The sequence below is a fragment of the Ascaphus truei genome, chromosome 2, assembly GCF_040206685.1.
Source record: "Ascaphus truei isolate aAscTru1 chromosome 2, aAscTru1.hap1, whole genome shotgun sequence".
In the NCBI taxonomy this organism is placed as follows: Eukaryota; Metazoa; Chordata; class Amphibia; order Anura; family Ascaphidae; genus Ascaphus; species Ascaphus truei.
In genome coordinates, this window is record NC_134484.1 from 153,063,852 (window position 1) to 153,208,030 (window position 144,179).

At 42.6% G+C, this 144,179-nt stretch overlaps 1 protein-coding gene across 3 annotated transcripts; it reads right to left on the bottom strand.

Moving 5' to 3' along the window:
* Positions 1-31,618: 31,618 nt before the first annotated feature.
* DSEL (dermatan sulfate epimerase like) lies at positions 31,619-89,176 on the bottom strand. 3 transcript variants are annotated; one of them, XM_075585434.1, is made up of 2 exons: positions 88,591-89,176; positions 31,619-38,050 (listed from the first exon to the last, which is right to left on the bottom strand). In XM_075585434.1, exon 2 carries the CDS (start codon positions 37,196-37,198, stop codon positions 33,575-33,577), a length of 3,624 nt encoding a protein of 1,207 aa, XP_075441549.1. In that variant the 5' UTR covers positions 37,199-38,050; positions 88,591-89,176; the 3' UTR covers positions 31,619-33,574. The 3 variants fall into 3 exon arrangements, with proteins under 3 accessions (XP_075441549.1, XP_075441551.1, XP_075441550.1); XM_075585436.1 differs by lacking the exon at positions 88,591-89,176 and adding an exon at positions 63,888-63,993; XM_075585435.1 differs by lacking the exon at positions 88,591-89,176 and adding an exon at positions 63,509-63,825.
* Between the last annotated feature and the right edge of the window lie 55,003 nt (positions 89,177-144,179).

Sequence of the window (144,179 nt, forward strand, 5' to 3'; positions counted from 1 at the left end):
GGTTTCAGTCCTACCTATCAGGTAGATCCCAACATGTGTCCATCTCTGGCTCTAACTCTAGCCCCCTGGATATCACCTGTGGCATCCCGCAAGGCTCTGTTCTGGGGCCCCTAAGGCTCTGTTCTGGGGCCCCTACTCTTCTCGGTGTTCATCAATGATCTTCCCACAGCTTGTCAGGAAGCCTCAATACACATGTATGCAGATGACACGATCCTATATGCACACAGCCATAGCCTCTCTGACCTTCAACACATACTTCAGTCTGACTTTTTGAGACTCGAAAACTGGATTTCCCAAAACAAACTGTTTTTAAACACTGACAAGACTGTAACAATGGTGTTTGGTACCAAGACTAAATTTTTAAAGCTTCCAGTGACTGAGCTCCAGATTAGAACCAACACTAACACCACCCTAACTCCTGTTACTAGTTTTAAATACCTGGGCATATGGTTTGACTCCACTTAACATTCGGGATGCACATTGATACCCTGACAACCAAGACCCATGCCAAACTACGGGTACTTTACAGGAACAAATCCTCCCTAAGTCTCCTGGTCAGAAAACATATCGCACAGCAGATGCTAATGCCAATTATTGACTATGGAGACATAGTATATGGATCGGCACCTCAAACCCACTTTAGCAAACTTAACACCCTCTACAACTCAATTTGTCGTTTTGTTCTCCAATGTAACTATAACACACATCACTGCGAAATGCTCAAAGAACTAGATTGGTTATCACTCGAGTCTAGGCGCAAAGTTCACCTTTCCTGTCTTGCCTTCAAATTCTTTATGGGCAAGCTACCCAACTACCTGAACAAGCTCCTCACCCCTACCACATGCAGTACTTATCACCTGAGATCAGACTCCAAAAGACTGTTCATGGTCCCAAGGCTCAACAAAGTATCCCGCCGCTCCTCCTTCACTTACCGTGCACCCAAAAACTGGAACAACCTACCAGAGACTCTTACATCCACCACCAGTCTAAGTTCTTTCAAATCTAAGGCTGTCAAACATTTTAATCTGGTCTGTAATTGTTTCATACGCCCATAATATAAATTATCTTTAACTGTGCATGCAATGTCTTGTATATAATGTATACCCTGTTCATTATGTAACTGTATTTGTAAACATGTATTATTTGTCTAAATTCTGTACCCAGGACATACTTGAAAACGAGAGGTAACTCTCAATGTATTACATCCTGGTAAAATATTTTATAAATAAATAAATACATTATTGTAACTTCTTCAGTACCAACGTCAATTTACAATAGACCACTGTGGTATTTTTTTAAACACCTGCAGGTCGACACATTACTGAAGCGCATGCGCATTACAATTCATGAATATCTGCCACCTGGCTGATACGCGAAGAATTGCAACCAATTAAATCCGAACCATTATCAATAAACATATCAATAAATACATCAACCGCAGGTGACGCGGGCATGAATGCAACATGAATGCGGCATGAACGCGGTGAAGTGCGTGGCATTCGGAAAAAATCCCCGAAAAAATTTGGAGATGTTGGAGAATAAAATGGGCCGCGACTGTAATGATTTACACCTCTCCCCTAATGGTTAACTGTAAATGAAGAAGGGAAACTATACAGCCGGCAGGCTGCCAGAGCCAGACAGTCACAGTTTCCCTGTTTTTTTTTTATTGGGGGGAGAGGTCGGTGAAGGAGTTGGGGGTTAGTGTGGGGGAAGGGGGTTGGTGAGTGAGTTGTAGGGTAGTGGGAGGGTATTATGAGGGTTTGAAGGTTGGTGAGCGTTTTGGGCAGCAGTAGCGGGTGCTGAAGTTGGGAGGGAGTTGGTGAATGTACTGTAGGCTAGTGGGGGGGGGGGTAGTGTTTTGAGTAAGGGGTTGGTGAGTGTGTGAGTATTTTTTGTTGTTGCATATTTTGTTATTAAAAAGAATAACTTTCTTTTTCGACACAGTTGGTTGATGTATTTATTATCATGTACTGTATGGTATATGAATGTTCTGGCAGTGGATTGTTGTGTAGTTAGAAATTAAAAGGGAAGATTTATAAGTAATGTTTATAACCTGTACATAAAGTTTAATAAAGTCTTACACACAGGCCATTCTGTGAACATTTAAAAGGTATTACTATATACTGTATGAGGATGTGGAGGGGAGGGGGGTGGTTTAGTTTACACATCACAATCAGTTTTAATTCAATAATGTTGAAACCTATAATAATCCTATGCACTGGTACAACTACTGTTGAATTATATTTATACTATACTGTAAGGAGTTGGAGGGGTTGAGTAAGAGGGTTTTCTAAGGTATACAGTACTGGTTAGAAAGGAAGTAAAAATGCAAAACTTGTAAATGTGTACTGACACGCATGCGTATACATTTGTTCAACTAGCCATGACACATGGGTGGCAGGCAGGAGAGTAATTGGATGGACAGGTATCAGGGAAGGCAGGGAGTATTTAGACAGACAAGAATTGGAACTAGGATTTACAAAGAGTTCAGGAAGTCCTAGGTACTGCAGCAGGATAGCAACACAACCTTACTACAGCTAGCAATACTGTTGTTAAGCCCAGATGGCCTGGGATTGTCTGTTAAGGATTGCAGACTTGACGCAAGATCATTTCTTACAGATTGCAGACTTGAAGCGAGACTATCTTTTATGGATTGCAGACTTGGAGCATAACCATTCTTTAACATCAGACAAAAGATATAAGCAACAGGTTCCATGAACGGGGACACAGGAAGAGGTATGTTAAGAAAGCTTACAAACAAGCTAAAACTACCCAGAGAGAACAACTTTTAACCTGTGAACAGACACAACAGATAGAAGATGACAACCACATTATCAGATACATTGGTACATACAATAACCAATGGATTGGGATAAAAATTATATTCCAGAAACACTGGCATATATTGATGGAGGACCACAACCTCAAATAGGTTTTTAAATCACTACCAACGAGGACCTGTAGAAGGGTAACAAATCTAAAGGATAGGCTCGTACACAGCCACAATTGGGAACATCAGACTAGAACATAGCTACATGACAGAAAACCTATGGGTTCTTTCCTTTGCAGCAGATGTCGAGCATGCACGTTTATGACGGCAACTAAGAATGTCATAGACCCAAAACATCTAAGGTCCACTACATCAAAGATTTTATTAATTGCCTGACTATAGGAATAATATATCTCATTGTTTGCAAATCCAGTAAATGATATGTGGGCAAGACATACAGACCTCTTAAGGTGTGAGTACGCAAACAGATCAGATCCATTAGAAATCATGTAGACACCTGAGTAGCCAGACATGTCATAAAAGCAAACAATGGAGATACCAAATCACTCCAATTCTGTGGCATAAAACATGCACCATGGGGACATTGGAAAGGTGGCTGGGATAAGGGACCAATGCAGAGAGAATGCAGATGGATATTTACACAGTAGACACCCCATCCAGGTGGACTAAATGAGGATTTATTTTTTTCACCTTTTTTGTAGAATTAATTTGATCCTTATCTATTCACTGGGGTCAAAGCCATTATATTTTGGGGTTCCGGTATTCAGGTAGAGTTATAAACACTACTAGATCCGTTTTGACTACTAGAGTTGGATCTACTTACATTTGTGTCACTCCTACACCGATACCCGGATACTCCATGCATATTTATTTGGTGCTACTTTACACAGTGCACTTACTAAGATACAACTATATGTATAACACTATGACTACCACCAATATTCACTAGCACATACAATTACAAGATTTTTAGGTTTTGTGTAATTATTCATAAAATGTATACACCACTGCTCACTTGAGCACCTACATGTTCACTGGGGTTAAGGCTATTTACTCAGGGCACTGGTATACAGTAAGAATTATCAACTCTATTAGACCGATTTTGACTATTAGAGGCAGTATACCTTATATATGTCACTCCTAGACCAACTCCTTGACATCCTATACAAATAGAATCACTACCAACTATTAACTGAATAGACAGCTATAGATGGACTCTGCATTTACTATGACTGTCCCAATTACATTAAGCCCTCTGCAGAGACATCCCACTCTGGATGCACTCTGGGAAATACATGTTTCTATATCTACCTTTGAGATGTGATAGATGCCATTGTCTGAGCCCGGAACAGAAATCATCATTATCATAAACAGAATACATTTGCCTCTGCAGACCTAGTCTGTGGTACATACAGATGCAGCAACGAGTATCCGAACACTTGCCTTTGAAAATCGGGGGCAATCTCCCAGTAATGCTGCAACATTTCTGTGACATTTGTGCAAACAGACTAATGGCCCATCGGATTAACACAGCGGGGGTCCCTGGCAGTCTCATTCAGTTTGAATGGGACTGCCAGGGACCCCCGCTGTTTTAATCCGATGGGCCATTATTCTGTCTGCTGAAATGTCACAGAAATGTTGCAGCATTACTGGGTATTGCCCTAGATTTCCCCAGGCAAGTGTTCGGATACTCGTGGCTGCATCAGTAGTCAGTATTCTGGATGTATACTGGTCTAAACTCTTCTATACTTACACTTGAGATGTGGTAAGTGCCAATGTTCAAGCTTGGAGATCTGTTACAAGAAAAAAGAAGTCTTGGTTTGGAGTGGAAAGGGAGCGCTCCAGTCAGGGACACATCATGTAAATAAATAACATAAAAACAATAATTGTGCAGTGTGTTATTTCAAATGTTGATCGGATGTAGTTCTTGGCTCTTGGGGCAATTCTACTTACAGCAATACGGAGTATTTAAAGCCTGTATCTGACTTAGTCAGAAGATGTTTAGATCAGGGTTTCCCAAACTTTTTTTTCCGTGACCCGGTTATTTTTGAACTTCTCCTTCGTGACCCACTAAAAATTTTATCGCCTATACTGGCCTATAGGGCCTGCACAGACACACACACAGCCACTGATACACACACACACACACAGCCACTGATACACATGCAGCCACTGACACACGCAGCCACTGACACACACACACTGATACACACACAGCCACTGATAAACACACACACACAGCCACTGATAAACACACACACGCAGCCACACAGAGACACTGCTACACACACACACACTGCTACACACACAGAGACACTGCTACACACACACACACACAGACACTGCTACACACACACAGACACTGATACACACACACATAGACACTGATACACACACACACTGATACACACACACTGATACACACAGACACTGATACACAGACACTGATACACAGACACTGATACACAGACACTGATGCACAGATACTGATACACACACACACACACTGATACTGATACACACACACACAAACACACACACACTGATATATACACACACACACAGCCACTGATACACACACACTCTGATACACACACACAGACACTGATACAGATACACACGCACACAGCCCCTGATACACACACACACACACACACACACTCGCTCTCCCCTATACGTACACAGACACAAACAGTGAATTACAGGCAATGACGGATGTGAGTGACTGGAGGGGGGGGGGCAGGGACTGGGTGGGTGGGAGGAGGGGGGAACTGGGTGGGTGGGAGGAGGGGGGAACTGGGTGGGTGGGAGGAGGGGGGAACTGGGTGGGTGGGAGGGGGGGAACTGGGTGGGTGGGAGGGGGGGAACTGGGTGGGGGGGGACTGGGTGGGTGGGAGGTGTGGGACTGGGTGGGTGGGAGGGGGGGACTGGGTGGTGGGAGGGGGGGACTGGGTGGGTGGGAGGGGGGGACTGGGTGGGAGGGGAGAGGGGGGACTGGGACTGGGTGGGAGGGGGGGACTGGGACTGGGTGGGTGGGAGGGGGGAATGGGTGGGTGGGAGGGGGGACTGGGACTGGGTGGGAGGGGGGACTGGGTGGGTGGGAGGGGGGACTGGGACTGGGGACTGGGTGGGGGAGACTAGCACAGGGTGGGTGGGAGGGGGAACTGGGACTGGGTGGGTGGGTGGGAGGGGGAACTGGGACTGGGTGGGTGGGTGGGAGGGGGGACTGGGACTGGGTGGGTGGGAGGGGGGATTGGGACTGGGTGGGTGGGAGGGGGGACTGGGTGGGTGGGAGGGGGGACTGGGACTGGGTGGGTGGGAGGGGGGACTGGGTGGGAAGGGGGACTGGGACACTTGGGTGGGAGGCAGTGACTGGGTGGGTGTGTGGGAGACGGTGGGTGGGTGACAGTGACTGGGTGGGTGACAGTGACAGTTACTGGGTGGGTGACAGTGACTTTGACAGTGACTGGGTGGGTGGGTGACAGCGACTGGGTGGGTGACAGTGACTTGACAGTGACTGGGTGGGTGGGTGACAGTGGGTGGGTGGGTGACAGTGGGTGGGTGGGTGGGTGACAGTGACTGGGTGGGTGACAGTGACTGGGTGGGTGACAGTGACTGGGTGGGTGGGTGACAGTGACTGGGTGACAGTGACTGGGTGGGTGACAGTGACTGGGTGGGTGACAGTGACTGGGTGGGTGACAGTGACTGGGTGGGTGACAGTGACTGGGTGGGTGGGTGACAGTGACTGGGTGACAGTGACTGCGTGGGTGACAGTGACTGGGTGGGTGACAGTGACTGGGTGGGTGGGTGACAGTGACTGGGTGGGTGACAGTGACTTGACAGTGACTGGGTGGGTGGGTGACAGTGGGTGGGTGGGTGACAGTGACTGGGTGGGTGACAGTGACTGGGTGGGTGACAGTGACTGGGTGGGTGGGTGACAGTGACTGGGTGGGTGACAGTGACTTGACAGTGACTGGGTGGGTGGGTGACAGTGACTGTGTGGGTGGGTGACAGTGACTGGGTGGGTGGGTGACAGTGGGTGGGTGGGTGACAGTTGACAGTGACTGGGTGGGTGACAGTGACTGGGTGGGTGACAGTGACTGGGTGGGTGGGTGACAGTGACTGGGTGACAGTGACTGGGTGGGTGACAGTGACTGGGTGGGTGACAGTGGGTGGGTGGGTGACAGTGACTGGGTGGGTGACAGTGACTGGGTGGGTGGGTGACAGTGACTGGGTGACCGTGACTGGGTGGGTGACAGTGACTGGGTGGATGACAGTGACTGGGTGGGTGACAGTGACTGGGTGGGTGACAGTGACTGGGTGGGGTGACTTACCTTGAGGCCGGACGCTTTCCCCTGCTGCCCCCGATATCCCCTGCTGCCCGGGACGGGAGGTGGGCTTGGGGGCACGGGAGGTGGGCTCGGAAGGGGGTGGCACGGGAGGTGGGCTCGGGAGGGGGTGCCCCGGGAGGTGGGCTCGGGAGGGGGTGCCACGGGAGGTGGGCTCGGGAGGGGGTGCCACGGGAGGTGAGCTCTGGAAGCGGGCCGCGGGAGGAAGCGGGCCGCAGAGGAGATAGTACTTCCGCCTCCGTCCCACGTTGGGAGCGGGGGGGAGGAAGGGAGCTGTCACTGCTTGCCCTGCGCATGCGCGCGGGACCGCAGGGGGAATCGCTGCTATTTTTTTTAACTCGAGCGGCGGGAGGGGGGGCTGGGAGGAGACACCGCGCGGCCAGCCTCGCTGCGACCCGGCAATTTTGGTGCCATGGCCCGGTGCCGGGTCGCGACCCACCATTTGGGGAACGCTGGTTTAGATTGTTGGTATTGATGCTATCAATTGTTCCCCAGACTTTTCTCCCGCAGTTTGGACTTATCCAGAGTTGTAGAGAACTTTGTACATATGCATTGTATACATAAAGGTATCTTTCGGTGTAAAGTATAGGTCTTAGTAGCGTTGTATTTCTCTCCCGATCCTCCTATGTGTCCAGCCGCGCCGTTGGCAGTGGCGTCTGACGTCACTTCCCTTTCGCGATCGATCGCATCAGCTGGGAATGGATTGTGACGTGCCGGAGGGAGGTCTGTAGGGGAGTTCCAGCGTCTGGCGTCTTCTCGTGAAGGCAGCTGCAGCAAGGCTGCCAACGGCGCGGCTGGACACATAGGAGGATCGGGAGAGAAATACAACGCTACTAAGACCTATACTTTACACCGAAAGATACCTTTATGTATACAATGCATATGTACAAAGTTCTCTACAACTCTGGATAAGTCCAAACTGCGGGAGAAAAGTCTGGGGAACAATTGATAGCATCAATACCAACAATCTAAACATCTTCTGACTAAGTCAGATACAGGCTTTAAATACTCCGTATTGCTGTAAGTAGAATTGCCCCAAGAGCCAAGAACTACATCCGATCAACATTTGAAATAACACACTGCACAATTATTGTTTTTATGTTTTTTATTTACATGATGTGTCCCTGACTGGAGCGCTCCCTTTCCACTCCAAACCAAGACTTCTATCGTGGGAAATCTTAGTACATTTCCAGGAGAGGTTGAGAAGTATCCGGTTGGGTAATCACTTCATGGTTATTATATTTTGTTTTACATTGTTTCATCACTGTTAATATTTAAGGAAACGGTGGCGCCAGCGCAAATCATTTAAATATTACAAGAAAAAAGAAACCATTATTACCATCACAATATATATTTACCTTAGCGGATCAAGTCTGAGGTATTGCTTTTGCAATATGCACACTCTATATGGGACTATATTCCTGACAAGGCACTAAAGTGTTAATAAGACTGTCCCGCAGACTTATAATATGCTGCTTATTTATTTATTTATTTCAGTGACGCCGGTGACGCCGGTGGGGGGGAGCTGCCTTGTCGGGAGTTGAGCGATTGAAGCAACAGTTGTATGGCGATTGGATTACTAGTTTACTGAGCTTTAACCTCTATATATCTCCCATGTATATACCTAAGGTCCTTTAAGTATGCTGTGAGGCATCTTGCTATTGCAACAGAGATTTAACTCGTTGCTTCCTGAGGCTCATAATATTTGTGGATATTAGAGGAATACTTTAAGCCAATGTAGGGTATAATTTACCATATCAATTACTAGGCTTAATATACGCTGTAACTGTGAATTGTGGACTGCATCACTAGACTATTAGTGTTTAAGGGATTTGGGCATTTCAGATTTGACTGTATACACAGTCAAGGATACCACTATACAGCTGCAGCGGTCGTTATTCAAACAAATCACAACGCCAATTTCGTGTGCTCTGCTGTACTCCATGCAGCATGAACGCGGCCAATCGCCCCAGGCACCCGCGCTTATCACGATTGCTTTGTTGAATTTCATGGATTCTGTTTCTTTGTGTGCAATGAAATGGATCAATTGTAATGTGTACAGTACTGTGCAACTGTGGCAATTTAATTTGTTTAAAAACCAGAACACTAAAATGCCATTTTCTGCACTCGCCGCACTCGCGTCTTAAGGCGGTAAGGTTGGAAGACATCCCACATCATGGCATCGGTATTCCGATGTACACAACGCGTGAAGTGTTTGAATAATGGCCGCTGCAGTTGTATGTGTTCAAATACAACTGAGGCATATGTGGTTGAAAACTGTATGACATTTGGCAGGGCTCAGTACATTCAGGGTTTCATTCATCACCTGCACAAAGGGTATTTCATGTGCACATTGGAGTGTTATTTCTAGTGTCAGAAACAGCTGCTCTTGAAACAATGTTGCTATTAAAGTAACCACTCCACCACAAGTGCCTATCCCTGTCAGAACTGCTTGAATTATTTCAGACTGCTACTATGTTGTGCTATTAACAACCCTTACAGTATAAGTACATAGAGATGTGGTTTCTTTTGTATTAATTAATTTTGAGTGAGCAATGATCTGAGACATACATATCCCATTAGACCACTCTTCCTGTTGATGATTGTGAATTACAGTCCCTGCTACAATTAACCCTTAATAGGGTGCTCTCTTCCCCATTGTAGTGTTCAGTGTGGGCTAATTCGCTCTCATCATTAGCTCCCTCCCCATTATCTTAATATTACAGTGTATATACCCTGCACCTTTTATATATGTTTCATGTTATCAATAAAGTTTAATTTTAACTGCAATATTCTATTCAGTTGAATGACATTTGAAGGGACATTGTTAACCTTGGATTACATTTTTCCAGCCTAATCTATGTTCTCAATGAATGCAATATAAGGGATCCTTTTGGTTGATATTCTTACCAACCACTTCTATACACATGTATACTATTTTCCCTTATGCACCATGTGAACTACAGTATATCTATTATTCGCCTGAATTGGTGAGCGGTAGGTACAGTAGACCTTTGTATATAGTAATTTAGACTCTGCAAGGGAATAAGTGAGAGGTAAACTTGTCTTTGAAGTAGGAACCTAAGAATCAACAATGGGTGCACCAGGTCCTGCAAGGAAATCAGTGAAATGTGAGCTTGGTTTTAAAGTGGCAGCCTTCAAATCAGCAAGAGTTATCTCAGGCACTGCATGGATAATTAGTGAGTGATGAGCTTTCCTTCAAAGCTGGAGGCTTAGAATCAGTCAGGGCAACTACTGTATATGGAGATAGTCCAGGGCGATGCAGCATAGTTCATAGGGCCACCTTTTTGACAAAAAGTATGGACTTAGTATTGCCCAACAGCTTGTTCCGCTCGTAAGGTACAGATGTAGAAAGACTTACTGTCCCCGTGGTCACCAAGAAAAATGCAGACGAACGCAGCCGAATGCATTCTGATCGCGGCCCTCATGTTCCAGAAGGACAGTAGGATTTACTACCCTGAAGGGATGTTTCTGTGGTGGTCCACGATTTTGAATGGGACCCTGCAGTGTTAACCTTTTGCTTGATGGGCCATGAGCCGGGGAGAGAATACGGCTACTCAAATTTCATATTGGCAGTGCACTCTTCATTTTTATTATAATTCTTTGTACACAGGTTTGAAGCAGGGGTTTTCCGGAACCTCATTAATTCAGGAACGGGAACCCCTTGCTTCCTGAGATACAGACCTCAGTAGGGTGTGCCAGTATCTTCTGCAAGTTTAAATTTCCAGCATCACAGCCCTGTATTTCAGGAAGCAGGGAGTCCCCAGGCCTTTAAATAATGGGGTTCAGTTCCGGGGTTCAGTTCCCCTGATTCAATCCTATGTCAAAAAAATAATAATAAAAAGCACGACAATTGATGTGAGAGCTGCTTGGAGAGAAACAGAGAGAGGCTGTTTCTCTCTGTTCAACTCTGTCAGACTGGTGGCTGGCTGATAAAATGAATGCTACAGAAGTCCCATCCAGAAGCATGCACCCCCACTGCATTAATCCTTCTGAAAAATGTATTGTCCTCCCGACCATGAGAGTTTGAGCCATGATGTGGTCCCAATGCAGTCATGCTCAAGCCACATTAGTAGTTAAAAATCGCGGCACCGAGGAGAGTGAGTCTTATACATCTGTAGTAATTTCTCCCTTAAGTCACTGCAACATATTGCAGATTTCTTGCATCTCCGACATGGCTCTCCAGATCGATAGAAAACTTTTTTCTTTGCATTCTCAGGGTTTCAAGTGGAAATTAAAAAGGAGAGTCTGCAGTGTAGATTTACCTCGGGTTGTCAAAGATTGCTAGAGCGAGGGGTCCGGAATTGTGATGCTGTAGTCAGTGGAGAGTTCAGGAAAGAGCTGACAGAAGGGGTAGTCAGGCGATCCAAGATCAGGGTGGGCGACAGGCAGGAGAGCAGTCGTACAGACCGAGGTCATGGTAGGCAGTAGTCAGATAGACTGGAATCAGGCAAAAAAATGTATGTTCGATGGAACTGCTGCCCCTTAGAAAAAAATAGAACTCACCAATGAAAAAAGAGGCAACAGTGCCACAACCATACATTTTTTGCTTACTACAACACGATTGGAGTGATGCACACGGGGGCACGTATTCCTCCACAACATTGGATCACAGAATGTTGAACCAGCAGGAACGGAGACCGTGATCGATAGTGAGCAGCGACAGCTCCACACCAAGCATACCGGAGGCACCAGGTAAGAATTTCAGCCACATTCATACTGTGGAGACTAAATATTTGCCTCTTACAGGTTTAACTGGGCTGTTTATCACTTTACCCCTTATATTGTATTGTATGTCTTTATTTATATAGCGCCATTAATGTACATAGCACTTCACAGTAGTAATACATGTGGTAATCAAATAATTAACAGATAATATAAATAACAGGTCATGGGAATAAGTGCTACAGACATAAAAGTAACATTAAGGAAGAGGAGTCCCTGCCCCGAGAAGCTTACAGTCTAATTGTTAGGTAGGGAGATATATATGTGTCCTCCTCTCTCCTGCGTTGAAATCCAATATATATCAGAAGTGGAAGTGTATTCATTCCGTTCATCCTGGCCATTACCCTGCTATAAACTTTATTTAGATATTGTATTTCATTACATGATTTCCTTGAGCTCATATTCAGTTCACCAGATATTTAGACTGAAATCGGGACCAGGATTATAAAGAGCTCAGGAAGTTCTAGGTACTGCAGCAGAGCATAGATAACCACAGTGGCAATTAATGAATGTATTGGCTAGTGTTTCTTTCTTTTGGATTGTAATATTTGTTTTATTTCATTTGGATTCTTTTTTAGGGTGCCTATTGATTGCCAATGTATCTGTGCATGTATCTGTGCATCCGTAACTGTGCAACTGTATCTGTGCATCCGTTAAGGGCATAGATAACAACAGTGGCAATGAATGGATGTATTGGCTAGTGTTTTTTTTTTATATATTATTTTAATGTTTATTTTACTTAATTGTGATCTTTTCTAGACTTCACAAAAGGCAAAAACACTATTAGCCATTATTGGCTACTAGTGCTTTGGCCATTTGTATGTGTGGTGATGGGGGTAGAGGGACTGGTTCATGGGGGTAGTGTGAGGGTTTAACTCCTTAATTATCATTGCAGTTACTAACTGCCAAGGTAATTAAGTGGTTACTGGCCAGTAGCTAGTGTACTTATTTAAATGTTGGTGCCACTGAAGAGGATGAGGACGGCCTTCATCCTGGCAGGGGTAAGTACAATATTTATTTACTGTGGGGTTGATGGCTATTGATTGTTTTTTAATAGGTAAAGCGCTATTAGCCAGTTATGGAAATTATTGCCTATTACTGTGTGTGTGTGGGGAGGGGGGGGTGTTGGGGGTAGAGGGACAGGGTAGTAGGGTTCCCATTGATTGCCAATGTGGCTATCTGTGCCCCCGTTGTGGCTTGATAACTACAGTGTCAATCAATAGAATAAATGGCTAGTGTTTGTTTTGATTGTATTGTAATTTGATTGTATTGTACAGATGCAGCGGCCGTTATTGAAACACTTCACGCGGTGTATACCTCAGAATACCCATGTGATGGCGTGCGATTTCTACCAACCGTACCGCCTTAAGATGCGAGTGCAGGCGAGTGCAGAAAATGGCATTTTAGTGTTCTGGCTTTTAAGCATCTGAAATTGACACAGTAGCACCGTAGCACAGTATTGTACACATTATAATTCATTCATTTCATTGCATTTAATTGCACACAATCCATGAAATTCAAACAAAGCAACCGTGATAAACACGTGTGCCTGGGGCGGTTGGCGGCGTTAATGACGTGTGGAGTACAGCAGGGCACACGAAAACGGCGCCGTGATTTGTTCGCATAACGTCTGCTGCATCTGTAATTTGATTGTGCTGTATTTGCTTGTATTGAGGGATTGGATGAAGGGAGTAGTTGCCCCAGTGTGGGTAGTTAGGGAGGAGTTAAACCCTTAATTATTCTACTTATGGTAGTAACCAGAGACAGAACATAAAACACAGACAGAGCTCAGTGCACATCCAGTGAAACTCATACACGGTACAGTGCCTAAATATATATGTATAGATCTCTATGAAATAAAATGGTCTTTTAGTTTAACATTTTGGCCAAATTGTTGTAAGCCCCTGAGCCACTACACGGCAGACCACATCTCAAGGGTCCCTAACACTAATAATAAAAATACCATTTTATTTAATAGATATCTATACATATATATTTAGGCACTGTACCGTGTATGAGTTTCACTGGATGTGCACTGAGCTCTGTCTGTGTTTTATGTTCTGTCTCTGGTTTTAAATATGTATTGCCATGCTCAGTAGCACTCCTCTGTGACACTTATATGCTTATATATATGTTGTGGTTATTTTGGGGGTTCAATATGAGCTTATAGGTGTCCTGTATATGGTAGTAACCAGTAAGATAATTAAGGGGCTACTAGTGTTTAAATGGTTGAGTATGAGCCCTTTCTTTCTCCAAAGATGGTTAGGACAAAGAGGAGGAGGAGGGTGATGTTAATCCTGGCAGGGGTAAGTAAAATATTTATCAATGTAATTTGTATTTTATTTTACTATATATTTGAATGGGAATATGCACTTGAAGCCATATTTGGCTACTAGGGTATTGGCCCATTCCTGTGTGTGTGTGTGGGGGGGGGGGGCGGGGGGCAGTTAGTTGGGGGTAAAGGGGGTCAGTGAAGGGGACAGTTACCATGGGGTGGGTGCTTAGGCCTGCCCTGTGGGTAACAGGAGGGATTAACTCCTTAATTAACCATAGCGATAGTAATCCGTGCTGTGATGCCAAGTATACAGGGATCCCCAGAGTGGCATTTTTATTTACTATTTGTGAGATTGTCTTGCTGTGCTGGAATCTCTGGAGAACATTCTGGTTTTCAAAGGGAAGTACTGCATTTTTTGTCTTTTACTTTATAATACGAAGGAATGTGCCAGAAGAAAGTGTCAGTACCATGAAACATAGATGTTGCCCCCTTGTTTGATTGACTTTATTTTTTGATACATACAGTAGATCTTGGATTTTGATGATAGATTTTCCTCTTTTTGACATTTTCTATATATTGGCCTGTTTTTCTCCCCTTTTGGGAGGTGTGCCTTCCCTGCATCATTTTTTAAATATATTTATGTGATCTTAGCACTTTCTTACTGGGTTACAGACACACCATTGATTAGTTTTTCTGATATATCACACATTGTATGATGTTCTTCTACCTCTGTGTATATCTATTTTTCTATCAAATAGTAATCACACTGTACCATATTCTGGTTTGAATAAAAGTGATGTCAGTGTGCTTTATAAATTTCTACCTTCAGATAATGCTTGACTATTTTTGTATTTGCATTTTCTCTCCTTGTTTATTATTATTTTAATTTATGGTAGATTAACATGTTTTTATTACAAGTGTACATCTTTAATTGGGTATTCATATAGTTTTGTTTAACCTTTGTATTGTAGGTGGTGTTTACTAATGTTGTTTTCCTTTTATTTGCTCATTTAATCACCCATCCACTTGCTCCCTCTCAGCAATCCACAGTGGCAAAGTCACTGCTATTACATATGATGCCATCATGTCACTGTCACGGGAGACCAAGCTTATTAACACTTTACCATATGGATCCTTTGATTGAATAAAGCATGAAATAAAATAAATTGTAATTTATTCACACAAGGAACACATACACCTTAATTTACAAAATAACATGAATAAACACTTACTGGGATGCGCAAAACGAAATAAAAATGTCCACGGAACGAAATCCACAGAAATCAAGTCTCTAGGCAGGAATTCCCACACGTGGAGTTGCTGCACAAAAAGAGCCGTGTAACAGTCCTTGGCTAGGGGCGCTAGTGGCAACCCCTGTTTCTCCACCAAAAGTAATATTTTTGTTGCCCCTATGCAGGATTATTTAGCAAATCCTTACGAATACTGGAAGCTGGATACAAATCATTAGTTGCGAGGAAATAGTCTCTGTACCACCTGCTGTAGCTTAGATGAATCAGATGGAACTTCTTACAAGATGGAACTCTTAGATGGAACTGACTCCTGACTGGCTGCGCCAGACTTTTTAAAACACCCAAAGCCTATCTGTATCATGTGCAGCCAATCTTTCGCCTGTGAACCAATCATCCCACCTATAGCAGAGTTCTGCCAGGTTCTTCGTAGCCAGAATACAAAGATAGGGGGGCCCCCGCAACAGCTAGAAAATAGAAGTGAGGTGTTCACTGGGTGCAGTGTAGGCAAGAGTATACTCAGAGAAAAGATGAACTCAGTATATGAGCACTCAATCACAAGAATGTATAGTGAATTAATTAAAATACTTTATTGTCATCAATTAATAAAATACAGGGGTATAAAATAAATATACAGCACTGGGAGTGATTGTGATCAAGGTAATATTGCTGTAAAAGTTCAGTTGAACCACAAATGTGGTGCATTCATAAGTGGATGTTTGAATGTATTGCTGAAACGTGACAGCCTATAATAGTGTATAGTATGGGATACTCTTAATAAAGCTGTGTAGTAGTGATACCGGTAAAGATACCTCCTCAAATGCTACCTTCAAGCCCAATGCAGTGATAACTGAATTGGAGATGGAATCTACAGAAAATTAGTGAGGTTCACAGATGCCTGATATTGATCGTAGTCATCCCCCAAATGTAGATACACCTGTCAATCAGTCTGTATTGGCAGAAGATGTTGGGGTATCTAGCTCTGATATCTATATACTCTTTGATACCCCAACATCTTCTACCAATACACACTAATTGACAGGTGTACTGTCGCGGCCCCTTTTAACCTCCAATATCCCCCAAAAAATTTGGGGATGTTTTCCGTCTCTCACCCGTCTCTCACGGACTTTTCCGCTCGGCCCGAAATCTCCAGATAGTGCTAATAGCGCTAGACAATGAAAGCGCTTAGCGCTAGACAATTAAAGTGCCCGCAGGCGCCCCAAACTGCAGAAAACGGCCCGCATCTGCCCGCGATTTGCCCGCATCTGCCCGCGATCTGCCCACGGCCGCAGGAGGCTAAAGGCGGCCGCCACTGTATCTACATTTGGGGTATGTCTACGATCACTATCTATCAGGCATCTGTGAACCTCACTAATTTTCTGTAGATTCCATCTCCAATTCAGTTATCACTGCATTGGGCTTGAAGGTAGCATTTGAGGCGGTATATTTTCCGGTATCACTACTACACAGCTTTATTAAGAGTATCCCATACTATACACTATTATAGGCTGGCACGTTTCAGCAATACATTCAAACATCCAGTTATGAATGCACCACATTTGTGTTTCAACTTAGCTTATACAGCAATGTTACCTTGATCACAGTCACTCCCAGTGCTGTATATTTATTTTATACCCCTATATTTTATTCATTGATGACTATAAAGTATTTTAATTAATTCACTATTCATTCTTGTGATTGAGTGCTCATATACTGGGTTCATCTTTTCACTGAGTATACTCTTCGTAGCCAGGCACTGAGCTTCAAGGTACGATGAGAGCATGTGCAAACTTTGCTCTTCAGCTGCTTAGCATACCTAGCCAAGCCTACTTCCCTGGAGACCTAATGTCTACCTGTCCCCTGACATGCCGGATTCATCTCCACATGATACCTTAGAAATCCTAAATGACTTCCTCTGACATTACTTCAAAAACCTAACTTACAGTTTTATTCTAACCTGACTTAACCATTTTCCTTACACACCAATAAACTCTCAGCTTTATCCTGAGCTGGAGTAACCCCCGGAACCCCTATACTGGATTCAGGGTACTGGGCATTACATGGGCAGTGTCCCTTTATCCTAGGGACCCTGTGTAGAGTGTGGGGATAGACATTAACCCATTATGCCCCGTGTAGGTTGTGGGTATTCATTAACCCTTAATATGGTGATATGACCCTCTTATTCCTAGCCGGGTGCATATAGACAGTTTATACACATTCACAGGACTGCAGCCAGCAGTTGGCTGCAGAGCTGAAACTCTATGCTTTAACTTAAAATGTAACCCCTCCAACTCTCTCCACCTTATACCTGGTGAGAGTTACGGAATTAACTCAATTAAATACGATTCGGGCATATCCGTGACCTGGAATGTAACCCAGTTCCCTGCCCGGTCGTACTGTTCTGGTTTGTGCTGAAGCAGGGGGATTTGGCGGTGAGTCGCAAACTGCATTCTAGGGGGGATTTTATCCGTTTTCTGTGTTCCTCATGTCTTCAGGAATCTGGGGGGATTCCAGAGTGCATGTTTCGGGTTATGCGCAACATGGACCCCATTGTAGCCAAACACACCCTGACAACATTTTCCCATAAAATCATCCCTGACACTCACGCCTGGCGCATCCCACTGGTTGGCACTCCTGGAACAGTAAAACCACATACATCTTTATTTTATGGGTTGAAGAGCTGACACTCACAATTCCCCAATATGGCTCAGGGGCACAAAACTGGGCACAATACCTTTATTTATGGACTGGGTACCCCTTCACCGTCATAGTCACATCTGCTAGAATGCATGGTGAAATGCACGAGGCATGTGTGCGTCCATGAGGCTATGAACTGTAAGTGAAGGGGTGCAGTTTGTTTTGTACCACTCGCTTGAGAAAGGATCATGTGACCCAAAATGCCTTTTTTTGCCTCAACCATGCTATTTTGGAATCTTGAGTAACCATTCCTGGGTGTGAGAATCCCTCTTGTTTTGTGTTTATATTTGTACAGTATCTCTGGCTAATTTAGGGTTTAGCTACATGGGTTTAAGCACAACATTATTCTTCATACATGCTTTTGCTTGTGTACGTTACTTATTGTGTTTCTGCACTATGAAGGATCCCATGATCAAGTTGCTTGACCTCTCATAAAAATAAACGGATTCAGCTACTCATAGTGTTGCCAAACTGGTTTCTATAAAATGAACAGAAGCCTTAAAAACTATTACGAGCACTGTACCGAAGAAGCCACAGTATAAGTCATAGCACCATTTCTTTAGTATGCTCTGAATGAAGAATAGAATATACATTAATGAGTTTAACAGTATATTATTATACCTAATGCTAAATTTCATAAGTATAAAATTAAAAGTATAGAAACAAGACATTGCCCCCTTGAAATTTCATTAATCAGTTTCTTATGCACTATCAATTACATTACTCTAATAATTTTGCACTACATATAAACTGCAACTATTAATTTTAATTAAAATTATCATTGTAGAGGCGCATGCGCAAAGCCAGGGTGAATGGAAGCATAGATCTCTAGCTCCCTTCACACCGGCATGAATTCTGATTAAAAGCGGCACTAAAAATCATTACAAAACCCTCCCTTGAGCAGATATACCCGTCGGAACACCTAGGGAGGCCAACCAGAGCGAAGTCCAAACAAAATGACCCCTCGGTCAAGGCATACTTCAACAAAAGCACCCCGGCGGCAACAGGAGGTTCCGTCTCACCTACACCTACCATGCAGTCGGACTCGGACAGCGAGAGCCCGGCCCCGCAAGCGGACGACCAGGAACTGGTCAGTAGAAAAGATCTCCGCGAATTCTGCAGGGAAATGAAGCATTTATTCCGCAGGGAACTGTGGGACCTAAGAAGGGACCTGGACGGGGTGGGCGAGCGGACCGGGGCCCTAGAAACAAAAATGGATGCCAACACGAGGGCCCTGCAACAAACAAATAAAACAGTCTCCCAACTGGAGGATAAGGTCCGGGAGATTGCTGATAAGCAAGAGGATACCGAGAACCGGGACCGCAGGAACAATATACGCATAAGAGGGGTCCCAGAAACCATCAATGACCCCGAGGACTTTGTGCAAAGGTGGATGGAGCATCTGCTCCCTGATAAATCTGAGCAAGAACTACACCTAGATCGATGCCATAGAGCGCTTCACTCAAAGCCACAAGCAGGAGACCCCCACCAGACATCATAGTGCGTTTCCATTATTATCGCATAAAAGATTCCATCTGCCAGATTGCTAGAGAGGCGAGATCCATGGAGTTTGAGGGGTTCAAACTCCAGATTTATCAAGATCTCTCGCCTGCCACCCTCGCCAGATGCAGAAATATGGGTCCAATCACAAAGATCTTACAAGAAAAGTGGGTTAAATACCGCTGGCTGTTCCCGTTCGCCCTCCTCGTAATAAAAAATAGGGTCGCAAACTCTATGAAGAGGGCAGAAGATGGCGACGCTTTCCTGAAAAAGTTGGGTCTGCTACAAAAAGCTCCTAGCCCCGGACCCTCCCAACCTCCTCACCTTAATCCGGAGCCTGATCCAGTGCTGGAGACGTCCTGAAGCAGAGTGGGGACCTCCGCAGCTGCTGACCAGTGAAAAGCCGAGGTTTTCTGCAGCAGCCAAGTTCAATTAGGCAGTTAAAGGAGACATTCCCCATTTCCCCTCCTCAGAACGCATGGCCGCCAGTAGGAGTTTTTTTGCATCGCCCGCCCCCCCCTCCCCCCCCCCGTTGGTCACCTTCAGGTACTGCAGCCCACAATAGAAGGCAGCCATCTTCGGAGTCGTGTGGCGGGAACTGGGCTGTGGGCGCGAATGCAGTGGAGGCGGCGCTGTGGCTGGGAGGATGGCTGCGCGTCATGACGGTGACGTATCTCGGGTGCCATCTGCCTGACCCCGTGACCCCTGCGACAGAGGAACTTCCGGTTTTGCACACACTGAGACAGTGCTTATCCGGATCGGCAGGCGGCGGCCTACATTGATCCGGGGTCACGAAGGCTACAACCTCAGCCACAGGCTCCACAGGGGGAGGGAAGAGGGATGGATTATCCGGAGGGCTCCACAGTTATAGTAACCGGGCCCCTGGGTTTTAGATCGGGAGAGGTGGCTAGCTCAATTTGTTACTCTGCTCCCCGGGGATTCCACACTAACCAGGCGGGTCACCTATAGCAGACGAGCGGAGACCAGACGGGGTGCCCCTACCTTTAGCCACTGGACACACTAATATCGGGGCATATAGGGATATCTGGTGGGACGGGGTAGAGGGGAATTACTTACCTTGGCTATCCCACGTCCGAAAGGTCAAACTGTCTTTTTAAGGTTGTATAGTTACTATTAGAGATGCCTATCATTGTTACACTAAGTTGATTGATGCCTAGCTTAGGAGATAGTTAAATGTTGTTATATCTCACGGGTTTTCTGCCTCCTCAGCAAGCAGCGGGACTGGGAGCTCGGAGATACTCACGATGGGGTCCGGCTCTCGCACACCTCTACCCGGCAGTGGCACAGACCCTGACTCGACCCTGCCCTCACTGGCGGGCCCGGACGAGGAATGGGATGGAGAATGTAGCAAGAAAGGGGGAGGTGCGGCGACAGATACGGAAGAATCCATCCGGTCAGTGGGAGGTCTCCGGACGTCCAGCCACAGCTGCTCAGCTAAAGTTAAGTTAATTTAAAGTTACCCAAGTTTATTATGGTGCACTACACCCACACTGTGCCACTATTCATCTCACGTCAAATTGCCGGTGTGAACTAACCCTGGTAGTTCGTCGGCGCCTCAAGAGGTGTCTCATGGAGTTAGTTCATGGGAACCGCTCAACCCTACAGAGGACAGAACTAAGAATGCCTGGTAGCCCGCCCCATCGGTGCCAGGAAGCTGTCCAGTCCATAGGGCAGAAGAGCCAATTCTGACTTAGCCCAGACACGGCTCTTTACATTTTTCTTTTTGTGCATTTTTACGCTCCCTCCCCACTCCCCCTCCCCATGTCATTTTCCCTCCCTGGGGCACAGATCCCCTCCAGTAGGGGGACACAGAGGCCCTCTCCGTACGGGATTAACAGCATTCGCTCAGGTATCACTCATCTACTATGGGTCGAAGAAGAACAGCCTCTGGGGAGGAAAGTGGAGCACTGCGCAGGGCAAAAGTACAGGAACCAGCACACCATAGGTTAAAAACTACTTTATTAAGCAACTAGGGGCGACACCCACAGTGGAGCACCCACCCACTCTGACGCGTTTCGGGCTAGGCCCTTTGTCAAAGAGTATACTTTTTATACTCTTTGACAAAGGGCCTAGCCCGAAACACGTCAGAGTGGGTGGTTGGTCCACTGTGGGTGTCTCCCCTAGTTGCTTAATAAAGTAGTTTTTAACCTATGGTGTGCTGGTTCCTGTACTTTTGCCCTGCGCAGTGCTCCACTTTCCTCCCCAGAGGCTGTTCTTCTCCTGATCTTCTATCAAGTTGGATGCACGCTTGCACGGATTGCTTTCACTTCATACAAACAGTGAGTGTACTGTGGTATTGCCTGGCTGGTTACTGACTGTGTTACCTATATGTTCTGTGTCTCTATCTGAGTGTGGTTGGTTAAAAGGGGACACTCTACCACTGGTATATGTGTCTCCCTAGTACCCTATAAATCCCACCCTGTGGTTTAAGCCTGTTAGATTTGGCGGTCACATGTTTATGATCAGGTTATGATGACACTTCATGTCAGTACTCCTATTCAATATATTGGAGCAGCTTTAGAAGGACTTATACACCCAGGATCAAGCTTGCTATTATCCGTTATATAAGGGATTTATTGGATGTTATATGTCATAAGCCTGTGATTCGTTTCTGCTGCACCGTGGATGGACTTTATGTCCTTTTTTCATACTATGGGTCGAAACACACAAACACAGTATCATAACAGGACACCGCTCAAACATACCGAAATGTAAATGGCTATAAATATTATATCTAATAACATTAACGGTTTCAACAGTCCCACAAAAAGGAAAGCTGCATTCACAGATTGTAAAGGAAAGCAGGCGGACATTGTCCTCCTTCAGGAAACTCACTTTAGCACCAGTAGCTCACCTAAATATTTAGATAAACAATTCTCACAATTCTATCTAGCATCTGCGGCGGAGAAAAAGTGAGGGGTAGGCATTCTCTTCCATAATAGCGTTCCCTTCACATTAGAGACACTCAGGAGAGATAGCGCAGGCAGATTTCTGATTGTCGTAGGAACGATTCAAGAACAACCGATAACACTGGCCTCACTTTAGGCTCCTTGTGAGCAAAGCCACGACTTTTTCAGGGTTTTCTTTCAAAAACTACACCAGGTAGCCAAAGGCAACATTATCCTAGCGGGAGACTTTAATCTTACGCTGAACCCGAAGTTAGATAGGACTGGCATACCTAAGAGTGGTCGGAGGAAAGTTCTAGAAGCTTTAAAGACAGGGCTGAAGAAAAATCAGCTAACTGATATATGGAGGGAGTTACACCCCACAGAGAAAAACTACACCTTCTATTCCCATCCCCATGACGCATACAGTATAGCAGAATCGACTATTTCTTCATCTCTAGTAGACTGGTCCCCTTGGTCTCTTACGCAGGGATCCATGATATTTCATAGTCTGACCATGCACCAATAGAGCTAAGGTGCATTCAAATTCATTCTGATAGACCTGGCGCAAACTGGAAACTTAATGAGTCACTCTTAAAAATCCCGGATATATGTGGCTCGGTAGGTGAGGAAATCAACCAATTCTTTAGCATAAATTGTGGTTCGGAAAGTTCACATTTCACCCTCTGGGAGGCCCATAAGGCAACCATAAGGGGTATGCTAATTGGCATAGCAACTCGCAGAAAAAGAGAGCGAAACAATAAAATTGTAGTACTCCAAACCAAATTACATGCCCTCGCGACAAGACACAAAAAACGAACTGACCCCCAGATTTTAACTGAGATAAAGAACACCAAAATTGAACTTAATCTGCTGATGGCCTCTCAGGCAGACAAATCCTTGAGTTGGTCAAAAAGGAAATACTATGAAAAGGCAAACAGGCCAGATACCATGCTAGCACGCAAATTAAAATCCAAACAATCAAATTATAACATACAGGCGATCCGCTTAAAAACTGGAGCCTCTACATCCAACCCGAAAAACATAGTGGAGGAATTTAAATCTATATAATGGGGAGAAAGTGGCACATAATTCCAAAACCTCAAGAGCCGTAGAAGATTTTCTGGCAAGCTCCAATCTGACGGTGCTGAATGAGCTGGACAGAGAGGTATTGGAAGCAGAGGTCACATTAGAGGAGCTATCCCAGGTCATCACTGACCTCAAGCCTTCAAAGGCCCCTGGCCCAGATGGCTTCTCAGGGCTGTATTATAAGAAGTTCATTAAGAACCTGGCTACATGGCTGCTCCCTATGTTTAACGCTGTTTTAGCAGGAGCCCCATTCCCGGAGTGGATGCTTCAGGCGTCTATCTCACTGATTTATAAATCTGGAAAAGATCCGCAAGATTGCAAAAGTTATCGCCCAATCTCCCTCATCAATACTGATGTTAAAATCTATGCCAAATTATTAGCCAATAGATTGAGTCATATCCTGCCCAGACTTATACATCCAGATCAAGTTGGCTTTATTAAAGATAGACAAGCTGCGGATAACACCCGACGAATTATTGATCTGATAGAGATAGCCAATAACAAGAAAATACACGCTATGATGTTAATTCTGGACGCAGAAAAAGCTTTTGACAGGATTGACTGGCCTTACCTACAACAGACGCTTGGGGCATTTGGCTTCGGGGATCGGGTGAGTGGCGCAATAATGGCGTTGTACTCTGGCCCCGCTGCTCTGGTCATCCACCAGGGCTTCCCATCAAATATATTCCAAATTAAAAGTGGCACACGTCAGGGGTGCCTATTATCTCCCCTTTTATTCGCCCTGTGTATGGAACCTCTAGCGGCGCAGATCCGTAACAACCCGGATATCTCAGGGATTACTTTAGATTCGAAATCCCACAAGCTTTCCCTGTACACTGACGATATCTTGCTTTTGATCTCCAAACCCCTTACCTCTCTGCCGAACCTATTTCACCTGTTTATTTAAATAAGATATCTGGATTTAAAATAAATCAAACCAAATCTGAGGCCTGAACTTCAATTTCAATTGGCAACCAAAAAATATTAAGTACCTGGGAGTCCATATCACTAAGGATTAAAAGGGCATCTACGAAGCAAATTATCCCAAACTGATTCAAACCTTAAAAGAGGATCTGAGAAAGTGAATGCCATATAGGATCTCCTGGATAGATAGGATACATAGTGTAAAGATGAATCTCCTCCCCCGTATCCTATACCTCTTTCAGACTCTACCAGTGCCACTAAGACTGAAGGAAATACTCTCACTTCAGTCTGATATCTCCAACTTCATATGGAGAGGGAAAAAACGAGAGTAAACAAGACAATTATGAAAAGGACCACCCGATCGGGAGGCTTAGCAGTATCTTGCCTGTTATCTTATTATAAAGCGGCGCAATTGTATCAACTCACACAATGGCAGACCAACCCAGCATTGAAAAGATGGGTGGATCTGGAAAAAACGGTCTGCTCCCCATTGGAGTTAGACAATCTGCTTTGGTTACCTAAAACAGCTGGTAAATTGGCTGACCGGCCGCTTTCCTCGATGGCTAACTCGTTGTCGATTTGGGAGGCCGCCAAATATAAATATACCTTGACGTCCAAACACTCACTGATGTCCCTGTTGTGGGGCAACCCCGACTTTGTGCCAGGTCTAGTAGAAAACGCCTCAGGGATCAGGAAACAATATAAATATATTCGGCTCAGAGATCTGGAGGGGATACCAAATAAAATTAAATAATTTGAACAAATCAGATCCGGGAAAAATATCCCACATTCTGAGGATTTTCGACCTCACAATTCCCCCGGACCCTTGGCTGTTCCTTCTGATTAGGCCATGGCCGGGTCTCTCTAAAACGGGAAATAAATTAGTTGCACATTTCGCAACAGCAACGAGGTGTGAGATCACAGCTATGTGGAAACCACCCGATATCCCAAACATCCCCAAGATTCGAAATCGAATGTGGTACATATGCCAGATGGAAAAATTAACGAGTTTAGTTAATGACACTGGCGCCAAATATCTAAAAGTCTGGACGCCTTGGTTGGCACAGATAGATATCCCAGGGGTAGAGGTAGCCACAATCTGGCAATGATAGTGATAAATGCATTCTCACTCAAAGGACGAGAGCACTGCCGTGGGCTGCCAGGCCACGTATGTAGAAGCAATATAATATAAAAGGCCCAAAAGCCAACCTGATAGGGGCTGAAGGATGATGCATGTCGTGAACTGAACACCAACCTCACTACAAGAGCAGGAGGAGCCCGCGACCCCGGGGTCAACACCACCCCCCTCTCCGCCACCCTATCCCTCCCTCATCCCTTCCCCCCCTTCCCCTCCCTTATCCTTATTTTACCCAAAAGCTCAAATACCCTACTGTACCTCATAATGTAAAGCTGGACATTCGTTAATGTTTTTATTGTACAGGTACACAGGAGAGAATTTCGGTATCGCATTGAACTGCTATGTGTGAGATATTTATTTTATATGTATTGCGATAATATATGTACTGAAAACTCTTTACAATAAACTTGAAGTTGTAAAAAAAAAAATTATCATTGTAGAGTACTTCAATTATTCAGTTTTCGTGTGATTTGATATTACAAATTAAACAGTTAAAGCCCTGAGAATTGTACTGTTATTTAGAATAGCAGAAGAATGAAAACATATTTATTTCTCTGACAATATACATAACATTTATCATTTTCATATGACAACTTATTGGTTTTTAAGTGTAAAAAATCGTGGGCATGTACAGTAGTTTTCTTCATTTTCATTTTTTCATGTACCAAGTTCCGTGTGGTGCATCGGTAAAACAGTCTTTGGCAAAAAAAATGTGCTTATTTAGCTGTCAGTTAAAGCTGCAGTTCAGGCAATATCCTGCATGTGTGTTTTTTTTTAATAAATCAGTTCTGTAGTAAGAAAAAATACATTTAGCATTTTCTGTTTTAAAAAAAACAACTTTGAAAGACCAATTTTCTTGTATTCTATTTTAACAAGCATGCTTGTTCCTATAGCAACGATTTACATTCCCCATATTTAAAGATGTCGCCAAACTTTGCAGATCAATAGACCGAGAACGAATTGACCGGCAGCTATGCAGTTCTTTAGGTAATTAGAGATTGCCCACATGAAACTATTGAAGTAAAAAAATTAATTAAAAAAAAAAAAAAAAGACTGAACTGCAGCTTTACATTTTGCAGTCTATAGATATTTTTCAGTAATAAACAATAAACTTTAAGGCGCGGATACCTAATGTACCTAATACAATATGATCAGGCTGCTAGTACAGATATAGCAAGCTTTACGGTTCACGGCACCAGGGCCACCCGCTATTATGAGACCACAGTGGCCCCGGCACCAGAGGATTAACGCTGTGAGGCGTCCAATCCAGAAGCATGGCCCCCCCTGCAGCACAACTGCGGCAGTCTCTGGACCCATGGATTTTTGGTGTTTCGGCTGCGGAGAAAGTACGTTTTGCTACATCTGTACCTCTTGAAGTCTATTTATAAAAGTATATAGGCACCACAAAGTCAAACACATCAAGTCAAGATGGTTCTATTGAATAATGTACTAATAAATTATATTTTTCTCTAAAACAAATTCTGATGCTTGATTTGATATTATAATATTTTTAATTGCATAGTGGTGACATAGAATTTTTGCAGGTTTGGATCCCTGTTCCATACAGCTTACAACCTAGTTTTTGATGCCTGAAGCACAGGGAGATACAGTGACTTATAAACACAAAAATAGGAGCGCATGAACAAGAGAACCAGAGAACCGAGATTAATGCACAATTCTTTATAGTAAAAAACACACAGAAAATGCCACAATAAATTGTATTGCAATGAATGTCTATGACACTATATTCAAGGCGATCTAATAGATCAGAAAACGCTTGTGACACCCACAGAGGGCAGGGTACTAACACCCAATAACTAAGAGAAAACACCCTAGTTGGTAAAGGGTAGAGAACACTCAGTTGCCTACACGTAGGTGGTGATGTCATACGCAGCGACGCTGTGTCCGTGACGACGGATTTCCGTGCTGCTGCCCCAGGACACCACAAGGACGTTACTAACTATTTTAAGGAAAAGGTGGAATCCATACGTCAGAACATCCCCTCTGTTTCTTCCTCCCATCCTACACTTCTTCCTAACTCTCCTCCTGCCTTCCTTGACTCTTTTTCCACTGTCTCAGGGGAGGATGTGTCGCTGTTGATCGCCTCTTCTCCCTCTACCCCTTGCCCTCTTGACCCCATTCCCTCCCATCTCGTAAAACCTCTTGCTCCTACTATAATCACTACGCTCACACACATTTTTAACTCCTCCCTCTGCTCTGGAACCTTTCAATCCTCCTTCAAACATGCAACAGTCATACCATTACTCAAAAACAGCACGCTTGACCCTACCTGTCTTTCTAACTATCGACCTGTCTCCCTCCTGCCTTTTGCCTCTAAACTCCTTGAACGTCTTGTATTCTCTCGCTTGCTCCATTTTCTCAACATCTATTCTCTCCTAGACCCTCTACAATCTGGCTTCTGCACTGCTCACTCCACGGAAACAGCCCTCGCTAAAATAACTGACGACCACCATGCTGCCAAAGACAGAGGTCATTACACTCTGCTCATATTACTCGACCTCTCTGCAGCATTTGACACCGTGGACCACCCTCTTCTCCTTCACATTCTCCATACTCTTGGTATTCGGAACAAAGCTCTATCCTGGATCTCATCCTACCTCTCCCATCGTACTTTCAGTGTCTCTTCTGCTAACACCTCCTCCTCCTCTATTGATCTCTCTGTGGGGTACCCCAGGGCTCTGTCCTGGGACCTCTTCTCTTTTCTCTGTACACACTCACTCTAGGTGACCCAATAACATCTTTTGGGTTTAATTATCACCTCTATTCTGACGACACACAAATATACTTTTCAACACCCGACCTTACACCTGCTGTACAAACCAAAGTTTCTGAATGTTTCTCTGCTATATCATCCTGGATGGCTCTCCGCCGCCTTAAACTCAACATGGCTAAAACAGAGCTCCTCATTCTTCCTCCCAAACCAGGCCCTACTACCTCCTTCCAAATTACTGTTGGAACTACAATCATTAATCCAGTAGCCCAAGCACGCTGCCTAGGGGTCACACTCGACTCCTCTCTCACATTCTAAACATTTCTAAAACTTGCTGCTTTGTCCTCTGCAATATAACAAAGATACGCCCTTTCCTCTGTTGCTCGACTGCTAAAACTCTGACTCAGGCCCTCATTCTCTCCCGTCTTGATCACTGTAACATCCTGCTGTCCAGCCTTCCTGCCTCTCACCTGTCTCCTCTACAATCTATCCTAAATGCTGCTGCCAGAATCACTCTACTCTTTCCTAGATCTGTCTCAGCATCTCCCCTCATGAAGTCCCTCTCCTGGCTTCCGATCAAATCCCGCATCTCACACTCCATTCTTCTCCTCACTTTTAAAGCTTCACACTCTTCTGCCCCTCCTTACATCTCAGCCCTAATTTCTCGTTATGCACCATCCAGACTCTTGCGTTCTTCTCAAGGATGTCTTCTTTCTACCCCCTTTGTATCTAAAGCCCTCTCCCACCTTAAACCTTTTTCACTGACTGCCCCACACCTCTGGAATGCCCTTCCCCTCAGTACCCGACTAGCACCCTCTCTATCCACCTTAAGACACACTTGCTTAAAGAAGCATATGAATAGCACTGTGGATATTCTGAACACATGATACATAAAGCTTGGCCCCCTGCAGATGCACTTACCAGAACTCCCTCCTACTGTCTCTGAACGTTCTCCTACCTACCAATTAGACTGTAAGCTCCTCGGGGCAGGGACTCCTCTTTCTTAATGTTACTTTTATGTCTAAAGCACTTATTCCCATGATCTGTTATTTATATTATCTGTTATTTATTTGATTACCACATGTATTACTACTGTGAAGCGCTATGTACATTAATGGCGCTATATAAATAAAGATGAATGAACAAAGGGCACTGCGGATTTGAACAAAATAAACTCATTTATTGAGCCAACACGACGTTTCGACCTAAGTGGTCTTTTTCAAGTGACAATGGCATTGTCACTTGAAAAAGACCACTTAGGTCGAAACGTCGTGTTGGCTCAATAAATGAGTTTATTTTGTTCAAATCCGCAGTGCCCTTTGTTTCTTCATTCATCTGTCTTGGACTGATTGCAGGCTTTCGTGCAAACACTGGAGCACCGGTAATTGTATGTTTTTTTCTATTTTTGAGGTGTGCAGCATCACTCTATTTGTTCTGGGCTATATAAATAAAGACATACAATACAAGGAGAATTTTCTGAGACACATGGTCTGTTTTTTACCAACTAGGCAACTGAGTGTTCTCTACCCTTTACCAACTAGGATGTTTTCTCTTCATTATTGGGTGTTAGTACCCTGCCCTCTGTGGGTGTCACAGGCGTTTTCTGATCTATTAGATCGCCTTCAATATAGTGTCAAAGACATTCTTTGCAATAGAATTTATTGTGGCATTTTCTGTGTGTTTTTTACTATAAAGAATTGTGCATTCATCTCGGTTCTCTGGTTCTCTTTTTCATGCGCTCCTATTTTTGTGTTTATATGTGCTGAGTATGCTCTGCTGATCACGGGAGACTAGGAGCTGCTGGGGAGACTGGAATAGCCGAGGGAGAGCTCCTGGAGGGACAGTGCGCTCAAATATCCCCCTTTTAGATACAGTGACTTGCCCAAGGTCACAAGAAGCTGATACTGGGATTTGAACCAAGCTTCCATGATTGCAACTCAGTGTCATTGTTTTCAGTCAGTGCCTTTACAGATGTAGAGCAATATCCCAGTAATCCTTGATAGAGTGCTATACGCACGAAATATGTAGATTTTGACACTTCCGTTTTGTATGGACGAATAAAGATGTATTGTTAACCTACTTTTTTGACCCACTCTCTTTGGCGGTGCGCCACATCTTTTGGGATATTGCTCTGGACTTTCTACTAGTGACAGCACACCCCAGGACAAGCACAGGAGGGGGACACTCCAGAGATGTGTGCAGAAATCTTCATTCAACATTGCATTATCCTCCATGGAGGTCCAGGGATCATCCCAATAAGGTGTGTAGTAGTGGGATATTTCTCCTTACTCTGCCCCTTCAGGGATTATTGGTCCCCTTGAGGACTGTATACCACTGCAATATTGTGTATTATCATTATAACCCCCCCGGGACCAGTGCTATGGATTTATGTGGATGATCATTATCAAGCATATCATGCTGATCCGTCACTAGAGCGCTTATACCACAGCAACTTCTTAGACCTTTACAGATATAGCTGGCTTCATTGTTCCCTGGGGATACGTAGGATATGTTGTGATATTCTATACCATATCTGCCATTGAATTCTATGAAAACTCTGTAATATTCTGAATTATAACAGGATATGTTTGGTTATCACTAAGCCCTCACCTTGATAAAGACTGAGTATGCAGTTGAAACGTTGGAACTGGATTTGCTAATAAATTAACTTTTTGTAAGACCGAGTGTCTGATTGCTTCCTTCCTGCTCCATGACTTCTTTGGGGCAGCACACGATCTCCCCCATCTCCATGTGCACCGGCAAATTGGCTTTATTACCGCCTTCAATTGTGTGCCTATAACTCTTTGTACGTTCTCTGGTTATCACTAAGAACCTTGAGGCTGGCTACATTGTTTGTTTTGTAGATGGTAGACAGTATAAGTTTCTTTGACAATCCAAAATATTAACAATAACCTATTTTCCCGATAATAAGGCGACTCTAAATATAAGGTGACCCGCTAATTTCCAGTAGTAGCTGAAAAGAAAAAAGTTTACACACACATACACACACACTCTGTGTCTAGCTCTCTGTCTCCCTCTCTTTGTGTTTGTGTCTCTGTGACTGTCTCTCTCGGTTTGAGCTTCCTGCCACAAGCAACATGGCTGCTTCAGGTCCCCAAGGTGGTGCTTTTTCCATTTTACCCTCCTACCGCAAACATCCGTCTGCTGATTGGCAAGGAAACTGGGTGGGCCCCATTATAAGGCGAGTATGTATTTTTAACTAAACTTTATTGAAAAAAAAACGTTGTCTTATAATTGGGCAAAACTGGTATACAGTACATTACTCCTATCAGTCATATTACAAGATCACGTGTTTAAAATCTAGGAAGAAAGTTGTTTTAAAAGTGACTGTGAGAGTTATTTAATGAAGTGCAATAATGCCAATTGAGCAATATGACAATTAGGCCCATATTCACTAAAAGTTGGTACTAAGAATTAGCATTTCTTAACTCTCATTCATTTGACTTCATTTACTTATTCATTTGAATGGCAGTTAGGGCATGCTAATCCATTTAGTGAATATGGAACTTAAACTCGCATTTATCAATGGCAATTTTCTTGTGGTACTGCCAGAATGGCACTATGAAACCTAAAACCCCCAATAAAAAAAACAGGCTTTTTCCACAGCAAAAATGTAAAAATTGCATTATATGCATAATGTACAGTAAGAAAAAAATAATATGCTATACACTGTAGCACCTACATATTTAAAAAATACTTTATCATCACATAACGTACATATGATATCAGAACATATACTGTAGCAGGGGAGGGAGATTTAATAATCTGCCACCATTTGAAATATATATATATATATATATATGATTTATGTAAAAAACATATAAGAACATTTACAACTTAAAATTGGACAATGGGTTGCATATGGAATGTTCAATTTGAATTGCTTAGCTAAAAAAAGAAATTAAAAAAAATGCAGATTTGACCATTTGTATTATGAATATAAATGTGAAATCATAAATAAAATATGAGTGCTAAATTAAACATATTGTTGTATCATCATATTTATATCACATGGATGTAACAAGTGGTAATAAGACCCACAACATGTATACCTTTAATTAGTAAATATGCAATTTGTACAAATAGTATTGTACAGTATGTTATCATATACTTTCTCTAGTTTCTTTAAACAACTGAAGGAGACAATAGGAGTAGCAAAATATATACACGCACATGAACTCTGCTCTGAACATAGACATGATAAGCAGCTAAAACAAATATTGAGACAAAATTTGGATTTAAGAAATATGATTTATGATAGTAAGCTATTGCTACATTTGAACTGTAATCTGGAGAGGAAGTGCCTTGCTATCACACTGCAGAACTCACTATCTTTCTGCTGAAATAACTACTTTACCTACTGAACCTTACACTAATCTGTTCACCTTGAAGGATGCTTCAGTGACAGTTCAGGAGATTTAGTTTAAAGATGGTCCATCAAAATGTTATATGGGAAAGGAGAATTACATTATTTATGTTAACATGCAATCTTAAAGTTAACTTTAATATGAACTATTCTTATTTTTATATTTGTATTACTATAGTAAAAAGCGTGGCCACATTTCTAGTAAAAACTTACATACAACGTCATTCAGTAACAAGCTATTTCCAGTTTAGTGATCACTAACATCAACAATTGTAATTGCCTCACACCTCTATACCGTAAGTGTGCTTTAGTGACAGCTTATTACATTTGACTGCATTAAAAAGTTTATATAGCACAAATATTTTTTACTCTTATGAAAAGCAGAATTGTCAATGAAGTTACATTTAGCATAGAAGTACATGTAATTACAATGAATAAAATGATAACATAAAGAAAATGTAATAGCTGAATAATAAGTTTAAATGGCTTGAATCAGTTAAGAAGAACTTCATTATTACATAATGTGTGTATATATCTATATCTATATATATATCTATATATATATCTATATATATAGATATATATATATATAATGCTAGATTTTCACAACTACGGCAACAATATTTTTACAATATTAAATTAGTGATCTTTTTAAAAAAAATACTATTTTTAAAATAAACTCTTGACAAACTGTACAGACAATATGCAGTACAAGAATAAACAATCTATTTTTCTGATTGTGATTCATAAACGTACAGAGCTTGTCAGTGCAAATGACTGCTGACCCGCAGCATTTAACCTATAAACGTTGTATATCCAAGTTGATCCATCTGCATCAGACAGATCTCCTCAATTAATCTAATTTCTTTCATAGGCATACTAAGTTTCCAGTTATTTAAGTTAGATGGTGAAATTTCACCTTCATGAGGAAGATAAAACAAATTTGTGGAACTTGCAAATAATATTTGGTTTAAACTTGCTGGAGAAAGAGGAATACCAAAAAATGTAGAGATCATTTCTGCTGTTTTCTGAGGCAAGCTCACAATGTCTTCAAACTTGACCAAAAGATAATTTTGTGGCTGCAAATTTCTGTTTATCCGGATTGCTGCTGCTGTATTTGATAACCACAAATGAGAAAGTTTGGAAAGAGAATTTGATTTAGAATCTGAAAGTTCCTCTTTTAATGTCTCATATTCAAAGGCATAGCCTGAATTAGAATTACATTTCTGCTTTTCTTCTTCTTTAAACATGGCTGATAAACGCTGGGGAACATTCCTCAAAGAAAAAAGATTTGGCTTACTTTTATACAACATTGAATAGATCCAAGCACGCGGGTCTCGAACAACATACAAAGACCTTAATGAAGGTCCAATAATTTTTTGAAGGAAGGGAAGTTTTAACGTCCAGCTTCCACTGCTTAAACCAAGTATAGGTTGAGCATTTGGAAAAGCTATTAGATGTTTCCTAAGTTGTCTGATGTAGTCAGCATCTCTGTCATAACTTCCTTTTAATCTACTCTTTTGCTCTGAAAAATGGTCTTTCCTTCTGAACCTTTTTTTTTTGTCCTTGCTGATCGAGTGTTGAAAATGTTTAGGTTTGCTGGGATCATGTAAATCAATGTTTTGTAAATGAAGTTTTGTATTCTGAAGTAGTGATTGGAGCCAACCTTGGATTAGATGGAAATGTCCATCTTGTACATCAGAACTACTCCATTCACAGGCATCCACAAACGAATCAATTTTAAACTCTGCATCTGGCATATCAATATAAGCAGTAGGGACCCTTATATATACAAAATCTGAACTGTTGAAAAATAGTTGTTTTAAAATCTCAGCTCCTGAACTGGGTAGTGATGTAATTACTACAGTTGGCAGATCCATAGCATGGCTTTCATGTTGCTTGCTGTTTTCTGTGTCTTTCATTTCACTGTTCCACTTTGCACAAATAGGTTGAGTACACGTACTCCATACATCTACTAATTCAATAAACCACAATGTGATAATCAGTACTAGGATCCAGCGCATTAGCTTACCAAAGGAAATATAAAACCTCAGATGAAATGCTAAAACTCCTAAGCTTAAGCATAATATTAACCCAATAATCAAATTTACTTTAAATCCAAAGTGAAATACATTCATATTGATTTGTTTATTTTTTTTAACATGCTCAGTACCTAAACCAAACCGTGTTATTTTGTACTGATCTTCTACTTTTGCATATCCACCAAAACCAAGATAATCAAATCGAGCCTCAAGATCATTATATTCAGTTACTATGGATACTATACTTTCAGTATTATTGACGTTTAGTGAGATTTTAACACCATACTTGCTATCATCTACAAATTTTAGATTTGAAACATTTACATATGGTCCATAAAATAAGTATGCAATTCTTGAAACTTTGTTGTTCACTTCAAAGGTTACATTTACAAACTGTGTCCAACGCTTTTTAAACTCGGCAGCCTGTTCTGCTTCTTGTATCTTAGCAAAAGGGCTATTGCCATTTTGGTCTAGCCAAAACATTTTGTAATGAGCATCCCATATGTCCATCATGGCTCCATTGTACTTGTTTAAAAAGCTAAAAGGAACATATTTAAAATCAATATCAAGGTTATGGAAAAAGGCACTGACTGAGGAGATTGGAGAGTCTTTATACTTTTCTATATGGTCAACCACTAGAAGAGTCTGATGATTTAAAAGCAGCAAACCACGATAAACACTTTTTAATTTCATTGAAGACGAGTAGGCAGAAACTGCTTCACCACTTACAAACATAATTTCCCCATGTTGTGTTGCTGTTATAAGCTCACCAGCTGCATCACTAGCTTCATCTGTTGTCCATTTAAGCCACTGCGAACATTCACCAAGCTGTCCCTCCCATGGTTTATTGCACTGGCTGGTAGGAGATGGCGCAAAAACAAGTATATTATTTAAATGGCTGAGTTTTGGTCCATATAGAGCTTCTGAGACAAATACCTGTCCATTGGGAGCAAATGTAAAGGAATTCTGATCTGGATGTTCATGACCTGGATTAAAACTTCTCCACCCGTCTATCCATGAGTATGGTTGAAAATGAACAATATCATAAACTGCTCGACCACCAAGCTTTCCTGATTTAAAAGAGAGAAATGTGTTAGTCTGAGTATTTGGCAAACCAGCTCCATAGGTCACGACTCCCCAGTTAGGAAACACGTGCATTTTTGCTGTGTCATAATCAGGTGGAGGTTGTGGGGATAGCCCTGCATCAAACCACAAATATTCTGTGTGAAGTGTACTCCACCTTTGTGCAGTGGATTGTACCATAGGTCCATCTTTAGGTCTGTGTTTTCTGATCTGCTGTGCTAGCCAATTTCCAAATCCATTCTTTAAGATAAACTTGTCCAAAAATACTAACTGACTTTCTGGGCCATAGAACCAGTTGTAGTTAGAATCTGCTATTCCGACTGTTCTCTGAAAACCTGGCAGCAGTGTGGAATAATAAAACCAGAAGTGCATTTTCAGCCAGTTGTTTTCATAATGATTGATACCAAAATGGCGCTTTGCTAAGAAGACGTATTGTGTAATTGATTTAGCAGTGTAGCTTCCGTAAGCAACGCCTTCATCCAAAGATCCATCAACAATGTGATTAAGTAGGAACATAGTCTTTTCCATAACATCAACAACAGCTTGTTTCCAAACACTCGCCTGGGATTCTTTGTATGTTTCTGTAACCAAAGCCCCTGTGAGCAATGCCAACATGTTAGTGGCTTGGTGGTTGTGGAGAAGTTGTTTTCCCCATGACCGTACTTTTGAATATTCATACATTTCTTCACTGAAAATCTGTATCTTTTCCAAATACTTTTGCCTTCTGTCATAGTCTAGCGATCTGTACAAAAAATCAAATGCTGTGGCAAACCCTGTTAAGGAGTGCCCAAGTGGTACCTCATCCCCTGGGGCATTCTGAACCAACCAGTCTTTGTAATTAACCATTCGGTCCATATACTCAAGTACAAAAGCATATGCTGTTTTATCATCTGGAGAAAGCACACAATATAATGCCAAAGGTGGCAAATTATTTCCATAAATCTCATTCCATTTTGCTGAAAAATCAGCATGCTTTGGTGGAGGCAAGTAGTAAGATGGGTTGGACAGCATAGTAGTAACAGCATTCCTTATTGTCCTAAATAAATGTAAGTGGCTGGTGTGAGATTTCTGTCTCAATTCTAGAATATCTGCAGCATCAAAATATAAGCTTGGATGAAAAATATTATTTTTCTGCTTGGCATTAGCAGGAAATTCATGCAATTTGCGATACTGAGCAACATCATCTGTCAGTGCTAACCAGTCAGAATAATTACTAACAGACTTGTGAAATAGTGAGAGAGAAAATATGGCTATTGTTAGGAATAGATTGTGTCCTATGAAAATCAGAGCCATGATCCATTAGGCAATTAGTTTCTGTCAGTTATACATCTCTTTACAATATTCAGTGCTCTTTTATCCCCAGAGTTTGTAGATGTATAAATTAAATTAATATGAATTATATAACATAATTGTTATTATGTATATCAAATATATATATATATATATATATTACATCTATTTAATGATTTTTAGAACAAAAATATTACGTCTTACAAAAAATTAAAAAACTTTTGGTAAATGCATTTGTTTTAAGGACTAATTTGCTTCCATAATTTTGGCTGAGCATAAGGTGTGGAGAATATTTTCTGTGTACTTTAGCAACCCTACTTGCTAGTCACTTATAAATGCTTTCACTATAAAATAAGCAAGATCAATTTAGCTTTAAATGTATGTTGCAAATTAAGTGTTTAATTTACTTAACAGTCTAAATAACTACCATCGATATTTAACTATCTCAATTATGTTACCCATCTCACAATTTTTGGATTGTATATGTAATTTCAGTTAAATAATGATTAAAATATCCAAATGTATCAATGTTTGCCTTTTTAAGACTCATTTCTCCACTGTTCCTGACCTGAGTGAACGTGACAAATGTGCATTCTCTCCTTGCTACAAAATCAAAGCTTCCATTAATTCTTTATTTCCACGTGCCAGCAACAGATCCAAATGCCTGACTCATCCAACACAGTGGAACACAATGTTTGTTGATTAGTAATCATAAATGAACCTAAATAGCATTCTTCTCTTGTATTTCTTTGTTTATGGAGCTGAAGTATAAACAGTCACTGAAATGCAACATCTGCCTTTCCAATTGTTCCTGTTTTCATTTTCAATTTTCAGCTGAGCAATGGTGGAAAATTCCTGTGGAGAAGGAAAAAAAAATATTTCATATGGTGCAATACAGAAGTCTCATTAAATCCAAAACTGTGTTCATAATATGCAGTATTGCCCAACACACATGCAATGCAAAAAAAATACTTTAACAACTACTGCTATCAATTTACTGTAGCTCTACACTATAATATTACATGAATTTTGCATATCTGTATCTTTTCCATACTGTATGACAGTACCCTTCAAACAAATATTAATCTAAAGTTAGTTATTTGCACATATCAAAGTAGTAATATAGTCGATTTAAATTCATTATTAAATATAGAATATTTGGAGCCCTGCCTTCTCTCTAGCAATGAACCCATACTATCTTGTGACTGCTGGTCACATGAACTTCCCCACATACCCTTGCATCTTTGGTCTTCTTTTGCTGCTTAGTAACCCCCAACCAGAATCTTTTCTGATCGATCACAGAAGAACAGATTGGTCAGAAATTTAGCTAATTACTTCATTGTGTGGATTGTATTTATGCACATATTAAAGGGAAAAAAATTGTTTAAAAAAAATAAAAATGGCAGCTTGGACTGCTGCTTTAAGAGTACAATATCTAAGCCTCTCCTCTTTTGATATGCTGGTAACATTTTTTCATTTTCAATTTCTATCATGATAACAAACTTCCTTGGGAAATTCTTACATTTTTGTATTGGGCTGCATCCACACTAGCACTGAACGCGCTCATGCTTGAGAGCGATAATGTAACCAACTCTCCAAGCATGAGCGATCGGCTGTCCTGCAATAATTTGAGAGCAGGAGCAGGGGGCGTAGCTATTAAGGGAGGGGCGTGTCATTGTCTGGATCATGGCTGTGTGTGTCTCTGTCCCTCCATTCACTCCTTCCCCTCCCTTCTCTCCTTCCCCCCAGTCTCTCCCCCTTCCCTCTCTCTCCCCCCCTTCCCTCTTTCTCCCCCCTTTCCCTCTTTCTCCCCCTTTCCTTCTTTCTCCCCCCTTCCCTCCTTCCCCTCCCTATCTCCCCCTCTGTGTGTGTCTGTGTCTCTGTGTGTGTGTCCCTCCATTCTCCCCTTCCCCCATTCTCTCCTTCCCACCTCTCTCCAGGGCTCTTTCTGGGACAGTTCTGAAACATTTACATTTTGCAATTATCCATTCCTATGTGGTGCAGCAAAAAGGCTGCCACCTTTAACTGATGGCCAACCCTGAGAAAATACAAACATACATCCTCTGTGGTGTAGTGCTTAGAGCAGTGGACTTGTATATGAAAAATCAAGGGTTCAATTCCTAAAGTATATACTGGTAATATAATAATATATAAATTATACTACACCATGCAGGAATTTAACCCCTGATACTTCATATGCTAGTGCAATTCTCTAACTGTAACACCACAGGGTGGTGTGATGAAACTGACTCCAGAAACACAGTTAACATATACTATACAATGCAGTCCATCACCAAATTAGAATATACCTTCCAAATAACCATAGGGTTGTTTAAGGCTGATAACCTTCCATCCATACTGTGGTGTAGTGCTTTGATCAGTGGACTTGTATATGAAATATCAAGGATTCAATTCCTGTGTATTATATAATATAATATAATCATTTATAAATTATACCATACCATGTAGGAATTAAACCCCTCATCCTTCACATGCTAGTGCAATTCTCTAACTGCTACACCACAGCGGGTGTTCTGATTTTCTAAACAACCTTAATACTGCAGTAAATCACCCAATTACAATACACCATACAAACAACCATAGGGTTGTAAAAAGAGGATAATTATCTATCTACATTGTGGTTTAGTGCTTAGAGCAGGGGACTGGTATATGACAACAATCGATGGGTCAATTCCTGCATGGTGTGGTATAATAAATAAATATATATATAAATGTCAAATGACAACCCAGCAGTACTGCACACAAGCAAAAGTTTATTGTGGCTTTAATTCACATGCAGTGTTTACATTCAATGTGCTGTATTATGATTGGTTGGACTGTTGGACTGTTGGGCTGTCATTGGTCAGAAAAGGGTCATGTGACCCTGCTCTATGCTCAAAACTCAAATTTAACTGTCTCCCCAAGCACCAAGCTTGGGAGAGCATATGTGCATGAGCGGGGACATGAAGATTAAAAGTAAATGTGTCGCATGCTCAGCGCTAGCGTGGACGCAGCCTTATACTTCTGATGAAGTACTTATATTAAAATATTTTTGAACAGGCTCTTAAGATGGATAACATTTGTATAGAGATTTGCAAAATGTACATGCAAGTTGGCTCCTGAAAATGTTGCACTGCTATAAACATTCCGAAATGTTTACCAAGTGTCAAAATTGTGAAATTGGTGGGGGCTAGGTAGGCCCTCTTCAGTAAACTTGCTTGAAATTAAAGCTCATGTTGGAGCTTGGTAGTATGATGTGATATTTGTGAATGATACTGAGGTTTCACTGAGAAAGTATTGTTGGAGGATATTTTACGTTTTAATGCCTTTTAATTGAAAACAATAAATGCTACACTGTAATGTTATGAATTCTATACAGTATGAAAGTATATTAAAAAAAACTGAAAACTCAACAATACAAATCAACACCTAGATGTCGGGCCACTTGAACCTCTTCACTGTAATGTTCTGCAAAATCTTCTAGAAATGAAGAGGTTAACAATTTACTCCCAGTTACTTGCAGCAGTTGAATCTGTGTATTAAAGCAGCAGAAGAGGCTGAATTGCATTTAAAAAATGATAATTTTTTTTAATTACAGGATTAAAGCAGGGGGTCTCCGGAGCTGAACTGTGTTAATTTCAGCTCCGGGGACCCCTGCTTCCAGAGATAGTTTCCACCGTAGCAGTCCCAGCATCTCTGCAGTCAGAGAAACTGTGTGCCTAACATAATGTCAGCTTTAAATGTTCCACATCATGTGGGTCTATAGGAGGCGTTGACGTCATCCGACAAGGACATTTCAACTTCACAGGGATTCCAGCACCCTCTACTGAGGTAAGTATCTCTGGAAGCAGGGGGTTCCCGGAGCTGAAATAAACACAGATCAGTTCAGAAGACCCCCGCTTCAACCCTGTAATTTAAAAAGAAAAACTGTAAGAACAATGCATCCTGTTCTGCTGCTTTCATATGTTAAATGATGGCCACCACACATAAAATGCTTTTTATACATTCATAGTGTCTATCATAATTATCCAAATCTAGGCTTCTGAGGTCAATTTTCTGTGTGTTTCTGCAAGTGAAAACCCTGTGTGCAGAATGACTATTGTTCTGTTTGACTCATAAGCATATCTAATACACAATTTGTAATAATGTTTAACCACTTTAGTGCTGAAAGGGCAAGCAACACTTGATGAAGTTGTAAAGTCACATAACATTATTGAGAAGTCACTTGAAGTTGAAATTCATGACGTGTAATTGAGTGCTTTTCATGAGGCAGGAGAGGACACTGACAGAGTACGGGGGTGATCAATCTGACAGATTGAGTGAAGTGAGATTAAATGATGAAAAATAATTACTGAGTGACTGGCTTTAAACATTAACAGTATGCTGGCAGACATGACTCAACCTCCAGGTGGTGTGCTGGACCACCCATTCATGGAAGTCAGGAGTCCCCTATGCCTGATAAATTCTTTATACAACTGTTTATAAAGGTGGGAAGATACTGATGAAAACAGAACATTATCAACTACTCATGGTGAGCAATGACCCCGTTATAACGCGGTCCTTGGGGTCCACAACCACAAGACCACGTTACAACCGGGGTCGCGTTAAAATTTCACCGGCATCGAGCCTCATCATTACAGATTTCATTCTCCTCCATTTTGCTTTATTGACTATAGACACACAATTAAACATTAATACATTTTGTACAAAACACATGCAGGGATTGAATTTGGGACCTTCTGATACCAATGCCTTGCCTCTTACCTCTACACCATAGGCTTGGTGTAACAAGATATAACCTATAAATATATTTAACCTCTACAACACATTGCCACAGGGTACATGTCAATGTTAAATCTTAAGTCTACTTCTATATGTCTATGACATCACACAGCTTCTGTGGTGTAGAGGGGAACTCCTAACCAACATATGAAGAGGTCCTGGGTTCAATTCCTGTGTGATATAGTATATTATAATTATTATTTTAATTATATTGTATAATTTAAAATTAATATATAATTATTATTATTTATTATTCTTTATTAAGTAATAATTATTTATTAATAATTATGTATTAATAATTATGTATTAAGTATTAATAATAATTCTATATTAGTAATTATGTATGAATAATTATGTATTAATAATTATGTATTAAGTATTAATAATAATTCTATATTAATAATTATTTATTAATAATTATTCATTAATAATACTATTATTAATTAGATTATGATTAATAAGTATGATTATTAATTATCATTAACAATTAATAATTTTTACTAATTAAGAAGTATTACTAATTAATACTTAATAATTATTAATACCTGTAATAATAATTATTGAAACTTAATTATTAATAACAAGTATTAATACTTACTAATTATGAATAAGTATTAAGTATTAATACGTTTTGTTAATAATTAAGTATTAATAATTAGTATTAAGTATTAATTAGTAATACTTATTAATTAGTTAATTAATTAGTTAATTAATTGTTAATTAATTGTTAATAATAATTAATAGTCATATTTATTAATACATATTAATACATAATCATAAAGAATTATTAATAATGAATTAGTAATAAAGAATTATTATTAATACATCATTATTAATTAATAAATAATTATTACTTAATAAATAATAATAAATAGTTATATATTTATAAATTATACAATATGATTAAAATAATAATTATAATATACTATATCACACAGGAATTGAACCAAGGACCCCTTCATCGTTGGTTAGGAGTTCTACCTCTACACCACAAAAGCTGTGTGATGTCACCAAGCCTATGGTGTAGAGGTAAGAGGCAAAGAATTGGTATCAGAAGGTCCCGAGTTCAATCCCTGCATGTGTTTTGTACAAAATGTATTAATGTTTAATTGTGTGTCTATAGTCAATAAAGCATTGAATTGAATGTTTGAAGAAAAAAAAACCATGGCACGCGACGGGCAGAGAGATATGAGCACGTGGACAGCAAGAAGGGGAGAGTACTGGTAAGGCGGCAAAATGGAGGACAATGAAATCTGTAATGAGGAGGCTCGAGAGCTGATGCCGGTGAAATTTTCACGCTAGATGAGCACGTGGACAGCAGGAAGAGGAGAGAGATGAGCACGTGGACAGGACAGCTGGAAGAGGAGAGCATAAGGCGGCAAAATGGAGGATTTGAGATGCAGGTAAGGCGGCAAAATGGAGCCATGCTCAGACCGCGTTATAAGCGATTTCGCGTTGTAGTGGATCGTGCAATAACGGGGTTGAGCTGTAGTTAGTAGTAGGGTACCTCCCCCACCCCCCCACCCTACCTGTTAGAGAACCATCAGATTCCACAGGATGGCACACAGGGAATGGATGTTGAACTGGCTCAAGCTTTCCAAAGTTTGAAATCGCAACAAAATCTGTTTTCTTTTCACATTTTCAAACCTTTTAAAAAAATGTATCAAAGTTTGAAAAACATAATTGAGTTGCCAGTCTGAGTTAGAAAGATCATTATTTTCAATTAGAGAAAATGGCAATTTGTGTTATGTTACAAAAAAAGATTACAATATAAGTACTGTAAATATGCCCAACAAATCTATAAAAGGGTTAGCTAATGGCTATGATTCAAGTCACCACGTATTCCCAGAGGAGTACGGGTCACTGGAGCCACTTATAGAAGCTTTCTATTGCCTCCTTTGGTTTGCTGCTTTCTTCCAGCATACTGATCACTAGTTTCTCATCTCATCTTTATAGAATAGATGGAAGAAGCAGAACAGCACCAGAGATAGGAAGCAATTAATCACAGGGATGGACCAATCTCTGATTTGAGATTCCCTTTACTTCTACTAAAGGAGAAAGCAGAGGCTACAGAAAAGATACTGCTACATTTTTAAATGCCAACCACTGCTTCCACTTTCCAATGCCAGACACCTCACTCTTGGGCCGCGCTAATAGTGCTGGCGACGGCGCCAAAAACAAATGCATTGCTGCGTGCGTTTATAGTAAGCGCGACAGCGACAATGCAACGGAGCCGGCACGAAAACTGGTAGCCGGCAACATTTGATTTTTCAACGGCTGTCGCCTCATGTGACGGCCCTTGAATCAATCAAATGGCCGGAAACCTACGACGCCGCCACCCAGCGAAATATAACTTTCGCCTGTGGCGACGGCGATGGGTGACGTCCCCCGTTGTATCGCCGTTGCCATCGACAGCGCTATACGCACAGCCTTAGGCTGGGGCGTTGGTGCCGCAGGCCGTGCGGAGGCGTCTGCACGCTGAGCGATTAGATTGCCTTAAGGCAGTGATCGCGTCTATGCGGTGTGCAGGTAGAAGCAGGAGGGGACGCGGGTTGCGCAAGAAATCAGTTGAAACTGATATCTTGACACGACAGGCCAGTCACGTAAGCGGTTCGCCCAATGTGGGAGAACCAGCTCCATGATGCCCCTAGGCACGACCCCCAGGCGTGGCACGACGCGTCTCCACTGGCCACAAAACGCACCTGCTTCATGCGGGTGATGTCACGGCCGTGCAAGCCTCCACACTGTCTGCGGCACCAGCCTTAGGCTTGTAATATAGTATGCGCTGGTGCGCGGCGTTGCGAATGCACATGGTGCTCGCATTTAGTTTCTATAGGGCAAGCGGTGACGTGTGTGGCTAGGGGGCGTGGCTCTGATGTCACAGCATTAGGCCGCGCTTTGATTGGCTCGCAGTGTCACGTGGCGCTGCAACAGCGCGAAAATACAAATGTCATGTATTTCAACAGGTCTGCCACGCCAACGCTCACGGCCGTGCGTGCTTCTCAAGTATAGCAACGTCAGACTCACACCCTGCAATTATCATTGATGCGTGCGTGCACGGTAGCGCACGCACTATAATACAAGCCTTATTTCACACTGTGCTAACTCTTAGCCAATCCCAGATAGTGCTCTCCCATCGCCAATCAGAGATGCAGCTCTATGCCACTTCTTCCTCTCCCTCTAATGGTAGGCAATGTTCTCCAGTAAAAAAACCTCCACATAATGAAAGACACTATCATCGCCCCCCAATGAAAATGCTGGCCTTGCCAAGCAACACACTTTACTGAAAGCTAAAAACCTAATGTTCATAGTATGATATACTATTCTCCCTCAATGCCTGCTTCTGCCCTCTTTCAGTATCTGACATGTCCCTTCTATCCTAATGCTTACCACTGTAATAATCCTTCACTATATGTCTAACAAGGTTTACCAACTAATTCTTTACATTCCATTCACCAATATGACTATGCTCTCACTGCAATAACAGAGACTCTGACAGATTATGCACTCCCCACTGACAGAAAAACACCCAATAAGAAGAGATATTGCAGTGCTTTTCAATAATACAGCCTCTAGTGCATATTAATGAGTTGCTAGAGAAGAAAATACAGTATTTATTAATTCCCCTGCTACTTGTATGTTTTTTTTTTATAGTTTTATTTATATAGCGTCAACATGGTAAAGCAATGCTTGACAAAATTACAATACAAGGTAAATAAAGTATAAGCAATGGGGGTGAACGCAATAGGTAAATTACAACATAAAGCAAAAGGAGACCCTGCTCTTGAGCTTACAATGTAAGGGGTTTGTAGGAAGGCTTACAGACACAGTAGGAGTATGTGCAGTCAGGGAGGTCAAGGACATCTGGAGTTCGTAGTAGAGGAGTAGAAAATGTAATGAGCTGCTTATTTTAAGAGTTGCAATTTTAGCAGGGCATTGAATGTGTACAGTGAAGGTGCTTGATGAATATTGAGTGGAAGAGCGTTCCATGGAAAGAGATTAGTGAAAATGGTTTAATATGGGAGAAGGCTGCAGAGGTAAAAGGTGCAAAGATGAGACAACTTTGAGAGTAATAGAGTAGTGGTATAATGAGAGATAACAAGAAGTGAGATATATGGAGGTGCAGGAGTGTAAGGCTTTAAAAAAAGGAGAAGAATGTTGTAGTTTATATGGAAGTTAATAGGAAGGCCTCAGAGAGAGTTCAGGAGGTCAGAAGCAGATATAGCAGAAGCCAGAGATGATTCAAGCAATAGCATTTTAATTGGATTGTAAAGGAGAGAGGTGTGAGACAGGGAGGCCAGATAAAAGAATGTTACAGTAATCAATACGGGAGAGAACAAAGGCATGCATTAGTGTTTTAGTGGTAGTGAAATATAGGAAGGGCATATATTAGCAGTGTTGCAAAGGAAGAAATGGCACGATTTAATAACAACATTTATAAGTGGAAAGAAAAAAGGGGAGGAGTCAAATGTAACAACTAGGCAGCATACTTGCAAGACTGGGTGGATGGTAGTATTATTGACTGTAAAGTAGAAGGGAATAATTGGGCATAGTTTTGAAGGGAATATTAGGAGCTCTGTTTTGTCCATGATAAGCTTCCGGTGACAAAAGGGCCATGCAGGTCAAGATAACTGATAGCCACTCTGTATTTTTTAGTGTGGAGGACCAGCGCAAACAAGGTACACCAAGAAAGACTGGGTGTTGGATGTATGCAAAAGTATGTAAAAAAGTGTGTAGCCATGCTGTAAAATGGACTACAGTCATCTCTCCTGCTGACAGTAAGGCCTGGTAAGTTATGGGCATGCCAGCAGTAATCATGGAGGTGTGCCCTCACACCCTGGTGAGGTGCCCTATGTATGGATGGGAGTGGCCACATACTCTGAATCCATAATTAGTGATGTCAGACTTGTACGGAGAAACAAAAAAAGAACAGCGCTGTTCTTTTTTTGTTTCCTTTTTTTTTGCGCTGTTCTTTTTTTGTTTCCTTGATCTTTTTGCGCTGTTCTTTTTTTGTTTCCTTGTTTTTTTTGCGCTGTTCTTTTTTTGTTTCCTTGTTCTTTTTTTTTTTTTTTGTTTTTTTTTGTTTCCTTGTAGCCTTGGTGTTTGAGCCATTCCCACAGACCAGCTGCACAAAACCTCACCCGTTAAGGTTGTATTGTTTATTTTATACATACCTTTTATGTGTAAATCACTTTTCCTATCACAATCACCTATGAGCGCAAGTCCTGTTTTTGTTTTCATGTCAGAGTTGTGCCTGCCTCCAGAAGATACAAAAGGCACAGCACTGCTCAAAAGTTAGAGGTTGGAGAAGTTGTTGCGAAGTTGGTTGTAGTAGTTGGAGTGAGGAGCAAGTCTGAGTACAGACTTGGGAGGAGGCAGCTCATTAGACTGTGACCAGGGACCTGGCACAGGGAATATCTCTCTGAGGGGAGATAGGGAATCCACCAAATTGGGAAGAGATACCTTTCAAAGGGAAGTGCGGTGAGCATGAGCGGCTGAGTACAACCGCTGTGAGGGGCAGCTGGCCCACCGTCTTGCAATAAAGATGATCTTGTTCAATCATACCCTCGTGTGTAAGTGTGGAGTGATTACACAGAGGAGTGCACCACAGAGGAGTTCCTCACCAGGACCATCCACAAGCGGACGCTGGGATCCTTATGAGGTGGAGGCGCTGCACTGGATCTAGGTAGGACTCAAGCCCACTACCTCAGCTGCCTGTCTGGGTTGGCAATCCCCACACAACATCATGCGGGAGACTCAGGAGTCCTGTTGCCAACAGGTGCACCACCAGACACTACACTGTAATGGGGACTGGTTAGACCACAGGGGCCAATATGAGATTGGGTGGGTCAGGCTAGGCCAGAAAATCCGTTACATTTGGAGGCGCTGCTGAGATACCTGTCAACAGGACAGGCTTTTGCTAGGCACACTGGGAAACAGGGAGAGTGTCTGCTGCCACTTTGTGCTGCGTTGGGATGGACCTAGGGGTAGTCAGGGGGCTGATGGAGTTTGTCAGTTCGCAGGGACGACCTAGGGGCCTGAAAGGAGTTGGAGGTTTGGAGCCGGGCTATAGCTGTCCTAGTCACCTTGAGGCAGTGCTAGTTGGTAGGATGCCTAAAGGGATAGGAAGAAGGGGGTAAGATGGTCCGTGGTTCACAGCAACTTCAGCAGCCAACGCATGGATGTCTAAAAAAACTTTATTGATCGCTAGCAGCAAACATCAGGCAACCACTCTAACATGTTTCGTCCAGGCTATGGACTTTTTCAAAGAGTGCTGATAGTGTATGGCAGCCAAATAGATATAGGGAGTGGTGAGTGTATGCCACCAATAGAAACAGGGAACGTATTTAAACCTCACCTGTGGTAGATTAATCATTAAAGTGGATAACTATCTCCCCAACAATCCCCATAGCAATGGCTGCACAACAAGGTATTTACAACATACACATGAAAAATCTTAAAAACAAAACAGAACATATAATGGATAAATTTAAAAACACAACTACTGATGTTTTAAGTTACCAGCATCATTATTATTATATAAAGCTATATCAATTAATGGAAGTATACAGATGTATAACAAAGGATTTCATATATCTAGTACTTATAAAATCTTTTTTGTACTTATAAAGCATTTTCAGTATCAAGATTCACTTTAAAGGGATATAAACATTTTATCAATTTATTCACATAATTCATATCCATGAATACAGTGGCAACCGCATGACAGACAGTAACTTAATATGTCACCTCCCAGATCACAATGTAATTGGGTGAACACTGTGAACCCACCCCAAAACTTAGCCATTACCCCATCAGGAAGTGTTTCAGTTCCCACTCCTGATTGATGCCGGCCGGATGGAGTGTGTTCAGAGTGTACACCCAATACATTTCCTGTTTATTTAATACCCCCTCTCTATGGCCTCCTCTAGCGTTACAAGGGATATGTTCAATTGCCATATAGGAAAAGTTGGCTATTCCCCCTTTAGGGCATCTGGAGAAGTGTCTGGGAACTGGATGAGACACATCATTCTTTTTAATAAGTCTGACATGCTCGGCAATGCGGGTCTTGACTGGCCGAATGGTTCGTCCCACATATAATTTTTTGCAACCACATCTCAAAAGATAAATGGTGTAGGATGTATTACAATTCAAAAATTCTTTAATAAAATATTTTTTTCCATTGATGTCAGTTTGGACAAATTTTGTACTATGAACATATTTACACATGGAACAATTTCCACATGCATAAAAACCTTTAGGAATACTACCAATTCTTTTAAGATCAGTTTTAGTTTGAAAGTGACTTGGCGAGAGGTGTGATGCTAGTGTCTTAGCCCTACGGAATGAAAATTTTGGTCCCTTCAAGGTAAACTCAGCAATATCCTTATCAAGGCACAGGGTGTGCCAATGTTTATGCACAATGTCGCATATAAGCTTGGATTGGCGACTATAAGTCGTGATGAATAATGGACTCATATCACTATACTTGCTCTTAGATTGTATGTACCCCTTATGATGTTTGTCTTTTTTCTTTTTATCGAGGATTCCAGGGCGATCCAAAGTCATAGCGTACTCGTATGCTGTCTGGATATCTGTATATTTGTAACCCCTGGCTTGGAATCTCTCAAATAGTGCTTGTGACTGCAAAGAGAAATTCTCGTCATCAGAACATATCCGTCTCAACCTTACAAATTGGGCCCTCGGAATACTTTTGATTAAAGATTGTGGATGACAACTTTTGGCTGACAGTAGTGTGTTTCGGGAGTTTGGCTTGCGAAATATGTCAGTTTGGATTAGCATGTCATGGTCTATGTAAAGGAGCAGGTCCAGATAATTGATGCAATTTATATTTTGTTCATAAGTGAATTTGATATTAACATTATTGATATTAAGTGTGTTTATAAATGCTACAAGTGATGATTCATCGCCGTCCCATATAATAATGAGATCGTCGATGAATCTTTTATAGTAAATAATTTGTGAACGATAAGAATTATTACTGTGATATATATATTGTGCTTCCCATAACCCCATGAATAAGTTTGCATATGATGGTGCAAAACTTGTGCCCATTGCAGTGCCTAATAATTGTAAATAAAAACGTGAATCAAATAGGAAATAATTGTGAGTTAATAAAAATTTAATAGATTCTAATAGAAAAGTGCAAAGTGAAGTGGACAGATGTGATAAATTTAAAAAGTGCGTGATAGCTAATAACCCGTGATCGTGATTAATGATGGAATACAGAGAGATCACGTCAAGGGTGACCCATCTGTATTCTTTTTTCCAGACCAGATCCTTTACATCTACCATGAGGTCCGTGGAATCCTTAATGAATGACGGTAATGCCAGTACCAATGGTTTGAGATAAGAGTCCACATACCGCGATAACCCATCTCCCAAAGATCCAATACCTGCCACTATAGGACGACCAGGAGGGTCGACCAGTGACTTATGGATCTTTGGGAGATGGTGGAATACCGGAATCACGGGATGTGGACTTCTCAAAAATTCAATCTCATGTTTGTCTAATGTACAAAGTATCTTTCCAAATTCAATAATTTCATCTAGTTGACTAATAAAGTCCTGTGTTGGATCCTTTTTAAGAAGTTTATACTGATCCGGATTCCCTAGCTGCCGTAGTGCCTCCTGTTTGTATTGTAGGGTGGATAAAACCACAAGGGCTCCACCTTTATCAGCATTTCTAAACATGATGTCTTTGTTATGCTTCAAGGTGTCTAGTTCATGAATCTCCGTGTATGTCAGGTTATTGGCATGCATAGATGAGCAGGAGAAACCTTTAGATAAAATTTGAAGGTCTCTTTCTACCAACCTTTCAAATGCCGTAATGAAAGGCCCCCTATTGGCATTGGGGCAGAAGATAGACTTCTTTTTAAATCCTGAGGAGTGGGTGCCAAAGAAAGGTTGGGAGAAAGCATTGATTTCTTCGCCTTGCTGCTCAAGTAATGCGTCCAAGTCTGATAATACACAGGTTTCCTGAAAGGTATCAAGAGAAATATTAGTTAATGCATCATTAGTAACAATATTAGGTAGTTCATCATCAGTATTGGGTAATACAACATCATTATCAGAGTCAGACAAGTTATTAGTTTGAAAATGTCCTCTTGATATAAAAAACTTTTTTAAGGATAATTTGCGAGTAAACCTTTGGAGGTCAATCACAGTCTGGAACAAGTGGAAGTCCTGAACCGGGGCAAAACCCAGTCCCTTATTTAGTAGAGATAATTGTGCATGGGAGAGTTCCACTCCTGAGAGATTAATGACGTTATTATCACACTCATCTATGTGTACTTCTTTCTTTTTGGTCTCCCGCGAGTTTCCACGTTTTCTCCGCGATCGTCTGGTTCGCGGCGTGATCGTGTTCCTGTGGATAAAAAAGAAGACGAAGAGGGAGCCTGTTCCTGATTTTTTGATCTGGCCCCATTAGATGTGATGGATGACCTGCTGTCGCTCCTAGATCTCCCATGGTTATCCCGTATACTCTCAGTAGAACCTTCAAAAGATACAGAGTGAGATCTCAATTCGCACTCTGAGTAGTCTGACTCCGCACCTGAGTTGTCAGCTGATCTTCCCTTTAAGATAGACTTATTAGGGTTGCTTTTAGACCATCCTTTGGATTGAGGTTTAAACCCCCTTGCTGTATTGGATCCCACATTCTCTCTTGTTTGAGGTTTCTGCCAACAATAAATTTGTCCTTTTATATAATCTACACGGTCTCGTTCGAACTTGCTGTGTTTTTTGTCACTTATTGTGTCCTCTATGGTCTCAATATTAGTCAGCAGGGTTTTGTCGTTTTTTATAAATTGATCCATTTTAGTAAATGGCTTCAAGTTGTTCCTCAAAAGGTTTATTTCCAACATTAATTGCTCTTTTTCTTTTGACTTCTGCTGAATGATTAGTTCCATTAGCTTTAAGGAACATTGGTTTAGAGTATCAGTCCAGTCCTGCTCAAATTGCATATTGGTAAAGCCAAATGTTGGTGTCTTTTTTATTCGCAAACCTCGTGGTATTCTTTTACATCTAATATAGTTGTTCAATGAGGTGATGTCCCACCATAGGCGTATATTCAACACCAACAGTCTTTCTAGCTTTACAAAGTAATGTGTGAGGTCTGAAGGCTCCTCACATATAACCTCAGTACTTTCATTAAACAAGTGGGCAGCTTTTTTTGAACGTTTGGCATTATCCCCGCATGCATTGACATATGTATCCACATTTGTATCCTCTGATTCAACATCAATATCTTCCATGGCAAAAAAAAACAATATAATAGTATTGAATTAAAAATAAAAATTATTTATTAATATCTTGTTAAAAACTCTCATGCGTTGGCTGAAGCCTAAGTGCAAAAAACAGTAATCCTTAAATTCTTGAGTAAATAATGTCCTTTATATTTTGGAATTTTCCAGGATAGTCCAAATAAGCATATACAATTTACTTATTCACTTATTCACTTGCCCGTGAGCCATCAGGTAGAAATAGATTGCTAGAGAATATGGAATTACCCAGTATACCGAGGCTGCTAACAGGTATACTGGGATCTTTGGGAGATGGTGGAATACCGGAATCACGGGATGTGTCCCCCTGTACCTCTATCCGGCTTACTATTACCCAACTCCCTGTTTTCAATACCGGAGGCTTATTGTTTCATTAATCATTGCTGGGTCTCTCTTCAATCAAGTTGCCATAAAGTGTGTGCACTACCTGTTAGCAGCCTCGGTATACTGGGTAATTCCATATTCTCTGCCTAAAGGGATAGCCTGTTAACGTGGTCAGGAATTCTGTAGAGGGTCTGCGCTAGGCTAGCCAACAGTAGGTAGACGCCCAAGTACTGCATGGAAGAGCCAGAGTACTCTAGCCCATTCCAGACCACTTACCGAAGGGAGCACAGATTGGGAGGAAGGAGACACAGCAGACACAGAGAGAGTGAGCCTAGCCTGAGGTAGTGCAAACACGAGTCCAGCCTACATTAGGTACACAAGGTGGTGCATCAAGGTAATCTTTATTGTACTGGTGTGGTAGCTGCCCCGCAGAGAGGAGCTCCATGTACAATAATTCTAAGTACAGTGAAAGAATGGCGACCGCAAGTATGGAGGATCCGTGCGGTGCGGAAGGTCCAAGATGGCGGACGGAGGTTAATGGAGAGAGCGCACATGGCGTGTGTGCGGGTGAAGAGCATGCTATGGAAATGACTTTCACGAGCCTGCTGTGGAGTGGTGCTAAGGCTGTGGCTGCACCGTTTTGGTCCTGCCTAGGACCGCGGGGTGCTACCCTGGAGGACAGTGTTGAGGACATTGTGATTGTGGGCGGTGGAAAAGAAGAATCTGCTCGCCAGCCGGCGAGCGCTATACAAAAAGCTACCTCAGTTGCTAAAGTGATTGGGAATGCAAACCAAGATGGCGGCTCCCGCTTCCCTGAGAGACCGCGTGGGCTCGTTGAAGAGAATTCTGCATTTGCAAATGTTGCAGACAGTTGGCTGGGATTGGCGCCAAAGAAAGAACCCCACCCTGTTGGGGGTAATGGCGCGAAAGCTGTGGCCGCGCCCTCCAGGACTGTGAAAGGTGTGGCCTCAATTACAGGACATCCTATTAAGCTGTGGGACCCGCCCATAATTGCTACTATTGGGGGTGGTTTCCAGCTTTGTCAGATGAGGGTGGAGCTAGACAAGGGAGTGGCTGGCAACTCAACCCCTGCTTGTCAGTCTCGCGGAGCCAGTGCACAGAACAGACAGCTGCTGCAAGTATCTCCTACTGAGACAATGGCTGGTCAGTCAGGAGTCAATACGATGGTCTCCACTCAACCATATTCAGCACCAGGAGGCTTACTAGTGATTCAGGTGGCGGGCACCGAGACTGTGGTGTGCCTCTGTCTACAATGCAGGCTACCCAGCGGTACCGTGGGCACGGCGGCGCGCTGCCCGCAATGTGGTACACAGTACTTGTGGCCTATGCCTACATTTGTGCCCATCCAGACTATCGAACCCGCGGGGGATACGGCTAGGCTGTCCGCCGGGTCCCCCGGTGCACTGTGGAAGGAAAGTGCGGATCCCGGAGAATGGGGATCGGGGCCGGTTGCTAAGGCCGAGCCCGAGGAAAAAGGAGCGGTCGGTCAGCGTACCAACCGAGAGACTAAAAGGCGGTCGCCGCGAACGGTGACCCCGAGCAGAGTGGAAGCGGATTCCTCCGATGAGGAACCCAGAGTGTCGTCCGGTGCAGTGATTCGGCCCTTGGCAGTATCCTGTGGTGAAAACGGGAGGAAAGTACCACTTACCGGGAGTTTCGGTGAGAAGAGTCGGGTGTCGCCAGTGGAGCGGAAGGCCGAGAGGCGAAGTCCTTACATTCCGGGGACCGGTGGGTCCAGCGGTGACGGGCGATCCACGCCCACCCTGCAGAGCGGTAAGAGCAGCCCTTGTTCTCACCAGGATCCGGTGACGGCATCCGTGGAGGAGAGGCGGTGTCAGGCCCAGGCGGCGCAAGAGAAGGCAGCGGAACTTCCGGACTTCATCTTGGAAGAAGAGATCCCGCATGGGGATCCATATCAAGATGGCGGAGTTTCCGGTTCCGGTGATGACATCACTTCCGGCGGAGGTAGCGGAACGACCGGAGAGATGACAACGACGCCTCGGCAATTGGTCAGTGCTTCCCGATCACCTGTGACAACAAAGAGCTGGCAGGCTGTGAGGAGAGTCGAGAAGGGTGAGGCTCAGCCAGCGGAGAGTCCTCGCAGTGATCCTGGACACTCTAAGGGTAGAGAGCGGGTCGGAACCCCGCGGATACCATTTGCCCATCCATATGCCCAAACTCATGCCCTAGATAAAGCCCCTGTCCCCGTCACCTTTTCCCGTGGGTCCTCATCTAGTTTGGGAATGTCGGGAGGGTCCCAGGGAACTTCAGAGGAACGGACTGGGGAGAGACTGGCGAGTTATACGTCCGATGATGGGTCGGTGGGTGGAGGCTATTCCGGGGAGGCATCCATGTCTAGTTGGAGCCCTAGCGTGGCTATCGTGAAGTTGGAGGAAAGGCCAAAGCGTGTGGGGTGGCCTAAGTCCCGATCTACTGGGACAACGGGGGTGTCTTCCTGGGGAGACACAGAGGAGGAAGAATCCCTAGAATCAGAGCGCGAGAAGGTTAAGGAGACCCGGTGGTGGGCCCCATTATTCGAGGGTTATGTGGGATGGACCGCACTCGGTTTCTACTAAAAAGGGAGGATGTAGTAGATTACTGGTGGGCTAAGGGAGAATTTACGGCAGAAAAGCGGCAAAAGGAGATGCAGGAGCAGTGGTTTCAGATCTGCCACGGCAGTATAGAGCCCAAGGGTCCCAGTATATTGACAGACCCCGTGGACCCAGACGAGCCCCTGTCATGGGTGTTGCCAGGGAGGGCAGGGAATGCTAATTTGACTCGGTGCAGCCGGGCTGAGAGGGCTATTACCGCCAAGTACAAGTATTCCCATGGCTTGGAATATCCCTACGTTCCGGAACCCCTCATGCAGGAGATCGAGGATAATAGGGACAGGTGGTTACGAGAGACCATAGAAGAGTATATGGTAAATAAGGGGGGTATCATTAAGGGCAGCAGAGCCGAGGAAAGGATAGCGCACCTTATGCGGGTGTTGAGTATAGGCAGGAATGTCTATAAGCATAAAGTGGTGTATCGACCTGAAAGGGGGTTGCCACGTGATTACAGTGTGACAGTCCTGGACATGGGGGGTCGGGAAGTTAAGAAACCCGATCCTCGTCACTATTATTAGGGGGAACAGGATGGCTGTTGCGTAAGTTAGTGGCTGCTGGTCGGGGCTTGCTTGACGCAATGTTTTGTGAATCTGTCAATGTTGTGACTAATTATGTATGTCATTTCACAGTGCTTCCTGAAGAAAGGTACTTCAAATTTAGGTCCCAGCCGGGAAACGGTGGAATTCACCAGGGGGAGAATGTAGCCATACTGTAAAATGGACTACAGTCATCTCTCCTGCTGACAGTAAGGCCTGGTAAGTTATGGGCATGCCAGCAGTAATCATGGAGGTTTGCCCTCACACCCTGGTGAGGTGCCCTATGTATGGGTGGGAGTGGCCACATACTCTGAATCCATAATTAGTGATGTCAGAGTTGTGCCTGCCTCCAGAGGATACATAAAGCACAGCACTGCTCAAAAGTTAGAGGTTGGAGAAGTTGTTGCGAAGTTGGTTGTAGTAGTTGGAGTGAGGAGCAAGTCTGAGTACAGACTTGGGAGGAGGCAGCTCACTAGACTGTGACCAGGGACCTGGCACAGGGAATATCTCTCTGAGGGGAGATAGGGAATCCACCAAATTGGGAAGAGATACCTTTCAAAGGGAAGTGTGGTGAGCATGAGCGGCTGAGTACAACCGTTGTGAGGGGCAGCTGGCCCACCGCCTTGCAATAAAGATGATCTTGTTCAATCATACCCTCGTGTGTAAGTGTGGAGTGATTACACAGAGGAGTGCACCACAGAGGAGTTCTTCACCAGGACCATCCACAAGCGGACGCTGGGATCCTTATGAGGTGGAGGCGCTGCACTGGATCTAGGTAGGACTCAAGCCCACTACCTCAGCTGCCTGTCTGGGTTGGCAATCCCCACACAACATCATGCGGGAGACTCAGGAGTCCTGTTGCCAACAGGTGCACCACCAGACACTACACTGTAATGGGGACTGGTTAGACCACAGGGGCCAATATGAGATTGGGTGGGTCAGGCTAGGCCAGAAAATCTGTTACAAGTGTATAATAAAGTGCAATGTGCAAAACGTGCAAATGAACCACCTGTAAAAGCAACAACAGTGTAAATATTGAATAACCTCTCACTTTCTCTGCAGCTATTAGGACAGTTCTACCATCACAAACTATTCAAAAACATATTCAGCACAAAAAGTACGTATAGCACATGGTGAAAAAAAACATAGGGCAAAACCTTTTGTTCAAGGAAAAATGAATATAGGTGGACCGGAAAAATATGCAGTGACACACAAGATATCTTTGGGGTGAGTATCAGATGTAGGAATCGTGTCAGGGAATTTCTACAAATCTCAACTCCTCACATGGAATCCAAGTAAAAAAAAAAAAGAGAAGAATCGGACATACGGTGGTAGCGTAATATTGTTTAATAAACAAGAAATGGTGGAACAACCAATTCCATTTCACTCACATAGGGAAGATAAAATTAGGGTAAATGAACAAAGTTCAGTGATAGTGCTCTAATGACCGTGGTGGTTATGCATATAGTGATGCAATGAATACTTGATTGGAGATTGGTAATGGCTAGGTGCAGGTATAAGAGTGAGCAATGAGGTACATATGGGTGAGCATATGTGTCTAAACCCAAATATAAATGTCCTGGTGAGTGTGGGTGGTGGAGATATATGAGCCCCACCTAGGGTGACCATTCGTACCGGTTTTACCGGTACAGTCCCGGTTTTTTGAGGCCTGTACCGGTTTAAGTCTGTCCCAGTTTTTGTCCCGGTTTTTGTCCCTGGTCCCAGTATTGCGGTGCAGCGGTGCAGCGGCGGTGAGGAGAATGCGGCGGCCGGTAAGTATTTTGTATGTGTGTGTGTGAATGCTGCCAGGGGGACTGAATGATGGAGAATGCCGGGGGCGGGACTTAGAATGCCGGCCGACCCGCATGGGATTGGATGAATGATGATGCCGGGGGCGGGACTTAGAATGCCGGACGGCCCGCAGGGGATTGGTTGCAGGCAGGTCAGAGGAAGCCGGGGGCGGGACTTCCACTTTGTGCAGAGCACACGTGTCTTCCCGGCTTCCTCTGTGCGCGTGAGTGTCCCCCTTCTGTCCCGGGTCCCAGCCAGGGGGGGGTAATAGGAGGTGGTAGCGGGGGTGCGCCTGCCTTTGTACCACCTTGTACCTTTGCCCCCCCCGGTGCTCCCATCATTGCCCCTCCTGGCGCTCCCAGCATTGCCCCCCCCCCGGCGCTCCCAGCATTGCCCCCCCCGGCGCTCCCACCATTGCACCCCGGCGCTCCCACCATTGCCCCCCCGGCGCTCCCACTATTGCCCCCCCGGCGCTCCCACCGTTGCCCCCCCGGCACTCCCACCATTGCCCCCCCGGCGCTCCCACCATTGCCCCCCCGGCGCTCCCACCATTGCCCCACCGGCGCTCACAGCTTTGCCCACCCGGCGCTCACAGCTTTGCCCCCCGGCGCTCACTTCCCCCCGTCCCCTTGGTGTGGGAGATGGGCTCGGGGGCGGGCAGTGGTTGCTGCACGGTTGCGGGCGGTGCAGGGGCTGGCGGGCGGTGCAGGGGGAGGCGGGGTGTATCTGTGTGTGTGTGTATCAGTGTGTGAATCAGTGTGTGTGTATGTGTATCAGTGTGTATGTGTATCAGTGTGTGTGTGTGTGTGTGTGTGTGTATGTGTATCAGTGTGTGTGTGTGTATGTGTATGTGTATCAGTGTGTATGTGTATCAGTGTGTATGTGTATGTGTATCAGTGTGTGTGTGTATCAGTGTGTGTATGTGTGTGTGTATCAGAGTGTGTGTATCAGTGGGTGTGTGTGTATCAGTGGGTGTGTGTATGTGTATCAGTGTGTGTATCAGTGTGTGTGTGTATCAGTGGGGGTGTGTTGTATATGTATCAGTGGGTGGGTGTGTATCAGTGTGTGTGTGTGTATCAGTGTGTGTGTGTATCAGTGGGTGTGTATCAGTGTGTGTGTTGTATGTGTATCAGTGTGTGTGTTGTATGTGTATCAGTGGGTGGGTGTGTATCAGTGTGTGTGTGTGTATCAGTGTGTGTGTGTGTGTATCAGTGTGTGTGTGTGTATCAGTGGGTGTGTGTGTATCAGTGGGTGTGTGTGTATCAGTGGGTGTGTATCAGTGTGTGTGTGTATCAGTGTGTGTGTATCAGTGTGTGTGTATCAGTGTGTGTGTGTATCAGTGTGTGTGTATCAGTGTGTGTGTATCAGAGGGTGTGTGTATCAGTGTGTGTGTGTGTATCAGTGTGTGTGTGTGTGTGTGTGTATCAGTGGGTGGGTGTGTATCAGTGTGTGTGTGTGTATCAGTGGGTGTGTGTGTGTGTGTGTGTATCAGTGGGGGTGTGTGTGTGTATCAGTGGGGGGGTGTGTGTGATCAGTGGGGGTGTGGGGGTGTATTAGTGGAGGGGGGTGTGTGTATCAGTGGGGGTGTATCAGTGTGTGTGTGTGTGTATCTGTGTGTGTGTATCAGTGGGGGTGTGTGTGTGTATCAGTGGGGGTGTGTGTGTGTGTGTGTGTATCAGTGGGGGTGTGTGTGTGTATGTATCAGTGGGGGGGGTGTATCAGTGGGGGTGTGTGTGTATCAGTGGGGGTGTGTGTGTGTATTAGTGTGTGTGTGTGTGTGTGTGTATCAGTGTGGGGGGGGGGTGTATCAGTGGGGGTGTGTGTATATCAGTGGGGCTGTGTGTGTGTATCAGTGGGGGTGTGTGTATCAGTGGGGGGGGGTGTGTGTATCAGTGGGGGGGGTGTATCAGTATCAGTGTGTGTGTGTGTGTATCAGTATCAGTGTGTGTGTGTATCAGTGTGTGTGTGTGTGTGTGTATCAGTATCAGTGTGTGTGTGTGTGTATCAGTATCAGTGTGTGTGTGCATCAGTGGGTGTGTGTGCATCAGTGTGTGTGTGTGTGTGTGTGTGTGTGTCAGTGGGTGTGTGTCTCTCTCCCTCCCTCTCTCTCCCTCCCTCTCTCTCCCCCACCCTGTCTCCCTCCTTCCCTCCCACCCTGTCTCCCACCCTGTCTCCCTCCTTCCCTCCCACCCTGTCTCCCTCCTTCCCTCCCACCCTGTCTCCCTCCTTCCCTCCCACCCTGTCTCCCTCCTTTCCTCCCACCCTGTCTCCCACCTTCCCTCCCACCCTGTCTCCCTCCATCCCTCCCACCCTGTCTCCCTCCTTCCCTCCCACCCTGTCTCCCACCCTGTCTCCCTCCTTCCCTCCCTCCCTGTCTCCCACCCTGTCTCACCCTCCCTGTCTCACCCTCCCTCCCTCCGTCTCACCCTCCCTCCCTAACCCTCCCTCCCTCCCTGTCTCACCCTCCCTCCCTGTCTCACCCTCCCTCCCTGTCTCACCCTCCCTCCCTCCCTGTCTCACCCTCCCTCCCTCCCTGTCTCACCCTCCCTCCCTCCCTGTCTCACCCTCCCTCCCTCCCTGTCTCACCCTCCCTCCCTCCCTGTCTCACCCTCCCTCCCTGTCTCACCCTCCCTCCCTCTCTGTCTCACCCTCCCTCCCTGTCTCACCCTCCCTCCCTCACCCTCCCTCCCTCCCTGTCTCACCCTCCCTCCCTGTCTCACCCTCCCTCCCTGTCTCACCCTCCCTCCCTGTCTCACCCTCCCTCCCTCCCTCCCTGTCTCACCCTCCCTCCCTCCCTGTCTCACACTCCCTCACCCTCCCTGTGTCACCCTCTCACCCTCCCTCACCCTCCCTGTCTCACCCTCTCACCCTCCCTGTCTCACCCTCCCTGTCTCACCCTCCCTATCTCACCCTCCCTGTCTCCCTCCCTCCCTGTCTCCCTCCCTCGCCCTCCCTGTCTCCCTCCCTCGCCCTCCCTGTCTCCCTCCCTCATCCTGTCTCCCTCCCTCGCCCTCCCTCCCTGTCTGTCTCACTCCCTCGCCCTCCCTTCCTGTCTCCCTCCCTGTCTCCCTCCCTCCCTGTCTCCCTCCCTCTCCCTCCCCCCTGTCTCCCTCCCTGTCTCCCTTCCTCCCTGTCTCCCTCCATCCCTGTCTCCCTCCATCCCTGTCTCCCTCCCTCGCCCTCCCTCCATCCCTGTCTCCCTCCCTCGCCCAACCTGTCTCCCTCCATCCCTGTCTCCCTCCCTCGCCCTCCCTCCCTGTCTCCCTCCATCCCTGTCTCCCTCCCTCGCCCTCCCTCCCTGTCTCCCTCACCCTCTGTCTTATCTTAACTGCCGTATACCTACACCGAAGTAACCTACTCTGCTTTCTTCCAGATCTGACTCAAATTTCACGCGGGAGACATCGGAAGACAGGTAGGGAACACCTCCCCTCTAGTATAGTACCTTGAGGGACTGCGGATCAGGTAAGATCCCAGGCGGGATTGCTGCTTTTAGAAATTGTGAAGAGGGGGCATCCTGACACTGGTTAATGGGTTCAGAATCATTCACATCTGGGTTTTTTTTTTGTTCGATTATTGAGGTGTGCACACACACACACACACACACACACACACACACACACACACACACACACACACACACACACACACACACACACACACACACACACACACACACACACACACACACACACACACACACACACACACACACTCTCTCTCTCGAATGGTAGTAAAGTATAAGTGTACTACAATAAATAAACTGTTATATATATATATATATATATATATATATATATATATATATCATACGAACCAGCCCAAAGACCAGTAAAGAGACAGCAACCAGCGAGGTGTAATCCAAAATAATCTGTATTGAAATGAACAGATAGACGAAAGCCAACGTTTCGGTCTCTCAGGGAGACCTTCCTCAGGGCCGTGCAAACACCACACTAACAGTGACCCTACTTATATACCCACACCCCTAGTGCAACCAATTAAACATAACCAATCACCAGCAACCTGTCATTATTTACCTGTTGTGCAGCTGAGCACCCTTAAGAAACAACCAATGCCTGGACCAAAAGGAGCCATGTGGATCCACAAGCAGGAAAAAGCAATATAGTAATCAAAGGCAGCCAACTCAGACATCTGCGTTTGATGTCCTAGATCCACGAGAAGGGAAACCCCTCTCGTGATCAAGGCTGCCTGCTCTGATGTCCATAGCCTGCGACTGGTGTCGGGAGCTGCAGCGCGTCACCTGACTAGCCTGCGCGTCATAGGGCAAAGGGTGAGCCGGGGAGCCAATGGGAAACATCACTGTGCACTGGAAAGGCACGCAGTACCCTAATGGAGGAACCCTGGCAACCAAGGACGCCAGCACACAGTCCGCGCAGGCGCAGTAGTAAAAACTGATAGAAAGGGCAGCGCTGCACCCACAGCACCAATACAAGGCAGACACACGAGCCAAAAAAGCCTGTGGCTGAAATTAAAGCCACAAAAGGCAGTGGTGAAGGTACCAGGAGTACCAGCTGCACCCCACAACATAAATAATGACAATAAAATGACAATAAAAACAAGGGAGTGACAGTGTGCAGGGGAAGTGAAGCTATGGAGGAACAGTGTCCACACGTCAAACTGTACATGCAAACATAAAAATAGATATTCAAACATGGTCAAACATCCAAGCAAATAAAAATCAATGCGCAGGTAAACATAAACAATTTTACAAAAAACAGCCCAGTTTTAGCTCTTCGTTCAGTCCTCCTGGTGCCATGGTCCGCAGTTCAAAAATGAGTCTGGCCTCCTGTTGTAGCAAGATCTTGCCCCTGTCACCACCACGCGTAGGATAGGGACCTGCAGGATGGGCATGCATCTAAGCGTTGCTAAGGAGTGTCTATGTTCTTTAAAATGACGACGGGATCATTGATTTGAGAGCTTATGGATATGGTGACCATATTTTTCCTGGCAAAAATCGGGACAAATGGCACACATGCGCAGTCGGCACTCTCCGACTATGCATGTGTGAATGGTGATTGCCAACTGTGCATGTGCGAAGAGCGCTTGCCGACTGCGCATACACCATCGGCACTTGATGGCTTCTTGTGCTCATGTAAGATCAGCACTTGCCGACTGCGCATGCGTGAACGGCAGAGGAAAAATATATTGTCTGCCATGATTGAACTGTGGGTGGTCCAAGCTTCTGAATGGGACCCCCTGCAGAGTCAATCCTTTGGTACCACGACCACCATGGTAATCCGGCTGCTCAAATACATTAAGTTTTACAACATCTATATATGTTTTTTTTAAATAAATCAGTTGTGTAGTAATAGATAGTACAGATTTAGCAAGACTTAGGGGCCTATGCTCTAAGTGTTCATAAGCCACTTATCGAGCACTTACTTATCGAGCACTTATAGGCCAAAATGCCTACAACGATATGCCTACTACGATTCTGTAAGCGTCAATAAGTGCGCGAAAAAATCCTGAATTGCCAAAATTTTGAACCTTCAAAAAAGAAAGCAGAGTGTGCGGCGATAAGCCACATATCGACAGGTTCTGAAACCTGTGCAATTCTAGTAGCCATTATTAGCTTATTGAGGCCTATCGCAGCTCTAGAATGGCGAGTTTCTCCCAAAATCCACACAAGAGGAAAAGTTGGCGTGAAGGTGGTGAGAACCTGCTGAGAAGCGGCGAGACAGGACTTAGAAAAAAAAATGCTTTTTTTTCTGCATCGGATTGATGCCGGGAGTCGCTGGAGCTGATACCCATTAATATCAGCACCGGAGACCCCCGGCATGAATCCCATGCAATAAAAATGCATTTACAGCAACGTCATTACCTTAGCAGCTAACCACTAAGGCAATGAAGGGTTTAAACACTCCCACTACCCACCAAGGGCCAAATACCCCTCTCACCCACCCGTTACCCACAATAAACACTAATACCCACCTCCTCAACCCCCACATGATTGATACCAGAGGCTGCAGTTGTCCGGTGGTCTTCAGGTGGATCCCACGGGTGTATGTGGGCCCTCGGGTGGTCCCTGCAGGTGTCAGGGGGCCCTCGGGTGGTCCCCACGGATGTCCGGGGTTCCTCAGGTGGATTGGTGCTGTACCATCTGACCTGAAAATGTGACGTCACAGGCCCTATATAAGGCCTGGGCACCTCATTTAACAGGAAGAAGACGACGAGACAACATTCGTTAGGACTTACCATGGGTTTGGATTGACAGATGAAGACAAAACATAGAACATTAAAGATAAGAAAGAAATAATGACAGATGAAGATAGAAGGTGATAGAAGATAAAAGAAAGAAGAATTTTGTTACCTGTTCCGGAATTTCAAGGTAAATGGTGTTGGATTGATTTTGATGACGTCGCGGTACGAGAGCTTCCTGAAACACCAGGATTCGGAGGGTCAACGCTTCTAAAGGTAAGAAAAATATTGAATGTATATAATTGTATTTTTACAGAATTTTTTAATTAATATTTTTATATTTTTCATTACCCATTGACTGATATTGTATTAATCTGTGCCCGTTTAGGTACAGGTCAATACAGTGACAACCAATGCATTTTTTTGGTAAATGCTTTTTTTCTATTGATTGTTGTTTTTTAGTTTTATGTTTATTGTTTTGCTATAATTGTTTGTAATTTGGATGGCTTGTTTTATTTCATTTTCCGATTGTTTAGCGTTTTAAATTTATTATTTCTTTTGTTGGCTACTGGTTTTAATTGATGTGTTGGCTAGTGTTTTTATTAATTAATTGATTTGTTGGCTAGTGGTCGAAATGTATTGATTGTTTTGTTTGCTAGTGTTTAAAATTATTTTATTGTTTTGTTGGTTAGTGCTTTGATTTATTTAATTGGTTGGCTTGTGCTTTTATGTATTTAATTGGTTGTCAGGTGCTTTTATTTATTTAATTGGGGTGTTTAGGTGCGTGTGTATATATTTTATTATTGTGTATTTTTGGCCTTCATGCTTTTTTATTAGGGTGACCATTGACTGCTATAGTGGCTTATCATGCCCATATTATATGGGTATGATGTACCACTATGCCAATCAATGGCTACAGGGTGGTATAGTGGTCCTGGGGTGGGTGGTTAGGCCTCCTGGGTGGGTAGATGGGGAGGGTGGGTTAATCCCTTAATTAGTATACTGGTTATTAACCACTAAGTGATTAAAAGTTTGGGGCCATTAGATTGTATTTTTTCATGTATTCTTGCTGGCATCGGAGGACATGGACCTGCAGTATGCTGATGAGGACGCACTTCATGATGGCAGTGTTAAATAGAAAGGTATATTTACTTTATTTATGCTGGCAGGCTAATGTTTTATTTAATAATGGGCAAATGAGCTATTATCCATATCTGGATAATATTTATTTTGCCCATTACTGTAATGTATGTGTTTGGGGGGGGGGGGGTGTATTTATTTAAATGTATTGAAAAAAAATTTGGACACAGGATTGGTACCACAGGCCAGTGGAGACCACCCGTGGGCCCACAGACACCCACATGGACCACCTGACGGCACCCAGACACCAGCAGCCTCTGATAAAAATCATGGGGGGTAGAGGAGGAGGGTATTAGTGTTGTTGTGTTTTTAACATTAATTGTGAGTAGCAGCTGTTTTAATATGCATTTAAATGTCCCGCGTCACACGACCGTGGGAATAAAATGCATAGGAGATACTGGCACCCCATAACGGGGCCTGTATCCCGGGAAGCAGGGGGTCCCTGGACCTCGTATAAACATGGTTCTTCTCCGGAGACCCCACGCTCATCTACACTAGTAATAAAATTTATATTAAAAAACTTAAATTAATTTCGGGCGAAATTTACGTATGGGAAAGACAGCTCTCACTGAGCAGCACTCTCTGCAGCTGAAAGAAATCGCTGGGTAAGGCCTTTTCAGAGCGGCGATCATCACGCTGCTGGCTATTCGCCTGTTTTGGGAATTTTACTATCACAGGTAATCAAGGCTTTCTGAATACTGTGACAGCAGCACTCAAAAATATGGCGATTTAAATGGCCCAGTGATTTTTTTTATGAACGCTTTGAGCATAGGCCCCTTACAGTTTTCGGCACTAGGGTAGCTGCAGTCACGCGACTGTGGTTTGCCATTGAGCCCCATTGCCACTTATTCCCGGTACCCGCGCCTCCCCCTTCGCTCTGTGTGGCGTCAAATGATGTGCAGGGTCATGTGACACCACATCACGTGACCCGCAGTCACGTGAGTGCTTGCCGACTGCGCATACACCATCGGCACTTGATGGCTTCTTGTGCTCATGTGTGATCAGCACTTGCCGACTGCGCATGCGTGAAAAGCAGAGGAAAAATATATTGTCTGCCATGATTGCACTGTGGGTGGTCCAAGCTTCTGAATGGGACCCCCTGCAGAGTCAATCCTTTGGTACCATACCACCATGGTAATCCGGCTGCTCAAATACATGAAGTTTTACTACATCTATATATGTTTTTTTTTAAATAAATCAGTTGTGTAGTAATAGATTGTACAGATGTAGCAAGACTTAGGGGCCTATGCTCTAAGCGTTCATAAGCCACTTATCGAGCACTTATAGGCCAAAATGCCTACTACGATTCTGTAAGCGTCAATAAGTGCGCGAAAAAATCCTGAATTGCCAAAATTTTGAACCTTCAAAAAAGAAAGCAGAGTGAGCGGCGATAAGCCACATATCGACAGGTTCTGAAACTTGTGCAATTCTAGTAGCCATTATTAGCTTATTGAGGCCTATCGCGGCTCTAGAATGGCGAGTTTCTCCCAAATGCCACACAAGAGGAAAAGTTGGCGTGAAGGTGGTGAGAACCTGCTGAGAAGCGGCGAGACAGGACTTAGAAAAAAAAATGCTTTTTTTTCTGCATCGGATTGATGCCGAGAGTCTCTGGAGCTGATACCCATTAATATCAGCACCGGAGACCCCCGGCATGAATCCCATGCAATAAAAATGCATTTACAGCAACGTCATTACCTTAGCGGCTAACCACTAAGGCAATGAAGGGGTTAAACCCTCCCACTACCCACCTAGGGCCAAATACCCCTCTCACCCACCCGCTACCCACAATAAACACTAATACCCACCTCCTCAACCCCCACATGATTGATACCAGAGGCCGCAGTTGTCCGGTGGTCTTCATGTGGATCCCACGGGTGTATGTGGGCCCTCGAGGTGGTCCCTGCAGGTGTCAGGGGGCCCTCGGGTGGTCCCCACAGATTTCCGGGGTTCCTCAGGTGGATTGGTGCTGTACCATCTGACCTGAAAATGTGACGTCACAGGCCCTATATAAGGCCTGGGCACCTCATTTAACAGGAAGAAGACGACGAGACAACATTCGTTGGGACTTACCATGGGTTTGGATTGACAGATGAAGACAAAACATAGAACATTAAAGATAAGAAAGAAATAATGACAGATGAAGATAGAAGGTGATAGAAGATAAAAGAAAGAAGAATTTTGTTACCTGTTCCGGAATTTCAAGGTAAATGGTGTTGGATTGATTTTGATGACGTCGCGGTACGAGAGTTTCCTGAAACACCACGATTCGGAGGGTCAACGCTTCTAAAGGTAAGAAAAATATTGAATGTATGTAATTGTATTTTTACAGAATTTTTTAATATATATTTTTATATTTTTCATTGCCCATTGACTGATATTGTATTAATCTGTGCCCGTTTAGGTACAGGTCAATACAGTGACAGCCAATGCATTTTTTTGGCAAATGCTTTTTTTCTATTGATTGTTGTTTTTTAGTTTTATGTTTATTGTTTTGCTATAATTGTTTGTAATTTGGATGGCTTGTTTTATTTCATTTTCCGATTGTTTAGCGTTTTAAATTAATTATTTCTTTTGTTGGCTACTGGTTTTAATTGATGTGTTGGCTAGTGTTTTTATTAATTAATTGATTTGTTGGCTAGTGGTCGAAATGTATTGATTGTTTCGTTGGCTAGTGTTTAAAATTAATTTATTGTTTTGTTGGTTAGTGCTTTGATTTATTTAATTGGTTGCCTAGTGCTTTTATTTATTTAATTGGTTGGCTTGTGCTTTTATGTATTTAATTGGGGTGTTTAGGTGCGTGTGTATATCTTTTATTATTGTGTATTTTTGGCCTTCATGCTTTTTTATTAGGGTGACCATTGACTGCTATAGTGGCTTATCATGCCCATATTATATGGGTATGATGTACCACTATGCCAATCAATGGCTACAGGGTGGGTATAGTGGTCCTGGGGTGGGTGGTTAGGCCTCCTGGGTGGGTAGATGGGGAGGGTGGGTTAATCCCTTAATTACTATACTGGTTATTAACCATCAAGTGATTAAAAGTTTGGGGCCATTAGATTGTATTTTTTCATGTATTCTTGCTGGCATCGGAGGACATGGACCTGCAGTATGCTGATGAGGACGCACTTCATGATGGCAGTGTTAAGTAGAAAGGTATATTTACTTTATTTATGCTGGCAGGCTAATGTTTTATTTAATAATGGGCAAATGAGCTATTATCCATATCTGGATAATATTTATTTTGCCCATTACTGTAATGTATGTGTTTGGGGGGGGAGGGAGGTGTATTTATTTAAATGTATTGAAAAAAAATTTGGACACAGGATTGGTACCACAGGCCAGTGGGGACCACCCGTGGGCCCACAGACACCCACATGGATCACCTGACGGCACCCAGACACCAGCAGCCTCTGATAAAAATCATGGGGGATAGAGGAGGAGGGTATTAGTGTTGTTGTGTTTTTAACATTCATTGTGAGTAGCAGCTGTTTTAATATGCATTTAAATGTCCCGCGTCACACGACCGTGGGATTAAAATGCCTAGGAGATACTGGCACCCTATAACGGCGCCTGTATCCCGGGAAGAAGGGGGTCCCTGGACCTCGAATAAACATGGTTCTTCTCCGGAGACCCCACGCTCATCTACACTAGTAATAAAATTTATATTAAAAAACTTAAATTAATTTCGGGCGAGATTTACGTATGGGAAAGACAGCTCTCACTGAGCAGCTCTCTCTGCAGCTGAAAGAAATTGCTGGGTAAGGCCTTTTCAGAGCGGCGATCATCACGCTGCTGGCTATTCGCCTATTTTGGGAATTTTACTATCACAGGTAATCAAGGCTTTCTGAATACCGTGACAGCAGATCTCAAAAATATGGCGATTTAAATGGCCCGGTGATTTTTTTTATGAACGCTTTGAGCATAGGCCCCTTACAGTTTTCGGCACTAGGGTAGCTGCAGTCACGCGACTGTGGTTTGCCCTTGTGCCCCATTGCCACTTATTCCCGGTACTCGCGCCTCCCCCTTCGCTCTGTGTGGCGTCAAATGATGTGCAGGGTCATGTAACACCACGTCACGTTACCCGCAGTCATTTGATGCCCCTATGCTATGGAGACACTTGGAGACACGCTGGCTGAAGCAAGGTAAGTTTAGGTTCCAGAGGCCTCACACGATCCCTGGCATTTCATTGTAATGCCTTGGGGAAGAGCTCGAGGCCTCTGCAACCACCCGCGCCCCCCCCCCCACCTCCCAGAAAAATCTCACATGCCACAATTTGCACACCCCTAGCTTAGATAGCTACATTGCCTTAAAGTTAAGTAACCTTATTAAAAAAAAACAGCAACAAAAAATGGCAAGAGCCAATACCCCATAATACATTTCATGTAAATTTTTCATACCGGCTAAATAATCATGGAAAGAAATGCTAAATATTATAGCCCTTGGTACCAGATTTGTATAGATTTGTATAGGTTTACGGCTTTGTTTAATAGAACCCCCAAATTAGTTAGATTGTATAGTAACATACCGCCTGCATTTTGTTTTGGGCTGAATGCAAAAGGTGCCAACCATCAGTGGAAAAGAAGAACTGCCCTCTTGCATAAAATACCCCAAGAAAGTATATCTTTTTTTTAAAGTACAGGCCTGAGGGAATCTCACAAGCTTACACAAGCTCACTGTAATCATTTAAAGTAATACTAAATATTATCGCCCTGGGCCATTTGAGTACACTGATACCAGATATGTATGGGTTTAGAAATTATTGTATAACTGAGAGGTTCCAAATTAGTAAGACTGTGTAAAGATCCTCACACCTGAATTATTTCAACACAAAAGGTGCTTGCCATCATTGGCAAAGCAAAACTACCTTCATGAAACTGTGTGTGTGTGTGTGTGTGTGTGTGTGTGTGTGTGTGTGTGTGTGTGTGTGTGTGTGTGTGTGTGTGTGTGTGTGTGTGTGTGTATATATACATATATATATATATATATATATATATATATATATATATATATATATATATATCAAATGGATATATTACTGTATGCTCATTTGCATGTCTTAGACAGGTCTGCAACCCCGCCTTTCACCATTATCACCCAGCACAGAGCACTTCCACTGCAGCAAGGGATTCTGGGAAATGACATGCAAATAAGCACACAGTGCCACTTATCGCTTCAAAACCATTCAACATGTTTTCCCTATAGGATATATATATATATATATATATATATATATATATATATATATATATATATATACATATATATACACACACAAACAAACAGTAGCGCTTAATAATTATGTGCATATTAACGTGCTAAATCTATAAAAATTAGGTGAATACTAAATTATAATAATAGTGATTTAGACTAGTGCTATTAATAGCTATTAGTGTTATAACTAATTATAAGTGGTGTTCATAAATCATAAAAAAAAGTCACTTAAAGTTCACACAAGTGTAGTCCATCAGGTCCACTGAGGATATGTAAAAATTAAGATGGTATCCAGACCCCAGATACTAATGGTTCATGCAGCTCCTTTGATGTGGTATACCCACCCACAAAGTACCTACAGAAAAAAAACGTGGTATACCCACCCACAAAGTACCTACAGAAAAAAAACAAAGAGAAGCGTAGGCACCATAGTGTTATACTGTATAAAAAATATAGTCCATTTAATATGACATGCGGTCCCATGGAATCGCACTTACAAGATTTAAAAAACAATAAGCATGTAAGAGAATAATCTCTAAGGGGTTCGTCAGCTAGGTGGGAGGGGTCCAGTGTAAATACTCTGTCTGAGTAGGTTGCAGCTGTTGGAGCTCCTGACACACACCGTTGTGCTGTGTAGATCAGCCTGATAATCCACTTGCAGTATGAATCCTTCAGTCAATGGAGATTCCAGCTGATAGCTGCGTGTGCAGCATGAATAACAGGGCTCCACACAGGCAGAAGGCACATCCTCTCTCCGTCGCGCACTGACGTCACCACCTCATCCCTACTAGTTTCGTCACTAACACGTGACTTCCTCAGGGGAAGGTGGACACCTAAGAGCACTTCCTATAGGTATCCTAATCAATGTAAACCTGTCCTCATTAGTGTAAACAGCTAGCTGATTCAACACAAGAAAAAACGTATTAACACTTCCCATGCTAAATCTCCAGATTATAAAAATTGTATACCTACAATAAAATATGTATTAGATATAAACTAAAGATACATATTAATTTAAAATTGACCAATATAAGTAAAGTTAGGTACTCAAAAGCAATCCATTCAATCAAATGATATGGATGATTGTGGATTGAATTGGGGGTCAGTACTCACGGCAAGCAAGATAGAAAATTCTCAAAAAAAACATTCGCCGGGGCTGAGCATCACTCAACTCACAATAGGACTTATATAATTTTGATAAAAAATATAAATAATTGGAATGATACTCTAGAGAAGTGTTCGTTGTCTCTTATGCAGATCCTTGACTCTAGCAACTGTTATTAATACATTACAAAATGAACTACGAGTCTTTTCTGCTGATCAGGAATTTATGAGACTTGAGCAGCAGATTGACTCAATGGTTGAGACCTTTGAAAATGAGATTATGGAAAGAAAGACTAATAAGATAACTATGGACAACCTAGATTATGAAAATAAACAGGTTATGAACTGGAAGTGTGTTAACAACTCTAATAAATATCGGAAAGGGAGAAAACACTATAATAAGACTTCAAACTACAATCAGAAGAGAATTACATACACAATAACAATCATCTGTTCCTTAGCAGGTCTAAAAATTAGGTAAATACAACCCCAAATGAACAACAACACATGACATTATACCCTGTGTCATGATTTAACTAAAATAAAGCCACAAATGGAGAAGCTATGTGTGAAAAACGAAGTACACCCTTACTGCTTCCATAGGAATTAAGATGCTAAGTAGCAGACAGGTGCTGCTAATCAAATGCCCTTGATTAATTGATCATCAGCAAGTGTGACCACCTCTATAAAATCCGAAGTTTTAGCAGTTTGCTGGTCTGGAGCATTCAGGTGTGTGTTAACACAATGCCAAGGAGGAACGACATCAGCAATGATCTTAGAGAAGCAATTGTTGCTGCCCATCAATCTGGGAAGGGTTATAAGGCCATTTCCAAACAATTTAAAGTCCATCATTCTACAGCGAGAAAGATTAATCTTAAATGTTAAAGTTCATGACAGTACAATTAGAAAAAGACTGAACATGTATGGGTTGTTTGGAAGGGTTGCCAGGAGAAAGCCTCTTCCCTCTAAAAAGAACATAGCACCACGGCTTAGGTTTGCAAAGTTGCATCTGAACATACCACAAGACTTCTGGAACAATGTCCTTTGGACAGTTCAGACCAAAGTGGAGATGTTTGGCCATAATACACAGCGCCACGTTTGGCAAAAACCAAACACAGCATATCAGCACAAACACCTCATACCCACTGTCAAGCATGGTGGTGGAGGGGTGATAATTTGGGCTTGTTTTGCAGCCACAGGACCTGGGAACCTTGCAGTCATTGAGTCGACATGAACTCCTCTGTATACCAAAGTATTCTAGAGTCAAATGTGAGGCCATCTATCCGACAGCTAAAGCTTGGCTGAAATTGGGTCATGCAACAGGACAATGATCCCAAGCACACCAGCAAATCTACAACAGAATGGCTGAAAAAGAAAAGAATCAAGGTGTTGCAATGGCCCAGTCAAAGTCCAGACCTCAACCCGATTCAAATGCTGTGGCTGGACCTTAAGAGAGCTGTGCATAAACAAATGCCGCAAACCTCAATGAACTGAAGCAACGTTGTAAAGAAGACTGGGTCAACATTCCTCCACAACGATGTGAGAGACTGATAAAGTCATACAGAAAACGATTACTTCAAGTTATTGCTGCTGAAGGTCGTTATACAAGCTATTGAATCATAAGGTGTACTTAGTTTTTCACACATGGCTTCTCCATTTTGGTTTTATTTTTGTTAAATAAATCATGACACATATGTCCTGTGTTGTTGAATATCTGAAGTTGTATTTACCTAATTTTAAGACCTGCTAAGGAACAGATGATTGTTATTATGTCCTGATATGTAAAACCATGGAATTCAAAGAGGGTGTACTTTCTTTTTCCCATGACTGTATATATGTATATATGTATATATAACAATGATGGGAGGAGTGATTAAGTTCATTATTTCTTGCACCTGTACACTTAATGGGTTTTTAGGTATATATGTGTGTTCGTTCTCACTCTGTAAATCACATCACCTTGATAAAGGTCCCGTTTGTGGACCGAAACGTTGGAATAATGTCTTGTTGATTCAATACAATATTTTGACTACCATTTGGAGTGCTGCCTCTGATATTTCATCTTGATGCGGTATCGTATTGCCTATATATATATATATATATATATATATATATATATTTATATATATATATATATATATATATATATATATAATTATTATTATTATTATTATTAAGGTTATGGTGGGTAAAAAAAGTGACAAAAACCCTCCACAGTAAAGCATATAAAACTGGACAATAAATCACAAAACACTCCCTTGCTTAAAAGCTGTGTCTAAAGCAGCATGCATTGACTAAGGGTTGTTCATGTAATGTGAGCACGAGATAAAAGGTGGCACTGTGTGCTCATTTGCATGTAATTTCCCAGAATCCCTTGCTGCAGTGGAAGTGCTGTGTGCTGGGTGATAATGGTGAAAGACAGGGTTGCAGACCTGTCTAAGACATGCAAATGAATATATAGGGATATTTACAGTTGCTTTATATATATACAAATATAGCTGTATGCTCATCTGCATGTCTTAGGCAGGTCTGCAACCCCGCCTTTCCCCATTATCACCCAGCATACAGCACTTCCACTGCAGCAGGGGATTCTGGGAAATGACATGAAAATGAGCACACAGTGTCACTTTTTGCCTCAATAACCATTTTTAACATGGTTCCCTATAGGCTTAAGCTTGCTGCATGGTCACAGCTTTGAGCACAGCCAGGGTTAAGGTGCATACCCAGAAAACCACCCACAGACAGCTGTTTCGACCTTGATGGGTCTCATCTGTGTGGGGTTGATTTTACTGGGAAAGCAAGAGAGGCTATGGGATAGGCTAAACCATAATACATATATATACATAATATATATATATATACACATGTATATATGTATGTTTGGGGTGGTAATCAGCTTGGCTATCCACCCAGTTAGAGAGGGCTGGAGTAAAGATTATATATCGATTATTATTATTGTACCCCTGAAGAAGTCTCTGTTTGAGATGAAACGCGTAGGGTTTCCCTGAAGAAGTGTCTGTTTGAGATGAAACGCGTAGGGTACCCCTGAAGAAGTCTCTGTTTGAGATGAAACGCGTAGGGAGTGTTTTGTGATTTATTGTTCAGTTTTATATCATTCATATGCCACTCTGACTTATGGGACTTTTATTTTTTTGTACTCAAAACCAAGTACAGCCGTACTATTGATATCCCTGCGGGGATCGCCGCAGTCTATCCGGAGAGGCAAGTAACGTCACCAAATCTCGCGAGACTGTTACCAGAGGCTCATTGCGGTGACGAAGGGCTGGGAGTAGAGAGACACTCCCCACTTGCTCCGGTACACGGAGTAGAATTGCAGTGTTGCTGTGTTCCTTCACATTGGACGGTGATACTGGAGCGGCCGTATCCTGCACCTTGGCTGGCGATTGAGTATTACTCATGAATGCTTTTATTCCCTATATGTTTGTGAGTGTGCATTTTTATATATCCAACCCCATATACATTTGTAAACCTTAATATGCTATGTGCGCCTGTTTTTTGTTTGTTTTTTCTGTAGATATATATATAGATATATATATATAGATATATATATAAATAAGAGAGAGAGAGAGAGAATGCACAACACCATCAATATCAAGAAGACAGATGCTAGTCCCATATGATTACAATATTCCAAATTCACCAGAAATGCAACTGGCAAAAAGGGAGACAGCACAGTTTATAATCCAAAAGTTGTATGTATTAAAACAGCGGTGCGCAAACTGTGGGGCGCGACCCCCAGGGGGGGCGCGAGACTGCCGACGGGGGGGCGCGGGGTTTACAGAGGCCCGCGTTCTTCCCGAAGGCACTTAAATTAAGTGCCGGGGAAGCTGCAGCGCCTCTGTAAACCTAACTTACCGTGGCTCCGGCGGCTTCCTCCCTGCGTCGCCATGGCAACGCGGCGTCAAAATGACGCTTCGAGGTCATGTGACGTCACGTTGCTATGGTAACGTGACGTCATTACGCCGGAGCGCGGGTAAGTTGGGGTTGGGGAAAGGGGGCGCGGGAGTGAGGGGACAGCCGGCAGGAGGGCGCAGGGAAAAAAGTTTGCGCCACCCTGTATTAAAACATAGGCACCGCAACCAGTACTATATATAGATATACAACAGTCCAGCAAGAATGTCTTTGATCTGTTTCTGTTGTTTTAGCTGTAGGGGAAAGCCTCTCAGCTCTCCTGGGTCAGCACCCTTGTGTGGGCTAAGGAAATCTCTGCAGTCTTCCTTCTCCTTATGTCAGACCAAATGTGAGCTAATGAATCTCTCACCTATGTCTAACATGAGGCTTTTTACAGAGCTCTCATTAGTCCAGGCGGAGACTAGTTAATTGAGTGGCTGCAATTAACTATCTCTCTGCTGGATTATCAGAGCTCTGAGGCTGCTTTAGTTAAACAGGGATAAGTCCCTGTTACAGTTGGGAAGTATTTTCTTTGGAGCAACAGATTTCGCGATAATAATTTTCATATTTCGCGATAATAATTTTCATATTTCGCAATAACAATTTTCATATTTCGCGATAATAATTTTCATATTTTGCAATAACAATTTTCATATTTCGCAATAACGATTTTCATATTTCGCAATAATTTTCACCGTGGAACTTATTTAATTTGAGTGAACTCTCTTGTGCCGTGTTTTGGCTCAATAATAATTTGCTTTTAGAAATTTACTTACTGTATATTTTATCTTGCTATCAACAATATTTATTTTAACAGGCAGTTCAGCCTTATTATCTTGCCAGATGACAGCATTCTAATGAAATACCAAAACATATTTTCTCAGTTCAGTTCATATTTGCACAATTATACTGCTTTGAAGAAAAACATAAAAGGATTTATCTGAAAGAAAGTCAAACCAATGATGTTCTATATTCTATGCAAATAACATTTGTTTAAAAGGACTATAAATTTGTTCTGCCTTAAGAACTCTCCTCAAATTGCCTGAATACACTTCAGACATTTGATTAAAAAAACACCAAGCTATAAATAAAAAAAATTGTCCTCCAAATGATCATTCAGCTTTTGTGTTGTATAAGTACAGTGCAAGTATTTTTCAGAGCAATAACATAATCAGGAAAAAAAAAAATATATATATATATATTTTTATATATATATATATATATATTTATATATATATATATATAACTGCAGACATATATGAATATGAATATACATGTACATATATATAGAACCTCCGTTTGAGGAGCTACAACAATACTAATAAGCGGTCCCCAGCACAGGGAGGCGCAGTGTGCTCTATAATTTAATTGTTCATGTGTGTAGCGTCTTTGGGGACTCTTGCACAGCAAGGGACCACCTTTCCCTCCAGAGGAGCTACAGCAAGTGAAAATGGCGGTTCCCGCCAAAATCGGGAGGACCGAGTGGAGGAGTTTGCAAGATGCAAGCTTCTTTTGCAAAAATTGGGCTTGGTTCAGCGCGAAAGCTGAAGCCGCACCCATCTGCTATGAGTGGCTTGGCACGAAAGAGAAGCCGCACCCATCCATAGTGTGCATGTACTCCTGGATCCACCAGGGGGAGGAAGCACTATGCTAATGATCAAGTGAGTGTCAACACTGGCAAAGCAGGAGTTAATCGCCACTATTCCCGCACAACATCTCTAGCATGGCCAAGTGCATTGTATCCCACTATCGACTATCAGGAGGCTTCCTGGTAGTGCAAGTGAAAGGGGAGTTTCCTGCACTGTATCTGCCCCTGCTGCGATTTCTTGGGCGGAGAGGTGAGCTTAACATCCAGATGCCAGCAGTGTGGGACTCCCCACCTAAAACCCAAGGTGTTGCTACCACCCCTGCCGGGCTAGAGGGAGGACGCGGCCGACATATAGAGGTGTGTGGACTGGACCGCAACATCGGGAGCGGATGCTCACAGGGACTCGTGTGTTCCTGTTCCAGACAATGAAAAAGAAGTACCTGGTGAGATGACCACCTGGGAGGAAGCTGAGGCACTTTTTCTGGTAGTGCAGGAGCGGGACCCCTGCCTGCAAGCCGCCGCCAGCGATAGCGAGGTGACCCGGTCCTCTTCCCTAGCGAGCGTGTCCACCACTACGTCGAAAGAAAGTAAAGGCGGCGCTCCATTGGGATGCTCCAGCCAGAGTGTCACTCAAGTGCTGCTGCTGTATAGATGCCAACCCCCAAGATTGCCTCTACGCAGTCTTACTAATTAGGTGACCAAAACAGTATGTAGACTATAGCTTATGTAGACCTATAGCTATTTTGCATCAGAGTACTCAGGGGACAAAGGGAGATAACATGTTGTATTCCTTTCCATGATTCCACTAAGCTGGTATGAGAAATTATTAATGCAACATCTGAAGTTATTAGTCTTTTATTATTTAAATAAATATCTAAATTAGATATTTTAGCCAAATTCATGTGTGAACAGTTTTGCTTATTTAGAGTCTATATTACCACAAAAAGTACAGTATGCAAACCTATTCAGATCTAGTTTCAGTGTAAATAGGGGACACAGAGAGACTAATACAGTATTTCATTTTTCTTTTTTATGAATTAATTTACTTTATTAGTGATATCTGGGATAATGTTAAAACCAAATATGTAGATTTATTTTTTTATTTATAGTACAACATCATATATTGGTCACATAATATGCAATCCACCTGAAACAGATACCAATTAAAAGTTTAACTTGAGCTGAAAAGAACGCTATATAGCTTTCATACCTATATACCATTTTGAAATATTTTTTGGCCTGGCAGGTGTCAACCACCCCAGGCAGAAAAGGTTAATGAATAGCCACCTATTTTGTAAATGAGAGATATATTGCACAAGGCAAACAAGGCAAGCCAAAGCACAATATTACTCTGACAATCTACACCAAAATACAACAAACCCAGCTAACTTCTGGAAGGTTATCAACAACATATTCCAGCCTCCTAACCATCAACAACCAAGTAATATCACTAAGGGGGATATTACTCTGACAGACCCCACTGACATTGCAAATGCATTCAATGATTGCTTTGTGGGGTGCGCCACTAACTTATTAGCAAAACGCAGCCCAAACCACAAACATGAATCTCATCCTGGGAGTACCCCTATAGTCCCACCCCCTCCCAACACTGCCCACAATTTTCAATTTGGCCCAGTATCTGTAGAGGAGATTATACAAGCGCTCCTCAAACTAAAACTAAGCAGCCAATGTGGACCTGGCTTACTACAATCTAGGTTCCTACGACTTGGTGCCCCAGCCATTGCCAAACCAATTGCGTCCATAGTCAACTCTATCCTGTCTGCAGGCCATATCCCTAAGACCTGGAAAACTGCCAGAGTTGTCCCAATCTTCAAAAGTGGGGACAAAAACACTGTCTCAAACTACAGGCCAATCTCACTTCTCCCAATTCTATCCAAAGTCATGGAAAAATGTGCCCACTCTCAATTAAGCGATTTCTATACCAAGACAAATTTCCCTAGCCAATTCCAATCTGGGTTTCGTCCCAAACACTGCACCGTAACTACCCTGCTAAAAGTTTGCAATGAAATCCTGTGTGGAATGGAACGGGGTCAACTCACTGGTGCAGTATTCCTAGATTTTGCAAAGGCTTTTGAGACAGTTGATCATGCTATCCTGCTCAACAAACTCCAGAGCTCTGGAATAGGGAAGCTTACTTTAAACTGGTTTCTGTCCTACATATCAGGAAGATCCCAACATGTGTCCATCTCAGGCTCTAACTCCAACCCCCTGGATATCACCTGTGGTGTCCCGCAAGGCCCTGTTCTGGGGCCCCTACTCTTCTCAGTGTTCATTAATGATCTTCCCACAGCTTGTAAGGAAGCCTCAATACACATGTATGCAGATGACACAATCCTATATGCACACAGCCATAGCCTCTCTGACCTTCAACACATACTTCAGTCTGACTTTTTGAGACTCGAAAACTGGACTTCCCAAAACAAACTGTTTTTAAACACTGACAAGACTGTAACAATGGTATTCGGGACCAAGACTACATTTTTAAAGCTTCCAGTGACTGAGCTCCTGATTAGAACCAACGCTAACACCACCCTAACACCTGTCACTAGTTTTAAATACCTGGGCTTATGGTTTGACTCCCACTTAACATTCGGGATGCACATTGATATCCTGACAACCAAGACCTATGCCAAACTAGGGCACTTTACAGGAACAAATCCTCCCTAAGTCTCCTGGTCAGAAAGCGTATCGCACAGCAGATGCTAATGCCAATTATTGACTATGGAGACATAGTATATGGCTCGGCACCTCAAACCCACCTTAGCAAACTTGACACCCTCTACAATTCAATTTGTCGTTTTGTTCTCCAATGCAACTACAACACACATCACTGCGATATGCTCAAAGAACTAGATTGGTCATCACTTGAGTCTAGGCGCAAAGTTCAAATTTCCTGTCTTGCCTTCAAATTCTTCATGGGCAAGCTACCCAGCTATCTGAACAAGCTCCTCACCCCTACCACATGCAGCACTTATCACCTGAGATCAGACTCCAAAAGACTGTTCATGGTCCCAAGGCTCAACAAAGTATCCGGACGTTCCTCCTTCTCCTACCGTGCACCCCAAAACTGGAACAACCTACCAGAGACTCACATCCACCACTAGTTTAAGTTCTTTCAAATCTAAGGCTGTCTCACATTTTAATCTGGTCTGTAACTGTTTCATACGCCCATAATATATATTTTCTTTAACTGTGCACGCAATGTCTTGTATATAATGTATACCCTGTTCATTTATGTAACTGTATTTGTAACCATGTATTATTTGTTTTTCTCTGTGCCCAGGACATACTTGAAAACGAGAGGTAACTCTCAATGTATTACTTCCTTGTAAAATATTTTATAAATAAATAATAAATAAAATAAATAAAATACTGGGAGATACAGTAAGACAGAAATAGATGAAAGTCAATATGGCCGTATGTCATAAGACATCTTTTGGAGATAAAAGACACCTTATGGCCAATGCGTTTGAAGTGTCACTCAGGTGTTTTCCAGATCCGGAAAGTATTTTATGGAGTAGCGCCACTAAGTAAATGTGGCCAACAGTATTTGCCAGCAAGTGTGTACAACAGGGAGACTGGAGAACATATGAGAGTACCCATGGGTTAGGAAGAGATCCTTGAGATTGTGTGTACGAAAGAGGAATATTGTAGGGTAAGTTTGTGTAAGATGAGGAAAATATGATGGACAGACAATAATTTGCCTAAACAAATGCAGCTGTGGGCTTACTTTTTACTCCGTTTCTACAGTATGACTGTGCAAAAACTGGAAGGTCTAACATCTTAGTTTAAAGCAGCAGGCTTTAACCCGTTTGTGCCCCACCCGCACAATAATTCGCAACAGATGGAAATGGAGAGGGGCCTGTGAAGCAGAACCAAGCTGTTGTAAACTGTGGAAGCCCATCAGTTCTCACAAAATGTACCTTTTAGTTTGCAGGTAGAATCACAAAATCAAGATGTTATCGAATAGAAAGCCTGGCATAATCTTGCAGCTTCTTACTGATTTGAAGAGCTGAGGATGACCCTCAACTATTTTGTTTTCTTAATAGGAAACAATGCCACATAAAAAAAAAATATTTCTCAGGAACCGGGATCCTTGGGGGTTGGGAAAATCAGAGTTCATTTATCAAGCCCTCCGTTTCCTCAAAAATTGCTGGTTTTAATGGGCATTCCCTCCTAGTGCAAAGGTGGACTGGTAACACTGGTATTTGTAATAGGTTAAATGTAGCTGACTGGAGCCTTTAAAATAAAGAAAATCAGACAAGTTTGGTATAAATAATGTTTAAAACAATTTTAAATATTTAACATTTGTTTGGTAAAGAAATGAAGTGGATTAGTGTTTAAAATCTTTATATAATGTATTTTGTTTGCAATGCTGTTTGCCAGTTCTCAAAGCCATGCAGTGAGTAAGTTGTTCTTTTTGCTAATTATGATGCTATCATTAGTGAAACGGATAAACATACTGTAGTAGCTCATGCCTGAATTCAGTTTATCTAGAGAAATGCAAAACATATTGGTTTTTGAAAAGATACAAATAAGTAAATCCTTTCTAAGGAAACCAATTACACAAAGTAATTTAAAAAAATAAATTGTCCAACTATTTTGAACTGTCCCATTAATAATCAGACAAGATTTATTCTTTAAAGCCTCACATCAAGCTATCTTTTCAGTGAATGCTAGGAAAATTATGTCAGTGACAGAAAATACCCCAGACAAAATCAATTCTGATGAAAACGCAAATCAATAAGAATGCTGATATTTAATATTGAGTGTAGACTGCAAATAATAAAATAGTAGGAGTATCCTCTGCCCTGTTAACAAAGCAGTGAACTTTCCATAATGGTTCTCCCATTCTAACTTCCACACACAAACAAAAATAACCATTTAGTGAAATACTAAAAAATAGCTTAGGCCAGATGTTAATTTCCGTAATTAAGAAGTACTGCCAAACCCATGTTTCTCCCTACTTCTACTGCCATACAGTAATTTAACAATTATTGTTTACTGATATTTCACATTAAAACATAGAAAAAACCCAACTACAATTTGCATAAAACATCTAGTAGCAATCTATGTCATTTTGGACCAGATATAGCTTTCTTAAGAATAATCTGCAAGCTTTACATATGTTTAAAATGTGTTATTTAAGTAAATTATAGTATTAATTTATCCATTGTAAAAATTATGAACAAATGGTGATCAATGTTGACAGTATGACCGGAGTAGGGTTTAGTGTAGAGATACAGAGGAAAGAGAGCTTAGAGCTGTAAGATTCTGTGTAGCCTATTGTAAAACATTTCACAAATATTTACACATCTACAGAGCACATTTATGCAATTAATATAGTGGCTGCAAAACACCAGCTGTGAAGCTGTGATGTCGTATAAAAAATGATACACAGTTAGCTCTTGGGCTCACTGAATTTAACGTGAGTCCAATTAATTAAAAAAAAATGCACACATTACAAAAGAAAATAACGTGACAACCTTGGGTGCCATCCAGTGAACTGCTCATGATGCACTGCTGTTAATAATACTGTCCTATACTATGTATAACAGGATCATAAAATGCTGCAGTTTTTGCTCTTTCATGTATTGCAGGGCAATTTGTGTTTCATCAAAATGTTCATACAGTAGGTGTTATTTTCTTGTTATGGAGTGTTATTGAAGTTCTGAGCTAATGGACTAATAATGTAACTCTTTCTAAGAGTTATGTATTAAAATGTAGGTGTATAGTATTTAAAATGTATAGTACAATTCCAAAGTGCGGGGAAACAGTTTCAGGTGAGGAGAATCCGGCTTGTGCAGCCAACACAACATAGGCAAACAAATTCTTCAAAGTGCAGGTCTCCTCTAAGACAGAGATACAAAGTAGATCTCTACTCAAAAGTTCATAATGCAATTCTCCATTTAATGTGACAACAATGTTTCAGGTCCCATATAGACCTTTCATCAGAGTCCATATGGGACCTGAAACTTTGTCTTTCCACTGGTCTTTGCTGTCACATTGAATGGAAAATTGCATTTTGAACTTTTGAGTAGAGATCTACTTTGTATCTCTTTCTTAGAGGAGACCTGTACTTTGAAGAAATGGTTTAGTATTTAAAATGAACAATTAAACAAAACAGATTCAGTTATAAAGACAAAATGAATAAAAGCAGTGTAGGTCATTTATTTGTAACCCAAATATATTTTAGTTCTAATATACTGTATACGATGCATCCCCTCATGTCTCCAAAATATCCATAAAATTGTTCCATTGTGACTGTCAATATATTTGAAAAAGAAGCCTCACAATTTTATGGTGCATAAACTCTGTAGCCTAGCAAACTCCTCAGTATATGTTCAAGCACGGATCACTATCTACATTAGTATGCTACGGTATATACTTTATTAATAGCCAAACTCTACCGTTTATAACACCTCTGGAACAAACAATAGCTAATGATTAAATAGTTGTATAGCTGGATATAGTTATCTGACTGTAATTGAACCCTAGGATACTCATCAATGAGTTCATATTTCCATACTAACATACTGTATTTGGAAAATGTAAGCTGTATGAATGAGACATTGTTGGACTTTGGACTGTAGAACCCCCATAACAGAGACTGGGTATAACCTGGTGTGTTGCATTCCTGCACAAAATGGGTTATTGTTCAGTATGAGGCTAAACCATAGCAGACAGAGGTGAAGAAGGCTGTAAGGATAAAGACATAATGAAAGTATATCTTCAGAGAAGCAAACATTATCTCTCAACTGTTCCACCTCAGACACCACATACATGATTTAGTTACTAGCTGTAGACACTGGAGAATGGACTTCCCTCCTACATGTTATCCCAAAGGAATGCAGAAGATAAAGAATGTATGGGAAATTAATCACATAAGATAAAGATAGGGCTGGGAAATGCCCATGAGCAAAATGATATGAGAATTAAATAATGATAATGTTTTTGTTTTTAACAAGTATATATACTTTTGCCTAGGGAAAGCTTATTTGTCTAGACCAGGGGTGTGCAAACTTCCTGAGCTGCACCCCCTGCCTGGCAGCTGCAGTGTTCGCCCCCCCCCCCTCCAAGGCCCCGGCATTAAATGACGCCGCAGATCATGTGACATCACGTGACAGCGACACGTCACTGAGGAGCCAGCAGAAAGCAGGTAAAGGATTTACAGAGGCCTCACGCCTCCCCCGGCATTTAATTTAAACGCCTTGGGGAAGAGGGCGGGTCCTCTGTTACCGCTGCGCCCCCCTAGAAATTGTTGCGCCCCCCAGTTTGCGCACCCCTGGGCTAGACCACCGTGCTTGTGGTCACACTGAGGCAACACTGTACTATTTATCCTAATTGTTTGCTGTGCTATTAAACACAAACTACTTTAAGAACGCCTTTGTGTCAGACTCCACTTCCTGCAGACATCTACAAATAACACTTTCACTAAAGGAACAGGCAGAAACTGCAACAAACTGCTGGCTGGTTTTTGGTTGCAATAATCTTAAGTGTTTTGGTTTTGTATATGGTTTTGGTATTAAAGGTTCTGGTAGGTTCTGGTTTTGTCCATCTCTATTAAATAGTACAGTAAATTGAATCTATCTGTGCCTTTACAAGAAAGTGTAAGCAACAACAAACAAATTGAATGAATTATATTGTACACTACGATAAATAATGTTGCATATTAATATGGTAACAGCCATACCCTTTAGTGAAATGCTAAGATAATGTAAATTATTTCTTTAAAACTGTGCATACTGTAACTGTATAAGCGTGTTATGTAAACACAAACATTACATTACACTTTATATTATTGGAATTAAATAAAGAACCTACCTAACAATGATCAAAATGTAATTGGTGTATTATCAGATGACTATTACCTTTTTTTTTTTTACATAACTATATTTTTACAAAGAAAAGAGAGAATTAGCAATCTCTCCTATTCATACTGTGTAGCACAAAAATGCATTCATATTTTAGCAATGCAGGCCACTAGTTTTGCTTCTTCAGTTAATAGAATAAAGTGGTCATCTGACACAGTAGCACTGAATTTTGCTATCATAAAAAACAAAGGGTTGTTGGCTATAAATAATTCCTTATTATTCAGTTTCTGTATAGTCTGATACACACACACAAACACACACACATATACACACACATATTTTAAGTTATGGTTGGTGAAAAAGGCGACAAGAAACCTCCACCGTATAGCATATATATAAAGAAACAGAAACGCAAGCTCCATAGTTTAATACTGTATGAGCTATTTTAATGTTACAAAAATAAAAAAGTTTCTCTCTGACTTGCACTCACAAGAGGATTTGATTAAAACAGCATTTGTGAGATAAATCTCAATTGTAGTTACGTCACCATAAAGATGAACAGCAGTCCCAATCACCAGTGGAGTAAGGATCCCCAATCAGATAGATGTTAGAGGAGGAGGTGCACATCAAAAGGTCATCTATGTAGCGGCCAAAGTATACCAGGCACGCGGCTGGGTGCAGGCCTGGTATACTTTTGATCGTCTGGGATGGTGATATTGACGTCCTCGAGCAGATCCTGGTTGGGTTCAATGATAATGATATGGGATTTAGGTTCACACACCAGATTAGTAAAGATCAGATTGTATTTCTGGACCTCTTGCTCACAATAGATGACGATAACCTTATTCAAACAAGGGTTCATTTTAAGGAAGTAGCTGTCAATGGATACATTCATGCGGCAAGTAGTCATCATCCTAAATGGCTACAAAAAAATTCCCCTCAGTCAATTTAACAGACTGAGACCCAATTGTTCGTCTGATATTGTTTTTGACGAACAATCCAAACAGCTTGTGGGCAATTTTGTCCAGAAGGGATATGATCTTGTCCACAAGTAAAACCTATTGAGAGGTCAGTGCTATTGGATAAATCAAAAAAAAAATACAATATGGGTAAAAAAGAAGCACCTAAGAGTATTCAAGCAAACAATTCTAAATGTATTAAAAGATATAGTAGCCAATCAAATAAAGTGGTACAGGTACTAACTAAACATTGGAATGTGCTCTTCTGTGATCAGCATTTGAAAAACCAGTTAACAAAATCTGCCCAAGTCGTTTTCCGAAAAGGGAAAAACATTAAAAATACACTAGCACAGAGCAGACTGAAACAACTGGATACCCCATGGCTTAAATACAAAATGCCCAAGGGACATTTTCGCTGTGGTAGAACAAGATGTTTAATGTGTAGGCATATTGTGTTGGGTAATTCTTTTACCTCACATACAAATGGCTCCATACACAATATTAATAGTCACATTAATTGCACATTTATTGCCTCACTACACATGTAATATATGCTCTCTCATGTCCTTGCCATATACAGTACATAGGACGTACTAAGCGACCTTTTAATGTTAGGTTCTTGGAACATCGTAGAGCAATCACCAAGGGAGTGCTTACACACAGTGTCCCGAGGCACTTTGCCCAGATTCAGTCTAAAGATCCATCTGGACTTCAGAGTTATAGGCCTTGATGCCTTGATGCCTTGATCAATGCTTCAAAACTAGGAGGAGATATGTTTAAGGCACTGTGTGTACGTGAATCCTTTTGGATTTACACCCTTGGAACACTGGCTCCACGTGGTTCAAATGAATGCATAGACACTAGCATCTTGGTCTAAGGCTTTGCCTATAGTGCTGCCGATGGCGACGGCGATACGATGGGTGACGTCACCCGTCGCCACCGGCGAAAGTTATCTTTCGCCGGTCGGCCGCATCGTGGGATTCCCGCAATTTGATTTGTTCAAGGGCCGTCACGTGACGCGACGGCCCTTGAAAAATCAAATTCTGCTGGCGGCGGGTTTTCGCGACAGCGACGTCGCTTGTTCCTGTCGCGTGCACTATAAGCGCACGCGGCGGCGGCAATGCGTTTGTTTTCGGGCGAATTCACGTCGCCGGCACTATAAGCACGTCCTTATGCATCCATTTACAATAGATCCACTTTCTGTTCATCTGTTCTCTTCACTACTGTTCTATTATTCCCCTCCCCCCCCTTCTCCCCTTGTCCTTTGGTCTAAGTTCATTCTTAAATTTCAATTTATATTAACACTAGTTAATTGATTGCTACATTATGTATCATATGTGTGTTATCAATCTATTCATTTAGAACATTAGTATCTATTCTATTTCTTGTTGACAGTGCTTTAATCCCCTGATGTCCAGGTTTTGTCAGGTTTCTTTTGACATTTTTTTATATATGCATATTTTATTATCTAATTGATCATGTTTTGATAGTTATATTCCTCTATGATTAATTATAGGCACATCAATTTATTGGGAGCTTACATAAGGTGTATATTTGTTTACATGAGTGTATACACACACACATATATAATATATTGTAAGCTCCACGGGGCAGGGACCTGTGCCTGCAAAATGTCCCTGTAAAGCGCTGCGTATAACTAGCAGCACTATACAAGAACATGCTATTATTAATATATAAAAAAAAAAATTCAACCTGGCAATGTTATTTGCTCAGTGGTAGCACTCATCTTTTACTCTATGTAATTTTTGCATTTTTATTATGCAATTTATGTCCCCATCTGTGTCTATTTATGTTTTTAACGTAGCCCACCCCACTAGCGACAAGCGCTCTGTTGCAAGGCTAGGACTTGGTGCACACTATGCATGCCGAGTATATCATTAATTTCACCGGTAATGTTTACTGGTTGCCTAGCAATAGCAGCTATTTAAGTGCGTTCTTGCTCCTGGTTGGTTTCCTCTGAAGAAGTCATCACGGCCCGCTCACAAACCCATGAGGAGATCTCGGCACACAAAACAACTGCAGCAACCCGGCGATTCCAGAATATACTCTCATGGCAGTGGGAGGCAAGGCATACCCCCCACTCCAACCCAGCACAGGCAGCGCATGGTGTGGAAGAGTCTAACCGAGAACGTACTGAGGTTCCCTGCGGATGAACTTCCAAAGTATCCCTTACTTACTCCACTGGCGATTGGGACTGCTGTTCATCTTTATGCTGACATCACTACAATTGACATTTATCTCACAAATGCTGTTTTAATCAAGTCCGAGAGTCTTTATTTATGTTTGTAACATTAAAATTAACTCATACAGTATTACGCTATGGAGCTTGCGCTTCTGTTCCTTTTATTCTTTTAGGTATTCTAATGTGGCAACATCATTTCTGAAGATCCGGATTCACTATCTTCATCTGGCATTGGACTTTACTTCTTTAATTTTCATCGATTGGTTTGAATTTTTGCTTATTGAACATTTAATAAGTAATTGGTTATGTTGATTCTATGTGTTTGGTTATAGGTTATTAGAGTAATAGGTTTCCCCAGTTGTCACATATACATAGTGTAACTTGTTCACACTTTACCATTGGGTCCAACAGTATATAGCTCTAATTTCCATACACACATTGGAGCAATCTATAGCACGCTACTTTATTGTTTTTTGTGTGTGTGTGTGTATATATATATATATATATATACACATAGTGTGTGTGTGTGTGTGTGTGTGTGTGTGTGTGTGTGTGTGTGTGTGTGTGTGTGTGTGTGTGTGTGTGTGTACTGTAGTAGTGAATCTTTATTGCTTCGAGGTTTTATTCTAGTTATTTATTAAATTGTACTATTATGCTACTGAGACAAATTCCTCACATGAATTTCGTTAAATAAATTGAACCGTTTCCTCAGTAGACTCCACTAGATGGAGCCACGGGTTTGATAATTCCCTTTCAATACACAAAATGTAACAGGATATACTATAACTTCCAGATGTATCTCTACACATGAAAAAGTCATTAACATACTATCAAATCGTTTTCATTGTGTACGTGTTCAAAGCTCATCGTCTGCCTCAACCTGGAAATGAATTACATGAAAGTATTAGCAATGTACTTACCTAAGCAGAGGAGGAAAGAGCAGATTCACGGTATATCTCATGTGAAAAGTACTTAGCTGCACAGTTGACTAAGATTAATAAGACTTTTCTGGGCGTTTCGCCGTGCTGTAATCATTTCTCTTCTGAGAACAGCAGGCAGCTGAAGTCATCTCTATAACTTCGTCCTTTCGCTGTTGATTGCCCTCACATATTGTATAAGACCTCTTATGGATCTGTTATTAAGCCATGTACTATAAATGTTACTCCTTAGTAGATGTAATCAATACAAGAAAAAATGATTTTCAACACTATAGAAAAGAAATGTAGGGTGAGATCTCCAGTCTGCAAGAGATATCGATCTGGAAATCCCTCTCCTTCTGCAGCAGCCGTAGTAAACAGACTGTCTCCTTCCCTGACACCGCTTCTAAGGTGATCTTGCTTTTTCTACTGCCCGTCCCTTCTCTAAAACATCAGCAAAGGCGATCTGAGTTCAATGTACTCTACAGAGCCGGGGATGTAACGGGGTGTGGAGGGCAAAGCCAAGGAAGCGACATCAGAGAAAGGGAGAGGATTGTGGAGTGAGGCGCAGGGGGAAGCTTTCAGTACGAAGGGGATGTGGGTGGAGCAAGAGGACAGCTCTGCCTGCTCTCTCCTGGATCCTAGTGCTTCTCTCAAAAACATTATTCTCTACTGAACTGTATGCAAAATCAATCAAGGGGTTACATTGCCGTTTGGGTTAGTGCATTTGGAATCTCAATCAAAACGTACCGTAGAAAGTCATATGATGAATGCGTCCTTTATCACCTGTTAGTGGTCCAATCAATAGCTTGAATTTCATGAAGATACACCCTAGACCTAGAGTATGATGATTTTGTTTTATTGATGTAATGTGTGGTCAAATATAGTTTTTTGTCTAATATTCCACATATAGTCATATTTATTATATGAATAATTTAAGGCTGCTTCGTGAGATAAAATAATACTTTCTCCCCAGGTTATCAGTGACAGCATGATAGTGTACACACACGCAGCATATTGTATTGTATACTGTGGGGGTAGAATTGGGACAAGTGGGGGGGGGGAGGGAGAATGGGGGAGAGAGGATAGAGTAATAAAGGGGGGAAAGGGTAGAGTGAGAGGCATGTGAGATAGTGGGGAAATGAGAGAGGTGCAGAGAGGAGGACAGTGAGGGGGGAGAAATACATGGATTGAGGGAGAGTAATGAAGTGGGAGATTGGAGGTGGGAATGTAAGAGAAAGTGAGGGGGGCTCGCAAGTCTACAAAAAAAAAACACACAGACTTAACTTATTTTCAGCTGTCTCAGCAGTTGGAGGTTAGTAGCCCCTCCCTCCCAGGTTTTACACCCGCTCCTCCCCACTTCCCAAGTCACAAGGCCCTTTTCATTTTACTGGATATAGATCGAATGTTGGTCTTTCTCCCTCCTAATAGAGGCAAATGAGAATTTTAATCCTTATAGAGGTATATTAGTATTTTATCTGGTAGTGTTAGGACCTGTGAACTGGGTCTGCCTTGTCGTGACTCACAGGCTTACAATGCTTTGGCCAAAGGGTTAAACTAAATGACCCTTTTTCAAGAGAGTATTTTACTGTGTATTTTTGTCATATTGGATGTAGCATTGGGCTTCTCTGGGGCTTGCAAGTCTGCCAACACGGTGGGTCAGATGAAAACTCTAGTCCTGGGCCTCAGGGAAAGCTGTCAGGAGCCCTGGCCTCAGATGTAATCCTTATTGTGCACAAGTGTCTCTCCACGTGTTGTGTAAAGCTGTGATTGGGGTAGTATATATGTAGCACTGTTTCCCCCCCCCCCCCCCTTTGGGAGATTACACAGCCTATGCTACCTGGTGTGTAGTGCAATACCTGTTCGGGCCAGGAGAGCTGATCTGATCTGCGGTGTTATGGAGACCAGGACAGGCTTTTGATGTCATCTGTAGTTCTTCTCACTGGTGCTTGTGCCTCCAACAGTAGTGGGCTCCAAGGAGTTCGGAGGTCAACCCCCACTATTGCACTCTTTCTCCCCCTGCCCAAGGACTGATACTCAGACAGGGGTATATTAGAACAAGTGGATCATTATTTGGCAGTCACTGCAGGATGGTCTTACAGCGGTTCAAGTGTTCCAACCTCTGGATGGTGCTTGACTCTGATAGCATAGGGCCATCTTCCTGAGTCAGATGTCCCCCCAGCTCAGAAGCTGGGAGTGAGCATGATCATCCTGCCATAGGAGAGACTCACACTCTTTGCTTCCTCTCTCCACCAGAGCAGGACCAAGACTGAAATAAGTTTTGGCTCTACCTCTTCCTCAGGAAGCAGGGGCGGGCTCATGGTCTGTACCTATCCCTGATAGGCCGCACACAGGCCATGAGTCATCACCGTCCATCAAAGAGGAGCACAAGGGGGGCCAAAATCCCACAGATTTAACCTATTACTCCTGCAGCTAACAGGACTTACATAACAGGGATAACGGGGAAAGAAAGGTATAATAGGACATACCCTGTTACACTCTGTCCTGGGTGAAAATCCCAACGGCCTCGCTTGGGGCCAAATTTGTTGCAAAATCCGTCAGTCAAGAACCTGCAAGATACAAAAAACAGGTTACACATAAGAGGGTACACATAACCATATACAATCAGAAACTATATCACCCACTGGTGACAGCGACAACATTTACTTGCGCTTTTAACATAAAGAGCAGGGGAAGTGCTACTTATAGAACTTGGGAACAGTGACAGTGACCAAGACATAGGCAGTGTCATGCACAGGTGTGGCATGGGCAGGGCAGGGCAGGGCTGGTGGAGGGGACCTAACCAAGTCCATGGCCTGTCCATATAAAACTGGTTTATCATGACCTCGTGGAAGTAACGGCAGGGGGGCTTCTGGAACAAGATGACCCCAGCCGTGGCCCCGAGCCACAAATCGGGGAGCATTAGGCGACCAGAGTCCCATAATTGCCACCGTTGGAGCCGACGGAAGCTCAGTAGAAGCACTTGGTTCCTCGGGTGCCATCTTAGTGACATCACATGGCTGTGCGGGTCTCGCGAGACCACCGAAGCAGCTTAAGCCCGGCGCCAGTGATGACGTCACTTCCGGTGAAATCGGAAGTTGGTCACCAAGCTGCACACCGGACAAGGCCGCACCCGGCACCTCATCTGAGTACGCCGCTACCGGACCCTGTAAGACAGAAGGAGCGGGAACCTCACCAGTGATCAGGTAGGCGATGTCCCCGGATTCCTCCGCAGGCAGGTCTGGAACAGCGGCGATGTCATCTGGGGTCGTGGAACCTACGCAGCCCTGGGGATGAATGCAGTTGAGCTGGAACTCCGCTCCGGACGGCAGGTAAGATGTGGGCTTTTCTCCACAGGTTCCGCCCAGTTGGGGTCATCTAGAACAGCCACTGGTGGGGACACCTCCACCAGGACACGATGCTAGGGTGAGTCTATCACCCGGAAGACCAGACATATTGAGCTACTGTGCTCTGCGGTCACCTGGGGACTCACACTCTTACACCCCTGGGGCAGTCCACTCACCCTCCGCAGACACGGATTCCAGTTCTGGACTGTCAGCACCATCACAGCAGGCTGGAACGGCAGTTGTAGGGCACATGGACCTACAGCAGGGTCTGCGGGGGTAGCATTAAGTGGCACCGGACCACTGGTACCTCCGGACATATCCATAAGGGCACACGGGCCCACAGCATCCGTGGTAGTGTAGTTAGGCAGAGCCATTCCAGTTGGTGTGTGGGCTCTAGATATAGGCACGCTTGCCTCATCAGACACTCACTGTTGCTCAGCTTGAACAGAATGAAACACACACAGCAGCACTCCTGACTCCTCCCAGCATGGAACAGTCTCTGGTTGGCTGGACGTGGGTGGTTACCTCCTCCCGTGGGTGGAATCAAAGGCTGGGCTGTTTGGATTGAAGGCTGAACTGACTCAGGATGAGCCAGTCACTTTGGTGGGCAGTGCCAGGCTTTTGGCGCCGAAAGGATGCAACTTGAGGTTGCAAACTTTTGGAAATCTGGAACTGAAGCCCATGCGGTCTGCTGCTTCTTGGAGGGAGCGCCATTTTGTAGCACAGAACACACGCACAGACTAACACGCGGTGACAGATGTTTTAGATCTCCTCCAGCACTAACTTTAGGATACACAGGGGTCCCTGGTTGCGCCATCAGGGCCCATTTCCTTGCCTTTCTCCTTTAAGGCACTCTCAGAAGGCCAGGAGTCTGCCAGGTGCCCAATCTCTGCATACACTGCACAGCTTGCCCCTTACATCAGATTTTCAATTGAGGTAACCATTTTCCCAGAATAATTTTCCTACTTGGAGCCCCCAATATAGAACATAACTTGGAGAACAATAAAATGGGGGTTCACACTACACGGGGAGAGGGGGGAGTCTCAGCCCGGTATGACTCCTCCACAGGACAGTACATTTGTGCCATTTGTAGAACCATCCTGTTTACCTTCTCTCAAAAGGTTAGGATTCTACCAGGAGCCCAAACTCAACATACACTGCAGCAGTTGGTTCCTTTAATAGCAGTTGTCAATTGGGGTAACCACTCTCCCAGGATACAATTCCCACTAGGAGCCCCCAATATAGGACATGACGTAAAGTCGCAGTGAAGGCTAACCAAGCTCCCTAGTATCTTGGGTATGCCCCAACATAGTTGAAAAGGGAAGGGTTTATGGATTCCTGTCTCTCCCACACGGAGAGGCCCAGGGAGGACTCCCCCTTTCCCTGCACAGTCTATTTGCTCGGTGCCCAGGGGCTCCCCACTGTGCATGGTGAGGCTTACCCCTGGTCCCTGTCTTCATCCACCTTCTAGAACATGGGTGCCCAAGGATCCCTGGAAACATCCCATCAGGGGCCCTGGCCCCTTTCTGCACCAGTTCCCTTGCACTGCAATGTTGCTGCTGCTGTTTTTAATGTCCCTTTTTACATGATGCATTGCTTCAGTCATTGCAGTTATGAAAGTCTGTCCTGATCTCAGCAGCGCCTCCAAATGTAGTACTGTCCCCCCCCCCCCTCTGGGAGATTACACAGCCTATGCTACCTGGTGTGTGTTGCAATACCTGATTGGGTCAGGAGAGCTGAGCTGATCTGCGGTGTTATGGATACAAGGACAGGTTTTTGAGTCATCTGTAGTTCTTCTCACTGGTGCTTGCGCCTCCAGCAGTAGTGGGCTCTAAGGAGTTCGGAGGCCAGCCCCCACTATTGCACTCTTTCTTCCCCTGGCCAAGGCCTGATACTCAGACAGGAGTATATTAGAACAAGGGGATATTATTTGGCAGTCACTGCAGGATGGTCTTACAGTGGTGCAAGGGTTCAGAGGGTTCCAACCTCTGGATGGTGCTTGACCCTGATAGTATAGGGCAATCTTCTCGAGTCAAATATTCCCCCAGCTCAGAAGCTGGGAGTGAGCATGCTCATCCTGCCATAGGAGATACTCACAGCTATTTGCTTCCTCTCTCCACCAGAGCAGGACCAAGACTGAAATAAGTTTGGCTCTACCTCTTCCTCTGGAAGCAGGGGTGGGTTCAATGGTATGTACCTATCCCTGATAGGCCTCACACATGCAATGAGTCATCACCGCACTCCTGTCCATCAAAGAGGAGCATAAGGGTGGCCAAAATCCCACAGATTTAACTTGTTAATGTCTGCAACTAACAGGACTTACATAACAGGGATAACAGGGGGAAAGAAAGGTATAATAGGACATACCCTGTAACATATATAATACTTCTCTCTTTCTTATTTTCACACAATTATATGTATAACAAAATATTTAACAAACATTTGCTTATTTGCAAAGAAATCAAAAGGTATGTGCGAAAAAGTTCTGGACCCAAGCTTTGATGCTTTTGCACATCTCTGCTTGGAAAACAAACTCTATGTAGAGATGGATGAATATTTCACCGACATTGGCATTTGCCACAAATGTGCCATTTCCTTTTAGCCACAAATTTAAGCAACTTAGGGGCCTATGCTATAAGCATTCATACGCCACTTAATGAGCACTTATCAGCCAAAATGCCTACTGCTATTCAGTAAGCCTCGATAAGTCGGCGATAAAAGAATGAACTCGCCAAATTTTAGAGCCTTCAAAAAATAAAACGCACAGTGAGCGGCAATAAACCACTTATGGGCATGTTCTGAAACTCGTGCAATTCTAGTAGCCACTGTTAATTTATCGAGGCCTATCGCGGATAATTGCGGCTCTAGAATGGCGAGTTTCTCCCAAAATCCTCACGCCAGGAAAAGTTGGTGTGAGGCTTGTGAGAAGCTGCTGAGAGGCAGCGAGACTGGAATCTCTGGAGCTGATACCCATTAATATCAGCACCGGAGACCCCCGGCATGAATCCCTTGCACTAAAAATGCATTTACAGGCAACTTCATTACCCTAGAGGCTAACCACTAAGGCAATGAAGGGTTAACCCCTTCTGCTACCCACTAAGGGCCAAATACCCCCTTCACCCACCCCTGATACGCACAATAAACACTAATACCCACCTCCTATACCCCCACATAATTGATACCAGAGGCTGTGGGTGTCTGGGGCTCCTCATGTGGTCCCCGCAGGTGTTTTTGGGCCCTCGGGTGGTCCCCATGGGTGTCCGGGGCTGGGGGTTCCTGAGGTGATCCCATGGGTTTCTGTTGGAACTCGGTTGGTCCCTATGGGTGGTGTCCAGAGATCCACATGTTGTCCCTGTGGTTGTCTATGGGCCATTGTATTGTCCCTGCGAGTTTCTGGGGGTCTTCAGGGTGTCCCCGTTTGTTTCTGTGGGCCCTCGGGTGGTCCCTGCTGGTGTCTTGGAGTCCTCAGGTGTTCCCCACAGGTGTCTGGGGGCCCTCATATGGTCCACGCGGGTCCCCGCTGACCTGCGGTACCAATCCCCCCCCCAACACATAAGGATAATAGCTCATTTGCCCTTTAAAAAATAAAACATTATCCAGCCAGCATAAATAAAGTAAATAAACCCTTCTACTTACCCCTGCCATCAATGAATGGTGTCCTCATCAGCATACTGCAGGTTCATGTCCTCCAATGCCATCAAGAATACATGGACAAATACAATCTAATGGCCCATAACCCCTTTATCACCTAAGCGGTTAATAACCGCTATAGTAATTAAGGGGTTAACCCACCCTCCCCCGCTACCCACCCGGGAGGCCTAACCACCCACCCCGGGACCATTATATCCACCCTGTATCCATTGATTGGCATACTGTGTACTCAAATGTTTAATTAGATATTATTGTTTACGTAATAAAACTAGTAGCATTTAATGTGATTGGACTGAGCCCTGTCTATGTCCACTCCCTGGGCTGGGGCCTGGCCTTGGTTCTACTGTCTGTGTCTATTTTGTAACTGTTGTTGCTTGGAGGTGTGGCCTTCCCATGGTTTAAAGCTCGCCCTGCCCCACATTCCAATTAGTTTTTATCATGATCCTGTGAATCACAGACCCAGTATGGTCTTTCTCCCTCCAGCAGAAAAGAGAGGTACATGAGACTTATACCAGGTAGTGTTAGTGTTGGCTGCAGGCTTATAACCATTTGACCAAAGGGTTTAACTAAATTAACCTTACTCATGAGCAGGTAAGCACTGAACTATTGTACATACTGTGTGTTGTGTCATTTTGTATGTTGCACTGGCCTTTCTGTTTTAATTGGTATAATGTTCAATAGATTGTTGCTATGACAAATGTCCATGTGTACTTGATTGTTTCACATATATACAGACTCACACACAACACATTTTACATACAATGTAGCTGTCATGTTTAACATATGATTACCCACATTTACATACAACATAACTAACATCCAATCATGCCATTTATGATTGACTATACTATGGATGTGTAATTTAATATAATACAATTATGTCCTAATGTTTAAATAACAGAATCTGAATGTTTGATGATGTATCTCATATATGGATAAACACCTCACATGTTAGATATAGAATTTGTTTTACATCAATGTCATAATTGTTTCAAATAACAATATATATTTGTGTATATTACTACATTGTACAATGTAAAAACAAAATCTTTTTTATGGTGTATTATAGGTGATTCAGGATACGGTAATAAAAAATGGGTTGAAGGCGGTCACAGCAATAGAAGTCCAGCCCAGGGAAGGATAAGGTTAAAATCAGCTTTAATGATACATGCTGTACATCACAGAAGGGGCACTCTGATGCGTTTCGTCCCTCTCCAGGACTTTATTAAAGAGTAAAGAACCCTTATCACACAGACTCCTTAAATAGGTGGGGACTCAATATAATTGGTTGTTCTTAATCAAAGACCTGTTGAGCATAATCAAACTAATGATCTACCAGTATTTGAGTAGAACCCATTCAGTGAGTCTGCGTGAGACAAATTAGTAAAACAATTATATACAATGACATATAACACAAAACATAATTAAAAACAAATGATACAATGTGATGTAAAGCATGAACTAATATGTAATATTTAAACAAAACACATATGGATATGAAGTCAAGAAGGTATATGTAATATAATTTTATGTGGAAAAATATTAAAGACAATAAATACGCATACCAGTGATTTTTGAGTAATAAAAAGGATAATGAGTTATAAACAATATATATGCTATCTATAGACAACACATATAGAAGATCATACAAGATATAAATATTGTATTTCTATAATATAATGTTAATTTTTATGCAAACCATATATAATGGAAAATGAATAACGATGTGCGGGACAAAAAGAGCATGGGCATACACTCTCTCTACTCTTCCACTCCGTGGTTCAAAGGAAATGTTTTAACTCCCAATCGGTATTTATTCCATGTGGGTGGAGAGTATTGAGAGTGTATATCCAATACATCTCTTGTTTATTAAGTGTGTTCTCTCTATTGCCACCCCTAGGGTGACAATGAATGTGTTCAATAGCAGAAAAGGTGAAATTTCCAATGCCTCCCTTAAGGCATTGTGTAAAGTGTCTTGATACTGGATGGAGTAAATCACCTTTCCTAATAAGGCGCACATGCTCCGCTATTCTGACTTTAAGAGGTCTTGTTGTGCGACCCACATATCTTGATCCACACTTACAGTAAAGAACATATATAACATAACTAATATTACAGTTTAGAAAAGTCTTAATTTTGTATTTACTTAGGTTGTTGTTAAACATAATACTATTTGTTGGAAACGCATATTGCTCAAAACATCCAGGGGGAGCATAAGGGAAGATAAGAGAACACAATATATATATATAAGTGCAGACGTTATGTGATTAGATGAGTATTTCAACAGTGTCTTGGCTCGTATGGCTATTCTACTCACAGGAGCAAGGTATATTCAAAGCAGTTGGCAAATTGGGTTGCCACCCTTGAAGATGTCTATGATCTGTGCCCCCCAGGCGATAATCCGTCAGCGGTATGTGTATAGAGAGAGGGAAAGACTACATAGTGCGATCAGTATGAAAAAAGTTTATATATAGAAAACACAATAAAAATGCGCACTTACAATTTGCACAAAGATAAAAAGCATGTATCACATAATGTGAATGGAGGGTGTCCCGAAACAGCTCACCGCCTCCTTCTGGTCAGTCTGCTGGCTTCCGCGGCTCTGTGTCCTGGACCGGAGCTTCCTTCTGCGCGCCCGTCTGCAAGGTATGACGTCACTGCATTCAGAGCTGGTTTCTACGGATCCTCTCCAAGACCAAAATTGGTCCGCAGGTAAACTCTACGCGTTTCGCCCAGCTACCAAACTGTTTCTCGGCTTCGTCAGGAGTATGTTGTGTGTTCTAATGGTGGCTATTTATACATGTTATGTCACTAGAGTCTTTTGTTTATTAGATCACCCTCACGCCATCTTCTTGATCACTGCAGCACAAATATATTATTTCAATATTTTTTAATATTTTGTATTCATTTTTCTATGTGTGAATAGGAATTATAGTACCATTATTCCCACCCTTAATATTATGGGTCAAGTACCCTGGAATGTGTCATAGAGTGTCCACAGGATTGCTCTCTTCAATTTTTTGCCTTTTTGATGAACCATGACACCTTTTGAATCAGAGCCTCATTAGTCTCTTTTTGACCTGTGGAAAAAAATTTAACACAGACAAGAAGCAATGCCACCAATCTGGTTAAATCACACACAGCAATTCCGAATGTAGCAACTTGTCAACTATTCCCTTTAAATTATAGGGTCATTATTAGCATCTATTGTAATATATATCCCTATATTCTCCTCGATCTGTATTATGGCTACACCTAATGTGCATCTAATATCCACTGTCATATATTTGAATTATGAGCATTTGCCAGGTGACATATCATAAAACCCATTAAGGGCTGAATTGTGGTTGATACCCATTAGAATTTGTTAAATACTATACATGATATGAATAGAATATAATCCCCAACGTCCTATTGCCACCTATGTACCCAGGTTCATTGGATTAACATTGATTCCAATACCTACTCCCTTGTGCAATCTAGATTAATTGAATAATTTTTTTTAATTGAATAACATGTATAAATAGCCACCATTAGAACACACAACACACTCCTGACGAAGCCGAGAAACAGTTTGGTAGCTGGCGAAACGCGTAGAGTTTACCTGCGGACCAATTTTGGTCTTGGAGAGGATCCGTAGAAACCAGCTCTGAATGCAGTGACGTCATACCTTGCAGACGGACGCGCAGAAGGAAGCTCCGGTCCAGGACACAGAGCCGCGGAAGCCAGCAGACTGACCAGAAGGAGGCGGTGAGCTGTTTCGGGACACCCTCCATTCACATTATGTGATACATGCTTTTTATCTTTGTGCAAATTGTAAGTGCGCATTTTTATTGTGTTTTCTATATATAAACTTTTTTCATACTGATCGCACTATGTAGACTTTCCCTCTCTCTATACACATACCGCTGACGGATTATCGCCTGGGGGGCACAGATCATAGACATCTTCAAGGGTGGCAACCCAATTTGCCAACTGCTTTGAATATACCTTGCTCCTGTGAGTAGAATAGCCATACGAGCCAAGACACTGTTGAAATACTCATCTAATCACATAACGTCTGCACTTATATATATATTGTGTTCTCTTATCTTCCCTTATGCTCCCCCTGGATGTTTTGAGCAATACTTAATCCTTGGAACCCGTGAAACAGGTCCCACCAGTGAGGTTTGAGCAAGGGGTTGGGTCACCTATTTCTCTCAATCACTTCTTCACATATTATTTATTGGTTTCATCTGACAAGTAGCGCCTGTCTTTTACCTTTATCTACACAATTTTGGAAACGCATATTGACACATTGCACAGTTGCCACATTTGAAAAATCCTTTTGGAATACCACTGACATTTGGGAAACCAGACCTACTATCGTACATACTTGGTGACAGATGAAATGCCAATGTTTTGGCCTTACGGTACGTGAACCTCGGCCCACTTTCAACAATTGGGCGTATGTCATTGTCCAGTAACAGGGTATGCCAATGCTTATTAATAATATTACAAATCTGTTTAGATTGTTGACTATATGTCGTAATAAAGTAAGGACTTTTCCCTTCATCAAAATTCAAAGCATTGGTCCGCCCTGTGCTGGGCAGTGATCTTTTCCGTTTACAGATACTGCACCGACACACTTTATTCGAGCAAATACCCAGTATGTACCTGGCAGATACCTGGAATGCGCCGCTCCTCACCTCTGACAAGCCCCGTTGCGTTTGCCTTCCCAGCCTGGGTTCATGCCTGGCTGACGGGTGGCTGATCTGTTAAATGATAATGATTAGGATTTAATAGGCTGCAATGCTTCGCGTGTCTACCAGATGGCATAAATTCATGAATTGCAATGCAGTATATATATATATATATATACTGTGCAGTATTGCAGCCAGCGGGAATAAAATGCTTCAATCCCTGCCTGGAAAATACCTCAATGCACTCGGGCAGAAAACAGTCACAAACCTCAATACACCCGGGTATACCCGAATTCGTGGGACTAGCCGAGCTCGAATAAAGTGTGTCGCCAGTGTAAGTGTTTTTCTATCTGTTACATTTGCCTTATCAAAGGCTGCTGAAATATCTTTGGCAGAGTACCCCCTGGCAAGAAATCTTTTAGACATCTCTCCTGATCGAGATAAGAAGACCTCATTGTCAGAGCACAGTCTTTTTAATCTCATAAATTGAGCCCCAGGAATATTCCTAATTAATGACCGTGGATGACAGCTTTGTGCACTTAGGAGTGTATTCCTAGAGTTCTCTTTCCGGTAAATGTCTGATTGTATATGCATATTGTTGTCAATGTACAGAACAAATCCAAATAGTGAATGTGATTAAGATTTTGTTCAAAAGTGAGTTTAATGTTTAAATCGTTTGTGTTTAAGTAATCAATAAAAGAAAATAGTGTGTGTTCATCACCCCTCCAAATTAATATAAGATCGTCAATATATCTCTTATAAAAGACAATATTTTGACGAAAAGAATTATCACTGTGAAAAATAAACCGACACTCCCAAAAACCCAAAAATAAATTAGCGTATGAAGGTGCAAAGCTTGTGCCCATTGCAGTGCCTAATAGTTGTAAATAAAAACGTGAATCAAACATAAAGTAATTGTGCGTAAGTAAAAATGAAATGGATTCTAATAGAAAGGTGCAATGTGAAAGAGATAGAGTGGAAAGTTCTAAATAATGTTCAATAGCTGTAAGTCCCTGTTTGTGTTCTATAATAGAGTACAGGAAGGCCACATCAAGTGTGACCCACCTGTAGTCCTTGTGCCATGTGAAGTCCTGTAGACTGACAATCAAATCTGCTGTGTCTCTGACAAATGAGGGCAACTGTACCACCAGGGGTTGCAGAAACTTGTCCACATACCGCGACAATCCATCTCCCAAAGATCCAATACTCGATACTATTGGTCGACCAGGAGGGTCAACCAGCGACTTATGGATCTTTGGGAGATGATGAAATATAGGGGTCACGGGATGTGTACAGTCAAGGAATTCAAATTCCTTATAACTGATGACATTGAGAACTCTGCCAAATTCTAACAACTCTAATAATTCCCAATGATATTTAGATGTTGGATTACCCATAAGACGCTGATAAGAGGTAGCATCCTGCAATTGTCTCAATGCTTCTTTTTTATACTGATTGGAGGACATGATTACAAGTGCACCCCCCTTATCTGCGTGTTTGAGTACGATATCATAGTTCTTTTTAATACAATCAATCTGTCGAATCTCAGTGTGAGTCAAATTACCAGAATTTACATTCGAACAGGTAAAACCTTGAGCCAATAAACATAAGTCCCGTTCTACTAAATGTTCAAACATAGTGATGGAAGGCCCTCTATTGTAGTTTGGGCAGAACAATGATTTCTTGCGATAGTCAGAATCTTCATGGCCGAAGAATGGTTGAGTGAATGTAGATAAATGTTCACCCTGTGATTCAAGTAATGTATCCAAATCGGAGAGGACACAACATTCTTGAAAAGTCAATACATCAGGTTCATTAATGGGAGACAAAGGTACATTACCGCTCATGTCCGATTTATCAGAACTGATCTTTGAACCAAATATTTTCTTTAACGTTAATTTTCTGGTAAATTTCTGGAGATCGATCACTGTCTGAAAAAGTTGGAAGTTTTGTGTAGGTGCAAACCCAAGTCCCTTATTAAGGAGTGTCAATTGATCAAGTGAAAGGTCCATACCGTACAAATTAATAACATTACCAGGATCCCTTATTCGTATTTCTTCCGCTTGGCCTTGCCTCGTCCCTCGTTTCCTTTTGGATCTCCTGGTTCTCCTCGCCCTTTGGGGCCTGCCTGTAAAAAAGCTGATGACGGTTGACCAGAAGATTTAAACATTTTAATTTGGGAAGATGAAGTTGAGGCTTTGTTATCATATTTAGAGGCTCCACTGTTCTCTCTAGAGTAGTCTACAGACCTACAGTATCAAATGAGACTATATGGGATCTATATTCTTGATCAGAAACATCAGAGTCAAAGCTAGAGGTCTCTGCTCTAGGATTTTTTAGAATGGATTTATTTTGAGGATTTTTTGTCCATCTCTTTTAATGGCGTTGGCCTTTAGGTGTACTAGAACCAGTGAACTCTTTTATAATTATGGTCTTCTGCCAACAGTATATTTGTCCCTTGCTGTAGTCAACACGGTCTCTTTCAAATTTCACATGTTTTTTGTCACTAATATTGTCTTCAATCACTTCAATATTAGACAACAAAGTCTTATCATTTTTAACAAATTGTTCCATTTTTGAAAATGGCTGCAATTTAGTCTGAAGTGTAGTAATCTCTGACATTAGTAGTGATTTTTCTGCAGTTTTTTGTTGTATAATTAGATCCATTAATTGCAGTGAACACGTATCTAAGGCCTTAACCCAGTCCTGTTCAAATTGTTTATTTAGAAAACCAAAAGATGGTACTTTTTTGATTCGCAATCCTCTCTTAACCCCACTGGCTAACCCTCAAACCCCTGCAGAGGAGGTATATAATGCATCACACATATCTACTAGGTCAGTTATAAAGCGGATATTTTGATTGTTGAAAAGTCGTTTCAGATGTCTGGATAGATCAGGCAGTGCCCTACAGTACAAGCCTGAAAAGGTGTCTGACATAGTGATTTGTTGCTGCATTCTGCACAATATTGCACTGTCACAATCTTCAAGGCAACATGCTTGAGTGTCTGGAGGAGGACCCTCCTGTCCATGCTGCAGGGGATAATGAGCAGACAGCTAGTGGGGTGGAGACACGTCTTAATGTGATCGCTACTGTCATGATAATGTCATGAGGTAATAGGTATTTTGATCCCTCTGGTGCTTAAGGAGTTAATGAGCTACAGTTTGAGTTTAAAATACAAACGTGTGGTGTCTTTTCAGAAATATGGGGGCTTCAAAAGGCCTTGATTGAAGTTTGGTGTCAAAAGTACAAAGAGTGGGTTTATTGTATGTTAACGCCGTTTTGCAGGTAGAGACAGATAAACACCTGTTATATTTAGTCTTGTTGTGACCACCATGAAGGCCTGGATGCATTAATGTGTCTCATGTGTGAGTAAGTATTACAGAAGTGAAGTTATGAGTACATTTAGATATGAAAAGGATTGTTAAACGTCCTTTGGGGGAGTTGTTTTAATCCATTGAAAGACTGTCAATCTCACCACTTATTTACGACAGAGGCTGGGTTTAGGTTGTGTTCAATGGGAAAGAATTGTATTTAAGTCTGAGCAAGTATTATGAAAATCTGATGTCCACAGAGGAGTATTTGACACCAGATATGGGATATTAAATTGTTTCTTACCAGCGACCTCTCTGGGGGGGAAATCTATGGCATTTGGTGAAGTATAGATTGTCTATTCTGTTTATCATTTTATTTTAAGAAGCTGTTCTGCCTTATATTGTAACTGTATGTTTATTTTGTGATACCTTTTCTGTAAACTAAGCACTGTATTTTTATATATATTAAAACGTTTAATAAGTAATGCTTTGGGCTCTGAATGAACTGATTGCCCGCTCTGGAGAGAAATTACGATTTGGATACATTTAGCTTCAACTGATTTTGGTGTGTTAAAGTGCATAGTTTTTATATAATTAACATGGACCTGAGGCCCTGGCAAATATTTTATTCTGAGATCTTTTATAATATTTGCATACCTCAGGTGGTGGCAGTGGATCCAAACCTTCATGGCGGACACAACGAGACTAAATATAACAGGGTAATCCTAAAATTAAGAGACATATTAATATCTGTCCCTTAGTACCTGCTAGACCTCACGTGTCTGTAATCATTATGTGCGACTCGGTTCCACGAATACACACATGTAATTTATAGCATGTTCAGTAGAGGACGTCTCATGATATTCTCATACTTAATAAGGTCACACAGTTGGATACCTTCTGTTGCCGCACCCCTTGCCATCCATACACCCCCAGCCAAGAAATGCTTTGAAGCTCGGTCTCCTGTGTACAGGACAGTTGTCACAGGGGCTATATTTTACACCCACATCTTCAGACACTGCCCTTATCTGTCTCTACCTGCAAAATGGTGTTAACATACAATAAACCCACTCTTTGTACTTTTGACACCCAACTTCAATCAAGGCCTTTTGAAGCCCCCATATTTCTGAAAATACACCACACATGTTTGTATTTTAAACTGAAACTGTAGCTCATTAACTCCTTAAGAACCAGAGGGATTAAAATACCTATTATCTCATGAAATTATCATGACAGTTATGTTTTGTTGTACATTGATATTTCTATAGGCGTCGAAATTATTTGTACAATGTACTTCATGGGTTCCTCTTTAGTGTAGAATAGTACAAATTAAAATAAAATACATATAAAGTAAGTCAGTGCATGTTATGCAGTCCTGAAATAAGTTGTGTGGCTTATATTGATGTAAATTCACATCTATTGAGGCTGTGTCACCACTAGAGATGGGCACATTTTTTCTTCGAATTTGAATCCGACATGGATTGGCCCATTTCTTTCAGCCGTGGAATACCATAGATATGCCTCAAAATGTGAAATCTGCGATTTCTTTGCTATCACTTAAAATTGGAGCGACGGATTGCAAATCCATGGTCGGATTTTTAAGACTCTGAACTCACATTCTATCCATATACTTGAAATATAATTTTTGCATGGTGGTGAAGGAGGAGGAGCATCAGCTCTAGCAGTGTGATCTAAACAAACTGATGACTAGCACCCTTGTAATAAGCATACTTTTGAGCTCTACTTTTCACTGAGTGCTCATACCTGTACAAAGCACTTCACCCTCTTCTGGGATCGAGAACCATATCTAATAAGCAAATAAGCAGTCTTCTGCCATGAGACACCTTCTGGCGCAGCCCATTTATTTGAATAGGTTCTAATGTATTTCAGCACCAAATGGCAGAACAGTGCTTAGTAAATATGGCCCACTGGCTTTATCCTTTATAAGAATAAAAGTACTAACTCAAGTCACCAGGTCACATAATTATATTACTTTCTCTCTGTGTCTGCTTATTTACTGTGCTTCACCTTGTTTTTACATGTGTGTGTCAGAAAACCTGTTTTATTTAATCTCACCTGGCCTCAGTAATTTATAGTTCTCAGTACATATTCTCACCTTTTGCTTTAAGTCCTTTCAATGTTACAATTGACAAAATAGATGTTTCTTGGAGATAGGCTAGTAGACTATCCAACAGCTCTTTTTGCTCCTTGTGCTTGAGCTGATGCCAAGTGTAGCAGTGGTTTTAGGTTCTAGTCCCATTGGGTCTGACACCAGTCCAGTCATTAGGTGCTTTGGGCTTGTCAACTCAATACAGTCCTTATACACAACCTTTTAGCAGGTGTTGGATGTGACTCATTTAAATATATTTGCATAGTCATTAGCATATCTCCCAGCCAAGTACCTCATGTGTGCTCTTTTTTCAACACAGGACATTTGAGAGGATATTATATATAGAACTGGAGAGACTACTAAAATGGAAGTTCTTCCCCTCCACCGTCAAAAGGACAGATCCTGAGTGATAGGAAAAAAAATCTGGGCAGACTTACTAAAAGGCAAATTTGGATGTATTTGCTGTTTTTTTATGTACCCAATCCGCATATGAATTTTGGTGTGGGGATCGAATTTGGTCTAAAAAAAAACAAGAAATCCAGGAAGGGGGTTTGGACCAGTATGCCCAACTCTACGCACACCCCTTGAGATGGAAAGAAAAAATCTGCAAGTTATTTGAAGTGGTTAAACTTTTTTGGAGTTAACAGAGCTACTAGAATTCCAACAAGTTGGAAAAATGATAAGTTTGTGCCTTTTTGTCATACCACTCTGATTTGCAAAGCCAGAATGAAATCACTTCTTTAAAAAAGCCTTCCCTGCACAGTTTGGACATGCAAGAAAGGTTTACAGAGTTCCAAAACCTGCAAATCTGAGTGGAAAGTGCTCTTACACATGAAGGTGCACTTCCCGCCTCTACTAAAATATGCCCCTACTCTATGTGTACAGCTAACTTCAGGATTTACCTAATTTAATACGTATGTGACATTACATGCACTTGTTTAATGGTTCAGAAAACATTACTTTATATTAAAACTTCATCATATCATTAGTCCATTCTCATAATACAGAGATTCTCTATGGGTCTAATTATCTTTACTAGAGATTTACAAACCCATTGCGTTTGATTGTCTCTTAGAGATTTGGCAGATTTGTTAGAGATTTGTCAATGTACAGTATGTTTCCACTTTAATAAAATGGGCCAATCTTATGTACACTGGCGACACAGTTTATTGCACTGCGGCCAGATCCGCAAGCCGGGAGATTTCCCGGCTTGCTAGTGGCCGCCCCTCGGCGTGCCGCGCGTCACCGACGCGCGGTCACGCGTCATCGGGAGCGTGCGCCCCCTGCACGCGCGTCCAGGGCTCCCTGAGGAGCCCTGGTGTCCCGCGATGTGGGGGACGGCGGCAGGGGATTCCGGGGGACCCGGCGGACCCGGCAGCAGGAGGGAGAGCGCCCCGATCGGAGGGCGCTCTTCCGCTGCTTCGGCGCGCGCCCGTCACCCTCCGGCGCGCGCCAGGCTACTGCTGCGGCCGAGAACGGGCAAATGCTCGAATAAACTCGGCCGCAGCAGTAGCACTCTTACCCCCACCCTAAGTGAGATTGGGGTGGGTAGGTGTATCTGACTACTTATCAGTGTGGTGCTGTACCTGTTTGGAAACCAGGAGGGCTGAGATTCCTCCACTGGGAAACTGGGGTATATACTTATCTTCACGGTGCAGCGCCTCCACCGACAAGGGATCCCAGCGTAGTGGGAGGAGCCCCTCGCCGGAACTCATATACACAATAATCACGCTCAGTTATATTATAACCATGTTTACTGACACATGATAACTTATAGCCTTTACATAATACGGGCCTGATAGGCCTATCCTAACCCATAACACCTCCAGGGTGAACCCACACAATACTTGAGTGCCTGAGCACGTAACCCTGTGATGTCCCAAGTAAGTCCCTTACTCAAAGAGTGTGATAGAAGATAGCGCACTTCCCTGGTGTTAGGGCCCGGTGGTGCACATGAACGATACCTTCCCGGTCTCAGTCCGGACCAGGACATTATTAGAACTCCTTGGATCAGCGCCGGGGATCCGCGTCACAACCTGTGGCTCCTCTCCTGGATGACTCCTCAGGCCGATGCCTCTGGAGGGGCCTCCCATCGAATGGTACCCATTTAAATGAGTCTCTGATACTGTTCTTAATTGACAGGCTGTCATTACTGTATATTACTGGGGAAAGGTCCCTATCTCAATGCCTTCCCTGCTGTACATCTCTCAGCAGACCTACTGTGGTTCAGGGGATCTATCTAGGATCTAGGGGAAACTCTGGCCTAGTCCAAGGGACACACTCTCCCTGGACCCTACCTTCCCCCTCTGTGTCCTGATCCCAACTCCCTGAACTGTCCTCATCTTCAAATGCCTGACTTGTCCCTTTCTCTCCAATTCTCTCACTGTGTCTCTATTCAATAAAATATCTCAACTGCCACTAACATCTCACAGCCTCACTGGTTGCATAGCAACATGTTAACTGCAGCCTCTAAAGCTGAGCTATACTAACTGCTCTTATTCAAAACTGCCAGCGCGAGCTCCCTATTCTATTACTCTAGCTGCCATATTGGCTGATCCGCGCCGCGTCCTTACTGCCCTACAGGCTCATGGGACATGTAGTTCCCGTACAGAGCCTTCCCTCTAATGGCCGCCACACCTGCACTACTTTTACGCATGCATGATGCTCCCTAATGGCCGGCACGCATGCTCTCCATTCTGCGCATTTTCGAGCCCTGCGCGTGTGTGCGCACGCATAACAAACATGGCGGTGCCCGGCAGAGGGAGCCACCGGCGAGCCCGTCGCCCTCTCCGCAACACAGGAGGTAAGGGTGGGGGGGGGGGGGAAACGGAAGCCCGGGGGGACCAGAGGGTACCTGGTTACAAATACCAAATTGCGATATAAAACACTGCAAGAGCATCCATGTTTCAGGATGTCAGTTTTAAAGTGCTGTACTTGTTGTCTGCAGCAATGTGCATTCAAAGAGCTGTAAAGATTGGTGGGAGAAGTTACATTTATTTTCCATTCTCTAAACCTAAAAATTGCTAAGTGAATAATACCATTCAGTACTGTTTTATATTGCTAAATGAAGGAAATTAATTGCAGGTTATACTGTAGCTTGATAATAATATACATAGAGTATAAATTCCAAACTGTTTTTTATCCAAAACCCAAACCATCTCTTTCTTGTGGGTCCAAACTGTTTTTTTTTAATTCACAAACAATCCCTGGTTAAATGTTTCTATTTAATAAAACACATGCAACATCCAGTACTATTTCTGTTCTTTTTAATGTTCTAAATGAAGCACTCAGCACATTGGGCAATACATCTTCTATATTGATTTGAACTCAAATCTATTCATTGTCAATTAACTTTAGGGCTGAACTATTAAGAAAATCTATTTCCAATCTTGTGAACCAATAAAGGCACACACAACATTTCACAAGAAAAGTAGAAAAGAACAACTTTCTATTCGCAGTGTACCAATTCAAGCTGATAACATTGGTATCTTTCAAAAACTAAAATAAACCAGTTTGACATATCCACTATCTTTTATGAAATACAATAAACAGTGTGCATACCAGCCAATAGTAGTCATTTGAAATTCTGGATACAAAATGCACAATATGCTGTATCAATTTGTAGTGTTAAAATCATGTCATTTTATATGTCATAAAAATGTTTACAGGCCATGAATAAGAAAGTGAGTTTGTGATAGTAAAAGTTAATTAAATGTTGCTATGCATGTAGGATCATAAAAGATCATACTATCAATATAGAGCAATATGATTCAAGTGAATACATTTTTATTCTTATAATTTTATATGCTATTCTGAGCACGTCAATTCACTGATTTGGTGGACTCTAAATGATGTACATGTATGGCAAATCCCATTGTAATTAACTGCTGGTCATTATAAAAAGTTGAACTTATTTCTTAACTTATGTTTAAAACGGTATATACCTGTATAAGCAATTTTTTTTAGAAGCAGATCCACAAAGCTTCATTATTTATTTAACGAGAAGTTAACGTAAGTTAACATCTTGTTAGGAGCTAACAGCATTAAAACCAGTCACTGCTACTGTAAAATGGCCTGACATTAACGTTAATAGCAGTTGGTGTCATTTTTTTGCAAATTAGGTGTGGAACACCTCAACGCATATTCACAGCAGCCCGTTACAGTAAATGCACGTCTTAAAGCTGTGTTATTTTAAGTCATGGCAGGAATTTTCTTGGCCATGTCCAGGGTGCTGAAGTGGTCCACTTTAGTTTCGTATATTGTCTTAGCAATATAGGGAGCCATTTTTAGCCAAGACTTATGTATTATTTATTTATTTTATTTTATGGTTAAACGTTTTACCAGGAAATAATACATTAAGAGTTACCTATCATTTTCAAGTATTTTCAGCGTTGCAGTATGATGAAAATACAGTTGCATTAAATGAACAGCGTTTAAAGACATTGCGTGAACAGTTAAAGATTATATATGTTATAGGCGTTTGTAACAATTACAGAACAGAATAAAATGTAAGACTGCCTTAGTTAGACTCGGAGTGGCATTGAAAGTCTCAGGTAGATATTAAGGTATTAATCGTTGGAATGTCATAGTGGCCATGAGTGCATTTTACATTCCTTCATGATCACTAAGGTAGCAACGGAGTTAATATCAATACCCTAACTACCTATTGTATGTCATAGAGGTACAACTGCTATGGCATACAAGAGCTTAACCGCCCCCTTAATCCCTACAGGTGGCCTAACTTCCCTCCCTGGGGCACCTACCCCCTAACCCACTCTACCTCCACCAAAAACCTAACATTCCTCTACAGTATCTGCTATTAGCCAAAGGTGGCTAATAAGCTTAATGGTCAATATAAAACACAGTATACATTTACACCCCAAGCAATAAAGTGATGTAAATAATTCAATTACACATTTTATGTATATATATACATATATATCGATATATACATACATATATATATATATATATATATAGACATATGGAGACCAGGGGATCCTGATAGCCAAAAAGAGACAGCACACTGCAGGTATGGTATCAAAAAAGTGTATTCAGTAACACAAGGCCGCCAAAGTTTCGGTCCTCCCAACGGGACCTTCCTCAGGGCATATATATATATGTAGCACCTGTTCCCACCTGCCACGGAAGCGCCAGACACTATATGGGTATTGTCCCCGGTGCTGTAGTTCCATCTCTTTACTGTGCAGTGCCTCCATCCCATGAGGATCCTGCTGAATGCAGTTTTATTGTACAACAGCATGATCGTCCTCCAGCCCTGGAGCAGACCCCAGGGGCTTGAGGCCCCCAGAGCCCCTCCCAATATTCTTGACCCTGTTGTGGGGAAAAGGGTATCACACTGTTCCATAATCAACCACACTCAATTTGGTGGAGGGTCAGCTTTTATACCCAGGGGAAAGAGCTTGTAACCCTGCCCATTAACAGGGCAGGTATAATCACACCATATACATGTGACCCAGTCAGTACCCTCCCCAGGTATGACACTCTAACTGCTGGTTTCAGCCTGACCCTGCATAAGCAACATAGTACCCATCCAGGCTGCAACTGCATGCTAGGCCCTGCATAGGAGTTTAACCCCAACACTGCCTGTTCTTACCGGGAATTATAGTATTGAGGCCAGTAGAAGGATATAGCCAGATTTATATATTCTGTATATATACATTTAAAAAACTTGAAAAGGTTAAAAATAACCAATTGTAAGTGGGGCTCCCTAAGTTCTCTAAAAGAGAGCCTAGGTAGAAATAATGCCACTCAATTTGACATTTGACAACCCATCTTAGTTGATGGCCACTATCTTCAGGGCAATGAGCCCCTACACAACCAATCCCCACAAAAGGGCCAATTTACAACCATAAATTTTTTTTCCACAGAAGTCTGTTGTTGGTTGTTTTTTATACTAATGGTGGGGTCTAGGAAATATACTTCGTCCGGGGAATGGGCGAGTTTGAGGTTGATGGTCGAGTGAAGTTCTCATGGAACTGTATGAGGTCCTGTTCACCAGAGGTCCACATCACGAGGCTGTCATCGATGTACCAAAGGTGTGGAAGGGGTTTTAAGTGACAGGTGGAAAGAAAGTCACTTTCCAGTTTTGTGCAGAACAGATTGGCATACTGTGGCACCATCCGAGTGCCAATAGCGGCCCCAGTTGTCTGGAGGTATGTGTCATTTCCAAATGTGAAGTAGTTATGGATCAGAATAAATTTGATGCACTTAGTCACTGTCTCTGTGAGTGGCTCATGCGGTCCCAGAAAGTATCCGCAGGCTGAAATCCCATCTTTGTGGGGGATGTTTGTGTAAAGTGATTCTACATCCATGGTTGCTAGTAGTGTTCGTGTTGGGAGGGGGCCAAATGTATTCATTTTGTTTAGCAGGTCGGTGGTGTCCTGGATATAGCTGGTTGTGTTTTAGAATGCCTTCTACCCAGCCAGAAATATTCTCAGTCAGTGTGCCAGATCCAGAGATAATAGGGCACCCAGGGTTACCCTCTTTGTGAATTTTAGGGAGCATGTAGAATGTACCAGGTTTTGGGTTTGCTGGTATCAGGTCCAGAATTTGTTCTCTTAAGTGGATCGGAAGTGTTTTAATGATCTTGTTGAATTCTCACATGTATTTTTTTGTTGGATCCACCTGCAGTTTGGTGTCATACTTTGCATCAGAGATTTGTCCGTGCGCTTCCCGCAGGTTTTCTGTGGTGTTCATTATGACCACTGCTCCTCTCGTCCGAAGTTTTTATTGTTATCTTGTGGTTGGCCTTTAGAGATTCTTTGGCTCTCCTCTCGATCAGTGTCAGATTATAAATTTGTTTAATCTGACAATGATCGTATAGTATAAATATATATACATATTATGTGTAATTGTATTTGCTTTATTATTTTATTACTTTGGGGTGTAACAGTATATTGTGTTTACATTGGTCATTAGCTATTAAAAAATAATGTGGCTGGTAGGGTTAATGACAGTACTGTAGAGGGGGTTAGATTTGTTGGGGAAATGGGAGTAGGGGGGGGTGGGTTTTAGAAGTAGGTGCCCCGGGGAAGGAGGTTATGCCACCTGGGGGGGGATTATGTGTGTGTGTGTGTGTGTGTGTGTGTGTGTGTGTGTGTGTGTGTGTGTGTGTGTGTGTGTGTGTGTGTGTGTGTGTGTGTGTGTGTGTGTGTGTGTGTGTGATTCAATAATGCAACAATCTGTTACACTACTGTGTGAAATATTAAAGTGTAAATCACATAGTCCAAATAAACTGCCTGCAAAGTCCACTGATTTTGTATAGGGATAGGAGGAGTTTGCTATTTTTGTTCATGACAAGTATCTGTTTTATGTAGCTTAAGAAAGGTTTTTTTATTTTCACTTTTTTCTGGTGGGTCTGAATGTGCTATAGGAGCGGCAATTCTACTGGTCTTTTTTCTTTCTACTGTGAATTCCTGATCGGATCTATGGCATGGAGGGACGCTGATCACCTAGCTAGGTGTACCGCGAGGCCAGGAGACCAGGGGGACGGTAGCAATCATGAGTAAGACGCACACTCCATACCAGCAACAAGGACTTTGTATTTATTGCAGTCGCAACAGTAAGCTCTGTTATGTACAGGTGTCGCTTGATTCAAGCCTTGGTTAGTGCGGGTCTGCACTCAGTCCACCCCCCACATCCATCTCCATTTGGGCTTAACTCCGCTTATGCTCCAACATCATACTACTCAATTACCAGGCAATTTATTGCCATATGTCCCCGTGGCGTTCTATGAGCATACAGACGGTCCTTTCCATCTCTATTCCTATATATCAGTTTGAATCTCACCACTGAGATCAATGTATAACATCAGGTCTAAATAATAAATGTGATGGGTATTATCCACATGTATAAAGATAACGTTGTATTCATTAATGTTAAGTGTATCTATAAACTTGTGAAGTGTGAATCACTATCCCCCCCAAAAAGGTAAAACATCTATATACCATCTATAAAACTTAATGTGCCGTCTAAAGGAATTGTGATCACTATAAATAAAAATGGATTCCAAGAACCCCATAAATAAATTGGAATAGGACGGTGCAAACGAAGTGCCATAGCCATGCCACTAATCTGTAAGTAAAAATGTGAATCAAACCGAAAGCAATTGTGCGTGAGTAGAAAAGTGAAGGCTTCAATAAGGAAAGTGCAAAGTGCTGGTGCTACTGTAAATCACACAAGTGAAGAAAGTGTTCTGTAGCAGCAATACCCTGTTTATTTTTAATGATGTTATACAATGTCGTCACATCCATTGTGACCGAACAAAAATTTGTTTCCCATTTCATTTTTTTTATATCAATAAGCAAATCTTTTGAGTCCTTGAGAAATGATAGTAGGGACTGTACTAGGGGTTGTATGTATCGTGAGAGACCATCTCCCAGAGATCCAATACTCAACACAATAGGCCTACCAGGCGGATATGTGAGTGATTTATGGATCTTTGGGAGATGGTGAAAGATGGGCACAATCAGATGTGAGGGGTATAGGAAGTCCAACTCTTTTGAGTTCAAAACATAAAGAATTTGACCCATTTCCAATAAAGCTCTCAACTACTCCAAAAATTCATTGGTTGGATCTTGTGTTATGCACTTGAATCACCTAGTTGTCTAAGTGCTTCTCGTTGATAATCTGCAGAGGACTGAACAACCACCGCCCCTCCCATGTCTGCATTCTTTATGACAAGGGATCTATCTTTTTAAGGATTTGGATTTGTTGTCATTCATTTTCTGTGAGATTGTCATGAAAAGATGGTTTCAATGTGCATCCTTCTGCCAAGATTTTTTGGTCTTTTTCCACCAAACTTTGAAAAGTGGTGATATAGAGACCTCTGGAAGCATTTGAAAGAAAAGTGATTTTTTCTTAAGGTCGGTGTGTTTATGACTGAAGAAACTGGACGGGATCATCTGATTTATCTAAATCCAATATTTATTCTGTCAATAAACCCTCCATATTTGAGAGTACACTATGTTCACTAAAAGTCCATTGAACATCATATGTGCCCGAATCAAAATCAGCACCTACACATGTAAATTTGGGAAGCTGAGTATGTTCAGGCACCATGATCCCCCCCCCCCCCCCGTCTCCCCAATTTGGTCTCTGTCAGCAAAAAAAAAATATTAAGGCACAATTTGCGAGTAAAACACTGCAGGTCTATAATGGTATCAAAAACAGAAAAGTCACTCTGTGGAGCAAAATTGAGTCCTTTGTTTAAAAGGATCAATTGCCATATAGTTAGAATTGTGTCGGATATATTGATAACATTCTCTCCTATGACATCCAAGAGTACTTTTTACTTTTTGTCACTCCTCTCTGTTCTCTTCCTTTTGGATCTCCTCGTCCTAAAAACCATGATTGATTGCTATCTGTTTGAGACTGGAAAAATGTCCCGGTTGTCCTGGGGTTGATGTCTCCCTCTGATGTCCCCCCACTTTGTTCCTTGTCCTCCATGTGACCTCTGTGTGGTCAAAAGATACTGAAGGATGGCAATTGTCTCAATCTGAGGTGTTGGACTCAAAACTGGAAGTGTCTGCATATCTATGTTTGAGGATAGATTTTTTGGGGAGGTATTTTGCAAAGACTTGTTTGTCTCCCTGCGGACGAAATGGTGAATTGGATCTACCCCTATTGATGTTTGAGATTGTTTTCTGTCATATGTAGACCTGGTTCTTCTCGTAATCTTGTTTATCACATTCAAATTTGCTTTGCTTTTTGCTCATTATGACATTTTTCAATTGATCTATATTTTGGGATAATATTGAATCATTGTTGTCATAAAGTTTCATTTACTCAAAACTTTTTAATTTTGTCTGTAGATAATTGATGTATTTTTCCAATATCAACTTATATTTACTTTTATGATCAATAATGGTTTGAATAAGTTTAAAAGAATAGTCATCTAATACTTGTCTCCATTCATTCTCACTTTCCTTGTTGTCAAATTCAAATGTAGAAGATTTTTTAATCTGTAGAACCCTTGGGATCCTTCTGACTTTAGTATAATTTTCTAATGTGGTTATGTCCCACACAATCTCATATTTTGTGTGAGTAATTTTTCCAATTATAGAAAATGAGTCGTAAGGTCGGAGGGTTCCATACAGAACAGTTCACCACCTTCCTCAAATACATTCTCAGCTCGTCTCCTACATCTGGTGTTATCACTGCAACGTTGTTTTTGGTCTGGTGTCTTGTTCAATGCCCTCATTTAGATCCTCCATCTACACAATTACCAAATATCTGATGTATGTCCCTGAATAGTTTATTAAATAAAAAAGTTACAAATTATCTAAAAAAAATTCAAAAATGGATAAGTATTGCCAGCCAGCCGTAGTGAATTGTAGTCTCTACATTAACCTGTTATATACTGTACATTTGAAGTGAAAAACAACATCGGTATGCATCTTGTACTATAAACGGAATCCTCAACATGGGTAAAAACTTGTTGTATACTACTATATTGACATTAATCTCGCATACATTTAATTTATATCATTAAATCTAGAGGGCTTACTGAGAACTAAAGCAACAGTAATATTAAGTTATATTAATTTAAGTATATTCAGACATACATATATTGTAGACTCTGCAATACAGAAGCAGGTGACAGGGTGCACTACATACGTCACCTAGTTATACAATTAGAAAATAAAAACAGCAACATTACATATAATTAAAAACTGTAATAACGATAGATAACATTAAAATTGGCACGTGAAGTAATGTAATGACTATACTACAGAGTGAACAAGAAGAGGTACATAGGACCTACTGGAGCTGTAAGAAACAACCAGACCTCTGAAGCAGAACATCTTAGCTACATGTAACCCTTTTGAGTAAATCTTCTTTTGTACATTGATCTAAACAGCCTCCATTTTCAGAATTAGCTTTATTCTATCCCCAGCATTTTAACTTGACAGCATTTTAATTTTAAATTGCCAGCATTTTAACTTAACAGCATATTATCTTAATCTCAACTGTGACACATGCATCTTTGTTTTTTAGTCTAATGACACTCTTTATTTTGTACAGTCGTTGTATACATGGACTTTACATTTGCCCGACATAAACCAATCAAGTCACCATAAATCAATTAGCATTCATGAATCAAATCACAAAACAATTTAAATTCCATCCATAACAATTAAAAAATTAACTATTTCAATCATTACACAGAACAAGTTACCATCACACAAAATATAAGTACCAAAAAGAATACAATATACAAAAGCAAGCCTCACCCAGACCTAAAGTACACCATACAAGACCAAAAATTACATCTATCTAATTTTAAAATACATTACACACACATTTATGCATAGCAGCATAGCCAAAATCATTTTCAACACAGCAATACAAGCATTTCCTATCAAACCATTTCTTACCCTGTATATATATATCGATCTAGACATACATACATACACACATACATACAGTGGCAAGAAATGATCGTAAAAAAAAAAAAACACATGTAAAAAATGGAAAAAAAATTGAACAAGTTAAATGAAATACATTTCTTTTGTTCACTTACCATTACTTGACCCACTCACAGACTCCCGTTGAACAGCTTACTCGCGAACCAATCCACACACAGGAACCCATAAAATAATAAACCATAAAATAATAAACAATAAAATAATAAACCAAAACAATCCACGGGTCTTCTATTTGTAATCCATCTTCATCTGTTTTCTTCTTTGTTGTATCTTCTTTCGCTCTCTTCCGGGGTCTAATTGTCTTCTTCGGCCATGCCCTGGTCTTCCGGAGGTCCTTCCTCCTCGGCGTCTGCTTCCAAAATGAGACAACATAGGCTTTTATAGGCCTATGATGTCACATTTTCGTCATATGGTTCCCACGGCCCTGATTGGGCTGTGAAAACCATGTGCTTTGGCCGAGACAAAAAAAAATGATGAAGTCATTTAAAGGCAATGAAAGCACAGCCAATCAGAATGGCTGTGCTTCAATTGCCTTTAAGATGACGTCATGAAAAGAAAGATGGCCGGCCTCACATGTTACGGTAGCCAATCAGAGCGTGGGAAATACATCCCAACTCTGATTGGCTCTAGTACCATGTGACAGGCTTTCAATGACGTCACATCCGTTCTCCCCCAAGCCTCTGTCACATGGTCTACTAGAGCCAATTGTTATTGTAGTAGAGCATGTTTTTGATAACCCTTCTACATTTATTTGTATATTGGTTCATCATGTGTGTGTATATATATATATATATATATATATATATATATATATATATATATATATATATATATATATATGTGTGTGTGTGTGTGTGTGTGTGTGTGTATATATATATAGTTGCATGATGAAGCCATTATACAAATGAATGGGTGAAGGGTGGGTTTCGGGCCAGGGTGGCTTAACCCCTTAATTACCTTTGCGGTTATTATCCAATAAGGTGATTAAGGGGTTAATTGATATCTGAATGTAATTGCAATGTATTGTCTATGTATTTTGTTGGCAACGGAGGACAAGGATTTTGCTGGCGACGGGGGCTTCTTATTGATGAGGTCAGTAGAACTTTATTTATGTTATTATGCTAGTTAGTGTGTTTAATAATGGGCAAATAATCTATTATCCATATCTGGATAATAGTTATTTGGCACAATATTGTACTGTATGTGTTTTGGGGGGGGGGGGTGGAGATTGATGTATTGAATGTATAAGTCAGGTTTATTTTTTTTACATACAGGGTTGGTTCCTCAGGTGCGCGAGAGACCTCTGGGACCACCTGAGGTATCCTCGGGCTTCTCACGGGTACCAGGCTGCGTGGTCCACGGGGGACACCTGCGGGGGAAAAACCGGTGGCCACATATCTGTGGGGGCATCGCGGTCCCATTTGGACCACCCGTGAGTCCCCAGACTCCCGTGGGAACCACCCGAGGCCCCTCAGACACCTGTGGGTCTGACCCGCAGCTCCCAGACATCCGCGGGCCTACCGTAGGGACCCGCGGAGACCACCTGGTGGGCCAAGGCGCCTGGTGGGACCCACCAACAGGCCTCCAGAACCTGTATGAAATAAGTTGCTGGTACCCAGTAGGTCTGTCGGGTGACCCGCCGGGCCCACCGGGGACTCGCGTGGGGCTGGGGTATGAACCCTGTATGTAAAAGAATAAATCATGTATTTATGGGGGGGCACAGGGGGTGGGTTATTTATTTAATAAATAGAATGATGTTTATTGTGGGGCTGTGTATTGTTTTTATTGTGGGTACTGGGGGTGGGGGGAGGGGGTATTGGCCCCAAGCGTATTGGCCCCAAGGGTATGTGGGTAGGCCTCCTGGCTGGGTAGTGGGTGAGGGTGGTTAGGCCTCACAGGGTGGGGGGGTTAGTGGGGGAGGGTATGTTGGCCTCCCGAGTGGTGGGTGAGGGTGGGATAACCCCTTAATGACTGTAGCAGGTAATAACCGCTATGGTGATTAAGGGGTTAGGGGACATTACATTGGCTATTGTGATTGTTGTGCATGTTTTGCAGCACTGGAGGGGCATGGGCAGGATGAAGATGAGGATGAAGACGGCCTTCATCGTGGGTGCCTGTAAAAGGTAAGTGTAATATGTTTTTACTGTATTTATTTTAATTTATATGTATTTAAAATGGGCAAATGCATTATTATCCATATGTGGATAATAGTAATTTTGCCCATTACTGTATAGTATGTGTTAGGGGGGTGTATTTAGTTATAAATATTGTTTATTATTTTTGGAGGTGCAACATTGGTACCGCAGGCCCGCGGGTACCCCAGGACTCCCGCAGGGACCCCAGGATGGCCGCAGGGACACCCATACTCCCGCGGGGACCCCCGCACTCCCACGGGGACCCCCGCTTGGTGAGCCTGGGACCCCCGGACCCCCGTGGGGTCAGCCGGGGACACCCGCCGGCCTGTTGTATGGGTGTTGCGCATGCAAAAATGAAAAGCAATCATTTTTTCTAAGTCCAGTTTTTTTTGCGTCTACTCTGACCTGACGTGTTCTGATCAATGCAACTTTCGCGTACGCTAAGGTTGCGTTGCTTACTGCATCCCGCTTAAGGGCAGAATTTTACACGAACAGGGTTACGAACAAGCAAAGTTAGACGTAGAAAAAATTCCAGAACAAAGTCAGTTTTAGAGCGCAATGTGCCTGTTTGCGTTGCTTAGTGCATCGGGTTGAGCGCAAAATCCTGTTCAAGAACCACTTTGCGCTCTAAAAGTGACTTATCGGAGCTTAGTGCATGACCCCCAGTGAGTTTTTGGAGTAGATAATGTATGCTTGCACTGGTTTATCATAACTCCTGTATGAAAAATAGGCTTATTTTTCAAAAGCTTTACATATTCCGGGTCTTTTTGTAAAGTACTGGGTTATGGTAGACCAGGAATATTTACACAGGAAAGACAATAGAATGAAGTAGTTAAATAATACAGGTTTATTTCAACCAGAGCCAACAAGAGCCAACAAGAGAAACACAATACACAGCTTCAGGGTTACACTTATTAAAAGAAGGGTTATGGCAGGAATACAAGCTTGCTACTGTAGGTGCTAAGCACCAGGATGTCTTCCACAAAATAATAGTATTTATGTAATTATATCTTTATTTATATAGCGCTATTAATGTGCATAGCGCTTCACTGCAGTTATACACGTGACAATAGGATAAATAACAAATAATACAAATAACACATAATGGGAAGAAGTGCTTTAGACATAAAAGTAACATTTAGGAAAAGGAGTCCCTGTTCCGAAGAGCTTATAATTTAATTGGTAGGTATGAAGAACGTACAGAGACTGTAGGAGGATGTTCTGGTAAGTGCGCTTGCAAGGGGCCAAGCTTTATGTATGAGGTGTTAATTATCATCCATGGAGCTACTCGTATGCTTCCTTAAGCAGTTATGTTTTGAGGTGGGTTTTAAATGTGGATAGAGAGGGTGCTAGTCAGATATTGAGGGGAAGGGCATTCCAGAGGTGTGGGGCAGCGAGTGACAAGGGTTTAAGCCAGGACAGAGCTTTAGATACAAAAGGGGTAGAGAGAAGACATCCTTGAGCAGAACGCAAGAGTCGGGATGCTGTATAATGTGATGGTGAAGGGGTTAACTAGGCTTTATAATAAAGGTTAAGCTCCCTTGGTTAACCCTGACCCGTGTGTTAGGGTCTTAGAGTGTCAGCTCTGGGACCCAGGTGTAGAAAATGTATTACTGAAATTGTATGCTAATTTAGCGACAATAAAGAATTATGTGATTTTTGCCTTTACTGGGATGCTGGGATCGGGAGATTTCTAGGCTGTAAGTTTCAGGGTGGGTTTGTTGGAGAAAGTCTTTACAGAATGTGGCTATGTATCGGGGTTCCAAAGTTATGGGATACCCCAAAAGTTGTATCCAGGGATTGAGTGAGATTATCGGATACATCCAAGCACATTACTCCGCCAAACTCTGACTCTGAAAGCGTTCTTGTGACTCACTGCCAGGATCCCTGCTGCAGCATCATCCAGACAAGGTAAATGGGTATGAAGAGGTTAAATTGTATATGCAGCTATTCACGGAATCCCTTGTGTAGCAGGGGTTCCCCAATATAGCAGAGATACCCAGATACATGCCCAGGTATACTGAACCTAGTTTAGGGGTTCAGGGTCTGCTCCAGCTAGGTTATTAAGCTGAGCATGTTTTTAAAGTGTCTAAAAGTTTTTAAAGTTATTTTCTCATGTGTGCCAGAAATGAGGCTCGTGATTGTAGGGAATGGACACTCACTCCATTCCTGACACCAGAATAGGAACCCATAACTTTTAGCACACAGAAACAGGACACCATATATTTTATTATACGGGAATAGTTATTGATAACCTGTATATTAATTGAGGGCTCTCTAAGTCATGGATTCCAGAAAACCCAGCTGGCTACCAAGCTTGGTGCCACTGTGTCTGGCCAGAGTCCGTACTTGAAAGGCTCAGGGCTGCCAAGGTGTTAGAACAGGAGGGGCACTGCAGTTATCCTTGAGTACCCAAATCCTGGATAACACAAGGCGATTCAGCAACCATCTGCCCAAAATCCAGACTCTGTGGAGCCTGAGTAGAGGGTGGGCTCAGTATGCAAAGAGGCAGAGAGGCCAAGTTAACCCATGCCCCCTTGCTACTGAAAAAAGGTGTTTACAATACTAGCAAATCGGTGATTGGCTGGCAGGAGAATTCCCACGCTCTGATAAGCTGTTCAGGTTAGTGAATGGAAGCCTGAAAGCCTTAAGAGAGCCTGCAGCCAATGAGGAGTGCAGATTCCAAGCAAAGACCAACAGCGGCGAATTCAAAGATGCTCAGAACTGAATAGAGCCAACTTCAAGGATTTTAGAAGCAGAAAAGTTTCAAAGTCCAGCTTTTTACAACAGAGTGGTTGCAGCAGGCATTGCATGCAGAAAACAGTTCCAGGACTTTTGTGAGTAAATACCAGTCATTGGAAAGTGCTCTGAAAAGGTGATCAAAAGGCATTTCGTTCCAAAAATTGATTTATTCATTAGCCCCATTCCCAGTAAGTGTGTTAATCTTGAATTCTGTAACTTTGTGTGTCTGTCTTTTATAAGAAATAAATTAACATTTATTTTACCATCTTGTTTTGCTCAATCAAATGATCCCAGTTATAAAATGGTGTTGTAGAACCTGGTCTCCTGTGACATACAGCGAGAAATTAGGGCTGATATGAAAGGAGGAGCAGAAGAGTGTAAAACTTAAAAGTGATGAGGAGAATTGAGTGTGTGATATGGGATTTGATAGGAAGCCTTGATAGGGATTTCAACAGGGGATACGCTGAGACAGATTTCAGAAATACTGTAGTAGAGTGATTCTGGCAGCAGCATTTAGGATAGATTGTAGGGGAGACAGGTGAAAGGCAGGAAGGCCAGACAGCAGGAGGTTAAAGTAGTCAAAACGGGAGAGTTTGAGGGTCTGTGTCAGAGTTTAGCAGTCAAGCAACAGAAGAAAAGCGTATCTTTGTAATATTGTGGAGGAAAAACGACAGGTTTTAGCTACCTTTTGAATGTGAGAGGAGAATGTGAGAGAGGAGTCGAGTGTGACCCCTATACAGCATGTTGTGCTACTGAGTGTATGGTAGTGCTTCCAATAATAATGTAGAAGGAGGTAGTAGAGCCCTGTTTGGGATGAAATTTGAGCTCCATTTTTTACATGTTAAGTTTAAGTTGGCGGAGGACCATCCAGCATGAAATAGCGGAGAGACATTCAGAAACTTTGGTCTATACAGCAGGTTTAAGGTCATGGGTTGAAAAGTACATTTGAATGTCATCAGCATAGAAGTGATATTTGAACCCAAGGGATGTGATTAGGTTACCTAGAGAGAGAATGTAAAGAGAAAAGAGAAGAGGTCCCAGGTGTTATGCCGGTGCTGCCCGCAGACCAGACCCGTCCCTTATACTGAGGTGGGGACGTAAAGGAACACGCACCCGCAGCAGAAGGAGCGTGTCTGGAGTGTGGTGTATTAGGCGTTGCCAGGCCAGGTGGTGTTAGCTAGCAATACTTGCCGGTACCGGTTAAAGAAGTTCCGTAGTCGTTGCCGTTAGCCAAGGTCGGGGATAGGAGAATTCCGGAATGTCGGAGTCCAAGCAGGGTTAGAGAGCCTGGAGTTGACGTCCGCCAAGCCAAGTTGAGTGCTGTGTAAATAAAGAGATAAAGTGCCAGAGTAGATCTCCGCAGTGGAGACTATGTTGAGCAATGAGTGAGTGGCAGGACAGGCAATATAAAGTGCGGATGACCACCAGGAAGAGGGTGCAGACCCGGAGGAGTGCACAGAGATGTCCTGGATATGCTGCCTAAAGAAGAATACAGGTGAGCAGTCTTTGAGCCTGATTGAACTTTGTGTGTGTGTTGGGGGCGGAGCCTCACTGCAGGAGCAGTGAATAAATGAAAAAGATCTGGCGCGCACTCTGTAACAGAGGAGGGCGCGCGCCCGTGCACAGTTGCAGCCGTCATAGCTCGAGCCGCTTGAGGCTCAGCACCCGCCCGCCGGGGACGAGGAGGGAGTCCCCCAACCACCGAAACCAGAGGGAGCCGACGTAGGGGGCGCCTCGCAGTAGCGGCCAGAACACGAGGTGAGGGGAGGCCACGCCGCGGCTGCTGCGACCCCCGGATCCTCACAGTGACCCCCCCTCAGGGTCGGCCTCAGGACAATCCTCCCAGGGTTTAGACGGAAATTTCTTTCAGAAACGTTTCAGAAGTCCAGGTGCATGGATGTCTTTAAGAGGTACCCATGATCTCTCTTCGGGTCCAAAGCCCTTCCAATGTACCAGGAATTGAACCTTACCTCTTGAGAGGCAGGAATCCAGTATAGCTTTGACCTCGTACTCTTCGTTGCCCTGTATGATCACTGGGTCTGGTTTAAGAGTGTGGTCCGGAAAGAGGGAACTGGAGATGAACGGTTTGAGAAGTGAAGTGTGAAAAACATTAGGAATTCTCATGCTTTGAGGTAATTGAAGTGGAAAGGACACCGGGTTTACCTGCTCCATGATAGGGAATGGACCCAGGAACCTAGAGGCCAATTTGGGGATGGGGTCTTGAGATGGATATTCTTGGTAGACAACCAAACCTTGTCCCCAGGCTTGTAGTTGGGTGCAGGTCGGCGACGACGGTCAGCCTGGGTTTTAGATGTCAGGGAGGCTTTTTGAAGTGCCGATTGAATTCTAGACCAAGAGTCCTGTAGGAGGGAGATGTGTTCGTCCACGGCTGGTACTCCAGAGGAGATATTAGAAATAGGTAGGCGAGCCGGGTGGAATCCGTAATTGATAAAGAAGGGAGTCTCATGAGTGTACTCGTTCCTGGAGGAATTAAAGGCATACTCAGCCCAGGTAAGTAATTCCGCCCAGTCATCCTGAGAGTTAGAGACGAAGCACCTTAAATATTTCTCGAGGGATTGATTAACCCTCTCGGTCTGTCCATTAGATTGAGGGTGATATCCTGAAGAAAAGGAAGAAGAGATGCCCAGTCCTTGGTGAAAGTCCTCCAGAATCTGGAGACGAATTGAGAGCCCCGATCAGATACGATGGATGTAGGAATCTATGGATCCGGAAAATCTCTTTGGAGAAAATATCGGCTAGGGCGGGTGAGGAGGGTAATCCTTTGAGAGGGATGAAATGTGTGACCAGGGGCGCTCCGGAATGGGTAAAGGTAAAAGAAGACCATGGGGTTTCTGATGAGGAATCTTATTACGTGCACATACCGGACAGGACCGTGTGAATTCGAGAATGGTTTGGGCCATATTGGGCCACCAGAAGGTGCGACGGTTGAGATCCAAAGTTTTCTTGAATCCTGGATGTCCTGCCGAGCGGGCAGGATGTCCCCAATCGAGTATCTCAGGAATGAACTTGGGCTCTACGTACAAAGTATCATTCAGAACCTCAAGACCAGTCGGAAGATGTTTTTGAGATTTGATGATCTTCTCAAGATTCTTGAATGCCGCGACTGCGAGGATCCTTTGTTTAGGAAGGATGGACTCGGTGTTTTTTTCCGGTCTCTCTTCAGAAGAGTATTGTCTAGAGAGGGCATCAGCCTTGATGTTTTTCGTGCCGGGAATGTATGACAGAATAAAATTAAATCTAGAGAAAAATAACGACCAGCGAGCTTGGCGGGGACCTAAACTGCGGGCATTCTCGATGTACAACAAGTTTTTATGGTCCGTGAGAATCGTGAATGGCACTTTTGACCCCTCCAGAAGGTGCCTCCATTCTTGAAGGGCTAATTTGACAGCCAAAAGTTCCCTATTGCTCACGTCATAATTTTTCTCCGCTGGAAAAAACTTCTTAGAGAAAAACCCGCAAGGGTAAAGTTTGTCCTCTGGAGAAAATCTCTGGGATAGAACCGCGCCAGCCCCACAGTCCGAAGCGTCAACCTCTAGGGTGAATGGAAAATTAGTGTTCGGATGTCAGAGGATGGGAGCAGAGACAAAAGCTTGTTTCAATGTTTTGAAAGCCGTGACTGCCTTGGAAGACCAAGATGAAGGATCTGCACCTTTTTGGATCAGTGTCATGATTGGAGCGATGATGGTGGAAAGTTGCGAATAAATTTCCGGTAATAGTTAGAGAATCCTAGAAATCGCTGAATAGACTTGAGGGAATCGGGTTGCGGCCAATCCACTACGGCTGTCAGTTTCTCTGGGTCCATGGCCAAGCCTCTGTTGGAGATAATGTACCCAAGAAAGGTAGTGGTAGACTGGTGAAAAAGGCATTTCTCCATTTTTGCAAACAACCGGTTCTCTCGGAGACTAGAGAGCACAAACTTCATATGGATGATATGGTCCTGTAGGTTCTTGGACAAAATAAGGATGTCATCCAGATAGACGATTACAAAACGATTAAGGACATCCCAAAAGATGTCATTGATAAAGTCCTGAAAAACCTCTGGTGCATTGTCTAAACCGAAGGGCATCACAAGGTATTCGTAGTGCCCGCTACAGGTGTTGAAGGCAGTTTTCCATTCATCGTCCGGGAGGATGCGAATGAGATTGTTCGCCCCACGAAGGTCAAGCTTGGTAAAGAGGTTGGCCCCTTGAAGTCTATCAAACAGCTCAGAGATGAGTGGAAGTGGATAACAATTCTTTACCGTAATGTGGTTCAGGCCCCGGTAATCTATACACGGTCTGAGAATCTCATCCTTCTTCTTGACGAAGAAGAATCCAACCCCCGCGGGAGAGTTGGAATGACGTATAAAACCCTGCCTCAAGTTCTCACGAATATATTCATCCATGGCTTCTGTCTCAGGTAACGAGAGGGGGTAGGATTTGGACTTGGGCAAGGTGTACCCAGGTACCAGGTCAATCGGACAGTCGTATGGACGATGAGGGGGTAGGAGCTCAGATTGCGATTTGCTAAAAACATCCAAAAAATCCACGTATGGGGAGGGTAAGACTCTCTTAGGATTGGATGTGTTAGCTAGTAATTGAAGCGGACGTACCGTAGATGAAGAAGATTCCTCTGACCTAGACCTCCAGACAATGGGGTTAGGAGATACCCAATCGATATGTGGATTGTGCTTCTGCAACCAGGGGAGGCCAAGAGTGACCGGTGTACCAGGAGCATGACTCACGTCAAAGTCCAAGGTCTCCTTGTGGGAGTGAGAAGAAAGAGTGATGGGACCGGTCTCCAAGGAGATATATGCCGGGGTGAGCGGCCGATTATCAATCCCGACCAAGGCAACGGGGAACTTCTTCTTAGAGAGTGGAATATGATTCTGTTCGGAGAAGGTCTGGTCCACAAAGTTCCCTCCTGCGCCGGAATCAATAAATGCTGCTGTGGAGGTGCGGAAAGTAGGACCAGAGAGAGAAACGGGAATGGTCATTTTTTTAGGGAGTTCCCTCCTGGATAGGGGACAAGAAGATTTAGCACCCAGGGAGAGCCACTTCGTACTCACTGGGTTTGGTCGTTTCCCGGAGATGGTGGACAGTCATGGGTCCGATGCTCAGAAGATCCGCAATGGTAACACAACTCTCCGGTTGGGCGAAATTGTCATAAGGGTACTCGAGGACGCTGGACTCTGAGTTGCAATGGCTCTGGGGCTTCCAGCGTGGGCAGCGGGGAGAAGGCGGGTCTTGGGGTAGTAGAGAACCTGGAGAAAGGAGCACGGAAAGGCGTAGACCGGGGTTGCTGACCCTGAGCGCGGCGTACCTGAAGACGCTGAACCATACGAATGGCTTGGGAGATAAGGTCCTCCAGAAGTCCTAGCCTGGGTTGAGAAGCAAGTTCGTCCTTCACAGAGTCCGATAAGCCTTTACAGAAGATGGAGACTAAGGCCTCCTGATCCCATCGAGTCTCAGCTTCTATGTCCTGAACTCCAAGGCGTATTGGGCCACAGGTCGACGTCCCTGTGAAAGCTGCAGCAGGGAATCAGAAGCAGTCTCTTGTCGTGCAGGGGTATCGAAGACCCGTCGAATGTCTCGTCTAAAGGCTGCGTAATCTCGGGTAATATTGGGACGCAGTTCCCAGATCGGGGAGGCCCATGCCAGTGCATTACCTGTGAGCAGGCTGTAAACATAAGCCACCTTTTTGTGACCAGTGGAATACAGCTGCAGAGCCTTCTCGAACTGGATCTCGCATTGATTGAGAAAACCACGACAGGCGTGTGGATCCCCTGCGTACGGCTTCGGAGCCGGAATTTTCGGACCTGGGGACGAAGTGGATATCGGATCTGACTGCGCCGGCGGTGCAGCTCAGGTGGTGCCTGAAGAGAAAGGTCCTGTACCTGTTGGGAGAGGAGAGCCACTTGATCCGTTAAGGCCTGAATTTGTTGGTACATGGCCGTCATCATAGAGTCCACATCTGTCTGGTCTGCGTCTTGTGGGCTCGACATAATTTTACGCCGGTGCTGCCCTCAGACCAGACCCGTCCCTTATACTGGGGTGGAGACGTAAAGGAACATGCACCCTCAGCAGAAAGAGCGTGTCCGGAGTGTGGTGTATTAGGCATTGCCAGGCCAGGTGGTGTTAGCTAGCAATACTTGCCGGTACCAGTTAAAGAAGTTCCGTAGTCGTTGCCGTTAACCAAGGTCGGGGATAGGAGAATTCCGGAAGGTCGGAGTCCAAGCAGGGTTAGAGAGCCAGGAGTTGACGTCCGCCAAGCCAAGTTGAGTCCTGTGTAAATAAAGAGAGAAAGTACCAGAGTAGACCCCCGCAGTGGAGACTATGTCGAGCAATGAATGAGTGGCAGGACAGGCAATATAAAGTGAGGCTGACCACCAGGAAGAGGGGGCAGGCCCGGAGGAGTGCACAGAGCTGTCCTGGATAGGCTGCCTAAAGAAGAATACAGGTGAGCAGTCTTTGAACCTGCTTGAACTTTGTGTGTGTGTTGGGGGCGAGCCTCACTGCAGGAGCAGTGAATAAATTAAAAAGATCTGGCGCGCGCTCTGTAACAGAGGAGGGCGCGCGCCCATGCACAGCAGCAGCCATCACAGCTCGAGCTGCTTGCGGCTCAGCAACTGCTCGCCAGGGGACGAGGAGGGAGTCCCCCAACCACCGAGACCGGAGGGAGCTGACGCAGGGGGCGCCCCGCAGTAGCGGCCGGAACACAAGGTGAGGGGAGGCCACGCCGCGGCCGCCGCGACCCCCGCATCCTCACACCAGGACAGAGCCCTGAGGTACCCCCACAGAGAGATAGAGTAGGAGGTGTTTGCAAAAGAGACACTGAAAGTACAATGGGAGAGGAGAGGTAAGAGGAGATTCAGGATATAGCTTTGTTATAAATAATAAGAGTATGGAGAATGTGAAGGCGAAGAGGGTGGGTCACAGTATCAAATACTGCAGAGAGGTTGAGTAATATGAACACAGTGTAATGACCTTTGTCTTTGGCAGCATGGAGGTCATTAGTTATTTTAGTGAGGGCTGTTTCAGTAGAGTGAGCAGTGCGGAACCTAATGGATGCTTGCCACCTGCTAACTTCCCGCTTGTCTCAACAACTGAGCCTTGTTTTGGATCTGTGTGTCTCTGGCCAAACCTCAGAGGAACACACCAACTGACTACGGAACAATGGTCATCAGTGGGGTTGCATAGTTTCACAGTCTCCATCCAAAACCAGAGAAGGCTGTGTGCTCACAAATAAGGACAATGATGCTACATACCGGCCAAGCACACATGGAGGGCTCACTGGTCATAGACAATTAAGAGCCATGGGCAGGGATAGTTCTCTGTGACAGCCCACCGGGGAAGGTTTGAGGGGAGTGGAAAATTCAAACTGTCCAATGAGAATCATGGTGACAGGGATAGGACCCAGGAATGGTTCCAAGTGCCGGCTTGATGCCTCCAGCAGAGATAGGCCCCTCAGAGTCGGGGACGAACAATGGCTCCACTTTTGGAGTGACTGTTCGCCAGGCCTGAGTAAACACACCTCTCCACTCCTCTAGTGTCCCAAAGCTACATTTACATAGCAGGCCCAGATTCCTGTGTGTGCTGGCTCTTAAGTAAATTATCAAGCAAGCACAAAAAGGAGTCATGCACTTACATTACATTTATATTTGCTTGGGGAATAAGCAGTTTTAGGGGACACATAATATAATACAGAACGGCCATTTTAGCCACAATAAGTTGGAAATTGTAGCCTGTTGTTTAGGCATCCATCTTGATAGGTAGGGGCAGCTGACAGGCTTAACCTTTAATGTGCTTATCAGGCTACCCTACCGTCACATACTGTGTGCCAGTTTTTAGGTACACTGTTTTAAACCTTTTAGAGTGAACATTGAAAGTAGTTACAAAAGTTTTTCTCCATGCACTTTTACTGCATTACTTTGTTGATTCTCTACGTTCTCTTTTCAACTTTAAAGCTCTATTTATAATACAGAGTAGCTCTCCCTACTCATAGCCTTGAACTACTAATGTGTTAATCCTAGCCTCAGACTGCAATTCAAAGAATTCATCTGTGCTAGTTATTCTACACACTCTAATTAGCTGAAAAAAAAGGGATATTTTTAATCATATATCTATGGTAAAATCTAATGAAAAATACTACATTTTTGGGAACTTTGGCTTTTTGATATAAACTTCAGACCCATTTTAATAACTAGTACAGTACATCAAAGAAGAGGATCTTAGTGTCATATTCACATGTAAACATAATAGTAATGTTTAATGTGTTACATTCACTGATCATGCTTTGCAATTCAATCTCCGTGCTTTAACAGCTTAAAAAAAAACCCATCGATTTAATGCATCCATGTTTTAAGATAGAGAAATAGGAGTTGATGATTAACTACTGTATGATGCTGTACTAAATTGACCATGATGAAAAAAGTATACGAAACTAATGATATTGGTGGGTGCAAAACTATGAATTATTAGTGAATAACAGAGGGGAATGAAGGGCATAAGGACATGCTTTTGCATCGAATTAACTTAGTTGCACATCACCCTAATAAAACATAACATTTAATAAAGCAAAGTTAAAACATGTATCACTATTGTTTAATTTTAACAGTAATTACAAAATTTGACTAGGGTTAATAGACAATTAAACAAACCTGTAGAAAGTCTCAATGTAGCTTAGGATTGTCAGTGTTAGGCTGAGTTCAGGGTGGATACTACGCAGCATGCTTGCACACGATGGGCACACTGCAATGTTTTTAAACATACCATGTCATATTGCAGCTTCTTGTGGTGGCAAAGTACAGCGTTGACGCTGCTACATTTTGCCACCACAAGGGAAATTGATTTTTCGGGCTGCAGTCGCGTCATGTGAGCTGGTTCAGCGAACCAGCTCTGAGCCAAGTTCGCCACGCTCCCCATCACGCCCCCAAACGCCGCGACCCAACTCTTACAGCTAAGGCACAGATCTGCATGGAGAAATAACAGCAATGTGTTACCCTGCAGAGTCTATGCAAGACAGTGAGCAGCCGTGATGCAAATAGACCTAGGGGATAATTGTGGGGTGTATAGGATGCTACTGGTCAAACACATCCACTATTAGAGTAGTAACAAGATACAGAGGAGATGCAATTCAAATTTTCCCTGAGAAAGCTCTGTAGTTGAAGGGAAACGTGCATTGCTCACATAAGCATCATGTAAGCAGATGCCGACATGGGTCTGCATTAGTGGTATCTAGTGGGTATCACTTAGAGCTGTAAGAATTAGCAAGTGGGATATTGAATCGGGAGTGAGTAGAGTAGCTTTCTTCACAGCCTTGTTATTCCTCCTGGGAGGACAGCTACCAGGAAGTATCAGCAGGGATTCTACCCTACCACTGTGAAGTTGCAGTCCGGATTTTTTTACAGCATCTTCCTCGGCATCCCGTCTGCTACCCTGTGGTTAGTGTTGTCCTCCCCTTCTGTGGCTTTAAAAAAAAAATGTTTTTAATGTGTTTTTTATGTTAGTTATTTTTTGGCTATTGTGGTCACTTTAGTAGGAAGTTATTTTGGGTCATTCATATTGCACTTCTAATGCACTGTATATGCACTTTCATTTTAGTGTAGCTGAGTCCCCCTCCTTACTTCAGGTGAGAGGGGAACTGCTCCATTGTCTGTCTGGGATCCGGAGCTACACGCGATTGGTAGTGTTGGGGCAGCCAGTTGTTAGGCACACATGCGCAGTGCGGCAAGGCGCGTATGCGCAGTATTAGGAGTGTAGTGGCCATCTTAGAATGGCTCCACATATACATCAGCGGGACTACATGTCCCAGAATCCTCAGGGGGAGGGACTACCACATGGACGATTCCAGCGAATAGGATTCTGGCAGTTAGAGGGACAGGATATTCTTCGTGTGCAGGGAGCACGCGAGGCAGTCCTGATGGAGGAGCGAAGGAAGAAGGTAGTTTCCAGGGAGCAGTGATCCTGGACTAGGCCTAGACTTTGCCCCTTAGGCCACAGTCAGGCCCTGAGCCACTTGAGATCAGTGTTGCAGGGAAGGCCCCATATAAGGACTCTTTTCCCCTTATTATTATTGCTGCGCTGGTGGGCAGACAGCCACACGGCAATCTCTGACCTGGGACCAGGCCGCAGTACTCCGGGACATTGTGTGAGACCCTCTGGCTGGAGCTCACACCACGAGGGGAATCTGGACCCTGAGGTGAGAGGAGAATTACTGTCGGAGCTCCACCTGCATGGGACCTTCTTCAGCCCAGGTCTGCAAGCTGCACCTGGGTACTGGAGTACCCAGGCAGTTACCCAACGTTCACCAACATTCACAGGGGGTAGCGCTACCTCACATTTGGGTGGGGTTGCTGGGACAGACACCAGGGGTTATTGGTGCCATGGCACCCTCTGTACTTTGGGGGAACCACTCAGTGTTTGGGGTCACTACACTATACTGTTGTTACCTAGTAGTGTGTGTTATATGTATTTCGTATTGTATATAGTAAAGATCTGTTATATACATTGTGTGGTGTTATTGTTTACTACTGTTGTATTGGTTCCTGTGAGGGGTTATCCCGCCAACGCTGTGATCCCTCATAGGTGGAGGTGCTGCACGCAAGGAGATAGAGCTCACCCAAGGCTCCCAGAAGCAGAGGCTCAGGCCTCCTGTGACCATTCAGGTCCAGCAGCACACGTTGTCGCCCACATATTTCCTTTAGGCATAGGGAAAGGGGTCTACGTTAGTATTGCACTTTATATGCTTATAGTGAGTTGCAGCCTCTGTGTAACTTTTTGCATGTATGTGGATTTTGTTTCACCATAGGTGATCATTCACAGCATTTATATTGCACTTTCTATGCCCTTTTTATGCCTGCACTGCATGTTTTGCACTTGCAGTAAGCTGTAGTCACTCTATATGGCTATTATTCCATTTGTTATCTTGCATGTAGGCGGTATTGTTTCACTTCATAAGAATAATTATAGATGAATTATAATTTTTTTTTATTCTTTATATTTTATGCTGGTATTTTAACCTGTGAGATCTTAATAAATATTCCAACCCTGGTGCGCTGTGTGCATATTATTTTTAATTTATTCTGAGGTTACCCTTTGGGTTATTTCATTCAGGAGACTGTGGGGAGTGACTCCATGTGCCTAGCAGCAATTGGATTGGGTTTCTTATAAGATTTTCAAGACCACACAAGCGCGGAATTCTCAAATTGTGTTGGATATTCAAGAAGGTTATCATGGAAAAACTGTGGTAATTCTGTAATTATCATTGGGCTTTACAAACTTTTTCTCACCACTGTAATACATTAATATGTTAGCGTGCGATCACTCTTCCCTGAATATGAAGAAAAAACATATAATTACATTTAAAGTAGTTATCTTTAGCACAATTGCTAACAACACTATTATACATTCACACAAAGGGTCTTCAATCATGACTATTTTAAGTGCCGACTTGGTACCTCTAATGCCTTAATCATTTATAATAGATGTATATTAAGACTGCTCGTCAATTGTACATAAAATTGCATTTTCAGAACATTATTTAGTCACTACTTCAAACAAGCATTCTTGCCTCTATGGCATTGTGGGCATAGTGGTGACAAGTATTTATAAATACAGAAAAATAAAAATGTATAAATGTTGAAGTTAATCTGAATCAGATACAATGGACACCCTGGGAGGTGATATACAATTTTTCTTTTTTGTAATACAGTAGTTATATTACTGGGTTATTAGATGATCTGTTATTAAAAACTGTATTACCACCTATTAATTTCTGATCATAAATTGTTTGAATTAATGAATAAATATTTTTTCTTAATCCTTTTCACTTGATCGCCTGACGATTAACAATTTTTTTTATTTTTCAACTATCTAATTAACATATTTTTGTTAATCAATGATAAATCACTCCCCAATCTGCTTTTTTGATTTTTACAGTTTTTTTTTTTTCATTTTTGTCATTTATCAATCATTAGCATTTATTTTCTATTTAGATTTTCTCTGAATATTTAACCTATCCAATGTAATATTTTTAATCTCTTTATTTACAATATTAGTGAATGTGTGTAGGGTGTGATTCGTACCCTGCAGGTTAAAAGTACTAAAGCATTTTAAAGAAACAATATTTTGAAGATTCTCAGTGATTGCAGGCACATCAACATTATCAGCTATAATGTGAAACATATAAAAAAACAAACAATAACAAAAAAAATGCAGTACCTTTATGTGTGGGTTCAACCCTCAGTTCCCTATAGATATAGATAGCACAGTCCAAATCCGTTCCCTATAATTTTTTGGATAGTTAAGGCCAAATCTGTCACCCCCCCCCCCACAAAAAACCGCCCATGGAATTGGCATTAAAAATTGTTAATATTTCGGACTGATTCCAAAATGCTTTTTATTCTTTAATAAAAAATAGGGCTTAAGCAAATGGAGTTCCCAATTTTCAGCTCTGGGGACACCGTGCTTCTCGAGAGACATACCTCTGTAGGGGGTGTGTAAGAAGACATGTGCAGAGGTACGCAATGGAAACTGTTTAAAGGTAAAATTAAAAGAAGGCTTTATTGTGCCTGTCGCTTTAAACAAGCAAACATATGAAAAATAGTGAGCCAAACAAAACCTGCTCCACTTTTGCGTATATGTATACTTATATTCCAGCCCTCTTTAACTGGGTGACTACCCAAGCTATTCATCAGCCCAAGTCATATATATATATATTTTTATATAAAGATATAGCTAACAGTCCAATAAGAAAGTTGTATCTGTTTGCTGGGTTGTTGCCTTTTCTCCGGATATATCAGCATCCAGGTTTTGAAGTCTTATTTGTCAGCTGGGTTGTATCTTGCAAGCTCCAGACATCTCTTTGTTCCTTCGTTAGTCTCACCTGTGAGTCTCAGGAACCTCTGCTCTGTCTGTTTCCTGGTTCAGCTCACATGTGAGCTCAGGAAGAATCTCCCTTCCTGTCTCAAAGCCAGGCTTTTCTAACAAAACTCTAATCAGCCAAGTGAAGTTGGTTAACAGCTGGATCCAATTAACCAACACACTGCTGGATTAGCGGCATATTCTGAACAGGGATAAGTTCCCTTTTATATACCTCCCCTGTTTGTGGGAAGCTCAGGCTTGCCACGGCCAAAGCCCATCCTTCCACTTTCATTCGAGATCTTTCTGTGACTTAAATGAGAGTGGATGGAGGAAGAGAACCCTTAGTCCCGCTGGGATTGGAGCCCTTTCTCCTGTTTATTTGTGTCTCCTCCCGAAGGTGCTGGAGCTCAGCACTCCTCAGTCGCTCGAGGAGGACTTTTCCCAAGTATCGTCTTCTTTCTGAGTGCGTGGTCATGAGATTTCCCTTGCATCGGGCGCTCCTCTTTTTGTAGGTAAACTGTATGACGACTGTTGTAGAGCAGTAAGGACTAGCCCTTTAAGTTTTCCGCCCTTGAAGCCGTCTTTCTGCACTTCCTCCACTCAACGAAGTTGCCCGTTCAGCTTCTTTGGGATTGAGTTGCACTTCCACCTCCCTTTCCAGAGAATGTCCTATCTTCTCAGCTTCACCAGCGAAGGGTTTTTCTGGTTTTGATTCAGCACGTATACAGTACCTTTTTGTGTTGCCTGTTGGGCCGCTGAAGGTTTAGCTAGTGCTTGCTTAGGTGGTTTAGACTTTGCAACCTTGTTTTTTAGGTGAGCGGTGTTCCCAGCTCTCACTGTACCCTTTTTTCTTTGGATTTTTGTGGCTGTGGGATACTGATGCTTGGTCAGGGTCAATACTTGTCCTTGTAGTACTGTAATCTCATCCGCGAGAGATCCCTGTTTTTTGAGTGCGTCTAACAAGTCTCTTCTCAGGGAATTTATCAGCGCACTTTGCTTTCTCTGAGTTTGTATCAGTGTCTTCTTCATATGCTGGAGCTCTGTAATTTTTGCCGTCAAGGTTGCCGCAGCGTCTGTTTTCTCCTTGGTGTACTGACTCAAGGGAATGTAACAGACTCTCTGTCTCTCCAGCTCTTGCTCCATTTTCTGGGCCTTCTCCCGCTCCCTCTCATACAGAGTCACCTGGTATTGAAGCTCCGCCTCCAACGATGCTCTGGTGACATGCAGCGTGGCCTTTAGTTCCTCATACTGCTCTGTGTGGATGCACTGGTTATTCAGACGTTCCTGCAGCGCTTGTACCTCTTTAGCAGCCTGCAGTTTTTCTTACTGCAGAGTTCGCTGCTTCTCCTCGGTATTCTGGAGGTGTGTATGCAGACCTTGTAGTTGGTTCTGCAGTCGGTGCTCTGCTTCAACCTTTTCACCTTCCAGAAGTTTCTTTATTTTTTCCAACTCGTGGAGCTTTTCATTCTTTCCATTGACGTGGTCTGTCAACTCAGAATTTTCTTTTTTTAGTCTTAAATTTTCTCTTTTTTCAGTCTCTGTAATATTCAGGGCCTCCTTGTAGTCCGCCTTCCATTTTTGCACCTCTGCTTGGAGACTGACTGTCTCCTGGCGTGACATTTATGTCTCTAGGTTGTGGGTCTGAAGCTCCTTCTGAGAGACTTTGAGATCTATATTAAGATTGACAATAGTTTTTTTTAGAATTGTCCAGCTCCTAAGCGAGACTGTGAAGTTCCTTTTTGGAGACTTCCAGTTTTGTGCGGCAGCTGCCGATCTCGTGGTGTGATGCATCTAGTGCTTTGTGGAGTGTATGAACCGCCTTCTGGGATACGTCCACCTCTGTCTGGACACTGTTGACCTCCTGGTGTGAGGCATTCAGTTCTATGCGAAGAGTGTGTTCTGAGAGATTTCCACCTCTCTATGGCACTTGCAAACCTCTTGCTGAAAGACTGTAATCTCTTTCAGTGCCTCCTCATACTTCTGCTTCAGATTAGCAATCCTTCTATCGGATTGACTCTGTTTTTCCACCATGGTGGCATTAGTAGTGTTTGCAGTGGCTAGCTCAGTCGTGGCCACCGAGCAAATTGCGAGCACATTCTTCTGTAGCTCCACGTTATTTTTCTGTAGCTCTATGTAAACACCTTTCTTCAGTTTCAATTGTTCACGGAGCAGATCACAGTCACGCCTGATAATTTTCAGGGCTGGTCAAGGGATCGTCACCTATTGGTTCCGGCTCTGCTTCCCTGGTATGATTGGTTGAAGGTTTCACACTATTAGCACCGGACAGACACTTCTTTGTGGTACAAGACTTCTGCCATGGGCCCTCTGGATATTTGGTCATCCGCGGGACGAATTCTCCATTTTCTCTAGGCTGCAGGGCTTCTCGGACCCCCTTTTCCTCCGCAGGATCTGCCAATGTGTCTGTTACTTCCACGGTAAGTGAAGACCCTTTATTCTTTTTCTTTTTACGCCTTTTTGTTTTTGACGACTTTGTCCTATCAGGGATACTGGGGTCTCTGTCTTTATTTGAAACTTCAGCAGCTTTACTGTATCCGCCATGTTTTCCTTGCAGTTGCGTTAGGTGCCGTAAATATTCAGCGATCTGCTGTTCCCGCTCTTACTCCTGCCGTTCACCTTCGTCATCATAGAGAGCGGTCTTTTCGGTTCATACCGAGTTCAGGCACCCCCACCATTCTTGGGGTGTTTTGTGGGTGTGACTCGGTTCGGGTTCCCCGTAAGAGATGTCTTCCTCCTTATCGGACTGGAAGGGCCACCCTTCCATGGGGTAGGGTTCATTACAGGAAGGTTGCATCTTGTCCTCCATTTTGGGGCTATCAGGTATATTTTTCTTCCTGACCTCAGGAGGCGCTATTGCATCTGTTGTCACTGTATTCGCTAGAACCCCAAATTGTGGTAGTCCTACCGGTGGGCATATTTTGCTTGTAGAGGTCGTAGCTCTCACAGGCATCTCTGTAGACTTTTTATTTTCTTTGGTAAGTTTTACAATATTAGCAGTACTGTGCATGCATTCACTCTCATCGTCTGAATAAGGCCCGAAGGGACACTGCACTGTGTGGTGGGGTTCTTTACACCAGGAACACATTTTCTTCCCCATTTTTGCAGTGTCTGTATTTGACCTCAGCTGGGCGGCCATTTTAAATTCCCAGGGTTTTTTCCCCCTTCCCACACAGGTGTATTCTTCACCTTGACCTATTGGGGCACTATTTCTTTAAATACAATGCTTGCTAGCCATTGCGGGTGTTTTTTTTTGGGACTGATCCGCAGAAATTCCCGGGCAAAACCAGTCAACCCTGGGAGGATTCAAATCCTCTAAAAATGTTGCCCATCTCTAGTGCTCTATTAATCACAATTTCTTCATCAACCATCAGCATGTTAGATTAAATATTCACAATCTCCCTGTGCCTTGATAGGTGGTTTGGTTGTTGAACATCTCCCATTTTGTTTTCTAATTCTCCTTATTTTCCAGCTTGGGTAACTTTCCTTGGTGTTGTGGTAACTTCTTTCTCACCCTCTAGAAAAAAAAGATGTTGATGTGGATAAATAATCACATGAATCAGAGACTCTCTCAAAGCTTACATGTCCATACTCATTGGTTGTCTCATCGTTCAACTCCATTCTGATCTAAGGCTGCCATGTTATTGTCTATGAAATACATAAATGATCTAGCAAGGTACGTACAGAAAACTTCCCAAAATAACAAGGTCACTCGGGTGTACATAAATATAGAAAATACCATTTATTAAATGTAACCCTCTGGGAGACCACGCTAACATTAGCAGTGTTTTGCTAGTTACCTGCTGGTTCACAGGATGCTGAGCTTTCCGCCGGTGTCATTGGGGAAGACTGGACAGGCTTCTGGGATAGATTACTGAGCTTTATCTCACATGGTACAGCACCTCCATCTGCTGCAGGCTCCAGGGATGTGGAGACAATCCCTGCAGGAGAACTTACTTCCACTCCCCCTGATAGATTGCACACCTGGCAGGAGTATATTTGAACACAGGAACACTTTATTCTCCAACAGCATACACAACATATACTGCACAGCACAGTTTTTGGGCTTCACCCTCAGGATGGTCCCTGGACATCCACCCCAGGCCAAGGCCACATGAGGCAGTCCTTGCTCTTCCCTGACTCCCTAATAGTTAGGGGTAAGGTATCACTCCTAACTCCCAAAAGGGGAGGGGATAGTAGATGTCAGATCCCAGCACACCTATGCGTGACTACCTGTCCCTCTCAGGGGTAGAGACACTAATTACATTTAGGTGTGGAGCTCCTTAAGTACCAGGGAGGAAGGTCCAAAGTCTGAGCCCAGAATTTTGCAGAACAAAGGCCTTAGCCCGCCTCCTGCCCTGTCACGAAAGGCAGCTGCTTACTATAGGAACAACCCAGGATTATTGGTCCTGTAACTGCCTGCACTGTTACCAGGGCTTGCATGCCAGGGAGGGCAGACTGATAGCCAAACCAGGCATGGCTACATACAAAAGACAGCAATATCCATAAAACAATTAAAACAAACATCAGGAGAAGTACATCTTCAATTCAAAGGATAACAGTATAATATATAAATAATGATCGAGAGGGAAGTCACAAGGATACCCTCAGAAAATATGTACTATTGTACCCAGTTATACATTATAATAAATTACCATAAACCATAATTAAACATATTTAAAAAATAGGAAACCTATTAACTAGATAACCCTGGTTATAAACATAAGTGCCATAGGCGCTGCCTGTTAAAGAATATTTAGTTAATTGCTACAAAGAAACAGTAGGACTGGATGAAAAACGGCTAAATATATACATGTAAATGGGTCCCAAGTTCGAATGTTGCCAAAGTATATGAGACTAGCATGATCTGAATCAAGTGAAGCCTACAGTGTCCATGTATAACTAACGATATGGTGTAAGCGAAGGCTCAGATGAATAGCTTCACAATGTTCAAAGTTTGATAAATAATTGAATGCATACAACCGGATGATAAAACCAGAATACATTACAGGCATACCCCGGTTTAAGGACACTCACTTTAAGTACACTCGCGAGTAAGGACATATCGCCCAATAGGCAAAAGGCAGCTCACGCATGCGCCTGTCAGCATGTCCTGAACAGCAATACCGGCTCCCTACCTGTACCAAAGCTGTGTTCAAGCGGGGAGACTATAGAGTCTGTTACAAATGCGTTATTTACATCAGTTATGCACGTATATGACGATTGCAGTACAGTACATGTATCAATAAGTGGGAAAAAAGGGAGTGCTTCACTTTAAGTACATTTTTGCTTTACATACATGCTCTGGACCCATTGCGTATGTTAATGCGGGGTATGCCTGTACATAGTTAAACCGATAAAGTCCTGTTATACTGTAGGATATTGCTGCAGGTCTGTATCATATCAGCATAAAGAGTCGGCAGGTCCTGTATCAGCATCCGACAAGACAGGCAGCAGACACAATGTCTCCTGGTACGTGTGGGAACCTTCTGATGACATCGTCTAATGTGCATTTTTCTTGATGCTGTGTCAGTGGAGAGGATAGTATGGGGAGCCTGTTGTGCTTATAAGCCCACATGGAAGACAAAAAAAAAAAAAAAAATCCACAATAAATAAATAATATTATTGCAACAGATCCTAACTTATTAGTTGAATATCTGTAGAAAGGTATGTACACGTGTACCAGTGATTACTCCTTCTCAAAATCTAAATCACACCTAGTGTTAGAGAAGTCCAGGTTAACCCATAGGTAGCTGAATAATTTATCATAATGTAAAATATAGGGTCAATTTTAACATAGAGCCAGCATGATCTCTGGCCTCAGTAGGGTCCTCAGTGCATGACATCTGGAGCCAAAGTACAGTATGTTCAAATGAAGGCTGAGAAACATATTTGGAAGCTACTGAAGCTATATTGAAGATCTATTTGGTTTCAGATCTCAAAAGATATTGTTCTAGATTGCTCCTTCTCCTACCCAGTTGTACCCTCTGTATTCCCCACGCTCTTAATTACAGTGGGGAACCATTATGAATAGTACGGAAATGTCGTGCCACACTGGTTAGTTGCTTGGCTCAAGCCACATCTTTGACTGCCTTACATATATTACATCCATTGTCGAAAATCCACTTGAGTTCTCTGGTAGTTATACCCTCATTAATCAATTTACAGAGGCATGACACATCATTTAATCTTTAATAGTAAATTCCTTGATGTGTGCAGTATTCCAGAATGTTTTAATTGGAGGCATAAATTTAAAATATGGTTGGACAACCAAGTTAAATAAGTTTAGGTGTCTACTAAACACCACAAGCATTCAGGAACACTAGCCCTAGTTCCCGTAGGATTCCCAAAATATCAGCTGGAAGCAGGAGAGAGACACGCAGCACCTCACCATGAGGGAGGAGAGGTGGAGAGAGAACATCAGCTGTGTATGAGCTGACTCACTGGGGACTCAACCCTGAATGCTGTGGTGTACAGTTTTATCAACCAAAACGCCTAGAAGAACAAAGAATTTGTGAGTGCAATACCTGTTTCTTTATTGTTGTCTATTAAATAACACATTACACTATTTAATCTTTAATTTTGCATATGTGGTGAGTGGTTCTGCAAGCAAATTTTTCAAGCTCTAGTGTCCAAATCAAAGAAAGGGGAGAGAATGAAACCATTATAAGAAAAACTTCTACATTCTGGGTAAAAGCCCACAAATTGTGTGTTGAATCAGATGATTCTATTGGACGTCGTATGTGTATTTGATGTATTACGTTATCTTTTTTTCTTTTCTTAATATATCTATATCTATATCTATCGAAAAATCAGATTCCATCCACAAATCTTCAATATTTAAGATAATCTTGTGCCAGGGAGAACTAAAACATCTATTTCTGCTTGATTATTATTAATAACTAACAATCTCACAATTATTTTATAGGTTAAACTGTACAAAAGACAGCCAGAAGAAAATCTCTGTGGAAAATGTTATTATTGTAAGGAGATTATTTCACAATCACATATCATTTGTGTTAATTTTCCGCGAACATCTAAACTCCTCCTTTAACTCTCCCTTAATATATTTTTTTTATTTGTGAAAAAAAAAATTGGATGCAAACACTAATTTTGATTGTATATATTTGTGCAAAAAGACACTTTTCTTTGTGATGGTTTATACAAAATGGCCTCTCTGTTTCTATGTTTCTACATGATGTTGCTAAATTGTAAGGAAAACACAGAAAATATGGTTTGGACCAGTACTCAAAAATGTCAACCAATTCAATAGATAATCTTAAGAAAACTCACATACTCTCTTTGCTGCTTCTTAAAGCTGCAGACCAAGCAATATACAGTATTACATGTATTTTTTTTTAATAAATCAGTTCTGTACTATGAGAAAATACTTGTAGCATTTTTTTAAACAACTCAGAATTACATTTTTAATGTATTATAATGTAACAAGCATTTTTTTGTTTCTATACCAACCATTTACAAAGTCACTTCCCCTTCTGAAACAGGCTTTGGCACACCCATTTTGAGCCCTGTCCTCTCTAGCAGTGCACCAATTATATCTAGTGACTGCCTGGTCACATGATCTTCCTTACAGAACTTTGCATCTTTGGTCCTCTTCTGCTGCACTGACAACCCCAAACCCCCAAGGTGAATCTTCACCGATTAATCACAGGAGAATCGGTCGGCAACTTAGCCAATTACTTATAATTGTGTGGATTTTATTGGTGCACATATTAAAAGGGAAAAAAACAATTAAACGGCAGCTTGGACTGCTGCTTTAAATTGCAGATTTAATGCAAATATTATTGCAGTTTACATCATAGAACCCATACTGTTAATATAACAAGCAATGTTTCTGGGCCCCGGCCTCTTTCTAAATCTTGCAATATACATGATGCCCACCATCTATATAAAAAAAAATCCTACGTGCCGGCCCTTTCTGCATCGAACGCACATGTCAACATAATGATGTCATGCCACTTAAAAAATTATATGCAAGAGAAAATATCAAATAAACGTGTTCCTTTTTGAAAATAAGCAGACCAGCCTCTAATGCTTGATTTCCAAGGAGAGCAACCAAAAAAATAAACATAAGAAAAATGAAGTAATTTAGCTCTGAAATCACATCTACAGATATTTACTGTATGTCAACTCTCTGCTCCATTGTCCTTGAGACACACCTTAAACAAATGTAACAGTGTACAAATGTGCATCAGACATTGCCAAGGAAACATAGCAAATATACAGTATGTATTTTAAAGGATAATTGCATCCTACTGTATAGTGCACACATCTATATCCAATCATGTAATGTACAGTATAATTCTGATAACTAAGTAACAGTTTTAAAATAAAATATGTTCAAGGTTCTACTGAGTAAACATTTTTTTTAAACCCACATATATTAAAATATTTTTAATAAACAAGATCAATGAACACATTAAAAAAATATTATGCAGTAATAAATACATGTGGGAAACATCCTTTAAATACAGTCATAGCTTTATAGCTAGGCACAGTAATTATGTATGACATTTTTATCTCTCCCATATTCTCCAAACATCAGCTCTTCAATTATAAACATAGCTACAGTAGCTAACTAGACAAATTACTGGTATGAAGTCCATGCTTTATAAAATCATACAAAGAATAATCCAAATTGGATGTTCAAAAGTGAAGAATTGTTCAGATCTGGATCTTTTATATGGCTTGGCACTTATACAGTATAGAGAAACTTTAGCAACACTCAGCGAGCAGCAAATTACAAACTATAACAAGAGGTTAAGGTTCTTACAGAGATGGGTATATGTATTGAAAGGGCAAGCAAAGGAACTCTGTTTGCTGCACTCAATTTAACCTCTGACAATAAATTATTAAACAGTGAAACAATGGTGTAACCAAGATGTGTGGAATGTAGGTGAATTAAGGGTATGCTTTAATACATCAAAAATAGAATACAAAATGTACTAGCAGTCTATATGGCTGCTAGCAAGGGAAATAACATATAATTCATTACAAGGGAGCAATTACAGTTGCACAGATTTATATTTAAAATCCAGTCAGCAGTCTGACAATAAAAGATGTTATGTTATTACAATCAGTGATTGTCTCGATCAAGAAACCCATCAGCTAGTTGAGAAGATACAGTATGAATATTGCCTTAGTAACTCTTAGTTAATTTCAAGAGTAGTTCTAACAGGCCTTAATTAATCACAGTGCGTTGAAGGGGATTCAACTGGCCAGGAGACTACTGGGAGAGCATCTCACAAAATAGTATTAGTG

Excerpts from the sequence above, each read along its gene's own strand:
- DSEL (XM_075585434.1), bottom strand. The coding sequence starts at position 37,198 with ATGGCTCTGATTTTCATAGGACACAATCTATTCCTAACAATAGCCATA.